At 45.8% G+C, this 142,181-nt stretch overlaps 2 protein-coding genes across 3 annotated transcripts; both read left to right on the forward strand.

The window, feature by feature from the left end:
* The first annotated feature begins 3,449 nt into the window (after positions 1–3,449).
* ACAP2 (ArfGAP with coiled-coil, ankyrin repeat and PH domains 2) lies at positions 3,450–75,442 on the forward strand. The gene is made up of 23 exons (XM_050902272.1): positions 3,450–3,618; positions 22,928–22,985; positions 25,673–25,792; positions 27,132–27,185; positions 30,938–30,996; positions 31,501–31,684; positions 33,976–34,020; positions 35,133–35,228; positions 39,697–39,771; positions 46,483–46,595; positions 54,197–54,248; positions 55,653–55,753; positions 56,984–57,089; positions 57,533–57,741; positions 57,958–58,027; positions 59,389–59,483; positions 60,823–61,007; positions 61,834–61,926; positions 63,225–63,412; positions 63,752–63,861; positions 65,448–65,558; positions 65,801–65,862; positions 70,696–75,442. The coding sequence occupies exons 1-23, from the start codon at positions 3,566–3,568 to the stop codon at positions 70,797–70,799; spliced, it is 2,343 nt and encodes a 780-aa protein (XP_050758229.1). The 5' UTR covers positions 3,450–3,565; the 3' UTR covers positions 70,800–75,442.
* Positions 75,443–75,574: 132 nt separating this feature from the next.
* Positions 75,575–112,722, forward strand: XXYLT1 (xyloside xylosyltransferase 1). 2 transcript variants are annotated; one of them, XM_050902853.1, is made up of 4 exons: positions 75,575–76,000; positions 82,270–82,417; positions 97,035–97,167; positions 111,567–112,722. In XM_050902853.1, the coding sequence occupies exons 1-4, from the start codon at positions 75,575–75,577 to the stop codon at positions 111,961–111,963; spliced, it is 1,104 nt and encodes a 367-aa protein (XP_050758810.1). In that variant the 3' UTR covers positions 111,964–112,722. The 2 variants fall into 2 exon arrangements, with proteins under 2 accessions (XP_050758810.1, XP_050758811.1); XM_050902854.1 differs by lacking the exons at positions 75,575–76,000; positions 82,270–82,417 and adding an exon at positions 96,460–96,628.
* The last annotated feature ends 29,459 nt before the right edge of the window (positions 112,723–142,181 follow it).

Below are 142,181 nucleotides of genomic sequence, written 5' to 3' on the forward strand. Positions count from 1 at the left end.
TGATCTCCCTTTTTCCATGCCACCAAGCCCCCAAGTTTTAGTTAGATGCCATTTTGGAACTTGTACGGGTTTTAGTTATGGGTTTTATTAAAGGCTTTGTTCCTCCTCTTCATTCTCTTCAGTGCTAGCAAAAATTCTGTTTGTGCTTCTTCATCTCGCTCACCTGGAGTGCAACCCAATGTACCTGACACTGCTTTTAACTGAAAGGCTGGTTTACTTCATTTTATCCAGGCTTACACCTTCATGCATTTTAAAAGCTAAAATAGGCAAGTTTACTTTGCAGTAACTACAGATACTCTATATAGCTTTTTTTACAAAGGGATGTCTGATTTCCTTCTATTCTGGAAATATCAATTATAGTTCCCTGCTGAATGGGGACAAGAGAAGAAATCCTTTTTCTCTTTTTACATTTGATAGGGACTTAGCTTGCATGCCCATCTTAATCTTGGGGTGCATATGGTAAAGGCTCATTTGTACAGTAGAGAGTGGTGTAAAGAGGAAACAAAAGACATGTAGCCCTTACTAATGTGGACATTGAGCTCCACAGCATCATAATTGTGAAGCTTGTTGCACAGGTTTAAGTCCTCAAGCTGCATCCTGTTTAGAGAAAATACTTTCAGTATGCTTCCAATAGGAAGATCATTTGCAAATAAGAGCCTTAACTCTGTCTTTAAAGTTTTTTCCTGTCCTTAAAGTTTCTTTCACAGAGTTGTACACAGTTCATGGAAACTGCAAATATTTTTTCCACAGCTTGCTCTCTTGTGTTAAACTTGTGTATCTTACCACAACTCTTTGTTTCTGTAACATGCTTTTTGTGGTGTTTATTATGATACCACCTCACAAATGTAATTATTCTGTTTGAAACCAGTGTTAAGTGTCACAATGTAAATAAACCCATTGTTTTCATTACTGCCTTATGGCAGTAATACTAGATGTATTGGTTTGACTTCTTGGAGCTTTTTAAAAGAAACTGGCAGCTACTGTGAAGTTTGCAGGTGTGTTCATAGATGAATACTTAAACCAATATTGCAATTTCCTCATCACTGCAAATGAGAAAGTACTCTTTAGTGTAACTTTGATATACATCAGTTTGTACACACTTTCAGATGTTGTGGCTGCTTGGCTACCTAGATGTGAGGGTAGATCTGGGAACCTGAATCATGAATTTAAGACAGCAGCACCACAGAAAAGGTTGCATTTTTCAAGGTAATTTTCGTTTTGTGTTGGATTAAAGCAAGACTGGTCTGTCTCTTCATGGTCAGCATTGAGTAATCACTCACTAGCATTGAGTAATGGAAAATGACTAACACCGACTACTCCTTAGGAGGTAAAACTGTACTCCAAAAAAAAGAGCTGGGCTCTCTTTTCAATTGCACACTTTAGTCGAAAAGTGGATTTCACAACATAAATGCAGCTTAAGTGACACACAAATTTCTTAATTTGCTGCTTTTTCTATGTGGGTGTGATGGATGCACTCGATTCCTTAACCAAACTAGCGTTAGTTTGGTTAGTTTTGGTGAGGGACAGCTCACAAAAATATACAGTTGTTGCATCTGTATAACTCGTAGTTTGGATCTGACTTAACCAAAAAGCTTCCCTTTGCTTCTGTGAGAGGACACCTTAACCTAGGGAGGGACAGTAAGGCATTCAACTTCTTGGAAAGGAAAGAAGTCTTGTGTTCCCCTCCATCCTTCCATGTTGACTGTTTCTTCTTGTGAGACCAAAAGGAAGTCAGGGGAGAGAGAACGGGTAGGATAAGAGAAAGGGATAAAAAAAATAGAGGTGAAGTTTGGTGCAGGTGATGGGGCACTGGAGGGATGGAGGGTGTGAAGACTGCAGGGGGTGAGCAGGCTCGCTGGAAGCAGGTATGGTGGCTCCTCAACTCGTGGAAGAGCTGAGAGTGAACGTCATCAATTCATGTCAGCTTCCCAGCACAGCGTCCCTGTAACTGCAGGACAGAGCATGTGACTTGGTGTGACGTTGCTTCATCTTTGCCAAGTTTAACTTGAAGAGAATAGTAACTTGTACTCATCCGTCACTGGCTTTGAGGCTGAGTAGAGATGGCTGATGCTCCTTTGCCTTTATCATTTTTACATCTGGGAACACTAAGCAGTGCCAAACTTGTTAAAGCTCTTTTTCTGCTTTCTCTTAAGGGATCAGAAATCTAGAAGGTTCTGCAGTCCTTCACTACAAAGTGAGAGAGGACCAACGTGGTCCTTTCTGCTCTATGATACCAGCCCTTTTGCTGCCTGAAAAGCCTTCAAAAAGTATTCTCAGGCAAATGTTCCGTACAAAACCCAAACACGCACACTTGATATTCTTTGTACAGAAAAAACCCTGCAGTTCGCGTTTCTCCTTCAAAGACAACTTTGAATCTCCCCAAGTAACACAAATCCGCAGTTACTGCCAAGATCTACAACCGAAACGCGCTGGAGAGCATCCGGAGCCGCAGCTCCTCCACGGTGGCTGAGAGGTTGCTGCTGCACCCTCAGCAGGCGCCATCGGCTCCCCTCGGCAGCAGGAGCGTCTGTGTCCTCCCACCGCAGCGACCGCCTCGCTTTCTGCGACGCGCCACGGCCCCGGGCCCAGCGCTCGGCGGGGCCGGCTGCCCTCTTCGGCTGCCTCGGCTCCTCCAGGCGGGCGGCTGAGGGGCCGCGCCTCACCTGCTCAGGTGGGCGCCGGGCCGCGCCTTCCCGCGCGTGTCTTATCCCCGAGAGAAAAGCTCCCCTGCTTAATTAATGGCTTTAATTTTAAAAAAAAAAAATCAAACAGCTAACACCGACTAGCTGGGCAGCGCCGGCCGAGCTGCTCAGGGGCTCGCCCAACGCCAGGCGGCCCCATCCGGCACCACCCAGCCCGACCGCCACCGCCCAGCCCAGCCCCGCCCCGCGGCAACGTCATCCGCCGCGAGCGACGGGCGGACCAGCCTATTCGCAGCGCTGGAGCGGCCCCCCTCAGTGTTTATGAGCGCTGGGATTGGTCTTCCGGGTAGCCGTGGCAATGGAGTTTGCCAATTGGTGGGAGGTCAAAGGTAGTTTTCCCGTTGGCTTGCCAGGCTGTCACTCTTTAGGACGCCCGATGAGGAAGTAATCCCTGCGGCACCCGGCGGTTGGCTGCCGCCTCTGAGTGGCCCACTTATAGGGCGGTCTTCCTGTTTGCCCTCCCCTCTCGCCTTGTGATTGGCCAGAGTGGTCCCCTTCTTCTGCGACTGGATGGGCTGGCGACCCTTCCCCCGCCCTACGCTGCTTTGGGGGAAGCCCCGCCTAGGTCGCCGTCTAGTTGGCTGTTTCTGCTGTTGGCGGCCGCTCATTGGCTGAGTCGGGCCGTCAGTCGCGGTTGGGCGCGGGAGGCGGGCAGAGGGGTTGCTCGGCGCGGCGTTCCCGCAGCAGCCGCCCCGCCGCCGGGCCCTGCCGCCCCTCCGCGCCGCCATGAGCGCCGCCCCTGCCTAGCCCCGCCCGGCGGCCGGCCTCCGGCCTCGGCTCCCCTCGCCTTGGGCTCGCCCCGCCACCACCACCAGCAGCAGCGGAGGCAGCGGAGGCAGCGGCGCGCCCCGCGGCAGGGGAGGATGAAGGTGACCGTGGACTTCGAGGAGTGCCTGAAGGACTCGCCGCGCTTCAGGTGCCGCCGGGAAGGGGCCGGACCGGGGTCGTGCGGGGGGACAGGCCGCGGTGGAGCGGCAGGGTGTCGGGGGCCGCGTAGGGGGGACAGGAAGCGGCGTTAGGGTGTCTGCAGGGTGACAGGCCGCGCAGCAGGGTGGGGAAGGGGCTGCTGGGGCGGGGCGGGCTGTGGGGACGGGAGTTGTGGGCGCCCTGGAGGGTGACAGGTGGCGGCGAGCTGCGGGCAACCGGCTCTGAGGAGAGTGGCGGGCTGGGGCCGTTGTGGGGAGGTGGTTATGTGGGATGGGTGAGGGACAGGCTGTGGGGGACAGGGTTTGGGGAGGAGTGTAGGATGGCAGGGCAGGGGCAGCGTGTGTGGAAGGGGTGGCTGTGAGGGGCTGCGTAGGGAGGTCAGGGGGACATGTGTGAGGAAGGGGCTGTTGTGGGGCTCTGTAGGACGAGGGGCCTGCTGGGGTGTGGGGAGGCTCTGAGGAGGAGGGGGATGTGGGAGGTGGGAAGTGCAAGGAAAGAGGGCAGCATGCGTGGTACGTGGGACTGGGTGGGCAATGTGCGGAGTCTGGGGTTCATCTGGAGGTAGCACAGTCTGCAGTGAACACTGCTGGGGTCACCCGCCTTTGAGCAGATGGGGGGGGGTGAAGGGTGGCAGGCAGCTGGTGCAGGAAATGCTCAGCAGCCAAAGCAATGCTTGCTCAGGCTCAAGAGCGTGAACTCCCCGGTGGTCCGTCACTGGTTTTTTGGAGTTGTGCTTAGACTTCAGCTCCTGGTGTTTCTAGCCTGTGTCTGCTGCATGCGTCCATACTCAGCCTGCCCACTATTGGGGGGTCAGTATTAAAAAAGCTCAGTATAATCTTACTTCCCGTTGTCAGACCAAGGCATGTACTCTTTTGTTTTTCCCCACTCGAGTGACCACTTTTCTGTCATTGCTGTAGGCTTACTTCTGCTTGTGTTGGGCAACTTTCCCCTTCATCTTTCCCTATGCTTTTATCTGTTCTATATATATATTTTGCACCATTGTATCTACTCAACATAATTCTGCCTGTCTGTTGGATGCATGGCTGGTCTGTGCACACAGGCCCACTTTCCGTGCCTGGTATCACCCTGCTAGCTGATGGAGAGGCAAACGGCTCCATGACTTGCTGTGATGTGTCACTGCTGTGCCCTTCCTGTCCTGTGCTGAGCCCATGTTTGGAGCGCCTGTGGCTCTGTGGTTGGCACAGGCTGGGTGAGCTCTGGCTGTAGAGGGAAACAGTCCTGCTCTTCCTCTGGTCTCTGGCTGTGTGTTCACGCCTCCTCTTTGTGTCAGCTTTAGCAATTGCATGGTTCTGGGATGTGGAGGAAGCTGGAGAAGAAGGTTTGAATGGCTTACCCCTGGCAGAAGTTGGAGTTCCTGTTCTTCCCTCCTTTGCTTCTGTCTCTGCTGCCAGCTTGTTGCTGGCTGCTTCTGCCGTGGGTTTTTCTGGTGACCATGACTTGTATTGTTGGATCCTTCAATGAGCTAGCTGCCCTGGCAGAACAGACTGGATGATTTTCTGCTAGGTTAGTGAGTTGAGTCAGCGTTGCAAGGGGTGTGAAACCTACTAAAGCTTCTGGGGAGGAGGAAGAGGAAACTTCACTGCCAGAAGCAAGGCTAGAGGAAGGCAGAGGGGAGTGAGACCTCCCCTGAGGCAGCAGGGAGCTTTTACATTGGCTTAGCTGTTCCACACAACTTGCTTGCTAGTGTATGTACTTTCTGGCACAACTATGTTTAATGTAGGTCCATCCTATTTGGTGATAATGCAGTCTTAGATTGGCTTAATTTAACCATAGGACTATACCGTTAAATATAATTTTGTTTTGTTTTTTTTAATTACTGATACCTGCTGAAGTATAGAATACACTTGAGAAAGCAAGAAATTGTGACTGAAATTTGTGAGCAGAAGTGTGCTGCTGTCTCTTCAAGTTAGGACATACTAGTTTGTTTGAACTCGCTTTGTATCATTCTCCTTTTGCCCCTCTTGATTCCTTTCCTTCAAGGACAGAAACTGTGGAAAACCCTTTGTCAGGGTCTTCTAGTACATTATGGTCTTTCTGAGAGTCTGATACTACTACCTTTGAAGAAATTGCAGAAAACCTTATGGTGTAATCACCTGATGCCACCAAAACATCTTTCCAACTTTAACTGATAGGAAGTGGTTAAAATCGTGAAGCAAAAATCCTGTAGTATTTCTGAAAAAAGTTCATATCTTTCATTATTAGTCATTAGTATTTGCTGTTATAACTTTGGTCATTCTTAGTGTTCATATGAAATACCTAAACCAAATACTAGAAACCTTCTAAATGAAGTTCACTGCAGTGGTTTTATTAAGGGATGGTAGAGACACTGATGTCGAGCAAGGTCATTATAGAGTCCTAGTGTTCTTGCAGGGAGTAGTGTGGACATGAAGCACCGTCTCGTGCTGTGTTCCTTATCTTCTAGCAAAGCAGAGCTGCAGCTTTCCCCTGACCTTGCTAAGCTGGTGGGTGTAGTCTCCGTCCTTCCCATCAGTATACCTGTTGGAGCAGTTAAATAAACCTGTTGGGAGGCATATAGTGTATGGAAATGTCATAGTTTACTTTCTTACAGTCGTGGAGAGAACTGGGAGGACGTGGGTGAATCAGAGTTCCTGAGTCACCAAATCCCTGCTTTCACAGGGAGCTATTTAAATCTTTTAAAACATGCTACTACATACAGCTTCAGACACATGGCTTTCTTGGTTATCTGGTTCTCATGAAGTTCATGTTGATCTTTTTGGCTTTGAGATGTACTTGGGAATGTCATAGTTACCCGAATCAAAGAAATAAAGGTTTGTTTGCTTGCTTAAAATGCATATGAAGGGAGCATGGGTTGTCGCTGTTGAGTTGCTGATATGTGATTAGATGATAATGGCTATAAAGATTCATGTTTAGAAGTATGGTGGGTTATTTCATAGTAAGGCATGCTTTTCCCCCCGCCCCCAGTAGATAAAGAAATCTTTGAATTATAAAACCTGAAGCAGTGATGGCCTATTACATCACCAGGTTTGTAAACTTATGACATACCAGCTCAGTTTGGGGTTGGAAACTTGAGGTTTAGAAACTGATTTTGAAAAGGGTAATGGAAAAGGCTATGAATTCAGGCACACTTTTGCAAATTTGCAGTCGTGTTTTTTTAAACCCACTTTGAAAATAATCTTGCTGAAATCACATGCTTTTCCTTCATGACTCCCTCTCTTAAAGTATGGACGGACCAAAGATCTAGCAAGGAAATGCGTTTGCAGTTCTCCTACAGTGTGTCGATGACTTCCTATCAAATGAAGAAGTTGCTTGGGGAGGGGCCTTGGAGCAGTCCTTGAGTACGAAGAACTGAGCTGTGCTGGCAAGTTCTATGTATATAATCAGGAATTCCTGGAGTGGTTTTTGATATGCAAATAGTATTGTGAAATAATACTTTCTCCTTATCTTTAAACAATGAGAATTTCAGTTTGAGTTTAATGGAACAGGCTTTTACATTGATGTTTCATTCTCATTTTTTCTTTTTGTGACTAAAGAACGTTTTTTCTTAATGAGTGAGGTATGCACTGTAGCAGCCACATGAATCACTCTGAACCTAAATTTTTAGAAAGGAGAAGCAAGTTTAAGTGATGTGGAAATACATCTGCTGTAAGTAACAGTTAACAATCTTGATAAACAACAAATAGAAAAAGCAAAACTCTATTGCTTGCAGTGTGTGCAATTGTAAGAACTCTCTAGAAAAACCTTCAGCCTGTTCCAGTCTTTAAAAATGCATCAGTAAAAAGCTGTGTATTTTTGAGATCATTTCTTTGTCCTTACCTGTCATTGTTGCTGAAGTTTAAAATTTTTTTGTATTTAATTTTGTATTCACTCCTGAGACCCCAGCTGCAGAACAGATGATGGATAAACGAGGTAGATGAAAGAGTATAAATGAAACTGTTGCCAATTACCGTTCTTAGTACGGGTATATCATGGGTAGTTTCTGGGTAGAACTGATGGTTATAGCGTATTGCCTTCAAAGGGGCTTGTCTGAGGAGTCTTCCATTTAGATTGAACTAAAGCATTGCTTTGTGTAGGCAGGCCTGCAGTGTAAGTAAGACCGGCTTGTCACTGAAGTTCCCTGGTATGTGTATTGGCTTTCTTCTTCTGTGGCTTTGATTCCAGTCTATCTAAATGGGGCCAGCTGAGATGTACCTCATGCTTATGTAGGGGATGCAGGCCGAATAGGTCCCTCATGACACTTTATGGCTTTCTAGATTTATGAATTTTTTTCTCTCTTCTTTAGTACTGTGTAACCAAAGTTTGGTCACTAAGCATCTGTTTCCCATGTAACAGGAAGTGTTTTGTCACTTTAAAATATGAGTAATATAAGTGACTTATTTAACCTATTTGGAAAAAGTCTTGTTCAGTAGTCAGAGAAATTATCGTATATGCCTAACCCATATACTTTGGTCTGCTTATTACTTCCTGAAGAAAATGTAGAAATCAGAACATCAGTAAACTTGTCCGTTCTGTGTTGACTTCCAGTGGGTATGGTGCTGCAGTGCCGCCTGCTTCCTAACCTGCTGCGTTACAGTACTACAAGTAGCAAGTAAACCCCTCTTACTCAGCATGGGTTTATAGTGCGGGTAATCTCTGTGTGGCTATGGTACCGTTGAAATCACTGAGGGTGCTTATGTGGGTAAACTCAGCCACATTTAAGGTGTTAAGAGGTATGTGACCAAGAACTCTGTCTGCATACAAAATCTGTTTGTTTTGCTCAGATTTACCTAGCTGTTTTAGGAGGAATTTCCAAAGAAATGTTTGGTCTGGGCTTTCTGCCCTTGGTGTTTGGGACTGAAAAGTAAGTTTGTAACTTACTTGGCAAGGCAGGGTGGAAAGTATTGCAGAAGAAAAAAAAAAAGAAAGATACAGTATGTCAAAAGCAAAAGCTGCCAAACATTTGCTTGTAAGTTTGCGTTTACCATTTTTCATACTTATGTGGTTGTTATGTTTATAATTTCCAGTATGTGATTGTAGAACAGCACTTTTCGTAGCTGAAGTGTAGTGACGTGGAGGACAATCTTAGCGGGATGCTGGTGAGTTACATGTGTACGTCATCTCTGTCCATACTGCTAGGAGTCTGATGGACTTAGTTAAACAGAGTGCTTCTAGATTTCTGATTCTTTGCTTTTGTGGAGATTGCAGTGAATGTGCTGTTCTACTCAGACTCTAGTCAATGATTTATTTATTTTTAAATCTGTGACTGCATCTTTCAAATGTACACTAAGAAAATAGTTGACCTAAATAAAGGGGGATGTATTGGAAGATAGGACCCCATGTTAGAGGATTTTCTTCTAACTAATCATTCTAGAGTAAAGAAGTTTAATCAAAGATCCCTCTCAAATAAATTTCATCAAAATCTCTCACACTGAAATCTTTTAAAGCCTTTTCAAATTTAATAGTAAGTTGTTACAGTCCTTCCTAATGGACATTAGAGAAATGTGTTCTGGAATCAGGTTGTCTTGATTTGGTTAGTGCACCTAAATTGTTTTAATTTAAAAAAAAAAAGTTGGCTGTCATAATTATGAATTACAAAGGTTAGGGTTTTTAACGGTGATTCTGATTCTGTTTCTTTGTTGTTTGATTATGATTTATGTTAAGTAACAACAAACTGAAAAATTTTAACTATATCTCAAATGGCTAATAGGAATTTAAAATGTTAATTTCCTTGGTTTTGGTCTTTTTAAGTTTTTATCTGGGAATGTTTAAAAAAACCCCACTCATTGAGAAGGGAGCTTACAGTGGAAGTAGTAACAAAATCTGCTAGCTATCATAATTTTGCTGTAGTACAGCAGCAGGATCAATTGCTGAAGAACTGATATTAATTAAGCCTGTGCAACTGATCTTTAATGAGTACTTGCAGAATTAGAAAGACAGCTTATTTATGTGTGTGTGCGCGCAATGTAACTGTAATTATACAAGCTTTTACAGTCATTCAAGTTTTAAATATAGATTTGAAGAGGTTTGGTTCTTTAGCCTGGAGTGTCTCATTTGTGTTGGCTAAGCACATCTCATGTAATTACATTAATATCAATGTTAAAATCTCTGGAAAGCAGGGTTAGTAAATAGAATATTCATTAGGAAGGTGGCAACTATAAAATAGAGATCTGTATCTTGGGCTAGGTGGGCTTTGGTTAGCTCTTTTTTTTTTTTTTTTTCCTGTATGCATCTGTGAAATCATTGGCGGCCGAATAGCAAATGTGCTGATTTAGCTATGTTAGCAGTGTCCTGTGATCTTTTTTTCAGGCTTAGCTTCTTGACAACGTTGTACTCAGAACTGTATTATTTAGAGTCAGCATTTTTCCTGTTCTTACTTCATGCAGTGAACAATATGACTTAAGTTATTGGTAAATTTTTGCTATAGTCAATCATTCTAAAAAGTCCCCAAAGCAAACTCCATCCTGATAACTTGCTTTGGGAGAAAAAGGAAAGGAAAATACCTAATTTTCATTGACTACAGAAACATTCCTACTGAAATTATGGTTTACAGAGCCAAGAACCCTTTGCCTGGGTCTTGATGCATGCCTTTCTGGCTAAAGCAATTAGTTTAGTATCTCAAGGACATGCAAATGCAGAAGTGTCATGAGGGAGTGCAAAAAAAAAAAACCCACTAAAAACCCCCATGCGGTTACTTAATGTTATGTCTTACAGCGCCTTACATTTACGTGGGCAGGAAATAGAAGAATAAATTCTGACAAATTTAGTTACTTTTTTTTGCCTCTCACTCATACATGCAGAATTCAGTTTAAAAACATGTATAGAAGTTTAAACTGTGTAAATGCATTTGTGACCTTTTTGAGCAGATACTGTGCTGTTTCTTCGGCATTTAGGTATCCCTGTGAGTTTAGGTAATAATTTAGGTGGTTTGTTTTTTGATAGTGGCAGATTTGTAACAAAAATAACAGCTAAAGTAGCTGTCTGCCATGGAAGACCATTATGAGGAAATGCAGATTAGCATGTGGACTGTAACATTATTTTAATATATGCAGGAGATTTCCATACTTCTCTGTGTGACAATATAAATCCTGGTTTTGTGGCCATTCTTTCATATGACTAAAAGATCAGATCAAGAACATTAGAAATACTAGATATTATCATTATGATCATAAACTAAACGATTTTAAGCAGTCCAGTAAAGTAGACTAAAACATTGTGTTGCCTTCCTTATGATCTCTTCAAGAGGAGTCCTTGCATATGTGGCAGAATAATTACTTTACGGTTAACCTTTACTTTGTGAATATTAAAAGTAGCCAGGCCTCAGACCTAGGGTAAATCACTTGTTTTGTTTTGATGCACTGTAAATAACTTATGCCTGTGTAGAGGAGAAATCTAATTTATGGGATGATGTCCTGTATACATTTTCAAACTGATAAGACACAGGGATAGACTAAGAAAATAATTTGCTGCAAAATAGTCCCTTCAAGTGTTTTATGAATGAGAGGAGGTTTTGAACGGAGAAAATGCATGTCAGATGGTTGGCAAACTTGCTCGCGTGGCATGAATCTTTCTGTGAATCAGGCTTTCTGTTTGATGTTCTAAGTTTTCTGTTTGAAATACTAAGACTCTACAATATGCAGGCACGATGTTCTTGAATAATTTTTAGAGTTCATATGTCAATAGTAATGCGGATTTAAATAGTTGTATTGTGGTTTTGCATGAGAGAGAGTCTAACAGTTGTCAGTGCACACGCACAAACTACCTTTTTTCTTTTCATGAATTTATGATATGCGTTCAGTAACAGTCATTAAAGGAAGACCTCTGCTGACAATTTTGTATGAATAAACATAAAGCAGAGCTAGTGATCAGTTTGCACGATGTGATTTTGGAGTTTCTAAACTTCCAAAATGTATTTTTGTATTTTAAGCTGGATATAATACAAAGAGAAATTGGAGAAGCCATATGTGGTGAAATGTATTCCGTCTGACAAAATTTAAAAAAACAAGTTCCAGATTTCCATCTTTCTGGGTGCCAGATGTTAATTTAAGTAGGAACACATGGATATCAAACACACTCAACATTTCTGTGCATTTTAAATATCCTAGTCTTCAATTATTAGTGATTTTGTAATTATTTTTAAAAAGATGTGTAACTTATGTAATGCTATAGATCATGTAACAGATTTTTGTGTACTGATGTTTCAAATGACGTTTTGTGGATTGAAGGATGAATCGAATTCACTCCTTTGGTACAAAGGAAAGGCTCTTGTATTCAGAGTCTGACTTCTGGCTGTGAATGTTATCCCTTCTGCATGACAAAACAGAGGTGTGGAATTTGAGCTGGGAGATGGGGTTTGGTTTTCTGCTTCATGGTCTCTACCAAGGGAGGCATTGAGCCTCTTCTGTCCCCTTCCTCACTGCCACAGCGATCCGAGGTGGGCTCAGGGCTCCCTCAACTACTTTGCACAGCGGTGGTGGCTGGTGCGAGTCGGTGCTGGGAGACCCGCCCCGCTCTCTGATGCCTTCCTAGACTCCAGCTCTCCAGTGATTTCCTCGCTACTATGGCTGCTTGTCAGTGGGCAGTAATGGGAGACCGAATGTTGCTTATTGTTAACATAGAAAGGTGCAGCTTGTGTGTGGTTTTTTTTTGTTTGAGTACTTCATGAAAGTAGTCAGACTCTGCATTTGATTGGATTCTTCTGATGGACTTTAATGTAAAGAACGTGGTGTTATTACAATGTCACTGGTTTTATGTAACATGCTGTTGCTAATATACTTTAGGCTTAAGACAATCTATGTAAGAGCTGGGTGGGTGAAGAAGAAAAATAATGTAGGTGGAGCAGTGTTGGGCCTTGTGATCTTAACTGAGACTAGCAAAAGGCATTAAAAAGGCTCACTGCTTAACTGGAAATGTAGGTTATATCTTGTCTTTCCTAGACTTGTAGCATTCATGTAGGTTGGTTGGAGTTCCTGTCTGTATAAAGAGTTCAGTAGTTAATGAAGTAGGCCCCTTCTTTCTTAACTTCCTTAAACAGGAAAAGTAGAGTTCATCTTATCTACTGTGTAGCCATCTCTCTTCTTAAGGCAGATCTTGGGGTTAGGCTCTTTCAAATCTTAGTGAAGATTAATAGTTGTATCCCAAGTGCCTCTTGATTTGTTTTAGCCACATGTGTCAGAATAAGGTGAACTGCACCCTGGAAATATTTAGATGACTAACTTGTGTATCTATGCGTAGATATCAGCATTTGATCAGATAAGGCACACTACAAGAATAGAACAAATGTATTGGCTTTGCTGGTCAGGGTTGTTACTGAGGATAAAAACTGTTTAAGATGACTGAGGAATCTCTGATGTTTCATTGAGAATGCAACTTCTGGCTGAACTTGTGTTGCTAAATTGCACTCTGTTTAAAAAGTGTATGCACAAGTGTACACCCTCTCTGCAGGATTATTCTCCAGAAGTATCTCCAGTTTGTGAAGAATGATTTTTAAAAGTACTCATTTAACTTCCTGGAGTGCTTTCTTTTGTCAAGTGTCTGATTTTGAAGAATATATCTGCCTGTTTATTCTATCCTAGTTGATTTATCCCAAAATGAATGATGAAAAATGCCAGATGAAGTGTTAAATGTGCCTACTATTGCAAAATATCCACTATATTGTAAGTATCGATCTTGTAAGATTTTGTTTCCAGTTGATTTGAGATGAAAAACCTTTAGTATGTAATTAATAAAGGATACGTAAGCTTCTGTTTGGTTGAGAAAGAACTTACCCGCAATAAGCGTCGATAGATGAATGAAAGCTGAGGGTCTTTAAAATCTCCTGATGACTAAAAGTAGTGGGAGAAAAGATACTAAATGTACCCAAAGAATATTTCAACCTTTTGCAGGGCTGTGGGTGTACCATATGCATTTTGTAGTTTTTATGTTATAATATTCCAAATGCTTATTTTTTTAGTAGATCACCGATTATCATTTGAGAGGGATGAAGAGGAAAGGAGACTGGCTTTTCCAAATGTGAAAACACTAAATTTGAGGAAAACACCAATACACTGTATTTCTGTATTCTCCTACTCCTAATGCTTGTGCACTCTCCTCTTGAGATTGGATTCATTTGACTGGCTGCTTCAGTGCAAAGGCGTAAACGGCAAACAAAGACTTTCTTTGCAGTATGAGGGAACAACAGAACTACACAATAAAACTGTTAATTTATATCTAAAATACACTTATGGTAACTGAGTGTGAGATACATGTATGTGTATACACCTAATAGCTAAACAAAAAATTCAAGTTCAGAATTTGTCTATTGCAACGAGGCTGCAACCTCCCCTCTGACTGTCAAATAGAGCATTTTGATTTTGTGAAAGTGTATTACCAAAATATTCAGCTTCTGAAATGCACAAAAAGGGTAAATACTTGCTGAGGACTCAGTCTTCATAGCAAATGTGAAACTTTCCTCTAGTTTCAGTAAAGAAGATCCACTTGATATAACTAGAATTGTAGGGAGCTAATGGTCCTTAGCTCTTCTGAAACATGGTGAGCTCTTGTTATAAAGGCTTTGCCATCTTATGGTGGTTTGGACACAACAGTACTTTTCTAACTGTAGTAGGTATAAGTTAGCAACTAAGGAAATTACAAAAAGAAAGGGACAGATATTGTCTTATTTTTCTGAAATCAAAGCAAACACAAGACTCGTATTAAGATTATATATCTGTAAAGAATGCTCTTTGATTAATTACAGAGTACTCTGATCTCCAGTTGCCTCTACTTTATAGGGTGTTTTCTGTACAAAGTGCAGAAACTGATACTTGCTGTATCAGTTCTGAACATATTGATACTGAGAATCCTATACTGGGGGAATCTAGTGATGTTTACTCTTTCTGTTTTTCAGGCACTGCTACTCTGTCTTTTATATTGGCTGCATTTGAGGTACCTAAGGGGTATCTTTCCAAATCAGGGATTAATTTCTTAATTTTTCCTCAGATTGTTATTACTTATAGCTTTTAAAAGAAAAGTTGACATGACTCCTTAGCATCTGACTAGGAACTCCAGATCTTGAGGCTAATAGTTAGGGCGTAGTGTTTAGATGGAGGGATGTCCTATCTTGTATCCTTTGCAGTTGGTTGCTTGATGGTTATATTTATGGTTCCACTTTCTGACCTTACTACATATTTGAGTTTTCAGATGTTGAAATCCTTCATTCCTTCTGCTGCTTCTGTGTTCAAGCTCCTGGGTAGCTGCTCAGATTTAAAAGATTAAAGCAGCCCTGTGATGTTTGCAAGTTTTCAGCAACAAGAAGTTTCTGCACAGCAGCATCAGTTTCTTGAGCTTGTTTCTGCTGCCTTTTTTTTTGTTGCAACATCTTGATAGTATAGTCCTACTTCCTTATCTGATAGTAGGGCCTCCTAAAAAGCTTTTGACTAATTCTTGAGATGTTGGAATTACTAGTCAAAGTTGTGCAGGACAGGTATTGTGATGTGTTGCATTCTTATCTGAGTTTACGTTTAGCAATATAATCAACTTCTTGTCTGTGAAGCTTTCATGGTCACCATTGTGTTCCCATCTTCTTAACAGCTGTCCCATAGTGAACAAAACATTTAAGTTGAAAGATGTAGAAAATCCTGCTTATTGGAATCTTTGTGGAAGAAAAGGTTGCTAATTTCCTACTTGGGCTTACTAACTATCAGGCTCTCCTGGGGTAAAAAAGCTTAGGGGAAAAATGTTAGGCAAAACTATTGGGAAAAGAACACTGTTGGGCATTTCTGGCAATTTACTGCAAAAGAGTAATGAGAGAAAAAGCTTGAGAATTTAGGGCCAGCAGGTAGCACAGATGTCCTTACAGACTTTCTGTGATACATTAAACGCTGCTGCAAGTTTAGTAGTAATCAGTTTGACTTTCAGCCATGTATATTAAGTGCAATAGAACTTCTTCCTTTTTGAAGACTGATGTGTTTATAATGTTCATTATCTCTTGAGCCATGTATAGTCTCGCGGTAAAGAACAAATCAAGTGAAGTACGCATCTTAAAGGGATTTGTCCTCTTTGTTTGTTATATCAAAGACCATATGAATTACTGAGGATGAACTAAACTTTGTAGGTGAAGACGACCTTAAAAACTGGTACCTACAAGCAGACTTGTGCTTTAATGATTAAGTGAATTCAGTAAATATCCTTGTCTTATTTCATTTGATTATTTTATAAGAGGAGAAGCCTGACTTGGGAAGAATAGAAGAATGGCTCTTCTAATATTGAGGACTTGATTCTTGTTTCTTTTCTCTGGCAAAATTTGAAATGCGAATAGTGCTTGCTATGGACCTGAGAAAACTTGGCTTTTTCATCAACATGGTAATCTTCAGTTCAGGAAATGCATTTCTGTATTTCAATCCACCAAGCTCATAGAAAATGTCTAGGATTTCGGGGTGGGGGTGAAGAGAATGTCACATTTCTGATTCAAAGTCCTACTGTTCACATTGTGAAGCTTTTCCAAGCTATTGATAAAATGTTTTGTGGCAATGACTGAAGAATTAATAATGTAAGGAGTGCTAGCATGACTGAGGAAGTTTATCTCTGCATGTCAGGGAGCATTCATCATCTGTTCCTCAGCATGGAGGGGCTCTGTGCCAGCAGGGAAAAATCTCTGTGGTGCCAAACCAGGACTTCAATGGGCTCTGTGACAGGCTGCAACAGCGTTCTTTCTTCAGAACGTATTAATGGTTATGACACATCTCATAAGTTATAAAACTCTTCTTGTATGTATCCGTGCTGTTATCCAAGGTTATTAGGCCTTATTGTTCAGTGCATGACTTCTTTGTCCCTCAATATGTCATGTTTCTTTTTTAATCTGTGGTTGTCTGATGCCATTATACATATACCAAATGTATTCCTTGTTAGCATGTTGGTTAAGATGCCTCTAGATACATTTTTGTGCCTAACTATAGATGAAGGAAATCAATTGAAGTAAACAATGATTGGAGGGAGCACTTGATATGCTGGAGGGTAGGTGTGCCATTCAGGAGGACTGCAGCAAGGTATAGGAAAGCACTGGTAGAAAGCTCCTGAAGTTTAACCAAGGCAAATGTGAAGACTTCCTCTGAAAAGGAACAACCCCATGCAGCTGTGCTGGCAGACAGGGACCTTTGCGTCCTGATGAACTGCAAATGGACCATCGGTCAGCAGTGTGCTTGTGCAGCAGTGAAAACTGGCAGTATGTTGGGCTGCATTAGCAAGAGCATAGCTGGCAAATTGAGGGAAGAGATGATTACCCTGTATGTAGCTGTCATGAGGCTAAGTCTGAAGTGTTATGACCAATTTGGGGCCCTGCCAGTAAAAGAAAGATGTTACCAAGATGAAGGATGTGCAGCTAAAGGCAACTGGAATGGAGTACGTGGCGTTCAAGGAAAGGATGAGGGCTGCGGCCTTCTTCAGGCTAAGAAGGCTCATGGAGGATCTAATTGCTGTCTTCAGTTACCCAGTAGATTATAGAGTTCAGATACTAGGTGTAAGTGTGGGGTTTTGTTTTTAGGTGCACAGTAGAAAGAGATAATGATTGAAAGATGCAGCAATGCAAATGACATGCACTGAGGGTTAAGCATGGGAGCATGTTGCCCAGAAAGGCTGTGTTACTTCCATCCTCCATTCTCATTCAGAGTGGAGAGGATCAGGAGTATTGGTTATAAAGTAACAACAACTTGTTTTGGATGGAACAGTGTCGTCAAATTATTCCCTTTTTAGTGTTTTTGCCATAGCTGTGTTATGTTCCAGCCTCTTGTAGGTGAAATGTGTGTTGATCCCTGTGTTTTTTAGCAGAGAGGGCGGACGGGGTGCGGAGGCTTGAAACATGTCTCGAGTAGGACTGGCCATTTACTTGTTTGGTATGGTACTGCTATTTTGTCTTTTCTGTGACATTCACAACAGATTTCTATTTGGAGGACTTTGCTGTCGATATTGTATTTCTCTGTACAGTGGCATTAGTCATGGTGGTGTGTGTGTTCCCCCGGCCTGAGTTTACCCTCAGCAGTTAGTCTGTGGCTGTTTCTAAACTAATCTGTAAGTAGTTGCTTGGCATCTGAAGTGTGATACCAAGGAGCAACTGCTATGTGTGTGTAGAGAGAGAGTGAGAGCAGACCAATTAGGTGAGCAGGTATAGTATCTTGTGTGGTATACCTGCATTTTATTTTGCCTTTACATTATACTTACAGCCTGTAGTCCATCCTCTGATTAATGTCTACTGACCTTTTTGCTGTCTGTGACCTGATAAGCTCTGGCGTAGAGGAGACATTCCTGTAAATCATCAGGTGCATATTCTTACCTTGCACTTCTGTACCTCATCCTATTTTCAGTTTTTCACATTCAGTAGTACTTTTTTTCAAGTTGTCTTTAAGATGTTTTGAAGTTATCTTCCTTTGAAGTCTCTCATATCATTATAAGAAACTTAGTGACTGATTTACTCCTATTTCCCTCTGTCACTGAGGATGCTGAATGCAGTCACTGTCAGGAGTGGTCCGTAAGCAACTCCATTGCTGATTTTGTTTCAGTCTCATAATTGGGATCAAAAGGATTAGAAGTCGTCACCTTGCTGGCCTTTTCATCTGAATCTGGGCAGCACAGCTTGAAACCCAAGTCTGGTATCACATAAAGTTGTAGCATGAGTGCCTGGTAATTTTGATATAGTTTGATCTTTACACACATCTAGAACTGTGATACCACTGTGGGATGCACAGACAGCTTGCAGCTAATCTCTACTAGTGTCTGTATTGGGTTTGTATTTCATGAGTTAGAATGATCAATTGCTTTTACTTTAGCCAGTTACGAACCAGCTTTATCCAGCTTTGGCCCTTGCAATTAGTGAGCTGTACATATCTTTGTAACTGCTTTTCAGTTTTCCTAATATGCTTAAACTTTAAAATGAAATGCAATTGAAGAGGACAAAGGGGAGTTAAGCACAGTACCACTTGCTTGTTGGTTCATGTTCAATGTTCTCTGTCCCTCTGAGGCTGGATTGTTCTCCGCTGGCAGTGGAGCACGGTAATGCTTCTTTATTTACTCTCCTGATACGCAGCCGGTCTCATGAAATTATACTGCAGTAAATGAAAGAAAATGTAAATGTATTCATACTTGAATATGTGTACTCAAATACTTTGATTTAGGTATTGGTAATTTGTGGCTAGTCTTGCACATCAAATTTATTCTATTGAACTGTAGTGGATGTTAGTTGAAAGGACACGTCATCTGCAGTGAAGTCAAAGTTGTGCATTAAGGGGCTATTCTGCATAGAATATGTGCAAGTAGGACAGCTGTGTCTTTCCAAGATTTAAAGACAAGACTTTAGCAGTAATATTATTGAATTTGTGATGGTGAGAATCTGTTATGCCCATTTTATGAGTCCAAATACATTAATGTCTTCAGAAGTCCCAGTCTGAATAGCAGTTGATTTTGTGTACTTGTTCCTGTTCTTCTGAATATATATTCAAGGTGAATCTAAGATTTAGGCTTTAAACTTTCCTCAATTAAAATTAAAAAAAGCCCCAAACTATGGGAAAATACATATTAATGGGCTTTTATTCTTTTGAATATTTTTTTTATAGTGGGATGTGTTAATTCTAGAACTAACAATAATTAATTGTTAATTATCCATAGCACCTTTGACTTCTCCAATTTGTTGTTTGTCAGCATCTAATTTATGATGACTACTGATTCCAGCCTCCTCACTTTCAGGAACGCAGCCTGAAAATGCAAGCTAGAACATGATGAATGTGTGAAGGACTAGAGGCAGGATGTGGCTTCGATGGCAGTTAGATATAATTTGAAGAATGGCTGACTTTAAAAGCATTGACCATTGCCACCTTTGACACTGTAAGAGTAAACAGGCCAAGCAGACACTTGTCTGTGGCCACAGTGTGCTTGGCATTACGGTCAGCCGTGTGTAGTGGTTTAGTCCAGACTAAGTTATTTCCTTAGCACGTGTCTGCAGCTCGTGGGCTAAGAGTGACTGATGCTCTTTCTAGAGGAGATTTTAGCTGTCATCTTTTTGTTTGGTTCCTGGGATTCTTGGAGTCCCATAGTACCTTAACCTGGAAGCAAGTCTTTCACTGGGCACTTAAGGGCAATGCTGTGATGGACACCAGAGAGTTCAGCTCTCTGTCATCGTATGCTGGGCTAGGTAACTGGTGACGTTATCCTCATTTAAAAAGGCTGCTAAGTCAGGTCTTGAGTTTTCTTCCATCATCTCCTATATTCCTCCTGCATTGCAGGTGTGGCTGTGCAGGAAGCTGTATCTAGCAAACTGAACTGTGTTTTAGGAGGGCGGGTGGAGGACAGGAGGAACAGCAGAGGAGGGAAACGCATTCCTGAGAGTCCTCGTTATGGAGCATGAAGAGTATGGGAGACTGCTCATTTATAAAAGTAGTCCTCCACCCTTAAGCAGCTGTTCTGGTTTTGCGCGTTGCCATGCAGTGTTTGAACATCTCGGGAAGCCGCAGTTGTTTGACTTTGATTCATATACTGAGGCAAATTTGATCCTTATTGCTAATGCCAGAGCCTTCTGGCTAAGATTACCCTGACGCAAATCCTGCTCCCAGCTCCCGCTTCACTAAGGAGCAACATTTTTGGTACATGTCAGGTCTGGCACTCGGTCCTCAGCTGTTTTGTGACCGTTTCCTGTGTTTATAGCTGGAGATTGGGTCTTGGCTGTGGACATGAGATTTACTTGGAATTATGACAATTTTCTGTGAACTTTAAGTAATTCCTGACACAGATGTTTTAGAGAGAGAAATGCACCTTTGTATTCTGTGGCTTAAAAAAGTATTAAATTAAGAAAAACAAGTATAGCATTAACATAGCACAGCTCAGATCAGCTGTTCTTAATGTGTTCCCTAACCCAGTATGAAAACAATTTTTGTGACTAGGTGGTGTTAATATGTTATTAGATAGATATATAGATAGATATATATCTGTATTCTGATAGTCTGAGGGCATTGTCTCCATTGTTCTTATGCTTATAAACCAGTGTTGGTCTAATACTGTGAATATGTTTGTATGAGAATAACTTTTCTACTAGTTTTTATGTGATGGAAACAGTGACAGTAGCCAGTTCTATGCAAAGAAACAAGGAGTTGAAACAGGGTTTGGCTGGAACCAAACAGCTGTTTGATCCATATCCAGCTGCAGGGCTCAGATGTGCCTTCCCTGCATCATGTGGTGGTGGTGGGAAACAGCCCGGAGAACCAGCCTGGTGCTTCAGGGGCCTGTGGTCATTCAAAGATGATCTGCAATGAATCAAGTGGTGGAGGGGCTGTATGTCTCCCTTCTCCCATGATTTCTCTTTCTGCTTTGCTTTATATTTCTTCTTTCTTGACCTGCCCCTCATCTTTTCAGTCTTTTGATGTTCTGTTTTTACTTCTCTTTCAGTTGAGCTTATTCTGTCTTAAAATTTTCCCCTTGGAATAAAGCTTTAATTACTGAGCAGATGTGTTGTCTTCATTCTGCCTGCTCTAACTGCCTTTATCTCTCTTCTTCATCTTGAGTCTTAGACTTTTTAGCTCATTAAGTCCTGTGGAGCTAGAACTCTTTGCTAAAGACGCTAAAAAAAAAGAAAGGCATTCTTATCAGATCTTGCTGTAGTTCTGTAAACAAGCTACTTAATCATGCTTTTATGTTAATGCCAAAGAAACAAATAAAAATTGGTTGCACTGTGATTATAAACAAATGAATACAAAATTGCAGTCTAAATATTGAGATACTTTTCCTTCGTTTTTTGGTTTTTTTTTTCCTCTGTAACGCTCTCTGAAACAAGATTTAACTCTAGAGACTTAAATGAAAGTTAATCAGTTATGGAAGAAAATAAAGTAAAAGAGAAATTGATGTTGCCTGAAATCCTTCTTGGTCTGAAGCTAGAGAAGAGGCAGAAGCCAAAATGTAACTGCACAGGAATGTGCTTAGATATAAAACCTAGGATGTAACTGTGGGAATGCCTTTAGTTACAAAAACTGGAATGCAACTATGTGTTAGTGAAATCTGCAAAAAGCTGGGAATGTCATGCTCAATGTTTGAGAACTGCAGGCAATTGGCAGTGTTTTTCAGAACTATTCTTGTAAAAACTGCTTTTTCTGAGTCTGGGGCCTGATCCAGTCTTTTTTTTTATTTTTTGTTCTTGGCTTGCACTCATGTGAACTAGAATGGAATTAGCAAGAGACAGTAAAGATGTGGTTCCATGTACTCTCTCCTCAGTGGTAAAGCTGGCTTAAGAAATTCCTGCTCCAAATCGTACTTCCCTGCCTGTCTCACTTTTTCCAGGACGAGTTTTTTTGTAGGAGTGAAATGTATCTGATCCAATTTTCCAAAAAGCATTACGGAAAACTTCCTATTACTTTTTTTTCCCCAAGGCGGACTTCTACTGGTGAACAGTGTAGCTCCGTGAACAGTTATGCTGGAACGACTGAAAGAATGAGGCACCCTGTGATGGGAGCAAGGGATGGGAATACAGCTGTTCCTACCAACCTCTGTGTAATTTGAAATCCCAGCCTTGTTGAATAGATTTCTGTAGTGTAGTATTCATTGCCAGAAGTTAGCACATTGAAGCTCTCAAGGCAATAGCCTGATGAAACAGCAATGTTCATGAACTCTCTGAACAAGGTGTCATCCTTTCTCAGTCATTTCCTATTTTTTCAGGTAGTCATAAGGAAGGAGGTGTCAAAGGAAACATCAGCTCTCGAGCAAAAAAAGTTATGCTTTAGAAATGCTTCATAAAAGCAACTTTTACTGGCAAGTAAGGTTTGACTGGTCTGAAAGTTGCAACCAGTCTAGACTAGAGGCAAATGATATAAACAAGTGTGCCATCTGAACTTACTGCTAAGTCAGTTGACTCGTGGCAAACGCTATATTTTTCATACTCTCATTGCAAGGTCATTCATTAAACAGCTGTAGGTTTGCAGGTTTGAGCCAGGAGACTCATCAAAAGAATTACTTAAGAAATTTCACTCAGACTTTTAGTTTCTTTCCTTTGTTATTACTTTCAAACATATAGACCATGGGCTATACAAGAATAGAGAAAACCTATTTCAATGTGACAAACATTAGGATTAATAAAATTTCATCTCAAATCTTTATTACTAAGCTATATGTTTTATCAGTGATGTAGTTTTTCTTCTTTTTACTGTCAAATTTTCTGCAATTCTTGCGGTTCTCTAAAATCTATGCTGTTTTATAGTTGAAATTTAAGTGAAACTGTGATGGCAATAAATGGGTTAAATTAATGTTTCCCTGCCCCTTCCCCCCAGTCCCAGAGTATTTTTGTGTGAAGTTTTACAGGAAAACATTTTTTAACCATGCAGGGCAGCTTTAGAAGAAGTAGAAGGAGATGTGACAGAACTGGAACTGAAACTTGACAAGGTAAGCTTTTTAATTCAATAATGTCTGTTCTAAAATATAAAAAGATGTGTTTAGGTTTTGTTTTAAAGTTCACAGCTGGGAAGTGGCAGACCAACTGTTCTGCTCTTGCAGAGGGGAATGGGTCTGGGTCGAGTGCACAGCTGGGCCTCAGAGACCGAAGCTTGAGTAACAGCAGCAAGAGCCAGTGTGAACTCGCTTTCTCCCCCAGCTGAGAGTTTGGATTGTGCAATACCCTCCTGCCTGTATGGCCCCCTCGCACTCATGTGACTCAGCCCCACAGTGGGAGCTGCATGCAAACTAATTCAGCTTTTATGTGAGTTAAAAGCCAGGGGTTGGCCATCCCTGCATTGAGAGCTTATGTTTTATGACAACTGCATACTGTGAGGACATCTGGATACTCTCTGTTTTAGAGATTTAAAGTCAATACTTTCTGTCTTTGGTAGTCTGCGGCACAGTCACGGTGGGATAGGTATATATATACTTCACTTTCGTCTGGAGGACTTAACTACCGTAAAATTCATCCTGCTTTTTGTCATGCTTTGTGCATGTATATAAAAGATTGTATGTAGCATCTTTTCAGTGCCTTCCAATCCATTTATTGGTTTCCTAAGCAGTAGTATTTGGATGCTTTTGTTCTTTCTTTGCTAGTATTTTGAGGGTGGCTTATTTTTGTTTTACATCTGTAGAAAGTCTCCTTTCCTTAGCATTTTATGCTAAATGTTTCAAATTATTTTTTGCCTGTGTTTTGATGTGGTAGGCAGATGTCATTTTTTCACCTCCTCAGCTACTTTTTGAACATGAACTTTTGTTCCTGCAGCTGCGAGTTGGCTGCAGAAAGATAAAGACAAGTAAAGTCAGTGTCAAGTGTAGCGTTAAGTCCGAAGACTTTTTGTTGCTTCTTGTAATAATATTTCTAGCTTTTGTAGTTAATAATGTAACCGTTTGCTCTCTCAAAATAAATTTAAGATACTTAATTTTGATTTGATGTGAATTTTGGTGAAACTGATGGGTATAAGACACATTGTTACTGTAGGGGTGATGAATCTGTTTTGGTAGATTAAACCATGTAAGTATTTAAAGGATCTGAAAAATCTGTCTTGGAAGTTTGTGTTTTCCACCAGTCTGAAAGGGTCTTTTTTGGGGAAAAGAATTCTCAAATTCCTTAAGGGGCATTATTCAGGGCTTTGCCCCCAGCCTCTTGCAGGAGGCCACTGCCAGATATACCATTCTATCATGTAAAAGCTATAATTGTAGTATTACTCTTTGCCCTGAGACAGTATCCTAGTACTCTTTAAAACAAAAGCACTCAAACCCATTTGCTCCCCTGACAAGAAAGCAAGTACACAAGGTAAGTATTTAAGTAGTTTAATTGTAGTGTGAAGTATAAGTGATCTAGTATAGCTTAAGTTGAAAGCCAAGCTTCTTGTGTGAGCTGAAGTAACTATGGCCTGAGGGTAGTGATTTGTCTAGACTTGGTCGGTAACTTTTTCTGCTCAGTTATTCATACTGAACTTAGTTTTATTGTCCAACAATTGTGACTTTGGGCTACATTATCCGCGTGGTTTTTTTTCCCCCCTCTGGAAGAAAGGATGCTGGGTTCAGGATTGTGAACCACAAGCAAAAGTGAAGGGAAAAAAGGATCATGTTGGTAGTTATTTTTCTGTCCATTGTTCAAGCAACTTGGCCATTCATCAGAATGTGGGAGATGATGCTCAGATTTCCTCTTTTCCTAAGAGGATCTGAGTCAACATAAAATTTACTGGGTAAATAAGGCAGGAAGGTCACTTGGGTGGTTTCTTTGCCCCAACATAGAATCAAATACTTCTCTATGTCGTTCTTCATGAAAATTTGTCTAACATCCTTGAAAAATCCTTCAGAGATGAAGGTTCAATCTCATTTTTTTCTCAGTTTGGTTTAGAGTGGGGAAACTCAATTATAATATGCCTTCTCTCAAGAGAGCATCTTAGTGATCGCACTAATTATTCTTTCTTTCATTAATGGCCCAGTGCATAATGGTTCAAAAAGTGGGAAAACATCCATCACACGATACTGATGGCCTTCATATCAGACTCTGCAGTACCATGATAGCTAAGGTGCTGACCTAAGCAGTGAGTGGTAGGGATGGAAACCCATCAGAGAAAGACTGGTCTGTTGTATGAGTGAAAACATGATTGGTTTCGCCTTCTGAGATGTAACCATCTCACTTTAGTTGTGCTTTGTGCACAAATCCTTTTGCTTTCCTGTGCCTGTATTCTGAGTGTCTCAAGATGAAACAACTGGCGTGAGTTTCTTTTAGGGTTTTTTGGCTTGGAAACCACAAAACACTTACCTGCTTGGGTTCTAACCAGTTATGTTTTAGTTGCTGCGCTTTTTGCCGTCATACAGCCCTCTCTTGAAATACGTGCAAAATCTCAATTAACAATAAAACAAATAAAAAATAATAAAAAAAAATTATAGAGAGTAGTAACCTTCTTGATGGCATATCAGTTGACCTAGAGTAGTATTTTTATAGCTATCACTATACAATAGAAAGCTTTTCATAGAATGTGGGACTCTGTAAATTTAGAACTTAACTTTTGAAATCTTTGTTGCTTGGACTTAACTAAGCTCAGTGTGTTTCATGTTTATATGGTGGTGTAAAAAACGAAACAAAAAACTTCCACTTTGTCATTTTTTCCTCTTTTTAGCTGGTGAAGCTTTGTATTGCAATGATTGATACTGGGAAAGCATTCTGTACAGCCAACAAGCAGTTCATGAATGGAATTAGAGACCTTGCACAATATTCCTGTAAAGATGCATTGGTTGAGGTAAGTTCCTTAAGAGGTGAAAATGGAAGGAGGAAAGCATAACTTTAAAAAGGGTAAAATGTAACAGTTGGCAAGAGAAGTAGTTGAAGTTTATACTATTATTTGCCTTTTTGCTCCTTTTCCTTTGAGATGTCTTAAGAATGAGTTTTTTTGACTGTGGTGCACTGCAAGTGTCTGTGCTGTTTAGTTTCAGCTTTAACCTGCAATGGCAAAAGTTTTCCAAATTCCAGAACATATGCATTAGGTTAGGATTAGTCATCTTGGGAGGAGTGGAGAAAGTCAGGTTGAAGCTGTAAACAGCTGCCCTGTTTCCTTTGCTAAATAAAGGGGCTCTAGTCATGAGATCCTAAGAGCCAATTCTCTGCAACTAAATTCCCCGAGCTGATCTCTTGGGTCCTGGAACTGACGCTCTCTAATACATAGAAACTTAAGTTTTTAAATGTACAGAGCCTACTTTGATGGTGTAACCTCAGACTGATGTCTTGTTAGGCTAATTTGGAACACTTATATTTCCTTTCTGTTACTTTGAAATGAGGTATGAAATTGTGTAATATGCAGGTATAATTATGTGCACATCTCTGTGTATATCATCTATATTTAATGTGTGTTATGTAATAGAACATCAATTGCATGTATGCATCTTCACACACTAGTTGAAATAGATAATGCCTGTGAACTTCAGTATAGTCTGTGTGCAACTGAAACTGTTGTTTGGAAATTTACTTGCTAGAAATGTAGTGCGATGGCAAACTAGTAAAACTTACATTATTTGATTCCAAGTAGGTTTTTGTTACACTTATTGTGTAAGCAATAAGCAGTTATCCAAATATATTAGGGATCATTGTTTTCTAACTGTGTTTGAGACATTGATTCTACAGATTGATGTCCATGTTGCTAAGCGTATCAGCTGTGAGGCAGTAGTTTCTACAGTAAATGTGTGTGTACTGATGACTACAACATGTTAACCAGGTTTTTGGAGTTAGAGTATTAAACATTAATAAATACTAAGTAGTGTAATATTAAATATTGTAAATTAATGTGTTAAATTATGTGAACTTCCCATAGTTTAGTCAATTTGAATTTTTCCTGCTTTGCTTCAGTTTGGTCCTTTATATATAGGTAGGTAGCAGAAACATTTTTGTTGCTTGTAGCTTTAATAGATTTACTTGATGTTACCCCCATGTTCTCCTTCTAGCATAATGGTTTTAGTTGAATAATTACGCTAAGGAAAATCAATTCCCAAGTTCTTTGCTGAAACGCTGTAAACCTCTGAAACGTTGCTTTCATGCTGTGTATTTGGTAGGGCTTAACTTAAACCACTTTGTTTTTCTCTTCACAGACCAGCTTAACAAAGTTCTCTGACACCTTACAGGAAATGATCAATTATCACAATGTAAGTATTTCTAGCTGAAACATGACACTGATAGCTTACCTCCAGTTATATTTGATAACAGAATAATGCTAAAGCTTTTCCTGTTGATAGTATTTGCAAAGTCATGGTTTAAGTGGTATTAAATACCTCTCATTTTATACTTGTAAATATTTTATTTTTGTTTATGAAGTATTTATAAATGTCTCCTTTTCTGCAGATTTTTATCTCGCTTTATTTTTGCTTGGAATTTGTAAGCTTTGCTAAAACCCAGTGCTGTAAGACAGAATAAATACTGGGTTGTTTCATCTTTTTTTTTTTTTTTTTTTTTTTTAGTCAAACTGATGGGCAGCAGTGACAAACTATGAGCATATTTCTTTGCTGGGCTGAAATAATGTTTACCTTTTCCATAATTTCTCCTTTTTTTTCCATCCATTATAATGCACAAAATGAAGCACCTCTGATGTATGTGTAGTATTCTTTTTGGAAGTATGACAGATTTAGACAAGTGTAGAGAAAGGAGAAAATGCTAGGATTTAAGACTAATAGTGATTTTTAGCGTGTCAGACCTTATCAGAAAGCTCAGTTTTGCCTGGATTGAAAACTGATTTTTTTTTTTTCTCCTCTAAAGAGTTTAGTCTTGTATCCTGAAAGCCAAAGGGATGTGTTCGTTCTTCTATTTTCTTCCTCTTCCCTTGGCCTCTACTGCTTTTCTTTCATTTTCCAGCAAATTGCTGGAAAGCAACTGAAGTGTCTCCAAAGTGTTGAAAATATGCAGGGCACTTAAAAAAAATTTTTGTTTTTAATACCACTAGGAGTTTAAAATGTAATGAGATACAAAGAATGCAGTTCAAACAGCTTCAAACAGCTTCAGCTGAAATTAAGTTTGTTAGCATTAACTTAGCTTCCTAAAACTGTCTTATTAGGCATTTTTTTGAAAATGCCTGCTTTTAGAAGGGAAGGGAAACAAAGAGAAGCACATTAATACTGTTGAGTTGAATTTCCTTTCCATTATGAGGTGTACATATCTACACCTAATATAATGAAAACTGTAAAGAGGGGAGTAAGTGGACAGTGACACTGATGGTAGAGAGAAGCTAGTGCAAAGGTTCAAAGCAGCATTAGTGGGAGACAGTGTTACTTTCATGTCAGTGATTTCTGCAGATTAGATCAAGCATATGAATCCAGTTGGCTGTCCCTATTTTACACTCTTCGTCACACTTCTTGCTGCTGGTTACCCTCTTAACCATGTCTTTGCTATATGGTACGCTCTTTTTGACACAACGGACCTAGGTCCTATATTCTTGCTGCTCTTACTGTTCTACATGGTTGTGGCTTGCAGTGCTGTGGTAAAATTTGGCACAGCACAACTCTCCCTTTAGGGCAGTCTGAAGGCAGAAAGCAAAGAACAAGCCATATTAAAAGAAGATTTCTTTGCAGGTTTAAGTAGGACCACTCTGAGTTCTGTCCTGCTTTTTTTCCTTCCACTTCCTTGCTGTGCTCAAGCATAGTGAGTAGAACAGTGGCTTTTACCAAAAGGCTCAAACGTAAGAAGTGAGGCATGTTATGGGGTTCTGATGTAGAGCTTTGTCAGACAAGTTGTGGTCCTGCGTTGCTTTTTGTGAATCTGCTTAGTTCAGCAGGACTTACTAGCTCAGAGCGTCAGCTCTGTTGTTGACCAGGTTGGCAGGAGAGCCATCATGAGTGAGAAGAAGCTAGAGGAAGAAAGAGGAGAGGCAGGCATCCTCCAGAGGAAGGAGGGAAGGGATAGGAGATGGTCCCACTGAGATCTGGCTGTCAGTTTTCTCATATGAGGCTTTGCTACAGATAAGGCTAGGAACCGGACTGATGCAGCATCATCACTGATTCAGCAGTGGGGGAGTAGCTTTGTCAGCTTATGGCGAGTAGCAGCTTGCTTAGACTTGATTTGGAGTGTGTGAAAGGTAATGTGTTGGAAAGGCTGTAAATCTAGTCAGATCACGGTCTGGGCACTTTTTTCTGTTCTTTTAGGGAAAAAATGTGTATGTATTTTTCTGCCTAGCACTTTTTTCCTCTTCATTACTGTAAGCAGAATTTCAAGGCTCATATTTCTGCGGGTCCACTAATCAGTTGAGTGCCCATCTGGTTATACTCTTTCTGTATTGATTTTGATTGGTGCACTCCTCAGGCACTGGCAGACTTAAATGTCAGCAGTGGGAGTAGTCCCAGCGTGACTTCCAGCTTGTCAAGAAGTTCTTTATCTATTCTAGTTGTCTGGTTTTTCTGGTTTCCCAAAGCGGGAATACAAACAGGATCTTCCATGTGTTACTGTTAGATATAGGACAATTCAGGTTGGAAGGGGCCTCAGAAGATGTCTGGTTCAACTGCCTGCCTAAAATCAGGGTCATCTCTGAGGCTGGAGCAGGTTGCTTAGGGTTTTATCCCATTTGGTCTTGAGAACCTCCAAAAATGGAGGCTGGATGGAGGATATAGTACCACTGTTAATAGGTGACATAAACTCAGTCACGTTTTCTTTCCTTCAGTGTTTCTAGAAAAGAGAAACAAGCTGGTAAGAGTTTTGCTGTGAGTACTTGCCATTGCATGGCTTTTCATTCCAAAATTTTGTGAATAGGGAAACTAAGACTGAGAACATTTAAAGACGACATTGTTTGACCTGAAACTTCAAGTTCTTGACTTGGTCTTTCAATAAAATTATTTAACACTTAAAGATCTTTACCTTTTGGAAGAGATTCTGTTCAGTCGAGCCAACTAGTACTTCCTTATATTCTTTCACCTCTTTATTTTTTGTGATTGTGCTTTGTATATTTCCATAATGCAGAATAGGAGGTGTAGAGGAGTTGGAAATTAAGGCATCATTTGTGGTCTGCACAATGATAAGTGGCAAAAGGATTTGTCCCATAGCCATTGACCTGTTCCATTGTGTCCTAAAACTCAGAGGGCAGATGTGAAACTGAAGGAATGTGTGTTTTCATTCCTCAGTTAGAATTTCTGGGGTCATAAGAGAAAGTACAAGTTGTCTAACATTCAAGTATGCTTTGGCCTTGAAAACTTAATAAATTTCTCAAGCTTTACAATTCGAATGAGTAGATCATGTTCTGCACCCCCCTGCCCCCAGCCTCCCCAAATCATAACAAATTTGAGAAGCATGACTTAGAACACTTAATCTTAGAAAAAGCAGCAGCCATTCTTCTTAGCAGTTCAACAGTGGGTGTTTTTTACAAATCTATTATGTGTGAAGGAGATGGTACTAATTACTCATGTATGTTACATGTTCAGCATTAATTTCAGTCTGTGTTTTTTTGCCAGAAGTTAAAGGCATGTTCTTTCTATGGTTTCATTTGTCTTTTAGTTGTTGGTTAAATTGTGAAAGTCTGTAAGAATCAAAAAAATTGTTACTTAACATTCAAAGTTGTTTCTTCAATGCAGTTTGTACAGTAATGTTCTTGACTCTTTAATAATCATAATAAACATGGTCTATGGAAGTGGGCGTGTCTTGCCTTGTCAGGATGAGAGAATAAGATGCCAGGAGCTCTTGTCTCTCCTTATAACCACAGTCTTTAAGAAAAGACCAGCAAAAGGTGTTGGGTTTGTGTTGTTTTCCTTATTTATTTTTTTATTTCAAAACTACTTTGAAGGGGTTTATATTTTGATATTAGAGCACGTTGGTTGAATAATAATTCTCATCTAATTCTGCATAAAAACCATGTGTATGTCTAAAATTAAAAGTTATGAATACCCCTAAGTTATTGACCTACATAATAATGCTTTTCTTTCAGATCCTGTTTGACCAAACCCAAAGATCAATTAAAGCACAGCTTCAGACTTTCGTTAAAGAGTAAGTTAATTTGCACTTGTAATGGGAAAATTATAGGTAAAATAGAATTTTAAAACATCTGATTTGAGTGGGTTGGTGAAACATCTTTCCTGAAAATCGCTAGCCATAAATTGAGAAGTGTGTATTAAAGCTTGTCAAAAATCACCCCAAATCAGTGAGGCTTTAGATCCAGCTGCAGAAATGTTAACTAGTATGAATTACTGTTCTTACTTACATGTTGTCATTGTCTAAACTTAGGGGAAAAAGTGCTTACTAAAGCCGTTCCCCAGTAAGCATGAGATGCATTTATTTAAATTTCAGTTTTGTACTTTCCTCAGAAGAGAAAGACAGAGAAGCTTCTATCATACTTTCTATGATTTTCATTTGATTCAAGCATTTATTGAAGAATATGAAAACAAAGAAACTAGCTACAACAGTCATGAGCATGGTCTGTCTAGTGTATCTTTAAACGCTTTTTTTCATGCTTTGGAATTAATTTGTTATCCATCTTTCCTTTTGCTTTAGAGATATTAGGAAATTTAAAGATGCAAAGAAACAGTTTGAAAAAGTTAGTGAAGAAAAAGAGAATGCTCTAGTAAAAAATGCCCAAGTTCAAAGAAATAAGCAACACGAAGTAGAGGAAGCAACCAATATTTTGACTGCAACACGGAAGTGTTTTCGACACATAGCTCTGGATTATGTTCTTCAGGTAAGTGCAGCAATAAAAGTTACTTCTCAAAACCATCTGTTACATATAGTTAGAGATCTGAACTTTAGCAGTTCTTATTGCAAGCTTCTCAGCAGCTGTGGAGATTCAGTGAGAAAGGAATAACTTTGTCCGCAAGTAATTTCTTTTTTAATGAAATCTGAGCAAAATTAATTTACTTCATGCATTCTTATTCTTAATGCTTCAATATTCAGTGCCATTGCTGTAATGACAGCTTAATTTTCAACTTGAACATTAATTTTGAAAAAACAGTATTTGCCTGATACTTACCTAAATGTATTTTGTGAGTTGGCTATGCTGTAGTTCCTTTTATATTTGAAGTAAAAACTGTAACCTAGCCTAGGAAATACAAATTACCTGAATAATTGTGATATAGGATGTTGGCTACTACTACAATTTCAGCTGTTTGCTTTGGGTTTTATTTAACAAATCGTACTTGTCTAGAAGCCTCGAAGTTTGGCATTGTGCCATAGGGGAAATCATAACATAACTACTCTTTTGCTTTTTAGTGCAGATCTCCTGTAGAGTGTTGAGAGGTGTTCTTTGTCCTACTACTTTGAATCCTGTGAAATAATAAGAAATTTTCTGTCAATACTTACAATTCGCCTGTTTCATAGTTACCCACAACTACAGCAAAACAGGATTATTGCAACTCGGATGGTATGAGGGTCTGGGGGCTTCTAGGTGGTTCTGGGGTCTCCTATGATCAAACACGGAACAACCCTTCAAAATTATGTTGGGTTTATATTAGACATTATCATCTTGATTTGTGACAGTCCAGTCAGTTATTTAAAGCTTAGTTAACTGTTCTTTAAATTGCATGTATTTACCTGTAAATTGAAGTGGAATTGATCTGATCAGCCCAGGCACGTGCACAGGTATGGCGGTCAGTGGTCACCACTGAACTCCTGCCTTTTGAACACTAAGGACAAAGTTCATTTTGATGTTTAAAAAGTCATGTGAATTATGTATCACTTGATTATTTGTGCTAACATCAAATAGTAGCTGGAGGGGAAAGCTGGCAGTCATTGCTATAGACCAGTTCCTTGTGTGTGCATTGAACTGCAGATCGTTTGCCTCCTGGAATTCTTATGTTCAAAGTATGAGCAGTTGCTGTGATAAAGATGCATTTAAAGTAAAAGGGAAACGTTACAGCATCTCTTAATTAATGCGAGCAAAAATGAATTCAGCTTTAGGAATTCTTTCTAGTTGGGTGACTCTTTTCTTCTGGAAAAGTGGCTTCACAACTATGGTCTCTTTGTAGCTCTATTGGCTTTAAACTATTTCAAAACCTTTGCTTTCCTTTTATTTTTTTTTTTTCCTCACAAGTTGAGGGTTTGTTCTATACAAACAAATCTTAATTATTTTTGCTGCAGAAGGCTTTCCAAAATACTCACTATTTAAGTATAGAAGTACAATCTGGTTTTGATTATAGCTTCAGTAAGTTTATTTCTTTTGCTGGAATTTTAAACTGACATAGAGGTGTTAAATTACAAAATCATGCATGTTTCTGCTAAATGGGTCTTTTAAAGTAAAATCTGTAGTGCTGGATGACAGCCTTAAAGATTAGGGGCCAAAGAGGGTAGAGGAACTAGGTGAATGTGAAAAATCAGTTATTTTTTCTGTGTAATGTGAAATTCTTCAAGTTCTAGGGCAACACCATTGGTCAGGGACTTCAGCTAGCTTAAAAGTGCAAATATATACGAAATATTACTTATTGAAGCTATTATGATCTTGCTTGTTTCAGAGGCTGGGCTATATCCCAGTTTTGGGACACTTTGGACAATGTCAGCCCGAGGGGAAAAATAAAACATGCCCCCGTCCTTTCCTCTCCCCTGGCAGGAGACGGCAGTGGTGCAGAGTGCAGCTTCTTTAAGAAGTTGGTGGGCTGGGTTGGCTCATACTGTCAGAAAGGGTATTTGAATCATGTTGAATTAAATCTCTTGAAAATGGGTACCAATTTTCCTTGCTTGAAAGGTGTATTATATTACTGCTAGCTAGCACGTGATGTCTTATATTTTTCCTTCTAATATAAGTTGTGACTATCACTGTGAAATTCTAGCTTCGCAAGCTTTTTCTGATTCCATCACTTTAATATCATGACAAAACTAGCATGCATCTTCTTTTAAAAGTGCTTTGTGAAGTCTGATATTGAGTTATGTTCTTCCAATGTTTTAAGCTTTGATATGATTATTTGGAAGTAATTTGAAGTTTACTTCTGTGGGGCAAATTTGCAAGTAGAATAAAATAAGTTGCTTGTTTTTTTTTTCCAGATCAATGTTCTTCAGTCTAAAAGGAGAGCAGAAATCTTAAAATCGGTAAGATATACTTTATTTTCTGTATAAAAATATTTAAATACATCTGAAATTAAAAATGTGACTGCAAAGCAGTATATTAAAAATTTAGTCCTTTTACCCATCAAAACATTATCCATACATTTGGCACTGTGACAGTCAGTTTGGCCTTTACTATAACTGGGCGTAGATGCTTAACTGTTTTTTGGCAACCCTTTTGGTTCAGATTTGAACACTTTAAGGTTTTCACTGCTGTTTACTCTTTGGTGTGCGTTTCATGGTTAAAATAGAACTGTATCTGCCAAGAATTCTGCTGTTTAGGTCTGCTATATTCATTTATAAACAATAAGTACTTCTTATAATCTATTCTAAGATGGATTCAGCTCTTTCTACAAAAATGTTTTTTTTAATGTAAATAACATATTGTAATAGCAAATATACAATATGCTTTAGTATGGTATCTGCTAAATTAATATACAGCTATATCTGCATGCTAGTTTTCTTCTGATTGTATTCCCTTTTCTGCTTGACATTATCTCTGCAAAAAGTTTACTGAGGTAGAGACTGCCAAATTAAATGGTGCTTTTCTTTCAAAGGTCTAAAGTTGCACTCCATAATTTCCTTAATTCCTTTAAATAGCAAAAACTTTAGTTGGATCACAGCTTTATAGCTGCTTGCCATTCTGCTCTGCATCTTCCCAACTTTTCTTTTTTAAGACTGGACAGTCTTCTCAGCTATGTTCATAAAGGTTATGGGTTTGGATCATTAGTAAGTATCTTCTGTAGCCCCTCTCTAACTTGCATGTCCTAGTTAAACAGGAGATAACAAAAGTTTCAGGTGACATGAATTAGAAGTAATTTTCTGCCCTTAAGTAGATTTGACTTTTGTTAATTGGGTTAACCCTATTAACTAATTCTGAGATTTTTGGCTTGGTTCTTTGCTGCCTTTACCTTGCATGTTTATTTACAACATTGAAAGCTCTATGAGATGTTGATGTAAAATTGCCAGGACACAAGGAAGTAGAAATTAAACCTGGAATTGTATTTTAAGTTTGTTCATGTGGATTAGTTAAGTGATATATTTCTGTGATATCTGATAAATATTTATCCTTTTAAAATACTTTTTTTTCCTTCTAGATGTTATCATTTATGTATGCCCATCTGGCTTTTTTCCATCAAGGCTATGATCTTTTTAGTGAACTTGAGCCCTACATGAAAGATCTTGGTGCACAGGTAACAAATTACTTCAAAAATTCATAACTATATGCTGGAATGGATGAAAACTTGATATATGCATACATATCAGGTACATCATAGATTTATTCAACAAAAAGGGAACTGTAGTGTGATAAAGGCAAAGCATAAAAATACACTGTAAGTGGTTTGAATGAAAATAGTTAGAAACTGAAGGTTGTCTGTTTCCTAAAATTAATACTACCTTTAGGATTTACATAGTTAAACATAGCCATGTGGTGCCGTTTGAGGTACTCTGTGGTATTCAGGACACCGGATTATTTTGTTTTAAAAATTTTTATATATGACCCATGTTATAAATATAGTTAACAATAAAAAGTAGATTAGGTTTTTTCCTTCTACGTTCCTATTTACTGTGTAAATTATGCAGTGTGCCAAAAATAACATTGATGTTAGCAACTTAGACCATAAAACAGGAGTCTAATTTTAATAAGTAGTGCAAAACTGAGTTCATACATTGAATCCTTCTTGCCCAGTTTTGTTGTTTAAGTTTAAGAACACACAATTGCAACTTCTGGGTTTTCAGTGAGGGACTCATGAAAAGGTTAGATGGACCACAGCCAGCTGCACACAGGAGACGCTGAAAATGGTTATGCAAAATAGATTAAGAACATGCAGTATTCAACTGAAGATCTGTCTGTGGTGCAGGAAGAAGACTCAGCAGTGTTTTCAGTGCAAGTTGAATGGGCCTGGAAATAGTTGTACAACACTTTTTTTTTTTTGCCTCTATCTGAGGACTTGCAACAACTGCACTAATGCAAAACCCTCTATTACCACTTCCAACCCGATGCACAAAACAAAGCCAACCCAAATTCTAAGTGTCTATCCAGATACAAAAGCAAATAAATGACAGCAAACATTTATTTGCATTCATCTCAAGTAGATGTGTCATTGAATGTCTAAGAAATGACATTGTTCTGAGCTGGTTATTCCTGCCACAGTGCTGTTGTCATCTGTGCCCCTCAACCTGCTTCTGTGTCTGTGCAGTGAAGCAGATTGGGAACTGTAGAAAATAATTCCAACAATCAAATGTCTAAATGGTTATTTTTCTGCTAGACTAGTCCCCAGTCAGGTTACTGTGTGTCTTAATTACTTGTACCATCACACGTCAGGGAGGTGTGTGCTTGTGCGTGTGCATGCATGTGGCAAGCAAGTGATGGAGCTGAGAAGACAGGCTGCTTGAGCTGGCACTGCTGTCAAGAAGGGAAGTAACTGTACAGCTGCAGCCTTCTGTGTTTGGTGTGATAGTAGCACTTGAAAGGTTCGGGTCTACATGACTCTGTCCTTAGTTGTGCCTTTTATTCTTTAACATCCTTACATTTTGGGTTGTAATTGTTGAACTGTAGTGTTTTGATAGTATAGAATGTGTATCCTGTACCGCTGCAGAAGAGGGCATGGGGAAAGGAGACAAAAACTATGGAGTTGGTAGTGGTTTATGCTACCAGCTAGGCTTTAATGTTTCCATTTCATTGAGATTATTTGAGCAAGGAACACAAGGTTATTTTTGAATGGCTGCTCATCCTTTTGCTTGATCTGGTAAGGAGCATTTTGGTGCTGGTATCACAGCAACTGAAGGAGTTAAATTTAGAAAATACAAAGCTGAGAATGTTTAAAATACTGCAGTTGGAGCAAAGATAGACTGAAGACCCTGAAGTTGTACAACTTGCTGAATTATTCTTTTGTGGCAGACCTTGGCATTTAAGTAATGGATATTTTTCATGATAGAAGCAGACTTGTAAATATCTTATGAAAGTTTAACAGTTAATGGCTTTGCAGTTTGTATTGGTTGAAGCTTCTGCCTTTAACAGGTCAGAGAGAAGGTATGTTGTGACATAAAACAGGAATTTGCTAGATTTTTCTGAAAATACTGTCAGATTCTTTCTGTTGGTAAGTGAATTTTCATTCCCAGGTGAATTTTGTGTATGATACAAATTACAAGGTTTGACAGCACCTGAAGTATTAAAATTGAAGTGATCTTAAATAGTATAGTTCTAATTCTTTTGTTTTGCATTTTCAAAATAACTGGTTTACATGACAGAATAGGATTGAGCAATTTTGCTTTCTGGATATTTTAGGTCTGAACAGGATTATTTGTGAATCAGATCGTTGTAGGGGAATCTTTAGTGGCACACAAGTGTAATATAAGCCTTTGCATGGAAATTATGGTATTTGGCACTTTTCATGTGAAATGTGGTGTTATTTTAAAAAGACAACCTACTTGAATTTTCATTCTGAGATGACTATTCAAAAAGCTAAACATTTTAGTCTGACTTAGTTCTCTACAGAATACCACTTATAGCACTATATGTTTATAAAAATACTTTTACCAGTAAATGCAGTATTTTGAAAAACCTACTTTTTTGAAGACTACTCAATAGTGGTATAATGACTGGGATTTTGATAGTTTAGTTGTGTGATTGGCCACAGCTCTTGATAATTGTATGCTGTTGGTCTTTTTTTGTTTAAGACGGTTGATGTGCTGCTCACCTGAGTGAAAAGAAGAAATTCTGGTCTGAGCTTGGAAACCGGAATGATGCAATGCTGTCTTGATAGTAAAAAAGTAGATAAAATGATATGCTGTTAAGAACTTTGTTTTGGCACTTACACTGTGGTAAACGTATCCTCAAACACTTGTATTTAAGATAAATTAGAGGTAATTGCCCTAATCTGAACGTGGTTACCCTCTGTTTCATCTAGCAGGGTAGGAGGAAGAATTTCTTGGGGGCCATGTGCAGATTCCTGAATCTGAGGTTTTAGCAAGAAACTCGATTCCTATAAAGTCTTGAACAGCCCTTGGACCGGTTCTCATCTTTATCACAAAAGAACGGGTTTCCCGGGGTTCTTGATGCAAAACGGTCTTTGAGCACAATGGCAGCCCAGCCTCTGTTTTAGAGGCTCTTCTATCATTAAGTCGTATAGCTACACAAATATGACATCTGGACACTTCAGTCTTCAACGTGTTCATGTTCACAAATACCTGTAAGGTGAGGAAGTGCTGGTATAGCCATTTGAGCCAGAGAAGAAGCCAGGAGGAGAAGAGTTAAGAAAAGTAACAGAGTATGGAATTGGATCCAGATGTCCCAACTATGTGATGGCTCCTTAATTGTAGGAGGCTGTCTAGCACAAAGGTGTAAGAGCCAGTTATTGTCCCTTTTTTCTGTCATTTACATCGTTTCAAGCAGGGGAAGCATTAACACTGGAGAAAATGACTGGAGTTGGCAGGGGTTCTCACTTGTGGTTATGAGAGTGGGCGGAGGTGATCCTATTTGTGTGTGAATTAGAGGTTCTGTTAGTCATACTGTGCCCTTTACCACGTGACTGACTTCAACTGGAAAACTGGTGTTACACACTGTTCCTGGTCTCCTCGTTCTAGGCCTGGAGTAGAACGAGATCTGTCCCGCAGACGTAAAGCTGCGGGCTGTACCGCTGTGTTCAGTATTGCATCTGCATCGTTATTCAGTAAGATGCTGTGACTGCGGTTAATGGCAGTCTTGTATTACAGGCTGGATAAAGGAGGAGTTCATCAGTTTCCATAGCGTGTCACATAAGTAGCAAGCTAACTGGTCTTTCAGGCAGCATCTGCTTCTCCACTTCACCGTATTTCTTAGTTAAACATCAAAGTCTGTTTAAAAAAAAAACCAAAACAAACCAACCAAAAAAACTGAAAACAACCAAATCAAAACACCAAAAACTTACTCTCACAGGATATCTTAAATTTCCTGCCTTTTTTTCCCCTTCTGGTTTTAAGAGGAAAAAGTGTATATGGTAGTGCTATAGACATGCAGCAAGTTTTTGGTAGTGTGTTTTTTATTATCACAGACTTTGTAAGGATGCTAACTTAAATCCTCTCTGTTGTGACAGTCTCTCTTCTTTGCAAAATCATATTGTTATTTCTGAAACTAGAAACAGTTTGAATGGTTCTACCTAAGATTTTAAGGAATCTTGCTCAAATACTGTTGGTGACCTGATCAAAACTATCAATACAAAAGCCTGGTTGAGACAGTTCACCTGCTTTGTGGAGGGGAAAAGTCACTAGCATTTGCTCCTTCTAGCTTTTGCTGCTAATGCCAGTGCTGCTGCATAGGCCAGTCAGCCAGCAAGAGCAGCTAAAGCATGAGTCATTCTCTTCGGAGACTGAGCACCAATGCGGTATAGAGTCGCATATGCTTGGCACCATGCTGTTCTTTGAAACATTTCTTCTAAGGCTTACAAGAAATGTACACCTTTTGTAGAGGTTAATTCAGGATGGTAGTGCAGTGCTTTAAACGAGGCTTCAGTGGTTATTCAAGGTAAACACTTTGACGAGAGAAGTAATTATACTATGCAAATAAAACAGAAGTCATGCAATGTCTAGACATAATGTGTTCTTTTTTGTCAGCATTATGAAATCTACTGAGCCACATTTCTCTTGATATCTAAAGATCCAATTTTCTGTTTCTCTTTACAGCTGGATCAGTTGGCTGTAGATGCTGCAAAGGAGAAGAGAGATATGGAGCAAAAGCACTCCACTATTCAACAAAAGGTACTTGAGAGAATGTGAAAGGCAGACTGCACACACATTTTTGTATCTCTAGCATCTCTCCCCAGCAGTGCATCTCTGCATCGGAACTGTGAGGGATGGTATCTTTAGTGCAGAGAAATAGACTTACACATCATTAAGCATAGGGTTGAATTGCAGATATTCATTTTGTATTACAGAACAGAATATTATGTTTAGTTTGGGCTGAAACATAAGTAGAACAGTAGTATTTATTTGAATGCTGGGACTCTAACATTTCATTAGAACTCTTAATTCCTATTACATCTTGGATTCAATATAGTTGTAAAAGTTGCAGTCTTTCCATCCTGTGTGTCTGTAGAAGAGGTGTATATGCTGCACAGTCCTACAGTCATATGTATCACTTCCTGGACTGTGCCAAATATGAGTGCAGCACTTTGAGGTAGTGTGGCAGCTGCTATTAGATATAAAGAGCAAAAGTAAACTTTTGTAAAGGCTGTCTAATGTGTAGTGTTCAACTGTACACAAATATGAAAGTGATAACATTAAATTGCTGTTTTGGGAAGACTTGTATGTGCAATAATTCTTATTTTTGCTTGTTGAGAAAAATGTAGATAATTCGTGTTGGGGGGGGTAATGACTTCTGTTGTTTGGATGTTTCAGAAGCTCTAGATCAGTATTGGTTTTGCAGGTATAATGCTAGAAGTTAAAAATATTTCCACTGAACTCTCCGGTAGTGAGCTAATACTGCAGGTACTTTTGAAAGGGATTAGATACCAGTTTAAAGGTAATGCAACACTTCTTACTCTCATTCAAATACATTCTGTATCTGTTCAGGTGGCATAAATTTAAAAAATAGCCTAATGTAAATGAAATCTGATGAGTAAATAAATTCAGGAATGAAAACATTCTAAGATTATAATTTAGGTAGCCTTAGCAGGAGTCAATGTTAGTACTAATGGGAAAAAGTAACATTTTTGGTTGCTGAAAATGTTTTTGTCACTTCATCCCATCATTTCTGCAGGAGTTGGTGGGAAGCATTAGGATTGCTGTAACTGTGAGATTGAGCAGACAGCGTGATGGGTTTTAGGACAGTGCTGATGTGCTGTGTTAGAAGGCAGACAGGAGATAACTACAGGCAAGGAAGGGGAAGAAAGAGGGGAAACGGGAAAGAGATGGAACTTGAGAATTAACGTTGATGTTCAAATTTTAATTTGTTTAGGCTCAATAGGCCTAGTTTCAGGAGTGGGCAGTAGTTGAGGGTTTTACTGTTAGAGAACAGCAGCGCTTGGTAAAGGATGTAAGTTATGGGCAATTATCTTTTAATTTGCCGTAGAAGTAACAACTTGTTACCGTGAATTATGGTCATTGCTGTTGCCAATGGTGTTTATAGTCTTTGTCTTTTCTTCAAATGCTGCTTAAGGCTGCTTTACAGGTAAACTATTTCTAATAGTATCAATAGTTATTGAAACTTTTAAGCTTCATGACTTGGTAAGCTATATCTGTGTGTAATATAAATATTCTTGGTTTCTAGTACAAATGGCAATCACAATGAGGTGGTTAATATATTGTTCCTTATTTTAATTGAATGACAATTTTACGCTGTCTCTAAAATATAATCAGGGCAGTCAGATTGTATCGTATGTTGTCCTCCAAAGTTCTGTGTTTCAAGTTGTATATGTTGTCTCCTGTCCTTATCAATGAAGTCATTGATGCATTTTTGTGATGATAATGCCTAGATTAATGCATCTAGGCTTTGGAGGCATGCTTTATTGGAGATTCGTCTTACAGCTCATCTTATTTTCTTGGTTTCTTACTCAAATCGTGTTGTCTGTTTGTTTTTTGTCTCCTCCTACTTGCTTTTCCCAGCCTTCCCACCAATTTTGCTTCCAGCTCATCAGGATTTCAGAATCTTGAACTGCCTTAGACCTTGGATCTTGTTCTTTATATCATTATTTGTCATCTGGTCAACTTGACCAGGATGGCAACCTTGTTCTCTGTTCTCTTCTCATGGCTTGTCATGTTGCTTTCCACTGGGCTGCCTCTTAGGCGTATGTTCCCAAATCTTCCAGTGCCAAATCCTTCCATGTTTTATAACTACTGAAACTTCTGCTTCTTGTGTTGAATATTCCATGAGGTATATATGCATTTAATATACTGAAGTTTTAATCTGATGCTCCAGAATGATGCCTTTTCTTCATTGTGTGGATAAAGAACAGTTCCTTTTCTGAAATACATAGGTAAGTGCACATGTGCACACACCTACCCATCCACTGCCTGTGTTTGCATATATGTGCATATGCATGCAGAATAATTGCACTAATTCAATAACTCATCTCACTTTTCTTTATAATCATCATCCTATTTAATTAGTCTGTTGTCTGAGAGGCTAATACAAAAGTCATGGAAGGGCTTGGTCACCACTATAGATTGATTTCTATTTTAAGAGAACTGATGTCTGGTTTTTTTGTTTGTTTTAACTTTCTGTTTACTCAGCAAATATGCAGGAAACAATTTTATTTTTAGTGTAAGAAATTACTTTTTCCATGTTAATCTGAAGCAACACATACTATGAATTAATCTAGAAATGTCATGATCATTCTAGGAACTTTTTGCAATATATTTTTATAGGGAAAGATTCATATCAAGAGTGGTGTCAAAATGTCAGTATCACTTAAGACTTATAATTCTTGTTTTGTGAGCATTTTGCAGCCCATTGCTATAGTAACTTGTTGAATTAAGAAATAACTTAAAATTCAGTTGGACCTGTGAACAGCATTATGGCTTTTTGGTTATGTGACAGAGCTAATATTTTGTTCTAAAATGAGGGAAATGATACAGGAAAAAGGTTTGCATTGAACTTCAAATAGTTTTTGTTGTATTGAAATCCCTTTTTCATTAAAAAAAAAAAGATTGCATCCGAAGAGCTGCTCAGGAAACAGCTGGAGTGAGAATGATTTGAAAATTTTTAACATCTTGAGTAAACAAGGTGATAGGAAACCAGATGCTACCGCAGGCATAAACCAGAGCTGCTGTTGAGATGTAATGCAAACTAATTCCTGTCTCAAAAAACCGAAGATGTGCCAGTATTTCAAGTGACTTGTATGCTCAGTCACTATCTCGCCTTCTTTCACTTTGTCTTGGACTGTAAACCTTGTTACTTGTGTCTGTTGTTTTAAGCCCTTCTTCAGGGGACTTTCAACTTAAGCATGACAAACATCTCTTTTGCTGATGGGAAGGGAATGGAAGCAACTTTCTAAACAGGGAGGTTGCACAATTAGTGTCTTCTGTTTAGTATATGCTGGAGTAACTTTTCAGAGTAGTCTTTTCTCTGGTGCTTATGCTCCCTATTTACTGCCTTTTTAAAAACTTTGGAAATTCTGCTTCTCTAAAGTAAAAAACATACTGAATACATATTCAATGTTAAAATGTTGATACTCACACTCCCTAAGATTTACTGGTAAAATGGCTTGAATAGCTTTCATGACCTGCTAGCAATCTTCATATTGCAAGCAAATTGAAAACTGCTGCTGAAAAGTATGGGAGTTTATGTTTTGGTAACAAAATGATAAATTGATAAGTTTGTATAAAAATGTATTCACTGAAACACTGTCAAGAATAGTAAGTATTCTGTGACCCACCAGATTAATATTAATTGTGGAAATGAAAGTTGTTTTTCCATTGTCAGCTGGTTTGCTATCCCTCATGGACATTTAAAGAAAAAAAAAAGCATGAAAGCACACTGTACACTTCACTGCTATAACCCACTTCTACATGTTTCTCTTCCAGTAGCTGGCTAACCTTGAAAAATGAGTATCAGAATAGAAGCCATAGATGTTCCTTCCTTCAAATCTGAATGAAATGTGCGAGATAGCACTTCAGTGTAACTTTCATAATACTGGCTTAATTTTCTTAGTTCTGATTAGGTGAAATGTACTTTAGTCTTAACTGACACCTAATTAGTAAATAAATTATGTTTAAAATTCAGTCTTTATCAGCTGCGTGTTTGCTTAAGGAATACAAAATTCTGAATCACGTAAAGTGGCTAGGTTTATTAACATGTGATTCTCTTATGCAGGACACTGGAAAGATATGGAAGTATTTCTCTCCACCCCCTGATTATTTTTCATGATTCACTAAGCTTTTCCATGTGCCAAGATAAAAATAAACTACAATGTGACTGCTTTTTCTCCTATTCTTTAATTATAAAATAGCAGAGACTGTAAGATCAGACATGGCTTATCTAGTTCCTTTTTCTACTTTTATCCTTTTAATTGAAATGAAGTGTGGTTTTTTGTTTTTTTTGGTTGTTGTTTGTTCGTCTTTTTACTGACCACAACTTTATCAATGAAGTTTTATGGATAAAGCATATAGAAGCTTTACTCCCTCTCCCCCCAGTTGGTAGTCTGCTATGTATAGTTAGGAAAATATTAAACGTTTGTCTGTATACTCTTTTGTCTTTATCTGCTCTATAAAGGTGGAAGTCAATCAAGGAAGCCATTAAAAATGACACCAAGTGCACTTCATGAGGAAGGCTCAGTATTTTAGGCGATTTGGACTGAGAGTGTAGCATGATAAATGATCCAAAAGGAGTTTTCCTGTCATGCTTGTATATGTCTTCAGAGCATAAATCTAGATTCATTGGAAAAGACAGTTGCATTTTCTGCAGCAGTTCTCCAAACCTGGAGGAAAATGTGATTACATAGTAGTTTGGACAGAAAAGACGGAGGGAACATATGTTGTCTTTCACTAGACAAGGAGTTGCAGGCATCACTGAGGCAGGAAGATGCACATCTTTAGCAGGTTTCATTATGTTTGGGAGCTGGTAAGTTAGAGTAATTTATCAGTTTTTTGGGGAGGGAGGCAGTGTGATATCAGCATGTCTAAGTCTGTGCTTATACGGGTCTTCTTTTTTTGGGGACAGGATAAGAAAAAATCAGAAAGGACTTTTAACACTGAGAATGCTTGTGTATGTCTCATAAGTTGTGAAATACTAAGTTAAAATTGTACTGTGATATTTGGCTGTTTGTGCTTACATGAAGTCTTTAGTGTTCAGCATGTTCTGATCTAGAAAACAGGCAGAAAATCAAAGTTATTAAATGCTGAATAATAAATGCACAAATCTGTGATTTTTGAGAAGCTTTTATTTGCAACCTACATGTTCAGATCAGTATAAGGTAGTGATACGTTAGTTCCATTTTCTTTTGGAACTCTTACTTTTGTACTGATCTTCTGCCAGTGAATTAATAATCTAGATTTAACACTTCAAATTTAATTAATCTATTCAGATTGGTAATAGCTGAAACACTGAGTAATTTTATGGAATTTGGTACTGTGCTGGTGTGGGAGCATAAAGGGCACATTTTGATATTTGTAACCACTTCACTGTCTTGTTTAACCTTGGATTGGACCAAACCATCTGCATATATAACCGTAAACATTGTGTAGCAAAAAAGTTGTGTGCAGGCTGGACTATTACATAGGGCTAATGGTATTGTTTTTGAAGCTGACTTTTTTTTTTGGTATAGCCTCTTTCCCCCTATGTATAGACAAATTCCAAAAGAGCAAAGTACAAAACAGGGATTTACAGACATACTTGTCAGACAAAGCTGATGTTTGCAATTTACAAAAAGTACCTGCTGAAGGCATGGGAGAGTGACATTATGAAATGTCCTGCATCTTCAGTATTTAGCCTGGTTTTTTTGTTCTGAAACTTAATTTTCAGTGATGTCTCTTCTGCTCTAGTTAAGGGGAGGAAGCCATATGTTGCTAGTCTAAGGATATATTTTACTAACAGTGAAATTAAATAATAGCATGTATATTATTTTGGTCTCTGAACATAGTTTATGACAAATTCTGTAATTCCATCATCCATCTAGTAGCTGTTAGCCTCCCACTCACTGAATACCTGAGTTCCGTAGCTCCCTGGGAAGAGTCCATGCTGTTTCAGATGAGATATGAAAGCAAATAATCACCACATGTATTGTTACTTAGTCTACTCTACCTTTGCTGGAGAGGTGAAGCAGTTAACCTTTCTAAAACTTGTAAAGCTGTTATTAGCTGTTACTATTTGTTATTAGATTGATTGAGATGTATATTCCCTTGTCCTACTTCTAGCTTCATATTCTTGTCAAAGATCATAAAGAAAAAATTACTGCTAAGTTCTTGTCATCATTGCCAGCACCCTGATGGCTTTAATTTAGAGAGAACTGATAGCATAATCTTTATTTGGTTACTTGTCTTCTAAGTTCTGATCCGGCTTACTTGTCAAGATGACAAAGCTGAAGAAAATGCTAAAGCACGACTGGCTCTATACAGTTGTCTGCAACAGGCTGCGATTGCTTTTCAGTTTTGACTCCGAACTCCCATTGTCCCTTTTCCTCTACCTTACTCTCCCTTTTCTCTGGAATATGTATGAAACCATTTGAGCAGACAGTTGAAGCATCAGATGCTCTGTCAGCAATGTTTGCCCTCTACTTGGCCATAGAGGTCACCAATACCTGAGCAAGAAATTCTCCTTGTGTGCAGGTAAAGTAAAAATCTTCAGCATTCTGATCTCCTAAAAATGCTTTTTAAAAAAAAAATTGTCGGGGACTGAGTCATGGCTTAACTAATAAGTGTTGCCAGCAAAACATTATTCCTAAATGTTTACTCTTTTTGACATTAATACTGCTCATATTTGAAGTTTCATTTGAAACTGCAATGTCTTTTTCTTGTCTTGTTCCTTTGTACTAGGATTATTCCAGTGATGATACTAAACTAGAATACAATGTTGATGCAGCCAATGGTATTGTTATGGAAGGTTATCTATTTAAGCGAGCCAGCAATGCCTTCAAGACTTGGAACAGGTAATTATTCAGAACCTCTGTTTACTAGCTTATTAAGATACTGCTTGTTAAGATAAATTCTGGTCTGACCTATAACCTGTGTAACTCACTGATTCCACAGTTTTGACAGAACACTTGGATGACTCTGTTAATTAACGTAGAGATGCCACTTCAAAGCCATTTTTCCTTTTTTTTTTTTCTGGCCTAGTTGTTTGCAAGCCTTTTTCTCAGAGTGTATCTTAGTCTGGAGAAGTCCTGTGTACGGAAAGCTTGCTTTGTTGTGTGCAGTCCAGCTCTGTAATTGCATTTTGGCCTTACTGTGGGGTTGAAACAGAGCAATCCTTATGATTGTATACAATAAGCTATGTGAATGTATATGCTGGGAAAATAAATGTTAGAGGACAAGGTAAAATGGAAGTTGTATACCCGTTGGAAGTAGGGAAACACAGTGAAGGACTCAAGTACTCAAGGACTCAAGTTATTTTTCCTGAAAGATAAGCATGTAATTGTTATCCTTTACAATTCCTGTCCTGTGCAGTGACTTCTGCTGAGTAGTTTTGATGGTCCTGTTGGGAATTCAAAATATATTGTTAGTCATGTCTCTTTAACAATGTATATTTTACTATTGTTTAAGTGTTTTTCTCCCTGAACAGGATTCCTTTTGCATTTCCAGGGGTGCATGCTTTTTTCAAGGAAATATTATATATGTTGGAGCATTTACAGTATAGTTGGATACATTTCTTGAATTTTAAAGTTAATTTGTTGTGATATAGAGCTCTTTTTACTATCTTATGCTATACAATTTTTGCAGCAGTGCTTCTCTTAAACTATTTGCTGTGTTTCAAAGGCCAGAATGTGCATTTGGATATGTGGTCCCTTCCAACCTTAATTATTCTATTATTGCTTGAGCATCTTGGAACATCACAAGTCTATAACAAATTGGGATTGCTTCACTTAAATCTGTAGACTGATGTAAGGGCCACTGGTGTCAATAAGACTGTATCTGTATTAGCAAGTCATGTGCAACTAGTATAAGGGATTTTGTGTCGGACTACTTCTAATCCGGTCCTGTGGTCTGATTATCGGTCTGTAATTGTAATGTACCTTCTGGGTTAGTTTCATCCAAGCAGAATTCAGAGTTCTCCAAGACAAATCTGCGAGGCATCAAAGGATGGTGAAGGGAGAAAACTAGGAGATATGCTTCAAAAGCACATTCCTGGTCTGAAGTAAAGTGTTAGTGTAAGCACACTGAGAAAAATCCACAGTAACAGGGCAGGAGATTGTCCTTTATTGGATTCTCAGCTGACTGAAAGGGTCCTTTTTACAAGGTGTTTTGCAGGATTGACTGCAGCCTCTTGACAAGAGACTGAAGGCAAACCTCTGACTCTCTCTCTGGGTTCTTTTTTTGGATAGCATAAAGGCCTTGCTCTGTATGGAGGTAACAGGAGGGTGCAGGAGAGGAGTGTTGGAAGGTAGCTGAGAAATATTCTCCTTCCCCATGGCTTCATACCTAGTAATACTGTACATGTATCTTACCTTAAGGTGGTTAGGGGGTAGGATTCAATTAAAACTAACTCCTGTATGTTGGAAATTTAAATGGACACAAAATAAATATGGGGAAGTCATAATTAAATCAAGATCACAATGACATTCTTTCAGGTTAAGTTACAGGTTTGAACATATATAATAAAAACATATCCAAACAATAAGTTATTTAAAAGCCAAGGTAAACAGCTCAGTAATGAGTCAGAGCTACCTACTTTTACTATATAATTTATATTTGCTTGTAGTTTTTTCTTCTGTGTGTCACAGGAGTATTCAATAAAGCTAAACATTTAACCTTTTTTAATCTTAGGTTCTTGATAATTTATCTCACTGTGATAGGCTAGTTGAATGCTTCAGAATTAGGCAGAGAATAGCATTGAATATACTATCTATAAACACAGTTTAGAAATGGAATCAATCATTTTAATTTTGTACTTCACATTCACAAACCATTACTAAATGTTATGAAACTACTACTATTATCGTACATAAAATATATGTTTAAGACACATGTTCTTAATGAAGACAACTAGAACCTAGCCCCATTTTTCATGTTTTAATAAAAATAGAGAAGTTTTTTTATCTTATTTCTGAATACATTTGTAATTACTTGCTATGTTGTAGGCACTGAAGTGGTCATTGCCACTTTCCACTGCCTGTTTCCACTGATGGAATGCTTTACTTATGTAGTATTGCAGTTTCAGCTGCAGGGAGATAATTCTGATTAAAGTTTACCATATATTAGAGGTGAGAGTGTTTTTCCAGTCACTAGGGAGAGTACAAGAAAGGACCGTGTCATTACGTTAAACTGTTCCGTGCCTAAAAATGTGCAATGAAATAGCAAAGGAGGAAGCATTTAGAATATTATGTTTTTTACATGAGGGAATTCAGAGCTGAAGTCAGAGACCCCAAGACAGACAAGATATTTTCAGTTTTCTTATTGGATAGGTAGTTTGCTGCTTCATTATATGCCCATCTTTGGAGGAGGTGGGTGGAAAATCAACTAGCTGAAACAAAACGGGAAGAATTTGCCTAGAAAGAAATACTGGAGTTTCCTGATGTTCTGAACCAAGGGCGACGGCACTGATCTTCCTTCCTAACTGCTGATTGCACTCTCAGTAGTAATATGTATTTAAAGTCGTAGCTTCTCTTTTCCCTCTGTTGGTACCAGTTGGTATTTTGATCATTCTAGGCCTTTTTAAATACTCCTTTAAGACTGAATTGAAGGCACCAAAAATCATTGCAATTACCACTATTAGTGTATATTTGCCAGCATTAAAAACATAAGAAAAAAGGAAATGATACAGTGGATTTTGTCTGAGTTTGACACACATCAGTATGATTCTAGCTAACAAATTAGATAATTGTGATGCTTCTGTGTGCATGTCTTGGTCAATGACTCCATGGATTCACCATAGTGGATTGTCCTGGGAAAAGTCTGGTTGCTGGGGGAGAAAAAAATCAAAACTGTATTGTCGTGGTTTAACCCCAGCCGGCAGCTAAGCACCACGCAGCCACTTGCTCACTCCCCCCTCACCCCTGGGATGGGGGAGAGAATCAGGAAAAAAAAGCCTCTTGAGTTGAGATAAAGACAGTTTAATAGGACAGAAAGGAATGAAAAACAATGATAATAATATGACAATAGTAATACTAAAAGAATTAAACTATACAAAGCAAGTGGTGCACAATGCAATTGCTCACCACTCATTGACCGATGCCCAGTTACTTCCTGAGCTGTGATCCGCCCCTCCCAGCCAGCTCCCCCAGTTTATATACTGGGCATGATGTCATATGGTATGGAATATTCTTTTGGCCAGTTTGGGTCAGCTGTCCTGGCTGTGTCCCCTCCCAAATTCTTGTGCCCCTCCAGCCTTCTTGCTGGCTGGGCATGAGAAGCTGAAAAATCCTTGACTTAGTATAAACACTACTTAGCTACAACTAAAAACATCAGTGTGTTATCAACATTATTTTCCTACTAAATTCAAAACACAGCACTATACCAGCTACTAGGAAGAAAATTAACTCGGTCCTAGCTGAAACCAGGCAAAAAAATAAAAAAGCAGCCCTCTGAAGGGGGGCAAATCTCTTCTAATGAATGAAAACTTGTTTTGTTTCCAGTCCAAGCTAATTTCTTGCTGGGATGATGTAGTTTCTTCCTGGGGCAGCTGGCAGCTTGGGTTTAATTGTCTGAAGACTTTAGTTATTTGGGCTTTTGCATCAAGTTTCCTATTCTTGGGATAGTTCTGCATGACCCTGGCTTGAGAAACAAATAGTTTTTGAGCAGGTTACAAAGTAAACCACAAGAGTTATTTGCAATTCACTGTTGCTGTGTTTTGAAAGAGCTAGAGATTTTGCAACCTCGTTTTATTGTGACTAAATGGATAGTGTATAAGGTACATGAGTATTTCAGATAATATACTTTAGTGGAATCAAAATGATATCTTTATACTGGAAAGTCTTAGCGTAACAGGTATGGAGACCTATTTTTTGAATGTATGTCTATCTGTTTGTAAATGGCATATCTTATTGTACACAATTTTTCTTAAGGCATCAGGAACTGAAATCAGGTGCATTTATTATTGTGGAGCAGTAGGTGGAATGCTGTTTTGGTTCCTAGAAGTTCAAATAAAAAAAGTCCATATCATGAAGAAAGATACGCATGAATAAATGTGTGTACGGGGAAAAGTGTATCAAACCTTAGTATGTTCTGAATAGTTTTTAGGTTGGATGCATTACATGTTTTCCTTTTTTAATTCTGCTGTATTTTCAGATCATGCTAATTCTTTGCTTATTTTGCTCATTTTGCATTTTTCATTCCTTCTCCTCCTTTCCCTTATGTTTTAATCCTACCCCATTTTTTCACATGACAGGAAAAAGCCAGATCACATCAGGTACCAACCAGCTTCTTTTATACCTTCCCAATGTTTCTTTGGCACGCAAAAAGCTCTTAATTAACCCTGCATTTAATTTTGATTACTTTCAATGGATGTATAAGTGGCTCAGTCTAAGAAAATAACAGAAGGATTCTGCCTGGGATGCCAGTATACCTGCTGCTCAACACCTTTAAAAGAATTAGAAAGATTGAGCTAGTTTTAGCTAAAAAGGAATTAAAGCAAAGTTTCTGCACTCAAACTTCTGAGCGTACAAGATCAGTGTTTTGACTTTTTCCAACTGAAGTTGGTGAGATCTTTCTTATCAACTACATTGGAAATAGAGATGTAACTTTTAAATGTTGTGCATTCTTAATCACTGTTTTGTTTATGTTCTGATAGCAATTAGTGAAGAAAACTGTTTCCTTTTGAAAATCAATAAGCATGATTCGTTTTTTATGTAAAACTCAAGTAATTTAAATTTTATATTTCTTTTTGGTATTACTCTATTCTCAGAAATTGGAAATGTTTTTCAATTAATTTTGTATTGTTTCCTATTTAACAAATACTCTTTTGAATTGCCTAGGTATAAATGATGGAAAACATTCAGTTTCTAAACCCAAACAGCTATATTTAAGCACTGCTGAGTGAGGCAGTGCAGATTACTTTAAGATTCCCCAAGTATGTTTTCTCCTTCATCATGCTTCTCTCCTGTTTTTGACAGAATGACACATTTAAAGAAACTTTGATAATGGTCAGTACTTACTGCACACATGTTGCCTAAAGGTTTATGAACATTAATTCTTAGAACAGGATAGATGTGGTATACCCTGTAACAGCACTTTCAGTACATATATTGTACCTCAGAAGTTCCTGGCTGTTACTGCTGTTACCCCAGCAGTCTGTTTCCTACAGTAATGAGTAGAGTTTATTGATGATACTTGGTTAATATGAAATAACTCAAAAGTTTTTGGCCTGAATAAAACTGCTGTGGTGCTGACATGTTGGAGGGGAGTCTGCCACTTCTATTTTTTCAAGCATACAATAAAATGTATTAGCTTTATTTTCTGTTGTAGATCACACTTTTGAAGTAGATGTCAAGTTATACTACATTCTAAATTGTTGATGTTGGTCAATAAAAGTTTCTTTAAAAAAAAAAATCAAACACACCACACTTTTTGGCTGGACTGGAAAGTTCTCTTAGACTTAATTTCTCTACTAGGAAAAAAAGGGGCTAGAGTACTTTGAAAACTTCTAGACTTTAAAGATGACACAAATTTGTTTTACAATTTGTGTGCTCACTTATATCCAGTTGATCAGATTGGAGCTTATTTACTTTAGTAACTCACTAAATATTTAGCTGTAGAACAAATGAAGCATTGCATTAATGAAGTTAATTACATTACCTAAGGCCATTATTAGGGATTTACACCATTGCATGTTATCTTGGGGCAAGGCTGCATTTTTTTTTTTTTTTTGCTTTATCACTTAGGCACTGCTTTTCACGTTTTTCTATTTCATATTACATTCCAAAAAAGCACGTAAAAAAGCCTGAGTTGATTTTGCTTTTCTAGTCTGCTGGTTTTGTTACCTATTTAAATATTAGCAATAACCTGCCTTATGCTCATATTTGAGGCTTAGTTACTGCATCTGTGGTTTTTTTAATAGATGGTAAAGGTGATACCTTTTAAATAGCAGTGACCAAAACTACTGCTGTTAATAAAATGAAAAAGTAGTTAACTTTTTGCATTATTCTGTTCAATTATCTTAACCCAAAAAGATGACTTATTATATTGGAATCCAGTATTAAAAGAAGATCCTGTTGTTGCTTTTTAAATATATCTGCACAACATTTGAAAAGAGTGTTAAAAGGTAGAATCTCATCTGTCTACTAAGTACTAACTTCTCTAACAAATACTAGATTTTCTGATTTGAATCTAACTTTTTTGTATATCTTAATTTTTCTTAACAATCTGTGTGTGCTTCTTTTTGTGAATGGCTTGTGGTGGTTGAATAAATATATGGAGCCCTCTTGTTACTAATTGTAGTAAACTGTAGCTTGAAGTTCAACAGCCTGTGGAGAATAACAAGATACGTTGCAATACAATATTTGGTGTACTGTTACCATTCAAACTAATTGGCAGTGCAGAAAAAAGTAAAGTGTGGTATAAGTGGGGTATTTGAGATAATTGAGGAATTATGCTATGATAAACACAGGTTCATATTATAAGCCTGAACAAAACAAAAAAGTGTAAATTTCACTGCAGGACTGAATTATTTTTTACATTCCCTTAATTTTTGTCAGTTCAAAACCAGCGATGATTAGTTAGCTTTTACTTTGTACATCCCCAGAAGAGCTAGAAAGGGATGCTTATATTTGCTGCTTTTTTTTCTATTCAGCGGTCTGATAAAACATAGTTGTTAGATCTGAGGCGCTTGTAATTTTTTCCAAAATATGAATGACCTTTCCATTCTCTCTGAATTGTATCCTATCTGAACAGTGAGTTTGACAAGGAAGGATACAGTTCAGAGGAGTTTTTAATTACATTATCTTTTGGATTTTATAGGATGCCTTCGTTAAATCTTTTATTTGGTATTATCCTACAAATCTGAGGCTTAAGTTAGGATCCTACTTTAACAGGTTTTTCTTGGTTTTGCTTTGGTTTTGTATGCAATCTTTTTATTTCAGCATCTAAAATTTTAAGAAATGCCAAATATAGATAGACGTTAAACCTGCATAGGATAGGATAGCAACACTGTAGTAGTTTTAGTGCCTTAGTAAGTTATTTCTTAGTTCTACTCTCAAAAATATTTCAGGAGTGAGTAGTTTACATAGTTTAAGTACTTTTGTTATTCAAACTATCTGAATTTGTGTTATCAAATAATTATTTGTAGCTTGCTGCTAAAATACAGAAGTAAATGTTCTTTGAAATGAAAATGTTTTGTGTGACAGCTTAACTAATGTTGTCATAACATGAATGTATTTGTTTAGGACTCAAATTATTTGAACCTTGCTTTCTTTTCTGTTTTGTCTCTGCTTTCCCTTTTTTCATTATTCTCACAAAATACTTGCCAAAACTGACTGCGGCATTACTTTTGTGAATTCTTTTATGCAGTCTCTGTGTAGACTGTATATTAGTGCATTTTGGTCAAATAAGCACTGTAAAATCAGTTATGTATTCTCTGGATGTCTCTTCATTTGAATAGGCGCTGGTTCTCAATACAAAATAACCAACTTGTGTACCAGAAGAAATTTAAGGTAGGTATCAAAAACTGGCTTGGGATAGTTTGGGGTATGGGTGATGGTTTTCCTGACTGATCAGGGGAAGGAGAAACAGTGCTGACACTGGCATCCTGTGTGGTCTTCAACAACCTACTGCATTTTCTAAATTAGTTTCTCCCTTTGTAAAATGAGACTAATAGCTACACTTACAGATTTTGAGATTCCTGCACAGTGACTTGTAAGCACATACTTTATTTGCTGTGGGTTTTGTTACCTTGTTGCAGAGAAGGTTTATGAAGATTTAAAAGTTGTTGGTCCCGGAAGGCTTGTACACACTTGGTGGCAGCGAAATATTCCATGCTGTTCTTTGAGCAGTTGTGTTTAACTCTTTCAGGACTTGCTCCCTCCAGTTACTTACTGGGTTCACATACCCAATTTAGCAGTTGGGGAGAGAGGGGGGGATAAAAAAGGCGTGAAAGTATTTGTTATGAAAGTCAGGGATGCTATGTACATGTATGTAATACTGAAAACGTAAGGTGGTTCAGCAGTCAATATCTGTCTTTGCTGGTGGGAAAGTACAGGTTTTGTATATTACAGCAGCAAATGCAACTCTGCCCCAAGCTGTAGAAGCCAGCCTTTTCAATCAACATTTGAGCCCGTGCTCCTTTGTTTACTGTTCTGGAATCTGCTTTTGCACCATATAGCTGTAACTGTTCTTCATGTTGGAAAAAACTAGAGAACTGTATGCAGACAGGGAAACAAAAAGAAAAAGAGGGAAGAGCTTATGGCAATTCATTTCTCTTCAATGTTAACAGACCAGATTCAGAGGTGATTCCTTGTTATCTGATGCTATCAAATCAAGGGTCTTCATTTTTGTGGTTGGAAAGGAAACAAACACTTGAGTTCGTGTGAGCACATTTGAGTTGGGCACTTTGTGTTTGTGAATTCCAATTACGTTTTTGTTTTTTAAAAACGCACCTTTAAAATGCTGTTAGCTTAGAATAGAATTCTTGTGAATTGAATCAAATTTTCAAAACCACTGCATCTGGCTTCTGGTTTTTGTACTTGGCACTTATAGTACTGCTGACTTAAGTATAATCTTTCTGATTTATTTGTGAGTTAATTGCATCTTGTAGAAAGTCTCTTTGAACTCCTTTGAATACTGTTGTTTAAATTTAAGGTGTTGATGATTTAGTAGATTGGATTGTAGGTAAAAAGGAATTCTCCAAAGTTTGTATTAAATTTTCATTAAATGTAACTAAACATTAAAATTTATTTAAATATTTCCTGCTAAGTATCTCTGATTCCACCTACTTAAAATTTTATTTTTGGAGGAAAAAATTGTGTAAATAAGCAAATAGAATTAAATGATAAATAATTTGGGATTATTAGCAACTTTATTATCTTTACTCTGTGTGACTTTTAATTTTTGTCTCTTAGGATAATCCCACAGTAGTTGTTGAAGACTTGCGCCTTTGCACGGTTAAACACTGTGAAGACATAGAAAGACGTTTCTGTTTTGAGGTGGTTTCTCCAACAAAGTAAGGAGAAGTGATAGAGCATGTTTATTTAAAAATAAAAAAATAGTTACATTCAGTTGTCTAGAAATGCAAGATTAACGTTTCCCTTGGGATAGATCAAAACAGGAAAAGTATCTGAACAATTCTGTTCTCTGAAATTTTGGCTAAAGAGTAAGTGATGCTGTGAGAAGTGTTCCTAGTATTTAGTGTACTTTTGGCATTAAAATAAACATGCATTCTTGTGCTTTATGCATAAATGGCTTGTGGTTGTGGAGCTGTTGTGGCTTAGTAGTAGCGATACTATCAAGCTGCTTAGTAACATAAAAAATAGATCTCAGTTTCTCCAAATTTCTGATTGGTGTAATGAGAGAGAAACACATTAGTAAGTTGTTGTCTCAGTAGTGTTAAATTACATTTCAGAATGCACTACATTAAACTACCAAATAAAAATATTTTTCAGCTTTAGCAGTGCCAGTGTATCGGTTGTATTTGGAGAAGTATGGCAGTCCTGCCGCAGCAAGGGCAGGCCATGGATTTCTCATTAATGATTTTGAGATGTGACCATATTTAAGTTTTTGATATAAGGTCAACCTGCTTTTAGATTTGAATGTTATCTCCACTCCCCACTCCTACTTACGTTTCTCTTCTTAATAGATTGCTGTCCTAATGTTTGCATCCTCAGTTGTGCTTCACTTTAACATGCATTTTGCTCCTGCTTGCCTATACTTTTTCAACCCATAAGTGTTGGAACAGTTTTATACTTCATGACCTGTTTCCTTTGACTGTTGGTGTGAAAAGTAGTTCATTCTTTGTCAGAGAGCTTTAAAATCATTTTCTCTTGATCTCAGTGAATGAAACTGTGTTTTCAAGGACTGATACCTGTATCTTGTATAGTTAGTCGTGGAGGTAAATTGCATATGAGGATATAAAAATGAAAAATTTGGAATAAGAAAAGAAAGGGAATAGGAAGCTAAGCCATTCTCTGGGTTATTTGAAGAGTCATCTCTGTATGCAAATAGTTTTGATATATCTATACCTGCAAATAGTTTTGAAACAAGGAGTTTGCAATTCATAGTGTCAGCTCCTTTGTTATCACAAACGGGTTTATTAGATGATGCCTACTAAACAACATACTTGTGGTGGTAGCAAGAAACTTTCTCGAGAGTCTGGTTTTTATTAAACAATGTGTTGTTTGATGTTAGCTGCTTGGTCAGTCTCTCTGAATCTGAGTACACATGTGATTTGTCACAGAAGCTGCATGCTTCAGGCTGACTCGGAAAAGCTGCGGCAGGCATGGATTAAGGCTGTTCAGACCAGTATTGCTACAGCATATAGAGAGAAAGGGGATGAATCTGAGGTGAGTTTTAAAAACAACCAAACAACCACCCCACCTTTAGATCCTGAAAATTAAAAATAGAGAAAACCTCTTTTTATGAGCGGGGAGGAAAAAAAGAATCCATTGTTTGTCTTCCAGTGGAAATGCAATGAAGTTTTGAATGAAGTCTGTGATTTATATCTAATTTATCTTTTACTCCATCTTACTAATGTTTCTTTGGCCTATGTGTTTTGATGAGATTTTTCTGTAGTGTGATTAAAATTCATAGGATACTCCTGTATTCAGTTCTATATTTCTTCTAAAAAGCTAAACATTTTTTCAGTTCTATGGGTTTCCTTGGCCTTAAATGCAGAAGTTTCTTTTCTAGGATTCTAGTGCACAGTGAGTTATCTGTAGGACTTTTATTTCTTTAATTTAGTGTGTGTCTCTCTTTTTTTTGTTTGTTTGTTTCTTTTCTTTTTTAGAAACAAGAAAAGAAATCATCCCCTTCTACTGGAAGCCTAGAACCTGGCAGTGAAACAAAAGAGAAGTTGTTGAAGGGAGAAAGTGCTCTACAGCGAGTTCAGTGTATTCCTGGTAATGCTGCCTGCTGTGACTGTGGTTTGGCAGATCCTCGCTGGGCCAGTATCAACCTAGGAATCACGCTGTGCATTGAGTGCTCTGGGATACACAGGTTGGGGAACTCTTCAGAACTGTATTTGATTTGTACATTGACTTAATAAGGAAGGGTGGTGTTTGCATCTTCAAATGTATATTGAAGCAAGATTAGAGACCCCTGTTTGTAAACAGAAGTAAGGTAACAGATTTATTTGCATAAATTAATGGTAAAGCTGTCTGAGGTAAGACATAGCATGTAGTTACAGGTTAATATTCTTTCCATGCTGTTTAGGAGCTTGGGAGTCCACTTCTCAAAAGTAAGATCTTTAACACTGGATTCATGGGAACCTGAACTTCTAAAGGTATGATAGTATTTTTGACACAAGTTTCTATTTGGTACTTAGATTGTTGTTCTAAAGCCTCTGTGTCAGAAAGTTCAGTGCAGGAAACAGTTGCATTTGTACCCAGTGCATGTCTTGCACTTTTGAGTAGAAAATGTTTATAGTTGTGTGTGGTTTTTTTAATTCACACTTTCTTATAATACGTGCAGTAGCTATAGTCATTCTTGTTACAAGGTTGCGAGTCAGAACAATTTATGACACCTTCAGGTTTGCAAATGCACTTTGATTAGTAAGTTTAATCTGATACTTTCAACATATAAAAAGGGAAATCTGTTTACAAACCAATAATATAGTGGGCTGAAAAATTTTGGAAGTGCTGTATCAGCCTAAAGCATGATCATACTTGAAAATTCAAATGCCAGCTCTTACAGTGAGATCTTGATTTCGTATTCCTACTGGCTTATAGGAGAACAGTCATGCAACTGCTCTTGTGTGCTATTTGTGTGCCAAAATTCTAGCTTGAAACATGGTTATGAAAGTCATGTGACGTTGAAATACCGGAATAGGAACTCACGCATGGATGCATGTGTGCAACTGGATAACTGATGCAAAGCATTTGTTTCTAGTTGTGATGTTCTGGTACTTAGGTATTGCTTCTCTATTCTGAACAATCAAAAGACAATGTGAGTAGGGGTGTTTCTCTTGTGGTTTGACCTTAAATAATTTTAATATCAATGTGCTCATGCTGAGCAAACAAACAAAAGACCCCCAAAACTACACCCCTTGTCCTGCTCATGTAAATACCAGAGCTGAATATTCTACCTGGTAGTAGAAGCAAGAAGTCTGTTCATTGCCATCAGTAAGTTGGACTTCATGGGCCAAATTCTCCTTAAAGTAGTATCTGCAGGCTGTTTTTTGTCTTTGATCTTTTTCTATAGACATAACAGATTATGGTTTAGCAAAAATGTCTGTTGGAGACGATGGAATAGAATTGATTGAATTGTCTCTTGCTGATGGGATAAAAATAGCTACTAGCAAAGCTGGTGGAAAACCGTACCTTTGTTAATGAGGCCTGCCGATGTCATTCTGATTGGACAAAAAAGATTCTTGAATGACAGATGGTCATATTTGCAGTCCTTTTTCAGATGGGAATGGCACTTTAAAAGAGTGACTATATCTTTTGCTATCTTACTCAGAATTTAGTGTCTCTATTCACTGCTTGTTTTAGTATCATGATATAAACCCATGCTTATTTCTGTAAGTGTACTTTCACCAGTGAAAATACTAAGTTGTAAAAATAGGCTGAGTGATGTTAAAAACAACTAAATAGGTAGATAAAGCCTTTTGCAGCTGTATTTAAATTCATTTATTTTGCTTCATAGCTTATGTGTGAATTGGGAAATGATGTTATAAATAGAATATATGAAGCGAAGTTGGAAAAAGTGGGAGTAAAGAAGCCACAACCTGGAAGCCAAAGGTAGTAATTTACTAGCAGTGCCTCTTACTTCCTTTTCTTGTTGCTTCCTTCAGCCTCCAGCTTTAAAAGATGCTGCCAGTTACCTGTATAACACTCCTTCGATTTACTTTTTGTTTCCCCTTATCACCAGTATGTTTTGCTCTCCCCCTCTTCTCACTCTCTGTCTTTATTGGGTATTCCTTCTGTTGGTCCCTTTTTGGCTTCTCTTGTTCATTTGTTCTTTTTCTGATCTCACTCCATGACAACTCTGTAGCATCCTGTTCTGTCTCATCAATGTGGGCATGTTGATTTTGTTTCCTGTCTACTTTGAACCGTTTCAGCCAGCTGTACTTGGTCTGTGAGGGCTCCTGGAAGGAGCCTGTGGCTGTGTCTTCTTTACGGTGACTTTGTTCTTAGAGTTTGACTTTTGGTCTCTGATCCCCAGAATGCGCTCTTCTTTCTGCCTACATTGTACGTGAGCTCTGCTGCTTTACAGCAACCATCTAACGATATACTGCTGTCTTCCATTTCTCTGATGCTAATTTGTGTTTGAAGGTAGTTTACTAATGTTTTGTTCTGCTGTATAAGATGTTTTTTAAAACTTTGGTTTTTACCAGCTTTCCAGTTCTGCGCTGCTTGCTGTCAGGCAGTTTTATGGTATAGAAAACAGCGTTTTATAAAGTGTTGGCAATTTGTAGACAATGATAGTAATATAAATAATGTAGGAGATTCGCTAGATGTTCCTTCTAGTGGTAACTGCTTTTCAGCAGTTTCAATAGTAATACTTTTATAGCCCCTTTCATCAGTTTGTTACAACTGGTGTGTGTGTCTTAAGATGATAACCTCAGGTTGCAAGAAAAAATATTTCAGTATGCATTATGGAACTGGTGGCTGTGCCTACCTGAGGGTTATTGTTGTTATTGTTCTCTTGTGCAATCTTGATGTTCCTTTAACAAATGTTGCAATTTATATTTACCTAAGAAACTAGATATATGCTGTATTAATTGGTTATTAACAATGTAAAACATGTATAAAGGATTAATGCCAAGAAGTAACATAGAGTAACTAATGCTTATTTCTTCCACATCCCACTTTCTAAAGTCTCTGCCTGAAAGAAAATATACATATATGAACTTAACAAAATTACTTTCTTTTGAGCCTTATGCAAAATTTAATCAAGAATCCAGAAGGAGTTAGACAGTGTGCTTTTCATCTTTCTGAAAATGTGCTGTAAATGTGTCTTATGTGCAATGCCAAACTACAATTTTGGTTACTGGCTTTAGTATGAAATAGATGTTCTTTTAATACATGAAAATACTAAATATTAGCTTACTAACTGCAGGGATTTTGTATATGACAGGCAGGAGAAGGAGGCATACATCAGAGCAAAATACGTGGAAAGAAAGTTTGTAGAGAAGCAGCCTGCATCAGTATCTCTGCTTGAATCTGGAACAAAAGTTTTGCCTCAAAGTCAGGAAGAGAAAAGGCACAGTGGCCATGAAAAATCCCTTTTGGCAGGGGAACAAGGTGCAGCATCCCAAAAAGGTATTTACACACTTCTCTCCTTAGCTATATTACACATGTTCTTTTTAAAGTAACATATTTTTGTATTAATTGATTTCCTGCCTCGTGCAGAGAAATCAGAATCTGTCTTTTAATGGGTCATGGCCTAGTTCAGAAGTATAGGGGAGAAAAGACTTGTTTGGAGATGTGCATTTTTAGGTGGGGAAGAATTTGGAGTGGGGATGCTTATCATTCAGAAACATATTAACCACCTTCTTTCCTCCGTATTTTCATCCTTCTTAGTTTTTCCAATAACGTTCTTTCCTGCCCTATCCCTTCCTTACTGCCTGCTTTGTGCTTTGCTAACTTGCATGTCCCAGCGGTTGCTGTAAGTAGCGACGAGGCGAGGCGGGAGTCTCTGTTCTGTCCTGATGAACTAGATTCACTCTTCTCCTACTTTGATACCTCTTCAAAACTACGTAGTAGTAAGTACTACAGCTATGGCGTGTTCAGTATTTGCACTAGTGATCCATTGTGTGTTGTGGCCATCTCCCCGCCTTTAATCTATTGTCTCCAGACTACCGCATTGCTTAGTGTTTTCATGAAATAATTTAAGCTTTTTTACTTATCCTGATCTTTTCCTTTCTAATAATCTTTGACATTTATTATTATTATAAATGTTATGGTTGCTATATGTGACTTCATATTTTTCTATGGGTGCATTAAGAATATTGAATAACTACTAGTCATTTAAAAAAAAAAATATGTATTCAGGACCAAGTATAAGAGCTTGCTTTATTATCATGGTATCTGTGAAGAGTACGTAACTTATGGTCTGCATAGTAATTACAGTTTCTCCCCAAAACAGTACGAAGCAGTGACAGTGGGATCCAGCAGAGTGCTGATGACAGCAGAGAACACCTTGCCTCTACTATATCAGCTAACAGTTTGTATGAACCAGGTGTGTTAGGCTCTGCACTTTAAGATGAAAATTTAATCACTCCTTGGTAGCGTGTTCTTGTAAAAGATTAGTACTTGGTGACACAATTCATGTCTCTGCTATCCTGGTGGGCTGAAACATTTTTAACAAGGGTAATAATTGCTTGAGTGACCTTTCTCTCCTCCAGGCTTGGTAGCAAGAGTGACATTGAATCCTTCTAAATGAGTTCAGAGAACTATGTTTTTTCCAGTCAGATGATACTGAGCCAGAACACTGTTTTATTGCAGATAGAGCAATGCTGCATTTTGATACAGACAAGTCTCCGCAGAAATGCATAATCCTTTTATAAATAGTTAAATCCTTGGAGATAGAGTTCCTGTTAAGTCACAGATAGTAGGCTTTTATGTGTTATTTGAGCATTCTTGCTTAACTTTTCTACTTATGTGGACTTGACCATGTCTTTAAACATTACCCCCTCTTTACTCAACGTTTTATAAATTGATTGATGGAATTATTTGCTATCTAATATTAGCATCCTGGTCTGACAAATGTATTGAGTATGGCTTGTCAAAATATCAAAAACATTTATTTATAAAGCAGACTTATTCTTCTACATCAAAGCACTCTTCTGAGGTATCTTTTAAGTCCAGTAGTTCACAGCTGTGGTTTGTAGGCAAGCAGCATGTGGCTTGGATCCTTTCTTTGACTGCATTGTAGAAACACTCATGAAGCTGTAACTCATGAAAGCTTACATATAACAATGTCTTTATCTCCCAGACTTCACTCTGTAAAACTCTTATTGAGATGAGAAGAAAGATTATGCTTTAGTCCAAAAGATTATAGCCACAGCAAGTAATTGGTAAATGACAATGGTATCTTTTAACGAAAATTAGGTCAGAACAGTATTAACCTCATATTCAGGTGTATCAAGCTGTTGCAGATGAAGATATATTTGTATGACTACATCTCTGCAGGAAATTAGTTTTATTCATATCTTGCAGTATAGGATAAAACACACTTCTAACCTAAAATAATTTCTTAGAAATGACATGGAATGTGTAGATTGAGGGATATTCACATGTGCCAGTAATGTGGAGAGAATGTTTTCTGGGCAGTAATAATTCTGTGAAGTGGCCATGCCTGAATGCTGGAACAAGCTAAAGGCATCTGTGACTTCTCCTGGCAGAATGGGGCAACAATGCACAGCATTCTGCAAAACCTGAGCTACCTTACACCAGAGAAATGACATTTTTGGTCAGAATTCCGGGAAGTACCTTATAAAAACAGGGATTAGGTAAGCAATTTTTTTTTCTTTTCAGAAGGAGACAAGCAAGGGTCTTCTGTGTTCTGTGACTCCAAACAGCCTAGTCCAGGATTGCAGCTGTATCGAGCTGCCTTTGAGAAGAATCTTCCTGATATGGCAGAAGCATTGGCCCATGGAGCTGAAGTAAACTGGGTCAACGTAGAAGAAAACAAAGCAACACCGCTCATTCAGGCAGTGCGAGGGGTATGTGATATACAGCACTGACTGATGTGGGAGGAGGGGAAGGGGAATAATAGGGATATTTCTGTGTCACTGTTCCTTTTGAACTGCTTGCTTTGCTAATGAATGATAATGTGATGATGAAGTTGTCTTTACAGTGTTCTCTCAAAGTTGTTTCTGAACTATTTTTTTCCTGTTAATGCTTTGTTTGGAATTATATAACCTAGTAGCGTTTAAATTTGATATGGAAGCAAATCCCTTTTGCTTCCTTTGCCATATGACTCAGTGGTGAGAAGGCAGAACACATTTGGCTCTTATTCTAGAGATCTGGTGCTGAATTGTTTCTTTGCTTTTATTCCATAGGGTTCGTTGGTTACTTGTGAATTTTTGCTGCAGAATGGGGCCAATGTGAACATCAGGGACATGAAAGGAAGAGGCCCCCTGCACCATGCCACGGTTCTAGGACACACTGGGTAACTCACTGCTCCAGAATTTGTAAATGGCCATCCTTTACTGTAGTTGTTAATGTGAAGCTTCTTCATTTCCCCAAATATTCTGGCATTTTAATATATTTCAGGTGATATAGGTTTTTCTTAAACTTTTGTGGTGAGAGAGGAAATAACACTTTGAATTAGCAGTCTCATCTGCTAGCAAAACACACCTATAAGCACACTTTGGTCCATTTTGTAAAAACGTATATTTAACAGTGCTTTGAAATAGCATGAACCTTTGGTGAAGACTCATGAGATTTTTCTCATTTTCTTAAGAAATATGTGTCATGGTTTAACCCCAGCCGGCAACTAAGCCCCACACAGCCGCTCGCTCGTTCCCCTCCAGTGGGATGAGGGAGAGAATCAGCAGGGTAAAAGTGAGAAAACTTGTGGGTTGAGATAAAGGCAGTTTAATAGGTAAAGCAAACCAAGGAATTCATTCACCACTACCCATCGGCAGGCAGGTGTTCAGCCATCTTCATGAAAGCAGGGCTCCATCATGTGTAATGGTGACTTGGGAAGACAAACGCCATCACTCCAAACGTCCCCCCCTTCCTTCTTCCCCTAGCTTTATATGCTGCGCATGACATCATATGGTATGGAATATCCCTTTGGTCAGTTGGGGTCAGCTGTCCCGGCTGTGTCCCCTCCCAACTTCTTGTGCACCCCCAGCCTGCTCGCTGGTGGGGTGGGGTGAGAAGCAGAAAAGGCCTTGACTCTGTGTAAGCGCTGCTCAGCAGGAACTAAAACATCCCTGTATTAGCAACACTGTTTTCAGCACAAATCCAAAACATAGCCCCATACTAGCTACTGTGAAGAAAATTAACTCTACCCCAGCCCAAACCAGCACAATATGATACAAATAGGAGAAATAGGGGTATGTGAGGGCCAAGGCTTTTTCTGACTCATCCCACCTGTGTGTTGCACTGAGAGTGTATCTAATTTCAAAATGTACTGCATTACATCTTGAGTTTTGGAATCATGGCTTTTAACTGAAACCCTGTACCAGCTCAATTCAAGTGAGGACATAATCTGGTTGGTGGTGCCCAAACTCTTTGCATGCATGAATTCTAAATAAAGTGCAACAACTTGGGAGAGTTTAAGAGGTAAGCTTAGTCAGTATGCCCTGTTTATAAAGATTAAGAATTATAATAGCAGAGAAAAATTAGATCAGTTTCTATTGGGTAAATTGGGCACCTATGAACTGTATTCTTTCCTGTATTGATTTATCCTGCTCAGTGGTTCTTGTCTGTTGTGGTAAAAGGGATGAGGTTTTTTGGTTCTACAACCTAAGATGATACAGGAAGATAGTCTCGCTTCTGAAGGGTTCAACTCCTTGCTGAACTAGCGTGATTTGAGTTAGGCTATCTTTCTAATGTGGATTAAATAATTAAAGGTTTTGCTTACTGCTGTGTTAATGTCTTAGTTGTTCTAGATGAACAGCACTGTTTTGATATGTTCAAGAGACTTTTGGCGATTTAAGCCAAATACATTGCATCCAGCTTGAATTTATTTGCTTTTTTCCTTTATTGTTGTGAAAATTATTCTTACATGCTTTTTCTAAACAGACAAGTGTGTTTATTCCTAAAACGAGGAGCAAACCAGCATGCCACTGATGAAGATGGGAAAGATCCATTGAGTATAGCAGTAGAAGCTGCAAATGCAGATATTGTAACGTTGTAAGTTGTACGTTCTGTTTTTGACTAGGTAACTAGGTTTTCCTATTCTGTTTCAAGTTAAAAATATAAGACATGTCAAAATTCCTTTACATAAAAACAAGGAGAGCAAAAGAAAAATCAGTGTGCACTATCCGTAGATGACCTCACTGGTGTGAGGTTCAGGAGTGCATTGTAGGTCTTGAATTGCAGTCTTTTTTAGTGCTTTAAAGATGACATTTTTCTTTTTGTTTCCTAAATCATAGGTTGCGTTTAGCAAGGATGAATGAAGAAATGCGTGAATCAGAAGGACTCTATGGACAGCCAGGTCAATATTCTACTAATAACCATACTGAAATGCAGTATAAGAAGTGTATTCAGGAATTTATCAGTTTACAATTAGATTCTTAGGATCTGAGGGAGATTTAAGATAGCTTCATACAATAATGTTTATAAACAGCTGACACATGTTAAAGCTTCATTGAAATTCACTGGTGTGACTTTGTCAGAGTATTTAGGGGACCTAAAAGGAGAGTGTTTAAAGTACATTATTATAGTAGTGTATGTTCCTACAGCCATTACCAACCTGTTTTGCTGGTGGTTGTCCACAGTTTTCTCCTATTGATGTTCCATTGAAATTCACGTAATATTAGGATTTACCTGACATTATTTAGTAGCAGCCTTCTGACCTGGGTTGCTCAGAGACAGCTGAGGAGTTCATCTTATTACAGGATACCATTCTCCTTCCTGTGGAATGGTCCTCTTTTTCTTCTTTAAGAAAAAATGCTTGCACACCAATGTAAAAATGTACATCAGATATTTCAAAATAACTCCAGACAGAAATAGGAACGCATTATTTCCTCAAATTTTATTTTTAAATATTTTTATTTAAGATAAAAATAAGAAACAAAACAGTCATTCTTAAGTATGTATTTTTGTATGCATAGTATCTTACCATTTGATTAAAAAAAAAAGAATTGGCAGACATTTGAGCCAACTGGTACAAGAAAGTAACAAATTATATTTAATGAATATGTGCAACTTTATTCTCAGGCACTCGGTCCTAATTTACACTATGTTCTGATGTGATATTTATGCAAGCCATTTCTTCTATTATGGTATGCTTCCATAGGAACCTAATTTAATCTCATGCAAATATCAATGAATGCATGCTTGATTGTCAAGTTAGCTGAAAACACGCTGCTATACCTGGCAGTAGTGAAAGGCAAACTTTATTTTTAAGGTTGAGTGCTGAGTACTCTTGGCTCACTCCTATAAAGCCCTTATGTATTTTCTACTGATTCAAAAGGATTCTGTGTGATTATGTCTTTTACCAGATTGGGGCTGGAATATACTCAAGGGGCAACATTGAGTGTCATGTCAATATCCCAGATGAACTCTATTAAATAAGCCCAATTTGTTTAGTTTCTCCTTAAGAATAGATGTTTTTCAAATTTATTTTTAAACAAACCTAGGAAATTCAAATTGAAACAATAAAAGTACTATAGACACTCAGACATTCAAATGCTTTCTTTGGCAGAGCAACAGATAATTTAAAAGTATACACTCGATTATGAGCTTAAATGAGGAAGAATTCCCCACTCAGAAAATGCGGCAGGCTACGTATATGAAAAAAGTCTATTGCCAGTTTGGCCATTTTGAATGTAAAGCTGTTTTCTGATATAATGCATACTACTTCACTGACAGGCTGAAGGTAACAAATACTGAAGTATTTTTGAGTCTCCTCATTTTTATTTTAAGAGGTAAAAATAATAACTACCAGTTTCAAATAGTAAAATGTCTTTGTTTTAAGGGAGGTAGGTATTTTGATTCAAAAGCTCTGTGCTAAATCATAAATGAATATTTTAGATCATTTAATTGACCTGTCACAAATCCAAAATTATTATAAACCAGAAAATGTTTGTATAGTTTGTCCAAATGCCTCAGTTGGTTACTAAACGTTACAAATGTTTAGTAGAATGTTTCATTCATAACAAATACAGGTACTACTTACATGAAAATATGAATGTGTTTAAACTGGAGATGGGGGAGACTGTTTTCCCCGACATCTTGTTTAAAATATTTTTTAGTCAGATTCTTCAATTAGGTAGATGAAATAAAAAGCTGGCTAAGTCTTTCACTGAAAATATCTTGACCTTTTTATCAGTTTGTATTACAGTAGAATCTAGACACTGCAGTTGATACAATCTGATCCAGATATTTTACAGATAGTGTCTGATCCTTGTCAACAGGCAAGATTGACAATGGAAAGTAGAGCTGCCACAATGGATAGAGCTTGCCCAAAATCAGGGGGAGGGTATCATTAGAATAACTTTTGAAATTCAGGCCACAAGCTGTAGCACAGTGTCCCAGGCAGGAGATCTTGCTGTATCTTTGGATAGTATAGCTCTGCTCTCCTTGATTCTTTACTTGCTGAAGTCTCTTTTGAAACTTGAAGTAAATATTTGAGTGTTTTAAATGTTAATGTCTGCTAGCCTGCCAGAAGGGTTGTGTAAATGTGTAAGTGTAAGCACAAAACCTGTCTCTGCTGTCACAAGGTATGATACTTTTACGTGGTTGTAGAGGAGGCAGGTCTTTTTCACTGCATATACATGTTAAATTATCTGCACTGCCCTTATTTTAGAACTCCTCTTTTCCAAAATTATGATTCTAGAAGAAAATAAGGGTTTTCAAGACAATTGTGTTTGCTGGGAGCTATGTGAGGGTAAATATCGATGTATGAGTTTGCTGTCATCAGGGTGAAGCCAACTGCCTATTTCTCCGCTTTAGTAATGCAGTTGATGAACAATTACTAATGTAGCTAATGGCATCAACATTTCTAATTTAAATATACCCAGCTGGTTTGAGCTACTGAGAGAATGTATATATTGCTTTGCAAGGTACAGTTGGTCTTCCAAAATATTCCTAGAATGGGAACTAGCTGAAACTAGCTTGTTCCACAAAAAGTTCATTTCTGGTGGTAGAAGCCATATGCACCATTGTACTGTTTCTTGTGTACTTGAGTGCTCATCTTCTGGTGCTACAGTATGTCTGCTAACTATTTGATATTAGTATTGCTACTTTTTCTTCCTGTCTTTTCTCGAATGTATGATGTGTGCCTTTTGAGTTACTCTGGTGTTAAATGGTAAAGCAGTGTTATAGTATTTTTGTACATAAGATCTGCACTTTAGGGAAAACATTGCTTGGAAAGGGAATTTCCAGAATTCAATTTTAAAGTAGGATTTTAAAATAATTATAAGGTTTACACTATTAAGTATTTTAATGCAGCATACAAACTAAAGGGGCACTTTATTTTAGTCTATTTTTGTATGTAATATTTTTGTTATGTAAGAGAGTCAAAAACAGAGCTACAATGTATCTTGCAAAAATAGCTTTTGTTTTTTCTTTCAAGTTAATTTGAAAGAACTAAATATGGCAACTTGAACTACAGTACTAGTTCACCAGTGGAACCCACTTCTGTACTAAAAGCGTAATTGCTTTTATCATACAAGCTTGATTCCGATTTGTGATCTTCATAGCTGTTCTCTTGGTGAATGTAACAACTCCCTTCATTCTATGCTTATCTCCCAGTGCAAGCAGTTATCAGAAACCGTTACAATAAAATGTGTCCTGTGCCTGCTTCATCTCTAGAACATACTTGAAACTAAATCTGAAAACCAAAAGGGAATTTCACTAGAACTGACTTTTCCTAGTAGAGCAGTATTGAATGTATTTATCTTTTAAAGTCTGGGAAGAATTGTGACATTACATTTTTATATAAACGCACATGCCATGCATGTTAAATATTTCTGGAAGGTGAGTTATTTCTGAAAGTGTTTTTAAATGAATGGAGTCTCATCTCCAAAAGAATAATAGTTCTAATATTGGAAATGTGCATTAAAAAATGGAAAAACAAAACAGTGTAACTTTTCACTGTACTGCAAACTTTTAAACACAAAAATATCCTTTTTAAAAGTGCCCTTTGGAAAAAAAAAAAAGTGGTGGAATAATACTTTTCTTCTGCAATCATATTGGGGAAAAAAGAATCTTCATGTTCAACATACATGATGAGAGAGATTTTGGGTTGATTTCTTTGTCATGCTATTAATCAGGCTGTCAGCAAGGAACAGTAGTGCTGGGATCTTGTGTCCTGTGTGGTCATCTGTGTTGGGAAGACAGTAAAATTTGGATGGCTGCATAGTTCCTGACCAGACCAAATGTTTTATGCATTTAATTCCCTTTGAAGGCAATAGGGTATGGTTAATGTTTTAAAACGAAACCTGAACTCAAGGCCCAAAATGCTGCAGCAGATGAAAGAATGTGAAAATGTCCATTTTAAAGTGGCAAAATAATGACTTGGCAATGACTCAAGAAGTAATCATTCCTGAATGTGTTTTCCTGTGTAGACAGGGAGGGGGGGAGGGAAACAGGCCTGGTGGAAATTGCTGCCATCCCTCGTTTTGGAATACATACTAGTATTTGGGTTGTGTTTAAGCACAAAGGCTGAAGATAAAAAAACCAAATGAAAGATGTTTAAGGAAAGTATCATCACTCTTATAGATAAAACTAAAAGATGTAATGAATGTTCAGAATGCATGTAAAAATGTATATTTGCTGAAGTAATAGACCAGAAGGATTTATGAACAATAATTTCTCTACTTAGGGTTGTTTTTTTTAATACTATTTCTTGCTGATTGTTTCTTTTGTGGAGAGTTCTGTCTGGCTGTAAGACTTCTGACCTCTGTTTCCAAGTAAATCTTTATTTATGCCATAATTCTACTTTTCTGAAGAGAATCTTGTTTAGCACTTCCTTGCAAAAACAAGGATTTTATTCTTTAATAGCTAATAAACTTTTTTCCTTTTTACATTGCTTTAAAATGCTTTCATTTTTCCTTTCTAACTGTGAACTTTCCTCTGTGTGGCTGCCTGTGAGGTACTGTTTCAGGTATAGTTTGGCTTTGTTTAATTTGCTTCTACAGAACGTGCATGCAAGTAAACAGTCCCAAAGAGTTCACATCAGCGTCATTCCATCTATAAGCAATCTTGATACATGAATAAGTGTTATACAGTAATTGGTAGCACAGTAGGGCATTTGTGCAATGGTGGGTGATGTTAACTATCACAAATGTTTAAAACTGTTTCCCTTTTCTTTTCTACCTAGGAGATGAAATTTATCAGGACATTTTTCGTGACTTTTCTCAAATGGCATCAAATAATCCAGAGAAGCTAAACCGTTTCCAGCAGTCAGATTCCCAGAAGTCTTAAGTGTCAAGAAGGAAAAGAACCTGATCCTTATAGTGCAAGTCTTTTTTTTTTTTTACTGTAACAGAATGAATTATATGCATTTTGTTAGATAGTTTGCATAAAATGACCACTCTAACGTAGCTTTAGATTGTGGTAGCTGGGGAAATGTATGAGTTGTTTTATGTTCTACAGTGCGTATACCTCAGCAGCTGAAGAAAATGTTTAAAAAAAAAAAAAAAGGAATACCTGCTAGCTCAGTATAAAAATAGTACCTGTTAGCAAGTACGAAGTTTGTCTGTGGTTCGTATGTAAAGTTAGCAGAGCGCAGCCGTATGCGTTGCAGACTCCGGATGGTGGGATGATCAGACCAGCTTTGCTATTTAGTATCGCCCACTGTCATCTGTCTCCCTATTGCCATGAAGAATGTGCCTCTGACAGGAAGGTCTGGGTTGCATTTTCTGGGACTGTTTGGAAGGGAGATTGGGTAATGACTTACCGAGTTGTCCTATTTGTGGGCCTAGAACTTAAGATTCTCTTGTTCCAAGAGACTGACTCTGGTTAGAGGTGGGCTGTTAATAGCAAGACACGGTAACTCCTGCTCTTTTGCAAGCTCTTTCACAGTGGAAGCTTTAACACCAGGCTGGCCTTTATGCTAGTGACTGCAGGTCAGTCACAATAGGTATATATCCTGGAGGACCAAACTTCTAAGAGCAGTCTATTTTCCTTTTTTTCTCTTAAATTAAACTTTCTGTGCAGCAAATATACTTTTAAATGAGCATGTGGAACCTTTCATGAAAAATAAACTTAATCCTTCTAGACATGATGTGGGGTTTGTTTGTAGTATTTTGACATCAAAACTTGAAATTTGAGACATGAAACTAAATATTGAGCCAAGGGAGTTTGTTTAGAACAGTTGTACAAAGGCTGTTTGTTACCTTTTTCTTTTTGCTGTTCTCACTACTAGCCCTAAGCTGAATCTCATATGTAATGCAGCCACCCTAAATTTAGGGCAGTCAACGCTTTATATCAGGAAGCAGTATCCTTTATCTAATCTGCAAAGACGTGTATGTATACATGTTGTCTAAACTAAGGTGTGCACAAGAAAACCTAGGAATTTCACCGCACATTTTTGCAAAGTAACGATGAGTATAGTCTCCAGCTGTGTTCTGAGGGCAGCAATGCAACTTGCTTTATTCAATAGTGAGCTGATGATGTGCGTGCATAAATGGTGTCTGTAGATACATGCTTATGTGTCAGGTTATACCTAGATAGTAATCACCTGAAGCCCCAAACCAGCAGATGCAATTCTTTATGCTCTATTTGTGTGCCCTATGGACAACTTAAGAAGAATTTTTAGGTAACATAGTATCAATGTGAGTTTTTAGTAATGCTGATAGCCATGGCATTATGCTAACCTGCTGTCTAAATGTATTTAGGAAATGAATTGGCTTTTCTCCAAGCTGACTAAGATAAGCAAAATTGGGTAAAAAAAATTCTGTAAACTGTGGTAAAATTAAACTTTCTGGCATGTTAAATTTTAACAAAGTATTTCAAATATTTATAATTTTGCATCAAATGTATAATAATGCATCAAATCTGGATGGTTATTGCTGCAAAGTTAGTAGCGTTTTAAAATTGTCCAATAGATTCTTTTTCCAAGCAGAAGAATCTTACAAAACAGTTCTTGCTTCGTGTGTAGTCTAATTATGCTAGGAAAAGCAGATTCTGCCCATTTAAAGAGTGCATTTAGTCTGAATAATAAGAAACTTAGGAATATCACCTGTAATCAGTAACTTTGAGTAAGTTGTTTTTTAAATAGCTGTCTATGAAATGATAATATACTTCCTAATCTGCAGTATTTAACAGCAGTGGATGTTTTAGTAGATCTTAGAAAAAGTAAAATTCCCGGTGTACAGATGGGACAATGTAAGATATGACTATGTATAGTACACACTTTAGACATAGGTTTTTCTAAAGATTTGTCTCTTGCAGCCTACATGGCAGGCAGTATATAGTGTGATTGGCTGTAATGTAAAGCTACCTAAAGCTTAATGGCATAATCGCTATCTCAGTCTATGCTGCTGGAAAAATGTCTGAGACACTTGTTTCACATCGCCACTGGTGTTTTCCTTCCTAGCCACAAAAATCTCGGTGACAAATTTTGCGGGACGACTTCCTGTAGACAAAAAAAAAGTTTCTTCCCTGTAGCTCTGCAGATCCATGTGCTGCATTTCCGACTCTCATCTGCCTGGGAAGCAGTATCAGCCTATTTATGCTGAAGGACTAATAACATACCTGATCCACAGGTGGTATTACTCTTGTCAGGAGCTCTGGAGTCTTAATGGTTCAGGGAGTAGGTATGTCACTTCTGATCCTGCAGCCTTGTTCCCCAGTCCTTTTAGGTATGCTAGGATATCCAGTATAAACTGTATTCAGTTAAGGCTTTTTTCAGGTCAGGTGCAGTGCATGTGTTATGTTGCTCATCAGCAAAAATGAATATGCCATTAAGTTACATGAAATGTATTGAGGGCTTAGTCCTGCCAGGCACGGGCAGGCTCAGTGCTCCAGGGCCTCTGTAACTCACAGGGTTCAGCCCTCAGTAATGCAAAGTATGGTTATTGCCAGGGCTCTGAAGATCTGGATTCCATATCGAGTTCTGACTCGAGTGCTAATCTTCTGCTCAGTAATATTAGGAAACTTCCATTTTTATTCCAATATGAATCTGAGTATAACTAGAATAGTAGACAGTAAGGCTCCATTGTGCATTAACGTCTTGTACTCTGTACCAGATAATGGGAAGCTTCAGTTCCAGTTCATGTTTCTCTGTAGGTATGAAATATAGTGGGTCTTAATTGGTGAGGTACAAACCAGCAGATTCTTAACAGTTTAAAATTGGCTTTCACGTGGATTTTTAGTAACTTGATAGCCCATTGAAAGATTTTATAGTATTTTTCCTAGCCAGAGTTAGATCATGTGTTCCAAAAGTCTCCTGGAAAGACAAATGTCGAAGGACTCAACAGATATTCTAATGCATCTTGATTTCAGAGGTGTAATTTACTGATGTTGCATGTTGATTAAAATGGTGTCTGTGGTGTCTCCTTAGTGGTCTGTATTGTTTCGATTGCTCATAAGGTTACGTATTTTATGTTAATGTCAGTACAGTTCATATAAACCTAAATTTCTGAATTATCATACTGAATTATGCCACTGAATTATATTAGACATGCTGGAATTTGTTCCCATAAATTTGGGTGAAGGTGGTAGGTGGTAGAAGTCTTTCTTTGCTTTCACAAGCTGCACATATTGCAGTCTGAACGTGTATTTCAGTTGTTCATTAGTACCTTGTGGACTTTGGCCTCCTTACCAGTGAGGACCTAATCCAAGAAGTCACTGAAATCGGTGGCAGTCTTTCCACTGATTTCAGAAGCTTTGGATTGTACCTGTCGTGGCTTCTAATCTTAGTGCGTTAAAGGATCCTGTATTAATACTGCATTTTTCACTCTGTGGGGTTTTATATTTTACCTGTTTATATACTGAGCTGAAACAGTTTTAGAAAATGCAACCAGACCTTCCAACTGCTGTCAGCAAATCCCCATACAAGAGGGAGTTTCTCCTGTTTTGCAGTATGACATCAGTACACACATGTTGTCCAAATTATTAGAGTTCTTGATAGAGCAAAAACTTTGTAGCACTAAAGAAAAAAGGTGAGAACTAGAACAAGCCTAAGGTTAGCTGTGATGTGTCCAGGACTTTGGTGCTTCTCTGCAGCCATCTGTTCTGAAGTGTGGATGTTAACTCTGCTACTTGATCATGAGAATCTCAAATGACACAGTGACTACAAAAGGACCGTTTGATAGAATTACAAATAATGTGTATGTACTAAGGATGTAATATTTTTACGCTGTCAAAAGGACTGAGCTGATTTTTCTGATTTATTTAATACACTGAAAGTATTTTGAGAGTCAGTTTTGCAAACTACCCTCTCTGCCCCTTCACAGATGGCCACTTTTTCCTAAGTTAGAGTTCATGGCGCTTGTTTGTGCAGCCTGATAGCCGAAATGTCTTCCTGTCTTGCTTGCACAAAAGCACATTTTTAAAACAGGGACAACTCCAGAAAGGTAATACTGGGGAAAAGGATGAATGTACCACTTTGGTATGTGCCCTTTCATACGTTGCTTTATCTTTCTGCATACAGTATTTTCTTGTTTCTCTTCCCATGGAAGGAGATGATAGAGGAGGAGAGAATCCCACTCACTTTTCTGTTAGGATTCCAGGTTGTCCGTGTTTTGATAGAAGTCGCTGAGAAATCATCGTTTCCTCAAGCAGAGAGGTTACTCCGTCTGAAATAACGAATTTCTTTTTTTTTTTTCTTTATCCACGTGTCCCTCTGTACTTGATGATGTTTTTTAAGCATTCCAGCAGTAAAATGCTTGCGTTCTCCTGTGAACTCTTCTCCCCCTTAAGGTGTAACTGTAAAGAATGTATAACCAGCCCTAGTTCGCATTTAGTGAGGCTGTAGACTTTGTATCTAAAACTTGGATGTAGTTTTCTGTAGTTGGTCATTGTAAATGAGAGAAACGCACTATTACCTTTGTAGTTAATCGACTGTACATGCTGTAAGGATTGTAAATACTGTACTTGATTAAACCTTTGTATGCGGTGAACGGCCTCGCTGCGGGGCGGGCGCGGGGCGGGCGCGGGGCGGGCGCGGGGCGGGCGCGGGGCGGGCGCGGGGCGGGCGCGGGGCGGGCGCGGGGCGGGCGCGGGCGCGGCATGGCGGCGGCCCCGCCCCCGGCATGGCGGCGATGGGCCGCGCGGCGCGGGGCTGGGCGCGCTCCCAGCCCTGCGCCCTGGCGCTGGCCGCCGCCCTGGCCGTCTGCGCCTTCTACTACCTGGGCGGCGGCGGCGAGACCTTCTCCAGCGCCACCCGCCGCCTCCGCGCCACGCCGCCCGCTCCGGCACACCGCCACCCCCAGCGCGGCGGCGGCGAGGCGGCGGCGGCGGGGGGCCGCGACCTGCACCTCCTGATGATGTTCACCAAGGCGGAGCGGAGCCCGGCGCTGCGCGCCAAGGGGCAGGCGGCGCTGCGCTCCCTGCTGCGGCACGGCCGGCTGGGCGGCGGGGACGCGCTGCACCTCCACCTCGTCACCGAGGGCGCCAGCCGGGACATCGGCCTCGGCCTGCTGCGGGACCTGCTGCGCGGCGCCGCCTTCCGGCACCAGGTGCGACCGGCGGGGCGGGGTCCCCGCTGCGGCCCTGCGCCCTCCCGCGGCCGGCCCGCCGCGGCTGCGGGGCGGGCAGCGGAGCTCCGCGGCGCCGCGGGCCTGGCCTTCGCCGCCCGCCCGCCCGCTGGGGTGCTTGGGCTGGCGGGTGCGCTGCTGGCGGAGCGCCTTCGGGGGCTCTCGCCTGCCTGCCTTCCTGCCGGGTGCTACAAAGGACGCGCGCGGGCGTTCGGAGCGATGTCCGTCTTCCCGTAAGACAAAGGGGGCAGCAGTCGAGTGAAAAGAAGCTTTCTCAACTGGCAGCCCCCGCTCCCGCTCCCTACAGAGGGTGTTTGCTTCCCGTCTGTGCTGGAGAAGGCTGCCTCTCTCCCCAGTCGCTTGAATCTTTTGAAGGGCTTGTTCTGTGTGAGCCGAGGCCCTGCGCTCCCTGCTGCTGCCTGCTGGGAGGTGTCCTGGTGCAGCTCAGTGATTGTCTTACCCAGGACTGGGTGGCTGCATGGCCTGGGAACACCTCTGGCAAACCACTTCTGCTGGAGAAGAGCAGTTGCTCTGAGCAACGCTGCTCCTCTTCTAGAGACCCTGTTGTTAGCCCCGGTTCAGCGTCTCGGCACAAGGACCACGTGTATTTGTGTGTAGATGGCTTCCCAAGCTGGTCCTGCGGGACCATGATTAGAAAAGGCTGTCGCCCTGCTGCTAGCGGCTCTTGAAAAAGAGAATGGAGAGCCTGCAAAGGTTGGAGTGCTTCCGCATGCGAACGTTCATCCTACCTGCCAGAGAAACAGTTCTGCCTCCCAAAAATGTAGTCAGTGCAGTCCGTGCAAAGTCAGGCTTTCCTTCACATTAAACAGGTGTCTGAAAACTGGAGGAGCATTAAATTCAGAAACTCCAGGTAACGTGACTCTCCTGTCCGAAGGTGCTGCTGCAGAGTAGTACTTGGAAGTGTCATCTACTTCTGCTGTAAGTTTTCAGTCTCATCTTTCAGGTATTGAATATTAGCTGAACTCTGCTGAGATGTAACTAGAGAGGTAACCTTAACGTTGTTCATACAGATCATTTGTTGGTAAATAGCCTCACCTCTCCTTTTTCTTAAACAGTGCTTTACTAGTGCTGGCGCTCAGTCAGGTCACGTATCCGTGGTGGGTAACCAGCAGCGTGCCGGCAGTGCTCAGCTCTCTGGAGGGGGTGTGCACAGCTGCCTTCAGGAGGAGTCCTGCCTGCCGCAGCAGGGTGGGCTAGCGGTGCCCCACGACAGTGCGGTGCAAATGTGCAGTGCGGCAGCCTAGCTCAGGTTTGTGGTATCGTGTCCCCTGGAGTGGGGGGACCCCCGGGCCACCATGGCATGCAGATCCCTTCACCCCTCTGTGCGTGTGCCTCACTGCCCTCTGCTCTTCTCAGAAACCAAATTCCTCTGTGGGCAGCCTTGCCAGCATTGCTTCTCAAGGGGGACACGGGCTTGCGAGTTGAATGTTGCATGAGGTGGGGGCATGCAGTGATGTGTCTGTTGCGGGGTGGGCCTCTGTCTGCACGTGCTTGTGGACTCGCAGTAAAGCCTGGCTCATGGTTCAGTGAGTAGGTCTTGCACCTCGGTGAGCAGGTTTTGTGCCAGAACCGATCTCTTGGGTGTAAGCAAGCAGCGTGGTCTGGAGGGGTCTGGAGGGCTCAGGTGATATCTCACTGGGACCTACTCAGTGGGACAGCTTCTTCCCTCTCTCCTGGCAGAGCCTGATGTATCCTGGTTTCATTAGCTAGCCTGTGGTTGGCAGTACACTTCAGATCTATCCACTTACCTGTTTTTAGGTAGAGTTCCTAGTACAGAGCAGAGGCTGTTGCCTGCTCCTCAAGCTTACAGCCTTGCCCCTAATACTTGTGCCAGTTTCTGGTATGCCAGCAGGCGACAGTGCCTCTTCATTTTTGCTGTAGCTGACCCCATTCCTCCTCTTCATCAGCAGGAAACATCACCCTAACTTGGAACTTTGGTGCTGCTAAAATGTTGAAGGTGGTTGATCCTGGTGCTCAGGTAGCGCCAGCAGTAACCCATCTTCATCCTGAGACCTCTCCTTTCCTGGTTCTCTTGGTGTCCCCGGAACACTCTCCCGGTTCTTATGCTGTTTTCCTAGAGCAGGCCCAGAGACGAGGCTTGATAAAGTGCTCAGAGGGCAGCTTGAGCTGCTGAGGCAGGATTGATAAAAACCCTGAGCTTTACTCTTTCTTCATGAGGATGTGATTGAGGCTCTGCTTTGGGAGCTGTCCTTGCCCTCCCCTCCTAGCAGAGCTGGGATCAGTTGGGTCCTCTGTTAGAGTGAAGCCCAGGAATCAGACCTGGATCCCAACCCTTGGGGAAGGTCATGGGCCAGCTCTTGTCTCTCCCTAATCAAATTCAGGAACTTTCAAAATCTCTTGAAGACTGAAGCAGCTGGCTGCAGCCTGCTAGGGCAGCACACGGAGGGTGAGAGCAGAGGGGCTTTGGGGTGCACCGCGGTGGGGTGCGTGGGAGCAGCTTAGGCACAGGACCCTCCCTGCTGCGCAGGGCAGGGCAGACCTGGGCTGTCCCAGTCACGGGGCAGTTGTGACGTGGCGTCCCTGGTCCCACAGCGCCTGTACAGATGTGTCCCAGATGTGGAGCTGAGAGCGCAGCGTGCTGACGGCGAGCGGCAGATGGAGCTGGTGCTCCGTGATGTGCCTGCGTGGCTTTTTGGCGTGGGGTGGAGAGCGGCGGGGTCGGAGGAAGTTGGCCAGGAAGCACCGGTGAGCAGCGGTGCCGGAGGAAAGACTTGCCGCACGCCGGCACCCAGCCAGGACCTGGTCTTCCTGCCCATCCCTCATCCTCCGAGCCCCGGCTTGCAGAGGTTCTGCTGAGCTTTTACCAGGGCTTTTATGCTCGCAGTTGCAGAGAGCGTGTCCTGTCCCGCGGGTTGCAGGGTGATCTCTGCAGCCTCTCCCGCTTCCCGGCGAGCGGGAAGTGCCCGGGAGCGAGCCTGGGCATGTCTCAGCGGCCGATACTGTGCTTACAAAGAGCCCCGGCTCACCCCGTTTCCTGCAACTCTGGGCTGCATGCTCTGACTCCTTGTGCTGATTCATATCGCTTATTTATTCCGTTCCCCTCCGAGAATAAAATTAACTGCGCGCTCTGCTCGTTGCTCTTCCTGATTGCTTGTTTAGATCAGCCCCGCGGAGGATGCTGCCAAACGCTGACTCCTCTGCGGGTCTGGCGCTGTACGAAGACATTCTGGGGTGAATGTAACTGGGCTGCCGTGACCCCGCGCTTACGAGAGAGCTGCAAAGATACCCGGCACGAGAAGGAGGGAAAGTTAAACAGAAACGAAATGTGGGTTGTTTTTTCCTAGTGAATCAATTGAAAGGGTCTTTTCTCAGTGCGGGACGTGTGTTTATAAAACTGTGCTTGCACAGGAAACCCCTAGAACTTATTTTTATTAATGTCCTCAGCAAACATGGTCTGATTTAGCTACGGGGATTTACTGAAAGCTGCTACACAAATAAATAACGAAGTACAAAATTAGCAGCAGATCAACAAGCTGTGCTAAAGTCAGCACTGGGGAGAGGAGAAGCCCTTGCAGTCCTGGAGAGGCTGGCTGGCCTGTGGCTGCGGAAGGAAGATTCAGCTGCTCAGGAGTTTGCTTTGCAGAAGTGCCTAACCAAAGGGTGGGCAAAAGACACAAATTTTCCTGTTTTCTTTGGCAGGGGAGGGAAGGCGGATGATGCTGTGTCTGGAGTTTCAGGAGTATTTTTCCCATGATTTTTGCCCACTGGTGCTTGGCACTCTGCTTATTTCAGAGGTGACTGGAATTGGTTTGACTTTTTTTTCCCCCCTGCTCAGCTGTTTCCTGTGTGGTGTGCGGACCTCAGGCTGCCTTTGCTGGATGCAGAAGGGCAGTTACAGGTGCTGTATTTCTCCTCCACGCTTCTCCAGTCCAGCCAGACCCCGAAGCTGCCCCTGCCGAGCTGGGCTGGGAGCAGAGCATCACGCATCCCAGTGCTGGTGGTGCTGGTGGTGCTCAGCTCCGTGCACAGGTGGTCAGTGCCTTTGCACCTGGAGAGTAGTGGTGTTTTGCTGTGTTTGGTCACCTGGGATCGCTGCCAGCAGCAGCACTCGGTGCTGCCGATCTGCTCCCCGCAGCCGTGCTGCTCTCCCGCCTGTTCCTCTGTCCCTGCAGTGCTGCCAGTGCTAACCACGATGGCGAAGCCGGCTGCGCAGCTTGGCAGGGCTGGAGCAAGATGCTGCCATAATGTTACTGGTAACGGAGTTTTCTCCCCTGCGGTGTCTTGGGGAATATGCTGTGCTATCCAAAGCCAGGTGTGGCTGCTGCTGAGCTCTTCCAATGCACGTTCCTGGTACGTGTTGTTCTGTGGTTTTCCTGCTGTCCTCCTGCAGGTGCTTGGCCCCGAGCCCAGCAGCCGGGACACGAGGAGCGTGGCCGCCCTGCCGAGGGACAGGCTGGCCGCGGAGCCTGCACAAGGGTTCTCATATAGCGCCTGGCTGACGGCAAGGGCCAGTGGCCGAGGGTGGGTGTGTGGGGTGCCCTCCCCAGGAGGGGGGCTGTGGGGACTCCGCTGTGACTGTCCTCCAGCGGTACCCCTCCGTGGGCTCAGCCATCGTGCCCGGGGTCAGGGTGGGCCCATCACCTTGCCTTGTTCGGCATACTGTGGGTCCCACGAGCAGCTCCCCGCCTCCGGCAAGCTCTGCTCTGATGCGAGAGCGCTTTGATCTGGGTAATGTTTTCTGCAAGAAGGTGTGGGAGGAAGAAGCTCCAGACTGCTCACTGCCTCCACCTCTGTGCCAGCCTCGCTGGGCGTCAAAGCAGCCCCTTGTGCATCCCGTAGAGAGAATGGTCATTGCACCAGCTCAGGCTCCAGAGCCGCCTTTTCCTCTGAAGCACTTGACTTGGTTGAGGGTTTTTTTTTTTTAAAAAAAAAAAAAGGGGGGGGGGGGGGCAAATGCTCTAGCCTGCATGTTTAAGTGATAGTGCAGAGAAAAGGAGTGAAACCGTAGAACCGTTGAATAGTTTAGTTTGGAAGGGACCTACAGAGATCGTGGGGTTGAGTTCCCTGCTGAAGGCAGGGCCAGCCTGGGGAAGTGTCTCAGTATCCCTCAAACAAGGGGTATAGGCTCCCTTTTCCAAAATTCAAGTACTGCTGCAAAGTTGTGTCCTTGCTGGCCTTCAGTTCCTGCGGGTCTCTTCCTGCTTTCCCTGGCCTGAAGAAGGCAGCGCGACCTCGAGTCTCCACACTCGAGTTCCTGCTCTCCCCCTTATCCGCACCAGGGTCGTGTCCCTCGTCTCTCTTAATTACCCTGAAAATCCCTCTGGTTATCTTGCATGATTCAGTGACCTGCGTCCTTCTGTGTATAACAAGCATCAGGCTGTATGAAAGTTCCTGTTCATCAGACTTTGACCAAAATTAATTATAAACTTGTAAAATTTCAGTAGCTGACAAGGTACATTTGCAGTTGCTCCTGTTTCTGGCCCATAGCCACGACCTGTGCAGGCGTGCCAGGGCCGGTGCTGGTGCATGGGCTCTAGCAGGGCTGAGGAGTGCAGAGCATTGCTGGCTGAGCGCGAGCAAAGCTCCAGCACAAGTGGGCTGAGATCCATCTAGAGAAGTTGCTCGGCTCTGCTGGAACTCCTGATGTTTGGATTTTCATCGGCGTGCTGTGGCCCGTCCTGCCTTTCCCCCTCTAGCCCTGGCGGGACGTGCTGCAGAGCTTGCTTCCATGCTGGGCTGAGGTTCAGGAAATCCGGGCTGCGTCCCTGGCCCTGTCGCAGCCTGCCTCTGTAGCAGGGAGCAAGTCTTGGTCCTCAGGGTAAGTGACGTGGTCTGGCTTGCCTCAAAGCAGCAGGATGCCAGAGCCTGGAGTGAACCGTCACCTCTTCTGATGGACTCCATATGGGCGACTAGATATGTGGTTGTATTAGGCAGTGGGAACAGACCAGAAAAAAACCACAAAACATTGAACACACTTGATTGTGTGAATGGCTTCGAGTCTCTGCCCATCTCACAGTTATGAAATGGCTGTAAAAATCCTTCCCTCCTTTGCCTGCCGCACTTAGCTGGCTCTCGTGGCAGGGGGACGTGCAGGGGCCGGGGTGGCCCCGGTCAGGCCCCTTTGTGCAGCTGCAGTGCCACCAGCAGTATTTGTGCTTTAACAACCTCCCCCGCCTCGCCCCGTGCCAGAGCAGGCTGAGCAAAGGCTGCCAGCGCTGGGCCAGTCCCCAGAGGCGGTGGCTGAGTGATGTTTCTGGTGTCTCTCCCAGGTAATAGTCCATGATGTGAATGAGCTGACGGAAAAGCTGTTTCCGATTGTTGAAGCCATGCAGAAACACTTCAGCGCTGGATCGGGGACCTACTACAGCGACTCGATCTTCTTCTTGTCGGTTGCAATGCATCGCATCATGCCCAAAGGTAAGCCTCCGCTGAGCTGCCACAGCAGCTGCCTCCAGCAACACAGGCTCTCTTTTTCTTCTGCGTGGAGATGTTATCCAGTGCTATTTGAAATGCAAAGACAGTTAATCAATTTTGGGGGCAGGCTCCTGGGGTTCTGCTCCTTCCTGCAGAGTGACGGACCCTTCGGTCCAAGACCACCCACATCCAGGTCTCCACTGGCATGAGTGGCGGGAGGTTATCCGTGCCGCACGGCAGCTGGCCCTGCCCTCGTGCCCTGAGATGGTAGGAGAGGTGAGACAGGAGCAAGCGTGCTTGCCCTGTGTGTGTTTACAGCCCCCCTTCCCCTTGGGGTGTCAGCACAAAGAGGTGCCACATGCTTGTGGCACGGCTGTGCACTAGTGAGCGTCAGCAGAGAGCAGTTGTCGAGCCTTTCTTCTTGGCTTCGGTGAGCTCTTAGAAAGCTTTGCTGATTAGCAGCCACTGATCACTTACGTTTCCTTATTGTGCCTTTGCTCTGCTGTTATTGAGTGCAGGAACAACAATAAATCTGCAGGAAAACAAGGCAGCTGGCAGAAGGGGCTTGGCTCAGTTGATGCCATGTTTTCCTTCCCTGGCTGTGCGTGGGTGCTTCTCCTGGGACCAGCATGCTCTCTAGCCTTGGACTGGTTGCATGAGGACGGTGTTGCGTCCCTGGGCTCCAAACCCCTTCCCGGGAGCTCCCCCAGCCCTGCCTGTCCCTTCCCAGCAGTGGTCCCTGGGCTCTCCCTGCCAGCTGCCTCGCTGGCCTGATGCACTGGTGATGGCAGCATCCCCTCCCGGGCTGGCCACGTGCCCTCCCTGTGCCACGGCAGGGTGCGGGTGGCAGCGGTGGCAGGGAGCACCGGGGTCCTGCCTGGCCATACACCTGCCCCAGAAGGAGGTGACCAGCCTCTCGAAGCTGTTTGTGGATGGCACGTGGTGGTGGCCCGTTCCCACATGTGCGTGTTGCTGAAATAGCTATTCCCATGGCTAGCACTGCCAGCACCAGCAGCTTCCTCAGCATCTGGAGCCTCTGCCCAGCCATAATATTCCCTGCAGACTTCCTACCATGGATCTCAGGCGTGCTCTTGCTCTTGCTGGGACGTGAGTGGGTGCTACTCCCCTGTGTCCCTGCTGAGCCCTGTCCCAGTTTGGCTCTGCCCAGTACCTCCTGCCTCTGCACTGGTTTGTGAGGCTTCCTCTGGACTTGCCCCTGTCCACCTGGCACAGCCGTCCTATGCTAGCTCGTTAAACAGCGGGGCAGTGGTGTTTAATTTGTGCGGGCAGGTATTAGGGAAGAGCAGGCAGGGAGGCGGCCTGCTTCATCCCCCCCGGGGGCTGTGGGGCGAGGTGGCCCTGAGGGTCCCGTCCAACCCCCACCAATCATTACTCTGTGGGCTCCAGTGAATGTGCTGTTCTTTGCTCTCCATTAGACTTGGGTAATTTTTTTTTGTGTCTGATGATGTCTGCATTGCGAGCGCTTTGAAGTACGCTGAATACAAACGACGGTATTAATGCTGGCTAATTCAGTCCTCCCAATTCCCTACCCTGTCTTTACCGTGTGCTAAAGATATCCATGTCGTGCCGCCTGCCAGCAAGAAGCTGCTCAGTCTGAAATGCCTTTTCTCAGTTCGTCAACCTGCGAGTTGTCTCGTCTCTTGGAAAGCTTGTTTGCTCTCCCTCAGCCTGACTTTCAATGGGCTTTCAATGGTCTGTTCAGGGCACAGGATGTTTAAAGAGGCGTTTTTACAGTTTCATGAGCTTAGTTTTTGTTTCAGAAGCTGCTAGTAAAGCTGATTTATATTTCCTTTGCAAGGGAGGTCAGATCTACTGCGCTGGGTGCCTGGTGATTTATGGGGCTGGCAGGGCTCCTCGGTCCCTTCCCTGCTTCCCTGCGCAGCCGGCACCGGACGGGAGGCAGCAGGGAAGGCTGCAGCTCTGCTGGCCGCTTGCAGGCTTGCGGGTGGCGTGGGAATGGCACTGGGCTCCTGCCGCTCTCCTGGCTCTGACAAACCAGCCTCTACTGCCATGAAGAAGCCACTTTCCTAGGTTGGAGGAGGAAAGACTAAACCTTTCTTTTCAGGCAGTATCAGCATTTTTCCTGGTGCATTTCTGTGCCATTTCACCTGCCCTGAATGCTGCATCTTTTTGTGCACCTCTGCAGGCACATCTGGCTCCACGATGTTCGCAACATTTTTTTGTGGAAGCCAGGTTTGATTGGAAGCTTAAGCATCCTCCAGCAGAAATGAAGGCCCTGATCTGAATATTGAACTCTCTTCTGTGTTTGTTTGCATTTGTATTAATCCGTCTATAGGTTTTTTTCAATAGCTAGCAATCTTTGCATTAAAGTTGCCTGGCTTTAGTTTCCCAAATTTGTCATTTTTTGAAGGGAGGCATTTCCATAGTATCATGACTTAATGATTTGTTTGGAGCCTTGGGGTTGTGACAGGGCACTGACTTTGCAGACTGATGGCACTGAAAACTGATCACCAGGGTTATTTTTTTTTTTAAAAAGACTTTTGTGGAACACGTGCTGGCTGCGTGCATACTGCACTGAGAATAAATGGGGTTTGCCACTCAGCTGCTCTGTCTTTCACTGTTGCTTGGGATCCTTGCCCAAGAAACTTCAGATCTAAAACCTGCAGCTGCCAAACTGTAACATAACAGCTTCTTAGCTGGTGTAAATCATGGAACTCTCTTGCATTAAATGTCTTACATCAGTGGAGTTAATCTGATTTAAACCAGCTGGGGACTTGGTATGCAGCGTGCAGAAGTGCAGACTGCATAACTCTTGTCTGTGCTTGAGGCTCATAAATCCTGTTTTAATGCGGTGTGGCCAGGCCCGAGGAGCTGGAGGGGGGCTTGATGGCATCGCAATGGTTCTGCAAGAGAGAAGTGATGGAAAAGTTACACAGAGAGAGGATGAGCAGGGTTCAGGCTTAGGAGGAGCTGCCAGGATGAGGACGATGCCAGCATGAAATGGTCTTGGGACTTGCAGAGCAGTGCGAGGAGGAGGAAGGAGGACAAGGACTCGGACCTTTTTATTTTCCTTTTCAGTATGCCCATCCAGAGGTGGCCTCTCACTTGCCGACTGGCTTCGATCCCTCTAATCACTTGTCATTTTAGTCGTGTAACTTAAGAGGACCCAGCAAGCTTTTTATCATCCTCCTTAAGGACATGTGAAGGAGTAATGTCTGGGCAGGTCTGCCTGGCAGGCAAGATCAGGGGACAGACTCCTGGTGCCGTGCGCAAGGTGAGGAGGAGTTGGGGTGGCAGAGGGGTGGCCTGGGGAAGCTGTGGGCTCCCCAGGGAATTCTTGGCCCCCATCCTTGGCCCAAGTCAGGTAGTTTTCAGGGAGAATTAGTTTAGCAACAGGGTATCCTCAGCAGCTGGTGGGCTGAGGGAGAGACGTCAGCATCCAGCAGCTTGGGCAGAGCTTTGAAAACTGCCGTTTGGTGTTTGACTCCATTGGTTTTGCTGACTGCTGCAGCAGGATGACCCTGTGGGAGAAGAGAAGGAGAAGAGGGAAAATGGGACAGGACGGAGAAGCAGCTTTGTGGCTTATCTCTGCCCACTCAGACAGAGGAGTGGAGTCTATTAGCTCAGGGGAGTCTCTGAAACCTGGCTGGAGGTACTGTGCCTCGCGTGGAGTAAGGGTATTTAGCAGAACTTGGTTGAAGATGATATTTGACAAATTGGAGGCAGCAGGGTTTCCTGGCCGGTAAGAACAGCTGGCAGTCTTCCTGGGGGGTAGCATCATCTCTGAACATGGTCTCCTCCTCCCTGCCTGGCAGCATGTCGGGAAGCTCTCGGGGTTTCTCTCCCACTGACCGACCCAGCATGAAGGTAGAAGCCCTGACGAAGGGTGGGAGATGAGCACGGGGTACAAAGGGCCCTTGGGCTCTGCTGTGCATGAGGCTAGCCCTCGTGCAGCATGCTGCATCTTCCAGGCACTGGCGAAGCACTACCTCCTTAATCCTGGTATGGCTCTGGGTGGGCAGGGAGAGAAATGTGGCTCTGCTCCCCCGAAGCTGGCGGGATGCAGCTGAGCAGAGCCGCGGCTGGATGTCTGCCTGGAGAGGGAGTGCCAGCAAGGATGTGATGGGATGGGCCCCCTGCTCGTGCTAACGTGGCTCTGTGTCTTCACACGGGCAGGGGAGGGAAGAGTGCAGAGCAGGATGGGGTGTGACTGCAATGTTTAATTCCGCTAACGGGATCTCTTACAAGCATATGTATAAAATTAGGCTTGGAGATCTCCAGGAAAGCAGCTCAAAAGGATGGTTCCTCCTCGTGCCCAGCCTCTCTTCTGCTTTGATGCCTCCTGCATCCCAGAGATGACCCATGTGCCTGCAGAAGGCTCTGAGAGCAGACAGTGAGAGCCATCAGAAGGTGTCTAGCTAACAGCAGGGGAGAGAGGCAAATGCTGTTCAGCTGACCCTCTGCCTGTTTTAAATACTTTGAAAGCATGGGACCGAGAAGGGGAGGAGAGCCAATTCCCCATCTGGTTTATTCTGGTGTTAGGAATTGGATAAGAAAGTGGATGTGTTGGAAAATATTTGGGAGAAAATATTTGGTGAGGAAATACTTGACATAATTACCACTATTGAAATCAGTAGGGTGAGATACAACTAAATTATTAAGACCACTGGTTGCAGTTCTTAAGAGAGGCAGTGGATAAGAGAAGTAGGAGCTGGGCAGTACTCTACTGTGAAGACACACCTGGGGACTTGCTGACTGAAAACTCAGGAGCTTGGTCTGCAGGTGCATTTGCTAAGGTTATTCATCAAGGGCTGGTAAGGGAACTACGCAGCAGTGGGAGAAGTGGGTAAGTTTCTGTGTGACTAAACAAAAATGAGGAGCTATGAGGAAGGAGAACAGAGCAGGACTGATCATCATGTATTGCTGAAATTTATGGCATATCAACATGGTCTGTTGGAAAAAACCTGGAAGAGTTTCAGAGAAGAGCAGTGGCTTCTGTATGGGGCGAACCTGGCTGACTGGGACCCTCTGGTCTGGGAGCGGGCTGGCCGAGGGGGTTACGGTGCGGTCCATGAAGGCACGAGCCATGCAAGACAGATGTTTGTACAAGAACTGGGAGGCATTGAAGTTGGTGATAGGTGAGTTTAAAACAGAGAGTGCAGTGATCTGTGGAGCTCCTTGCTGCAGGATGTTGTAGATGCTGGGCTGCCTCATGGAAGACGAAAGCATTGCAAGCTGCTGTCTGATAGACACCAAGCCTCGGGATCTCCCCGAGCTGCAAGCTGTGCAGGAGCACGTTGGGGGGGACGCGGCTGTGTGTGATGGGGGGAAGCACAGCTGGCTGATGCAGGTGAATAAGCGGCACCATGTCCGGGGAAGCAGCCACCAGCAGGGAGCCATGCCGTTGGCTTCATAGTGGATGTCCGGACTTAACGTCTGTGACACACTGGGATCAAATGGGAAGTCCAGTGGTCTCCCTGGCCTCAGACTCTGAACGGGGCAATTTCTCCAGCTCGTTACCAATGGCTGTACTGATTATTAAGCATAGACCAAATTATAATGATGTTTGTCCAAGATGCCTGTTAATGACCGAGCCCCAGGCCACTTGGGGTTTAGTGCTGCTTGCAGCAGTCTCCAGCTGCTGGCTCCGGCTTGGGCTCCCATGAAACTGATATCAGCCTTTGCCTGCTCTGGGAGTCCCAGCCCGGACACAGCGGCCTCTGTGAGCGTCAGCTTACGCCTTTCCCACCGAGCGGAGCTGGAGGGAGGGCAAAGGCCAGGGAGGAGACATGTTGGAGCAAGCGCTGAGCTGTGCTCTGCCTTCTCAGGGCACCTTGCCTGCGCCGAGGCCAGGCACCTGGGGCACTCGTGCTGCTGGCTGTGGAGGTGGAGAGCCTGGGAGCCGGGGGGAATGGGTTAAGCAGGGAGGTACCAGGAAAATAGTCTGTTTGCTGGAACAACGCCTTGACAAGTAACTGTCTTCTGCTAGTGCGCTTCTGTAAAAGCAGGCAGGCAGTGTCCTGAAAACGTCTATTGCATTTGTAGGTGTGCATGTGTGAGGGTTTGCTATTGCAGCTGCAATGTTCGAATCCGTAATGCAGGATTGCCCGGGTCGGGCTCTGTTTGCCCACGGGGTGCCAGATGACTACATGCAATATTTCCCCTCAACAGCGCCTGTTTGCAGTGAGTTATGGTGCACTAATCCTGCGTCACACGATGAACAAAGAAATGTGCATCAGAGGTCTGTAAGGTGGAGCCCGGCAGAGGGAGACGGGGAAGCATCACCTCCTCTTCTTCCTCCTGTCAGCTGCAGAGCAATTCCTGGTGCACGGTGCAGCTACCCGCAAAACTCAGCAACTTACATTGTAGTAAATGAGCATTTTGGGAGTGTGTCACTCCTGATCCTTTCCTGCGGGCTAAGTATTGCCATTGTTGCTGAGCCCCACCACATCGGGGGTACACAGAGATGCAGCGGGTTGGGAGAGCGCTAGGAGGAGAGTGCCTGTGCCCCAGATGCTCCAGGCCTGATGGTGTGTTATCAAAGTGGAGAAGTTGTGAAGAGGCTCAGAAAATTGGGGGCTGTGGTGGAGTTATGGGAGATGGCCCCAGAGCTACATGCTCCCAAGCCACAGTTCCCACGGGATGCTGCAGTAGCTGAAGGGTTTTATTTTTTGGCAAAAATGTTTCCATCTTTACAAGGATGGAGGGAGTGTTAATAGTTTCTGGTGTGCTCTCATAACCTCCTTCCCTGCTTCATGCTGCAGCCACGTGAAAAACAGCCAGATTCCTTCCCCAGCCTGTTTTTGGGCTGCACGCACTCATGTCAGATCCTGTGATGAGAAGAGGCTGGAGTGATGGATTTGTGAGCAATAGGGAGAGCAGTGCCAGCCATTGTTCCTTGCTGGAGTGAGCCTGTTGTGCTGTGGGAGTTGTTTTCATGGTGCTTTTTGGGAGCAGGCAACAGCAGACCTCTAAATAAGCCCACCCCAGGTAAACATCAGAGGCTGTGGCCTTGTAGAGGGGTCCTCACCTGCCAAAATGAGACGCTAACCCCGTCCAGCTGCCTGCAGGACATGCCTCTCCTGGCAGGAGAGCCCCTCGGCCCCAGCCCTGCTGCAGAGGAGCCATTGGGAAGGGCTGTTGTGATGAGGGGGATGCGGATGCTGCTCGGCAGGTGCCCGGTAGCCCCCCGGGTGCTTCGGCACGGTGGAGGCCCCTTCCCTGCGGCACCACCGCTGTTGGGGGCCAGCACAACCCACAGGCCCCAGGGCTGGTGTCACTTCTCATCATTTCCGCTGGCCGCCCCTCACTGCGGTGCCACCATCGATTATTTTTGGATGTGCCAGATCTGTCAGGCCAGGGCAGGCGTGTGCGGCTGTTTTCCCCCCTCCCCACGGAGCGGCAGGGTGTCGGCACCCGGTGCTGCGGGTGGGCGCTGCCCTCCTCCCTTCCCAGCCAGCCCTGCTCCCCTGTCCCCGAAGGATGGAAGCTGCTGGGGGTCAACCAGTGTTGATGCCCGGGCTGCTCTCCCCCATGGCCTTGCTCCCCGCTCTGCCGTAGCTCATTAGAGCTTAGCAGGAAGAAACAAGGACAAAATCTGCCTGCAGCCCCTTCCCCCACCGTGTGCAGATAATCGGGACATGAGCTCATCTACCTTAATGCATTTATTTTCCTGTATCTCTTTTTGGTTTCCCTTTCCATCTCACCCGCTCATTACTTCACAGCTTTCCATCCGCACTGCTTTGTAATTTATGGCAACCTGGAATTAAACCTTATTTTGTCTGATTAAAAGGTTTCCTGCTGCTCTTCCTCCAGCTCCAAAGAGTGTCTTCACGCTCCTCCCCCAGCGGCGCTGTATATTAAATACATAGCAAGCAGCACTTCCAGCTGCATCCTGAAAGCTGTCGCATGCTCAGCGATGTCTCTGCCTTGGAGTCTGGTTCAGAGCCGAGGTGTTGAGCACCATTAAATATTAGTCCCTCATACCTTGATGGATTATGAGGAGACACTTGGATGCACAGGAAAAATTAATTTTCTGGAACAAAATGCATCCGTCTCCTGCTGAGTCTTCCCCATCCCTCTGGAGATGGCTGCAGGGTGTGGAGCAAAGCTAGCAGAGCGATGCTGCCGTCAGTACCCGGGGCTATTGCTGCTGCACCAGACCCCTGAGCTCACCCAGGTGCCTGCCCTGCGTGGGTGGTAGCAATGATTTGTCATCTATCTCTGGCAGGCAGCCTAATTTTTTTAATTAGCTGATAGGCTGGAATTGCTGTGCAGCAGTCGCTGCTCTGCTCTGCTAGGTGCCTGATCGGTGCTGCAGAAACCTGGTTAGTGGCCGGGGCATTTGGGCATGTCCCCCCTCGCCTCCTGCCCTCCCCTGGTACCCTGTTTGCAGGGAGGGGAGGCTGTTTGATGGGGAGTGGGGCTGCTAGGCTGCCCCAAGGAGCGGAGGGGACCTTTGGCTGCATGGCAGAGGCGAGGACCTGTGTTTAAGCGGGCAGCTGGAAGGTAAGGTGTCTGCACCTTGGCAAGCCCTGCTGGTGCAGGGCTTTGTAGGATTGTCTTCTCTTGGGAGGGTGGGCTCCGGAGCAGCACCAGGTCCTGGGAAGGGGGACTGCAGCCCCCCCAGTCACCAGCACACTGGCAGCAAGCTCTGTGGAGCATGTTGTGCTTGCATGCGTGTGTGCGTGCCCCTGCCTCGGCTGCCTTCCTCTGGGCGAGGCTCTCCGGTGCTGTCAGGGTCAGCTGTGCGGGCAGTGGTGATTAATCCTGGAAGCAGAGGGGGAGACTTTATCTGTGGAGAAAATAAGGCTTGGCAGGGGGAGTGCACAGCCGGAGAGGAAGCTGCTCACAGCCCTGCTGACAGCAGGAGGGAGAGCGGCCGGGGGCAGTCGGCAGCAGGGGGGGGTGAGCCAAACACAGGGAGCCTCTAATGAAGGGCAGGATGGAGAACCCAGTGTGTTTGTGTAAATAAACCGTGCGTATCCATGCTGGGCTTGTTGTGGCGCTGGCATCGCCGCCTGGCACTGCAGCTGCACTCGTGCTCTGCTCCCGGCTGCAGCCGAGGCTTTCAAGGGCGGCTGCTGCTGCTGCCAGGCAGCACCCTCTGGGTTGCACAGGGACCCTCCAGAGCCTGTCGACCAGCTTGCGCCCACGTCCGGCCTTGGTGCTGGCCGTGGGAGTGGTGTTTTTCTTGGCCACGCATCCCTCTGAGCCGGCGAGGGCGGAGGATCCTGGTTTCGCAGCCAGCACGGGCGGCTTTGCAGAGCAGCGTGTTGCTGCCGGCAGTCACGCTGCCCGCTGCAGCAGGGGCTGCTGCCGCCCTGCTCCAGGAGGTTTAATGCCTGGGGCAGTGATCGGAAAGTTGCTGCTGGCCCTTCACAGCTCCTGCTTTCCTTGGGATCTCGCCCTGTCGTGATGGGGACAGCTAAAAAACCTTCTGGCTAAAAAAAATCATCAGTAGTCAGAGCCAAACTGGAAGTGATGGAGAGGAGGTGGAGGAGAAGCTGTCCAGGTGTGCCCAATGTTTGCAGACCAGCAGACCTGAGCCCTCCAGCCCTGCTGACCCCAACTCGGAGAGCCTGGGCCACCCGGCTCTTCCTTCTGACGGTTCAAATCAAATGGCAAAATGCACAGCTACCCCCTGGCCCTTCCCAAGACCCCGGCGGCAGCCCCACAACACCCAGAGCTGCAGCCAGCAGGGGACACTCCTGTCCCTTCGCTGTGCAGTGTCACCTATGCTGGCTGCAGCTACTGCTGTCCCTGCAGAAGGGTCTCTGAGCCGCTCTCCGTCCGGTAGCTGTCTGTCCCTGCCCATCGCCCTGCCCTTGCGAGGCCATTGCCCCCCGCGCTGTCTTCAGAAGGATGGAGGGGGCTCCTGCCTCCTTGTGTTGCAGGACTCGCTGCTGCTGGCTCCGTGGGGAAAGGGGAAGCAGCGTGCCTGGGTCGCACAGCACGCAAGGCACGGTCAGCTCAGCTTTGCCAAGGTAGCAGCCCTCGTACAGAGAAAGTTTTTTGGGATGAGTGTAAATGAGTTTGCCTGCAGAACAGCCTGTGCTGCCTGCAGAGGCCAGGCTGTGGGGCTGCAGGGTCTTCCTTTTCTGCCTTGTCTATTAGAGCCCAATGCACAGTTGGTGAACCACCCTGGGCTCCCCACACCTACACCCAGGGGTGCCTGGTGTCCAGGAGGTTTGCAGCTCACGTAGGAGCCTCTCAAATCGCATGTTGTACTCCAGAGACTAGTTTTGGCCATCACTAGGTGACCTGTTGATGCCCCGACTGTGCATGGAGGATGTCAGCATTGTCCGTGCCATGTGGAGTGCACGCTGCTCCTGCTGCCTGCCTTTGCCCTGGCTGCCTGCAGCACTGAGAAGGCAGCAACTTGCTGATGGCAAAGGCACTGGAGCAGGAAAAGGCAAATAGCTGAGAAAAGTATCTCCTTTGCTCCCATCAGGTTTCTAGCCGGCAGCTGGCGTTCCCAGAGCAGCCAAGGGAGTTGTGCCCACAGGCTTACGTGCTTGGCAGCTTCCCCCAGGCTCCATGCAGGCTCCTGCCCTTGCAACTCCTCTTCTCCTGACTCTCCGTCCATCAACCATCCACTTTTCTGTAGTTTAAATCCACTATTTAAATCTCTTGCAGGCCATGCCCTCAACTCAGGCTAGGGGAAAGCAGTCCTAGCCTACAGGCAGGCTCAAGGCTGCCCATCCGTAGGCTGCTCCGAACAGTGGCTACGGGTCAAGAAGGGCTGGAGGGGTAATAGCCACTGCAGGGTTGCTCACTGCACAGCATCCCTAGAGCTCTGGCTGGGTCGGCCAAAGCAGCGCTGCTCCTCCCTGTGCCCCCCCACTGCCGCTCCCGCTCCCGCCTGACTCTTCTGAGAAGAGGGATTTGCTCCTAAGGGTCGCACCATGTGTTGGTGGGGTGGTCTGGCTCACTGCACGCCTGCCTGCTCCCGTCCCACTCTGTCCCCGCTGTGCCGTGGGGCAGGCCGTGGGGTCGGTGCCTCCTGGGAAGGGCCATCAGACTTGCTGCAGAAGCTGCCCCCTGCCAGAGGGGCTCCTGGGTGCTGCTCAGAGCATCCAGACAACCCGCCGGGCCCCTCGGCTCACACCCGGGGTGCCTGCCCGCATGCCAGCATAGCTCTGCTGGGTCCTGGCAGAGGATTCTGGGCAGCAGGGCACAGGGAAGTAACCTCCGCCTGCCTGTGCCCCCTTGCTGGGCTGAGGCTCTTGGGGGAAGGAGGGAGCGCCTGCACGAGAGGGGGTCTGCGCTGGCATCTCTCTGGAGTCGTGCTGTGGGATAACCTTGACTCTCCCTCTCTTTGGCAGCTAAGCCCCGGTGCAAAGTGGCTTGGGCACTGGTGGTGGCTTTCTCTCTGGGTTTCCAGCGCTGCAGACCCTGCTGCAGGATCGCACATCCCTGAAGCTGGTCTTTCTCCTCTGGGTGCGGCTGGAGGGAGGGTTTGAGCCGAGCCTGGAGAGCAGCCCTGCTGTGGCTGCCGGTATGAGGCTGCAGTAAAACATTATGAGCTTTAAACGCAGCCAGCCTGGGCCGTAAAGCTGTCACTGCTAATGGAGACCATCTCCGCTTTGAGTGGCGTAACTCCCCTTTATGCACCATGGCTGGAAGAGCCGGAGTTGAACAGAGCAGAGGGTAATATACAGTATGGCAAAGTTAGAAAACTCGCTTGCCGAGCAAAACACTCTCAGCCTTTTCCCACATTTCCAGCTGGCCCCCTCCAAGCAGTTTGTGCCTAAGAGAGCACGCGATTCCTCCACCCCCACATGGCAGCCAGGACAAAGCGCTTGGTAAAAGGGCAAAAGAGCGTGATACATCATAAATATTAGTGCCTGGCCCCTTGCCAGTCACAGGCGGAGAAATCATCTTGGCCATTAATCTATCCGTGCAAGCTGCATCTGGCAAAGTGGCACTTAATGTCACCCATGCTCACTTTTGTCTCAGTGTTGCAGTTCATGCTTGCTTTTTAAAAAAAAAGGAAAAGTACTTTGCGCTCTCTGGGTCTAATTTGTTAGTAAGTTTTTCCGGGGGGAGCTCTGCCAGCACAGCATGGAACCAGTGTGGGGTGCTGGTGCTGGGGCAGACAGGGCTGGGATTGGAGCTTCCCCCAAGCTCAGCTTTCATTCTCCGCTGTGATTAATTGCAGTTAGCGCTTATCTGTAATTTCAGAGAACAATCAGATGACGTGCCTCGCAGCTGATTTAATTGAAACCTGATGAGGCGTCAGAAGGCTGCTGTGCACCAGGGTGAGCCGTGCTGGGATCCTCTTGGGAACCCTCTCCCTGTCCTCGGCAGCGCCTTGGAGGGCTTGCACTCCCCGCCTGTTTCTCTTGGGCTGACCTCGTGCTGTAGGTCCGGGGTCTCCTTGCCCTGGAGTTTTGTGACCAGTTTGGATATTCTCAAGTGCAGTAGCATTAAGAATTTGGGGTTTTGCTCCGCTGTGGTATGGACCACTGGGGAGGTTTGGGGTATTTGGGATACATGTCTTGTTCTCCGTTGCACAAATCCTCTGGTCTGCCTATTCATCTGCTTGAGTTGTGCTAGTGATTTCTAAAGCAGTTAGGAAGGCTGAGGGAAATTGCTTTCAGGTCAAGACCTGGTTTAGCCTGTAGTGAATTACTACGCCTGGGTTTTAAATCTTTGCAAACAGAGGATTATGGTGGTGGTAAATACTAGGTAGGCCTGGGGATTGCCGTACTGCCGGCTGAAGGGAGTGTGGCCTTTCCCTTTAGCAGGTAGAGAGTGATGGATGTTAAAAAAATAAATTGAGATAGAGCCTGGGTTGTAGCTTAGATACTATTTCTCCTTGATTTATATTTCTGCTTGGATGCTTCGCAGAGTAAGCAGTATATTTCTTGCTTAACCTCACGGGGCTTTTTCCTTCTTAAATGAGGACAGCGTGGTAGATACGACCAATTGCCAAGAGCCCTGGATTAGTGCAGGATCTGCAAAAAATTCAGAGCTGCTGTACAGCCCAGCGTCTGCTTGAAACACAAACATCAAGTGATGAACGCATTTGAAATGGCAAAGCTACATTCCTGTGCCGGAGGATAGCTGCCTGTGCTTGGCTGCGCTCAGCGTCTCTGGGTCTCTAGTCCTGACGGTGGCTTTGGGGGCTGAAAACAGAGCGATTGCCTCCTGCTCTCAGCAGCCCGGGGGTAGCCAGCAGCTTGTCCCAAGCACGGTGGGGCGAGGGGGTGAGGAACCGTGGTGGTGTGAAGGCTGGAGCATGGGCAGTGCTGCAGAAATGCCAGCCTGACGGAAAGCCCTGCCCGTAGCACAGGGTGAGGGCAGGCTGGGCTCATCCTCCTGCCTGCAAGGACTGGGCAGGAGGAAGGATGAGGGCCTTGTTTGCTGATTGCTGTGAAAGCGGGGGTGACACGCACATCTAGCCTGCAGAAAGCTGTAACGGCACCTGTGCATGATACGTGGGGGCCGAAACAGGTTGACACAGTCTTTTTAATCCAATTAGTGCCGAGTGCTAAGCAACCCGGCCAATTTGCTCTTGGCTTTTATAAGACATATAAATAGCATTGGCATTACATAATGCCACGGGGAATGGCTCCACTCTGCTCGCAGTCCCCGAGTAGGGCTGAGCTTGGCTGGCCAGAAGATGACGATGGTTTTGCCCAGGTCCCGGGGAACCCATCCGATGGTCTGATCTCTCATAGCGTTTGTGTTTGCTGCTTTCCACTTGGCCTGCTGCAATCTGTACAACATCCCCAGATTCACCTGGGACACACAGTCTTGACGAGGCACGTCTCCTGCACCCTCTCCCAAGCAACGCCTCCATCAATCAGTCTTGTGTGCTGCAGAGGAGGCTATGACAAATGCAGACAGGGGCCTGACCCTGTTAACGAGCTCAGGCCTGGCCTTGATAATGATGTCCTCCAGCCGCTCTCAACTTTCCCACTGCAAGTGGAAGATGCTTCCTTGTCTGCACGACCCTCCTTGTCTCTGACAGAGTACCATCGGCAATAATAAAGTTCTCCAGGCTGCTGCAGACTGTCAGCAGTTCTGTGCAGGCAGGGGGCTGTAATCTCTGCCCTTGGGGAAGCCCGTGTCAGGCCACAGGCAGCTAATGAGCTTGTGCAGGTGTTGCTGAGTATGTCATGTGGCTGACTGAATTATTGATGTTGTCTGATGCTTTGAGCCAGGGATGCTGTGGGAGCTGGAGCTGGGAAATGCTCGTGGAGTTGGTAGCTTTTCCTGGAAGTAAGTAGCAGAAGGTGAGCATGGGGTTTTGTGTGGCTGCTCCTGCAGAAGCACTTCCAGAAAGGGAGAGGCTGGGTTGAAGCTACCTCTTGCTTTTGTCAGTCGTATGGAAAACCGGTCTTCTGGAAGGAAGGAGGGAATGGATAGAAGCAGGAGGTCACCAGAAATGGTTTCTGAAGTAAATCATGCCTAAAAGGCGCAGTGGTAAATGCTGTCATGATGGTTGAAGGTTGGTAGCTTTATGTAGAGGTTGCAGCTGGATTGCATTTGCCCTGAACTGGCTGAGTCTTGCCCACGGGGCTAATTGCACCAAATCCTTGTTGGGTGTAATTTGTCAAGTAGCCGTTGGTAATCACTGGTTACAACTTTGTCTTATATAGCTGACTTTTCCTCTTTGTTCTTTCAGAAATAACACAGATCATCCAGGTAGACTTGGACCTGAAGTACAAGACCAACATCCGAGACCTGTTTGATGAGTTCGACAGCTTCCCGGAGGGAGCAGTCATTGGGATTGCCAGGGAAATGCAGCCAGTGTACAGGTACAGCCCCCTCCCCGTGGGGAGCAGGAGGTGGGCAGCGGGCGGCTGGCGTGTCTTCTCTTCAACTCAGGTTGGTCTTTGGAAGAAAATCTAGGGGGAAGCAGTCTCCTTGCTTTAATCCCTTCAGGGGGACTTAATCTGAAACTTGTAGGTCCGTATGAATGAAGTGTATAGTGTCGCTGTGGTTTCCTTGTTCTCATGCACCATCACAAGGCTTCCAGAGCCAAGTTCCTGGTCATCGGTGCCAAAATCCATACCTAGATTATAGCACATCTGCTAGAGGTGTGTTTGCCCAGCCATGCCTGCTGACGTGCTGTGATTGCATTCTGGAGCATCAGTTTATATGTCGGGGCTCAGAGGTTTTCGCTGTGAATGTGGCAGAGAGTAGGGGTTGAGTTTGGGCAACAGTGAGGTTCTGGGTCCCTGGAGTGTCAGTGCACCTTCTGCTGAAGAAATATTCGCCCAGGGAAGACTGAGTGGGCAACTCTGTTGGTGACCTGGGCTTGCAAGCATGAGGATAGCCCCATGGCCACTTGCTCTTCAGACCCTTGGTCCAGTAGCCGGTGCCGACTGTGGTGGCAGCTAGTGGTGGGAGCCGCGCACCGAGGGGTGGCCCAGCTCTTCCTACCCATGGGCCACCAGTGGGCTTCAGTGACACAGATATTTACAGGCTGGTGCTTAATGAAATTGGTTTAGTTTAGCCTGCATTGTTCCAAGGATGAACCTCAGGTTTTGTTTTAATCCAGGGTGGATCAGATCATCAGCTCAGGATGCCTTAATGGCTTCTCAGCTGAGCAGAGTTTGAGCATCTGAGATGACTTGGCTAGATTTGCTAATCCTAATGGAAATGTTCTTGGAGAAAGATAAAAAAGCTTAAGAGCTCTGTATGTCTTTTCCTTCCCTACTGGAAGCCTTAGTAGTGAGATCAATAACTGAACCTCCTAAGACATGTCCAGCAGCACTCTTGGGCAAAGGCTAAGCTGCAAAGACCTGAAGCAGCCGTTCCTGCTGCATGTGCGTCCAGATGGGACGAGGGTGGAGAGAGAGAGAAGTTCACCAGCAGGGCATTGATGGTCATTAATCACCACCAATCATTTCCTAGAAGCCCAAGCCAGCTGAGAGCATGCTCACGAGACCATTTCTGGTTGCTCAAACTGCAGAAGTCACCACTGTTCCCAGGCTGGAAAAAGACATCTCTGTGCCCATGGCAGAAGTGTCACCTCCCCTTCCAACTTGTGCTCTTGGCAGGGAGAGCTGGGACCAGATGAACATGGATGCTGAGGCCTTGTCTCCATAGGGCGGCACTGCGCTCAGAGCACGGAGGGCTCCTGTATCCGCTTTGGGTGTCCCGGCAGGATTTTGGTGCCCAGAATGGTAAATCCAGCCCCAGTTAATCATATCCAATTGTTAGAGCTTAAAGCAGGATGGAGGGAGCAGCGACAGCCGAGTGTGGCTGCGGGGCTGTGTCGACTGTCAGCCTCAGTCAGCGCTGCCCAGCAGGGCAGATCCCGTTTGTTAGCGGTGCAACCTGTAATGGGATAAATTAAGCGTTTGTTTGCCTGCAGTTAGTCCGTGGTGGAATCACTCCGTGTTTCTGTCTCTGCGGGGATCAGTTTTGCGTTATTTCCACGCGTAGCTAGGGAGCAGGGATGGTGTTCCGCTGCCTGGATGTGGTTTGTGGGACCGGGCGTGCCTGGAGGGGACTGAGTTAAGCTTTGGGGTGCTCTGCTGGAGGGAGAGATCTCTGGCACGGCAGGGGACAAGGCACGGGTCTGCGGGGCTGAGCACTGAATATCTGACCCGAGCCGAAGCTGTGCTCTCCCCGCTCCTGCCGCCTGCAGTGGGGACAAACAAGCCAAGCAGTAACAGCCCTCACAGGCTGCATTTTTGGGCTGAACTTTCTGTTGTTGCAGTTTTGACGTTCTGGGTCACTTTGGGCTATGTTGTGCTTTTCTTCTTGTGCTGTTTTGATCTTCATGTGAAAACAAGTTCCTGATCCTTCTTGTCACCAGATCACCCGGCACGGGGCGAGCTGTGCAAACGCCAGCCTGCCCTCCCACCGAGCCCTCTGCCCCATGGGGCTTGCACCTCGCTGCTAAAAGGGTTTCCAGACGAAAACACGAGCTGACAAAGCATGAGTGTCTTTGTAAAAAAAATAATCTTTGCTATTTTTATACTTTTAGCAAGATAAAAATGTGTTGTAAGTGTGAAATAAGAGGTGCCAGCTCCAGCCGTGTGATTTGCCACGTGCGCAGGCTTGAAGCATCAGTTGGGAAAGTGGTTGTGGGGGTGGAGGAGGGTTACGGGGCAATGGCGGGGTCTCTCCATTGCCACTCGTGTTTTCCTCCCCACTTCACACAGCTCTCTGCAGCACCAACTTTGCCCCAGCTTGGGGCAAAATGTCAGAGGGCTTGGGGCAAGGCAGCAGAGCTTTCCTGAGCTTGCTCACGGAGCTGTGGACTGGCACCCTTGGGGCAGGGTAAGCCGGTGCCTGGGAAAGGTCTAGGTGCCATCTTCCCCTCTCTGTAGGAATGGGGAAGATGGATGGAGATGAATCCACTTAGCTGTGTTGGATCCTTGTTACCTACTTGGCCCATCAGAGGAGGTAAATGGGTGCAGACCAGTGTATTTTGTAGATGATATACCATTTTCTGGAAGGCAGTGCTGTTCCCACCAGCTGCCCATTGGCTGTCCAGCTGTAGGCTGCACTTTCCAGGCACAGGCTGGGACTGCACAAGACTCAGGCTGCTGTGCTGGTGCACCGAGCAGTGCTGGGCACAGATGCTCGCGGGAAACGGAGGAGTAAGAGAACAGCAAATAGGAAATGTCCCAGAGCCTGCTTGTACATCCTGAAGGTAGGGGGAAACCTCCAGACAGCAAAACAGGATGGCACGGGAGCATTTCCACTCGTTTGACTCATGCTGAAACAATGCCCGGCCGCTGTTTGTCTTGGACAAATGCATTTCTCTGAGCAACAGGATCTCCTGGCCCTCCTGCAAGGCAAACGCTGGGGTTTAACTGTTACGCAGCCTGGGGCTGGCCTGTCCTTTGGGGTCGCTCAGGGTGGGTTGGAGCGGCCTGTGGAGAGCGGTAGCTCCTTCTGAAGCTGTATGTGGATTGCCCTGCAGATCCACCTCCCTGCCATGCCCCACAGGGCGGTGTCTGGCAGGGGGTCCTGGGTGTGGAGGGGGAGGTTGCAGGAGCCCACATCAGGTGCAGGAGTTGGTCTGAGGTCCGAGGCCGTTGGTATCAGGTTTGCTTCTCTCCAGCTGCAGCAGGGGAAGCGGCACTCTGTCCGTGGGTCAGGCGTGTTGTCCTTCCTGCAGCTTTTGGATCCGATGTGTGACACGGGGTATGGTCAACACCTCTGTAGATGGGGTCACAGGCAGAGCTTCGTCCCACAAGAGGCTGCCCCCACTGCCAGGGTTGTTGGGGACATTGGTGCTATGCACTAGGCTCGTAGACACTTGTGGGCTTTCCATGGCAGCACGGGATGCCTCCTGCCAGATTGACATTTGCATGCTGGCCTGCAGGCAGAGCCTCTTCCCAGCACTGACATATGCCTGCTCATGTGTCTGCCTGCACAGGATCCACACCATGGCCAAGACCGGGAGCTCCTGCTTCAGTGAGAATGATTTTGATGGAAAGATTAAAATCGGCATCTGAAGTCTGCCTGGTCCAAAAGGCTTTCCATGCAAGGAAGTGCTTCTGCAGAGTCATAACCTTAATTAAAAATCCTGTTGTCCCCTGGAGCATTTCAGCTACTCAGGTGTGCTGGCAGTGTCCTGTTCACCAGGCTACAGAGGGTGAGCGATGATGCTCTGTATAAATATTTATGTTGTATTGGGCCTTCCGTGCCAGATCCTGGCCAAATTGAGAAGTCCAGGCCCTCCTGTGCTCTTAGCCCTGCTAAGAAACATGCAGGCAAGCGTTGCAGATGCAGACTGCAAGCCGGTTACCAGGCGAGCAGGCAAGTCACTGTCCTCAGGGTGTGTGCAGGGTGCGTGCCTGGCCTGGGGAGCGGCTTAGCCATGGTCCCAGCTGTGGTGGGGCTGAGTGATGGCCGAGTGAAGCACGGCTTGCTGCAGGTCAGCCTCCTGACTGGGTGTGAGCAGCAGGGGCTGCGCCTGGGGCACAGCGGAGGTCTCCATCGGGGCACAGTGAGGGCATCCTCGTGCAGATGCTGCTGCAGCCTAGACCTCCCCAGGGGCCTCCTTGCCAGCCTGGCTCGGCTCAGCGATTGTCCCCGGGCACAGGAGCTCAGCACTGCCGGGTGCCAAAGGGAGAAGCCTCCGCATTTTGAAGCAGCCCCACGGCTGAAATGCACAGAGTGGGGAAATACTGCAGCACTCCCAGTAACGTCCAGAAAACTCTCAGATTACAGAAGGCAGAGCTTAAACCCTATTCTTACTGAGTTTCCTGGTTATGGATCCCTCCGGTCACGCTGGTGGCGTCCGAGAGGAAGCAGGACAGCGGTATTGATTGCACAGCTGCTCTTGGCAGCCTTGGGCTGACCCCAGACCAGTGTGCCGCGCCATGCTCGCCGCTCCCATCCCCACGGCTGTCCCTGCCTCTTCTCTTCCTACGTGGTGCTGGTGCTGTTACTGGCACTGCCACGTGGTGGTGGGCTCTGGGTGCCTGCCAGTGCTGGCACTGCCTGGGGCCCTCAGTGCTGCCCTCATGTTGCTCCCCTTGGAGGTCTCGTTGGAGAGGAATGGTCTGCTGGCAACAGGGAGGACCTAACCCACAGGTCCTCAGGTGGGTGCTTTTACCCCCTTGCTCCAGCTGGGAACAAGGTTTCTGCTGTGATGGTGGACCTCAGGAGAGGTCCCAGACCTTCTCAGGTCCAAGGGTGCACATAGCTGGGGCTGGAAGGGTGGCTGCCGCCTCCGTTCCTGCCGTTGGGCGAGATCTTCACTGCTGTCCCCTGTGACAAGAAGCTAATAAAAGCTGGAGACGTCTTGGGAATCCACAGTGCTGGAAACGATAAAAGTTTGTCCTGCAGGAAAGGATATCTACATCAAAGGGACAGCTACAGACTACAAAGGACCGACACTTGAGTCCTTGTATGGCTGCAAGGCCATTTGCCTTTGCTTCTGCCTAAAACCTAGGGCGAGCTCAAACAGGACATTATTTTGTGGAAAGGAAAAGCTTTGTTTCTGCTTGTGATAGTGTGGGAGCTGCTGTAGGTGTGCTGTGTGCTCTGTCACACGGGTTTTGTTTGTTTGAGAGCTGGTAAAATAACCCTGAGAAGCCCATTAATGAGTGGAAGCAAGCCTGTGCAACCTCCAGACCCAGAGGCATGGCACTTGCAGTGCTCGATGTTTGCTGGGAGCTCAGCGGCAGTGGTGCTACGTCAGTTTGTCAGATGTTTGGAAGAGGAACAGAGTTGTCCTGGGCTGTGAGCAGGCTAATGCTGAATGCGCAGCCAGGCTGGGCTGTCGGCGCATCTAGGCTGAGACGGTACGTCCTGTACCTTCTCTTGGGATTTAAAAAATCCCCCAAAGTACTGCTGACAGCTGCGAGCAAGGAGAAGCGGCTGGATTCCCTGGGTATCCGCTGAGGCAGTGGTGGTGGTTGTAAGATATAGCATTGCAGGTGGGCTGTTGCCTGGGATGGAGCTTTCCAGAGTTGGAGATAACCATCTCCAGCAGGCAGGTCCTCCTGCCTGAGTTTGCCTGGTTTCATGGGCTCCTCATGCAGGCAGGTTGCCCTGATTTGGAGATTTTGCTCTTTTCCAAGTGCTTTTGCCCTGGGGGAGCAGGGAGCTACCTGCCACAACGGGCTCTGTGTTTCCCAGGCCCCTCAGTTGGCGAAGGCAGGAGAATTTGCCTTGCCTGTGCCCTGCCAGGCATGGTGATGCCAATGCTGCCTGCCCACAGTCCTGCAAGCCGGACCCTGCGCACTTTGGATTTTAAACCATTTCGAGGCTTTGACTTGATTTGTAGCAAGTGCTGCTGCTTGATGCGCGGGGAGAACAGTTCTAGGAATTCTTTGGCAATGGCTGCCAAGAAGCAGCAAAAATTACAGAACAAGCAGAACCTGCAAGGACCTGGCAGCAGAATTGATCTCAGGAATTCAGCATTACTTTCTGATTAAAAAAATTGTCCAAGAAGGTAAAGGGTTTTGTTGTTTACATCTGTGCACATCTTTAATATGTAGGACCCATTGCACTTATTCACATTACCAAGCAAACTTGAAACGTCATTTAAAAACAATGAATAAATTGGACAAGATCTGACAACCACAACTGTGCATCGATTAGCACAAATACTATTAATAATATTAATACTATTAACTGTCTCTTGAGATATTGGGCATTACAAACACGGTTTTTTCCAACAACCAGGACACTTGTGTGTGTTTGGGTAAGGCAGTCGGGACCCTCCAAGCATGGGTTCAAGCTTTCCCTCCACGGACTTTGCTGTCCTGCAGAGAGCACACATGGGTGGTGGTCCTCGTTTGCAAGGGCTGCCTGAGAAGTTTGCCGTGACTTTGCTATGGGTATTTTTTGTGTTGGCCATAGCACGCAAGTCCAGAGTGCATCAGGTGAGCACCTATCAGTTACCATACCTGCACTTGTCTTCAACTCCTGAACTTCTCAATTTCAGCTCCTGAACTTCCTGGTTTTGGTGTCTAGAGGTAGATGTCACACCAGTGGCATCTTGGGGTTGCTGGAGTACCTGGCTGCACTGGTAGCTCATCAGCCGCTGCACACTAAACATCGTGAGCAGGTGGTTAGATCCAGCTGGGTATTTACACAACCGCTATCATCTTCGGTGGTTATTTTTTTTGTCATGGGAGAGCATGAACTGAAGAAAGAGCAGGTCCATGCTGGGCAATGATGCTTTTTGGGAGGTCACAGCTTGGTTTGGGGCTGCTAAGAAAAAAGCTGTTCATGGGCAGCGGCAAGGCTCAAGCTGGCCTGTGCAGCGCAGGCACTCGTGACTCCTTGCACCCCAGTGAAGGTTTTGCAGTGTGGTAGGGAGGGGAGTCTGGGCTGTACGTGCTAGCAGAGGTCTCAGACCAGCCCAGCTTGGCTCTTGAATCTGCGCTGGAAAGTGGCTGCTGGGGCTGAGCATCCGGAGGTGGGCCAGGAGGAGTGGATGGGGCTGCTCGGGCAGCCGGAGGGCAGCTGGTGCTGCTCGGCCAAGGGCTTCCTCATCAGCACTTGGTGGAGAAGAAACTTCCAAGAGCTGAAGCCCTTTGATGAAGGAACAAACAAACAAACAGCAGGAAATCGAGAGGTTTTGCTGCATAGCTGGGATGCTTTCTGGAGTGATGTGGTGCTGGGGCCACACGAGGAAGCTCCCAACAATCCTCTGAAGGGGTTCCCGCAACGCCCTCCTGCTCTCTGAAGCTCAGTGGCGGTTCCCTCTGTGCCAGGACTCCTCCGTGGCAGCAGTGTCCCGCAGCCGGACTCCCGAACGGGGATGGAGGGATGGAGGCCTTTTATTTCTCCTCTCCGCAGCAGCAGGTGAGCATCTGTGAAGAGAGAGCATCTCCCCTGTTCCTGGGAGCCCTGTCGGCAGGCAAGGGTGGCCTGAGGCAGGCTGCCCGTGCCTCCGAGGCAGGCAGGAGAGCACTGCCGAAGCAGAGTCCATTCACAGTTGGTAACAGAAATCTGCCATTTTGGCAATAATTAGGCCCGCCGTGTTTTAGAGTGCCCCCGTGAACAGGCTGCCCCCCGTCCTTCCCCAGCGCTGAATGAGCGGATGGTCTGACGCACACAGCCGATCGCTCTGCACCGCCACTAGTGCCATGGGCGTTTGATCTATAGAGGGAAGGAAACCGATGCGACCCAGACAGGGATTTATGGTCCCACCTCTATTCAGAAGGTGATTTTTAGGACCAGCATCGGGTGCAAAAGTCTTAGATGGTGAGGGCGGCTGGCCTTGAAAATCCATGTCCCAAGGAAAGGTTTTGCTTGCAAGCTGCGTTCGCAAGTTGCTACTAATCATCTATTTAAGTGTGCCCATTTTTGGACTGCTAAGTCCACGCAGAAATGTAATCATTGAGAATCAATTTGCTGCTCCAAATACAGGCCTTTTAAAAGTTTGGCATGCAGACTGTGCTGTAGTAGAGACCAGCATTGTACAGACATAATTTGTGCATTACGTGAGAAGTTTATTAAGGAATTACTGTGTTCATTGAAGAGCTCAGTCCGTTGGTTCGTCAGCGTTTTCCATGGGAGGGCTGGAGGTCCTGCCTGAGCTGGACCCTCGCCCTGGACCCACTGGAGGAGGGTAAGGAGGTGCCGGCGTGCACACCAACGCATCCTGCCCTTTGTCCCGGGTTGGGAATTGGGGTTACTTTGTCCCAGGGTGACATTTTCTCCTGCAAGGCCGGGGGTACCACTGTGTTAGTGATGCCATTGCACATCGCTGGGTGCATGGTGCTCCCGAGAAGCGCGGAGCCGGGATTTCCTGGGTTACACAAGCTGCTCAGCCTCAGCTAAGGCGCTCTGGGCCAGGCTGGTACTGAACCTGCCACCCCAGCTCCTTAAGGGGTTTAGCGTTTGCACATGGGAAATAAGCAATTAGCAACAAGGGCTGCTTTGTTGCAAAGCCTCTGTCTGCAGCAGGGCTGAGCTCACCGGCCGAGGTCCGGCAGCGCTGGGGCGGGAGGGGGGAGCGTGGGTCGGATGCTGCTCTGGGTGCAGCCGTGGGGTGGCTGCCTCCCTCTGGCTGCGGCAGAAACCTGGAAGGGCCTGTCTTCACTGTAGCAATGCCTTTTGGGGCGGGGGGGAGCTGGAGGAAGGGGAGATGGCCTTTTCCTGAGAGTTGATCTCGGTCAAACAGAGTGGTGGTAAGGGGCTGGCAGCTGCCTGCCACAGTGAGGTTTAGCCAAGAGGAGGAGAAGGGCACAGGGAGCTTTCTTGGCTGTGCTCTTACTTCTTGCTGAAGATTAGGGGGGAAAGCCACCGTCATCCCCTGGATGGATGATGCTGTCATCCCCATGCCATCACTCTTCCCTCCCCGCCGCCCACACCCTCTCCTCCGGGCGGGATAGAAGCCGCTGTCAGGGCGTCCTCCAGGCTGCTGTGGGAGCTGGGTTGCTTTTAAGCCTGTATCTGTTGTCCCCAGAAGCCTTTACAATTATTTAGCTCCTCTGTTTGCTCTCTCCCACTCCATTTCAAACAAGTCCCCCCGTCCCCATCAGGACACTGCATACTTCCCACTGGGGCTCCCATCCCGTCCGCCTCCTCAGCCAGCTCGCTGGGACCCCGCAGGTACTGGGCACCGGGCAGATGGGCAGCTTGGCCGGGGATTGCTCGATGGGACCGCAGCCGTGCACCGCGTCCTTCTGCCCGCCCCGGGGGAGTGCTGGCAGTGGCATGGAGCAAGGAGCACGGCACGCTTGCGCCTCGTTGCTTATTGCACAGGAACAGCGGTGTTTGCCAGCAGCTGCAGCTGGGGATAACACCTCCAGCCGTCTGTTTTCTGGCTCAGGAACCAAAAAGCATATTTAGAGGTAGCAAGAGCGTGCACTTGTTGTTTTAGTTGGTGTTTGGGCTGGCAGGGCTGCTGTCGGAGTGGTGCAGAGAGAGACGGCCGGGAGCCCGTGCTTCCCTTCTGCACCAGGAGCCCTGTGCCCAGCTGGATGCGGCTCAGGGTCCCCCAGCCGCTGACCCCCATGAGAGAGGCTTGGTGACAAAGTGTGTCCTCAAGGTGCTGGCCCGCTGCTGCTGCCCGTCCTGCCCTCCCAGGCAGCTGGCCCAAACTCTGCCAGCACTGGCAAGAGGTGGGAGCAAACCAGTGAGCTCCAGCAAGGAGTTTACTGGTCCAGGGATGTTTATTGCATCCAGAATCTTGCAGACCCCTTATTTTTGTGGCTTTATCCAGTGGCTGTTGGCTTTGCTTTCCCCTTTGGTGAGGGAGAGGCTGTGCAGCCTTTCTCCCTGGGTACCATGCTGCTCAGGCTCATGCAGTGCACGTGCACAGTGTGCAGCAGCATTCAGAGACCCCACAGCCTTTCAGGAGCATCCTCTGACCGCAGCCGCCCTGGGGCTGGCATGGCATCTGGTTTCACTTCATGTCTTTTTGACCTAGCTCCTCAGTTCCCCAGCTGCATGGGGGGGATCCTGCAGGCTGTCCGCATTTCTGGAGATGCAGCTGCATGGGGAGGATCCACGTTCTCATCAGCAAGGCCAGCGGCGGCTGCGCAGCTGGTGTGGCAGGGTTGCAGCCTCTTGAACATCTCAGGTGGGTGTAGGCACACAAGCCCAGTCTGCCTGGGGGGCCAGTGCTTCTGGCTTGTTGTTGGTCACCTAGCTGGCAGTAACTCCTCTACCCTGCCTTTCCTGCCAGCAAGGGCACCCTGCTGCTTTACCAGCAGTTTCCAGCTCATCCCATGAGGTGGTCCTATAACCCAGAGCTGAAGTAAACGAGTGGAAGTCCATGGGTTTGGACAAAGTCTTCCCCCCACCCAGCGTTTGCCCCTTGCTGTGCATGAAAGCAAGAGAAGGACCTGCAAAGTACAGCTGATAGGTGGAGCGGTCCCTTCTCCTCCTGGCAGCTATCCCCAGCGACACATTTTAAAGGGTGCGATGGCAGCTCTACAAGCTGGGGCTCGTGACCGCCAGCCTGTGAGGCAGGGGAGGTGCGGCCGGAGCACCCTGCGCTGGGCCAGCAAGGGAAGTCCTGGTGGAAGCACGGTTTTTTATCTGGGCTGCCTGGGCCCGGCGTTTGAATGCTTGGAAATGCTCTTCTCCAGATGTTTCCTAGCACATGCCGGCTCTGTTTATAAACAGCTCCTCAAAGCAAAGCCCATTGGGGCTGCAGGCGGGCACTCATGGCAGCAGCCCCGCACAGCTCCCCGCACCTCGCTACGGGGTCGGGGGCCCGGGGTGACCTCTTTCCCCTCCCGTCTAGAGGGGCCAGGATGGTTAACAAAAGCCTGAAATGCCTCCTCTTCCTTTCTCCTCCCCTCCTCCCGGCCAGCAGCTTCCTGCCCCGTTGCGTCCCGGCAGTGGCTGACATCTCCGGGCTGCCTTCCTGCCCTGGCTGTTGCTGCCAGGGGAGCGGGGAGGAGGGCACCCCGGAGCTGAGGCTGGTGGCATGCTGAACTGCCTGTCCCAAGGGAGATCCCGGCTGCTCCAGGGGCTTGGGGCAGGGAGATGTTTCCATTGCATCCAATCAGGGTTTGGTTCCTCAATGGTTGTCTCGGGGCAGGGGGGGAGAGTGGGGGACACAGGCTGTACCTGTAGCACCCCTTCCCTGCATCCTGGCAGCACGCTCATCAAGCCCCTGGGATTTTGCCCCCATCTTTTGCCAAAATTTGAGGTGGGTGCTAAGGGGCGATGTCGAGCAGGACAGAGTGGCACAGGGCACAGGCTGGTTTAGCTGTTTGGCTGGTTGCTGTGCTTCCCCAGCCCCATCTTCTCCAAAGAAAATGATGCTCTCATACCCGCTGCTCCTTCCACTTCCAGCTGGGTGGAGGTGCCTTCCAACCACGCTCTTCTCTGTTCTGGCCCCTGCAGGAGGACAGCACCAAAACCCTCCGTTAGAAGGACAAAAGCCAAGTGAAATCCAGGCTAAACAGATGCTGCCAGCAGCCCTGCCAGAATACCTTACCCTCCGTTGGCCCGAGCCCAGCACTGGAAAGGCTGCAGTGCGGTGCCGTGAGGAGGTTCCCAAGCTGTCAGTGCTGTGGAGCCGCCCGCAGCTCGTCGCATCCTGGATCTTGCCCCAGCATCGCTCCCCAGGGATGGCCCTGTCCTCCCCCCAGCCCCACTCCCCTGCGGTCCCTGCGCGCAGCTGGGGAGGATGGCCTCGTCACACCAGCGCCGGGAGGAAGGGCTGAACAATTGCCGCTTGTCGGTCTGTCTCCTCTCTGTGCAGAAAAGGGCACGTTGCTCCCTTCTCGTTATCAGCCGTCGCCGAGTAATCCACTGGGGAACAGTGTTGCTGGAAAATTGAGTCATTTGATACAGATCTGCTTTCGCCCCGCCATGGCCTGGTGATGCCGAGGGCTTGAGCGCTTGCATTTTTCCTATTCTAGCTGCTTGCAGGGGCTGTAATCTCGTCCCTTAGCTTGGGCAGCGTGTTTTTGGAGGTAAGAATGTGAAAGGAGTCAGCTCTGCTGCTGTGGAGCTGGAAAGGTACCTCCCTCCATGGCACTGCTCTCCCTCTTACTCCTGCCAGCTTCCAGCATCATTTTTTGGGCACAGGGATGGCTTTCCTGGCAATGCTAGGGAGAAGCAGAGAGAGCAGAGTATGCGGCGTTGGGCTTGAGCCAGTCTCTGCTCAGACCCTTGGACCTGAGCACTTCAGGGGGCTGATCGGTGCAAGGCTGGATCTTGTCTTTGCAGGTTGAGCTTCCCTCTAATGCTGCGTGGGGAGCACTTTGCCTTCCTTTTCTCATGAGCATCCACGAGTTGTCTTTGCGGTGGCCTGGTGCCTGTCCGGAAGACATAACTGCTCTTTGCAGAGGCAGAGCCCTTTTATCCCTTCCTTGCCCTTTAGATCAAATGAGCACTGCTGCCTGCAGGCTCCGATGAGGCAGCCAGTCCTCCGCTCCCCTTCCCTGGGAGGCGTGGAGATGACTGCTCAAAAACAGCCCTCCTTCCATGGAAAACTGGCACTTGAAAAAACCCTTTCCATCCTGAATCAGGTGAAAGGGAGCAGTGTAAAGACCCCTGATGAAATGAGAAATATCAGAGGTTTGAATCTAAAGCATCTAAATGGAAAGTTCTAAGGAAGTGATGCTGCGTGATTGTTGTTCTCCAGATCAGGAAATAAAAAAGGTGCTTACAGTTGACATCATTAATAGATCCACATTTTCTGCTGGGATAATTCTGCTGGTGGCTGTTGAATCCTGGCTCTCGCCTTGGCCAGTCTCGCAGTGCTGTGCTGGGGATCCAGAGGACAGGCCAGAAGGATGGATTTAATAGTCTGATCTCTGTACAAGCTGTAGGATTCCCTGAGCAAGTACCTATTGGAGCTGAACACAGCTTCTTACAAGAAAAATTTCAATTTAAGTGTTTGCATTGGGGGGGTACCCACCGTGATTCTGAAGCTGTCCCAGGGGCTAATGTCCCTGCCTCTTCTTACATCTGAATTGGCCCAGCTTCAGCTTCCAAGCATGGGAGCACTTTAAACCTTTGTGTGCTAAATCCACACCATCTACCAACAAATTCTTGTTTCCTGGAGGTGCATGGAGACTTTGGTCAGTGTCTGACAGATTCGGAGAGGAACCAGCGGCAGGCTTGGCTTATTCTTTCTAACAGTGTTTCTCCCCAACATCTTCACAGCGAGGTGCAAAAAAAAAACCTGCTGTAGCTTTACCTTAAGTGTTAGGGTTGGAAGGAGAGCTGGCCCTGGGCTGTCAGATGGTGGGGTGGGGGCTGCAGGTCCCTCCTGCCCTCCTCCAAACCGCAGGCTCGGCCAGCTCTCAGCTGCCTGGCTTTGTGGCAGAGGATGCTGCTTGGGGGCATAAGACTTTCAGTCTGAATGGGAGCGATTTTTGGGGGCAGATTCAACCCCAGCTGCTTGGGTAATAGCATGGGATGAATTCAATTCCTGCAAGTGGGAGCAGCTGGTGTGTGTATGGTGGGGTGTGCTCACTGCCCCAGGGCTGAGGAAGGAGCCAAAGACATTTTTGGGCTGCTTGCTTAGGTAGTCTAATTTTTTCCCATTTGAATCACCCTCTGGAGTTAGTTTTGTGTATTGCTAGACTTGCACTGCTCTCTTCTCCTTGGCAGCTGGAAATTAGCTGGTGAAGATTGCGTCTGCCAGAGCTGCTACAGCTGAGCCTTCCTAGGGCTGCAAATGCTGAAGGCAGTGCTTGTTTAGCTAATGAGATGTTGCCATTGGATTTCTTTTTTTATTTTTATTTTGAAGAAATATTTCTGCCACTTGGATTTATTTCAAGCCTTCTTTTTGCACAGCCTCAAACTGGGGCCCATCTTTGATCCGGAGCTTCCCCATAATCAAATGATAATGATGCTGCGAGCTCTGCCGCTGAGATCCTGTTAACTGCAGGACATTTTCCTGGTGTGTACCAGCCATGGGGGCACTGCCGGTGGTTTGCCCTAGGCACTGGGGATGTGGTTTCGACTCCCCACCCAGCCATGTGAGCAGTCATGCAATCCTGTGTCCAGTTGGCTCACCAGAGTGATGCTGGTAGAAACAAAAGGGGCTTTAGGAGAGAGCAAGAAGAGTGGTTTGAGGTCTGGGCAATATCCTGTGCAGGGGGATGGAGAGAGATGCAGCCCATGAAGCACCGGGCTGCTCTGGGAGGCTGGGTGCCTCCAGCCAGCAGAAGACAAGCACTGTGATGTCCCTTGGGTGGGTGGTAGACCCTGTGCTGTGATCCAGACCTGCCCAGACTTGAGGTGGCTGCTCTTCGGGCTGCGCTCCCTGACTCCCCTGTTCCTGTTTTTCCTCTCTTTGCAGGCACACGTTCTGGCAGTATCGCCGCGAGAACCCCCAAACCAAAGTGGGGGACCCCCCTCCTGATGGGCTGCCCGGCTTCAACAGTGGCGTCCTGCTCCTGAACCTGGAAGCCATGAGGCAGTCCAAGCTCTACAACCAGCTGCTGGAGCCCACCATGGTGCAGAAGCTGACGGAGAAGTACCACTTCAAGGGCCACCTCGGGGACCAGGATTTCTTCACCATGGTGGGGATGGAGCACCCAGAGCTCTTCCATGTGCTTGACTGCACGTGGAACCGGCAGCTTTGCACGTGGTGGAGGGACCATGGATACAGCGATGTGTTCGACCAGTACTTCCAGTGCGAGGGTGAGGTCAAAATTTACCACGGGAACTGCAACACCCCGATCCCTGAAGACTAGGGCACCCGCTGCCCCCGGGAGCAGCTCTGACTGCAGCAAGCCCTGCAAAGCCATAGTGGCTGCACCAGCAGTCCCTTGGGAAGGGTGGCCAGCCCTGATCTGTTGCATGCCAGGGAGATCCCTAGGGATCCCAAGAGCGTTCAGTATCCCACTGCCTGTAGCCTCACCCCTCCAGGAGGAAGCGCAGTCCGGTAGTTGGAGCAGGACATCCACAGTCACCATGCCCGGGCTCGGCTCCTGGCTCTGCTTGGGGCAAGTCCATGGTGCCCATCTGTGCCACAGCCAGTGGGCCACGGGGACAGCCGAGGGGCGATCAGGTGACCGCTGCTTTTGCACATGGCAGGGTGCTGCTCCCTGGGTGCTGTGCAGCCTTGCCTTGTCTAACGATCAGCAGGAGTCCACAGCCGGGCAGTTGCGTTTCGTTTTGGCATTCCTCGGTGGCCCATTTCTGCACCTCACGCAGAGCATTCGTCTGGTCCCTCTGGAGAGCAGACACCGTCCTCAGGTCATCTTCCTTTTGAAGCATTCCAGGAAGGCGAGAGGGTTTTAAAGACTGAAAAGCTGCTTTAAATTGGGTTACTTACAAACAAAAAATGAATGCTAGATGAGCTTTAAAGCCTTCTGTTGGTTCTTAGCAATAAAAGCTTTACTGCCCTATCTTGTCTTAGAAGCGTTCAGTGAGCGTGTACCAATAGGTTCATTTTTCTAGCTTTGCCTTTAACCTTTCGTACGAGAATAAAGCTGCAGATGTAAAACACACTCGGCTGTTTTCCTGCAGCAAAACTGAAGCCCTGTGCGATAGGAGGTTTCGTGCTCTTCTTATCATGATTAAAAAGTAGTTGATGTATATCTGTTGGGCAGTTGAATGTGGTGCTCTACATAGCTTATCGCTGTGATTATCCCACGTTTGTCCCGAGCGAGTGATGCAAATAAACAGGCCGGCACACAAACCGGATTTTAAAAAAAGATCATCATCACTGTAGCCAGGGTTGGTTTGGAAGGAGCCGAGAACTGCCTGTGCTGTGAATGAGTGGGCTTCAGGCATGAGCACTCTGCTCCCTAAATAAACCCTGTCTCGGCTGGCCCAGCTGGCGGATGCAAGCTCCTGTGCAGGTCTCTGTCAGAGAGCGCATTAACCCACTTTCAGCCCTGCTTTTTTTACACCGAGCCAGCGTGTGCCTGTGTGTGTGTCTGTGTGTGCGCATGTGTGACGTGCACGTGCAAGAGAGAGGGATGGGGACCTAATAATAGCTTAACCTAATAATGGCATGCGCAGTGTGTGGCAGGAGTTTCCTGCGCTCCTTCCCCTGTGCCCATGAATGAACGTTTGTCTTTACTGAGGGAGAGGCTCTCCTCCCTCTAACTGATGTAGGGGGAACGGCGGCTGTGATGCAGGCTGCAGCCCTAACCCTACCCTCTTTGATTTGCCGAACCAATCCATTTCCAAATAGCACAAAAGCTCGGCTTTAAGTATTTTCACATCCCCGGGGAAGGAACAGCGAAGAGGTGATTAAAGGTGAGTGAAAGAAGCAGTAGCCTGCTGTATTAGACTCACATTTTCATCAGAAAACAAGGTGATCAGGCCTTGCTGTGCAAGGCAAGGCAATCAGCCAGGGTGCTGGAGGCTGCAGCAGGGCAGAATTCAGGGTGGGCAATGCACCATGATGATGCACCCTGAAGGACGATGAGGGTTTGCAGCGGCTCGGCCGGACGGAGCTGCTGCTGTGCCCGGAGAGCACATGCCCTCCCGGGGACTCCAGAGCAGGGCTTTGCTCAGTGGGTGCCTGCTCTCATTTATGTGTGAGCTGGATGGGGACGTCCCAGCGTTGTGCGGCCGGGAGCAGCCCCCAGAGCCACCCACCTCGCCCCTGCCCTGGCAGTGCCATGCTGCTTTCCAGGGCTTGCTGCGCGAAACAGAGAGAGGGCAGGGTTTCCTGGTGCAGTGTCACGGTCCCATGGTTGGCATCAGCTCTTCGTCACCACCCTGGCATGTCCTGAGGCCCCTGCAATTGCCCCAAGCGGCTCCTGGGGCTGCCCCATGTGCACAGCCCCTGCCATGCCCAGGATGCTGCTGCAAGGACTCAGCCCTGCGCTCGCCGGTCAGGGCATGCCAGTGGCACCAGTGGCACGTGGGGCCTCACGTGCCGGAGCAGGACCTTGCCATCAGTTTGGAAATGGCTGTGCTGGAAATACAGGCCAGGCGGCTCGTGTCACCAGCCCTGGGGAGCGGTGGGGTGATGAGCAAATGCAGCTTTTTCCTGAGGCTGAGCAGTTCTGGGGTGACTCTGGGTGTTGGCACTGTCCCGAAAGCACCATGATGGGTTTGGGATAGCATTGCCACAGGGTGACACCAAGGCTGCTGGCCTCAGGAGCCAGGGCTGCATGGGGCCAGGTGCCCCCCTGCCCCACAGCCGCCCCTGGAGCTGGGCCAGGCGCTGGGCACCCTCTACTTGCGGCCAGGGGATGCTCTCTGCAGGATTGGGAGCACCTTTCCCTCTCTGTGGGGTCCCGGGGGCTGTGAGGGGGGTACGCCTTCATGCGGCCACCATGACCCCAGGCTGAAACTTTTTGCTTAGGTATTTTCAAAAAAAAAAATTCTGTTTTTTTTTTGTTCAAAATGGCAGTCCACTGGGAAACTCACTGCAGTTTTTCAGCTGGGAAAAACATAGTAAGTGAAACATTTAATTCAGCTCAGGGTGGTTTTCCCCAGGCACTGCAAACAGCCCAGCGGCGCAGCTCCCCACGCAGCAGTGCCTGCCCCATCCCAACCCGCACGGTCCCTGGGGACGTGACTAAGCACTGCAGGCAGCGTGGAACCGCACGGCGCTATATATAGACCCTGCACGCAGCCGGGGTCGTGCTGCCTGTGTAATTATCTCCCCTTCATGCCCTGCTGATTGCAGGCACTAATGAGCTCAGCTGCAGAAGCTGCCGTGGCAGCCTGGGGTTGGCTGGCGTGGTGCTGCTGGCTCAGCCTTTTCGAAGGGTGCTGCCACTGGGTCCGCTTTGGGGCAGAAGCAGAGCTTGCTGTGCTTGGCCCGGGGTGGCAGCATCCCTGCGAGCACCGCCTGCCTGGGGAGTCTTCACCCCCCACAGGCAGTTCCTGCGCTTGGTGCCCAGCCAGATGGTGACTGCTGGGCCATCCCATGCCCTTCCTTCGGTGGTAATTCCTGGAAGAATGGGGACTTTCCGTCCCCATCCCTCCTCGCCCTCCGACACCCTCCTGCTGCACAGCCCAGCCTCAGGCAGATGCTGCTCCAGGCGCATGAGGTTAAACCTGAGCATCCCCTCCTGGTCCCCAGGTCAGACCTGAGCATCCCCTCCTGGTCCCCGTGACACTGGCCTGGGGCCATCACAACCAGCACTAGCAATTGCTAGCACAAGCACGGTAAAAAGTGCTCAGAAAGCATTAAGCAGCACCGGTTTGCCACTGGGCACCGGGGGTTTGCTGCACTGACCCTGAGGCAGCAGCTCTGGGGCTGACGGGCAGCTCCTGGTCCCTGGGGGCTGGTGCCATGTCCTCGGGCCAGTGCTAGCCTCCTGCCTAGCCAAGGGGATCTGCAGACACCAGAGCCCAGTTTTGGGTTGGTTGGGGCCCCTCTCGAAACGCAGCAGGCGAAAGGCAGCCCTGGGTGAGTGGCAGGTGGGGACACGCTGCTGTGACACACAGTGATGGGGGTGACACAGCTGCGGGGAGCAGGGGACCAGCCCGGCCAGCGCAGGCTGGCTGCAGGGGACGGGGCCGTGCCCCGTGGGCCATGGGCATTGCACCCATGGGAGAGCTGCAGTGGCCCTGGCCAGGGTCCATGAAAGGGGACGGTGGGTTTTACACTGTCCTGGTTTCGGCTGGGATAGAGTTAATTTAAGGTTTTTCAGCCCAGAGCTCCTCCATCATGCCTGTGGGCTTCCTGCTCTTTGTCTTCTCACCCGCTTGCTCATAGCAAAGAGCTGCTTGTGCGAGAGCCCTGTGTTCTTCCGGGACAGAGAAGCACATGGGAGAGTAGAGGGGTCTCCTTGAACTCTTTGTAGAAGATCAGGCTGTGGAAAGTAGTTCTGTAGCTTGAGCTTAAGGAGAAAATTCAATTTCTTTTCTTCTATTGTTCAGCATTCGTGAGAAATTGCACATGAAGCAAACAGTATCCCCTATTTTCTGGCCAGCTTTGCTTTCAGCCCTGCGCTTGAGCTGCATGGGATTTTTGCTCTCCTCTCCTGTGTTTCGTAACACTGTCAGTGTTTATTCTCTTACTCATTTGTACTTCTTTCCTATTTGAAACAATCAATTGTTGGTATAAACTCACCTAGGGAGCAATTACTGTAAGCCTAACCCAAACAGGCGCTGGGGGTGCTCCATTAAGCAATATAACCACCCTCCCCTCTCTGCTGCTCCCAGAGGATACAATATTTACTTTTCAGCTCTCTGCTATTCGTACCGAGCACACTTCGGTCAGCGTGCCAAGAGTAACACAAACCATAACAACGGGCTTAAGCACTAAGATGGAGTTCCTGACTTTGCAAAATAAAAAAAAAGCCAACCTATTATTTTGCCTTTGCTAAGAAATGCCTGGCTGCAGCAGAGCGAGCAGGCGCCAGAACCACCCCTCTGCCTTCAGCAGAGCCATGGGTAGCATGAAATCTGCCCCAAGGGAACACAGAAAGAGGCAAAACAAGAGCAGAAAGCCTGGGACATGGGTTGGTGGCTGCCGGTTTTTCCTTTTAATGAAGATTTTTATTAGGTTGCTGCATTGTTTTGTGAGCTTTTCCTCAAAAGCTTTGCAGAGCCAGGGAGGGACACATTCCCTAGCACCTCACTTGTGAATATTTCAGCCAGGTTTTTAGTAGCTCTGTCTCTGACCATCATGAGCCTCCGTGGCTCTAATTACTAATTGCAAAGAAATTGCTGCCCAGTCCTGTTAGTCTTTTCAGTGCCATCAGGGTTCAGTTTGTGTAGTTCTCCTCTGGAAATTATTTATTCGCTAATCAGCTGCTAATGGGGGGAGCACTTGGAGCAAATTACCTTACTGAAATATTTCACGGGAATTAGCTATATTGTACCTAAAGTCTCAATGTTAATTTAGGCAATTTGCCTGTTGGAAGGAAACGCTGAAACAAAGCAGAGTCTGGAGCTGCCAGAATGGGCCATGGGTCTGGCCCTGGCAGGAGGCTTTGGCGTTGCCCACCTGGGGAACGGGATGCTCAGCAGTTTGAGGGGCGTTCCTGAGAGCCAGATGTATTTTTCCTGGGGCAGATGTTGCTCGCACTGCTGTTGTGGCAGGTAGGAAACCATGCCCTGGGGCTCCATCTCCCCTCCGAACAGCCAGGGACCTGCGAGCTCTTTCCCCCGGCTCGCTCCGGATGGATTTGGCACCCTGCAGCCCTGGCAGGGCGTGTGTCCCTGGTGCCAGCCTTCGCCAGCGCAGCCCCAGCTCCAGCTTCTCCTCCTGCTCCCACTTGGCCATCGTTTAGCAGCAATTTGTGACCCTGCTGGTGACAATCCTAAAGCCATGCAAGCCACACGCTGCACGCAGAGCCCTGTTCACAGAAGGCACCACATGAAGTATCTCCATTTATCGCCTACAGACCACTCACTCTAAGTGCATTTTGCAGCTATTGAAAGGTTTGGGGCCTTTGTTATAACGCATCCCCTCCTTGGAGCTGGTCAGGATAAACAGACCCTTTTAAGTACTAAGGAGAGCCTCAGTTTAGGGAACAAAACGCTTGCAGATGCCCCTGTGGCACGTGGGGCTCTAGGCAGTGTGTCAGAAAGAAAAGGTGTATTTGTTTTCTTCTGCATGCTTTTTACTTTCAGACTCATCTCTTTTCTATGCTGGAGGACTTCTCTGGCTACCTGGGGAACACAGCAAAGACTTACCCTTCCAGCAAGATCTGCTGAGCTCAAGAGAGAGGGAAATTTTATATGGAGTGCTGAAAAACACCAGCAGCAGTAGGGAAAAAATGAACGAGCATGTGAGATTGAGCCGCTCAGCCGTAGGACAGGGGCATGGAGAGCTGGCCAGCTAAAGGATGCTCAGCTGAACCGACAGGCCCTATGGTCTTGTGGCAAAACCAGTCAAAAACCATTATCTGGAAAATGGGGGTGAATGGTGACACAGCAGAACCTGCCACTGATGCTGAGCTGTTCAGGAGAGGGAAATGTAGAGCGATGTGAAGAGCTGCAGAAAATGTGGGTGATATGGAGCAGATAGATAGGTAATGAAATGGGAACCAAATTCATGATCAACAGATGCCGGGTAGTGCAGATGTGGAAAGGCATAACCTGAGGGTACAAGGAAGAGCCGTGGAGAGCAGGAAGGCGATCTGGGAGGCGGCATAGGCAGCTCCCTGTCGGCATGTCCCCTGGTTCCTCACCTTGCTGAAGCGAAGCACCCCAGCGCAGGGGGGACCAGGATGGGATTTCTCTCTGCTTGCCGCTCGCACCAAGCCATGCCCCGGCGGGCTCACGGGGGGACCCGCTCCAGCACCTGCTCCATGGGCACAGGGCAGGAGAGCCACCGCCTGCTCTGCACCGGCGATGGGCTACGTGGCTGAAGCCGCTGGTCTGTGCTCTGCCTGGCTGTGTGTATCCCTGCAGGCTGCGTTTACAGAGCTCCAGCTCCGGCCTTGAAAATGCCCTTGGTCTCCACTCCATTAGCCTGCCGGAGCTGGTGCAGGGGCTGTTTTCTGGGCAGAGTGCATCAGGCGTGGGTGCCTCCTCGTTTCACACCGACCATGGTCCCTGCGGCAGCAGTCATCAACTGATTCTGCCAGTGAGAAAATCTTCTTTTATGGGGGAAACTCTTGGGCTTTCAGCACCGTCTCACAGAAAAAATGACCAGGATTGCTCATGATACATCTGCGAATCTCCTGGCAGGGACCCTGCTGGGTGCTATAGAGCTGGGGTCAGGTCGGAGAGCGGCAGCGCACCTCTCCGGGGGTTATGGACAAGGATGGTGCAATTGAGGAGAATCAGCAAAGTTTGCACCCTCTCCCGGGAGCAAACAAAATTTTGCAATTATGTAGGATCTCTGCTCAGTGGTTTGGGAAACTCTTAGTGCTATAGAAAAGGCAGAGGTGTCCAGCAGGAGTTTTTGTCCGGTAATTGGGAAAGATGTCCTGGCACTGTAAACCACTACACACAGCAGAAGCAAAACAGCAGTGCCTGGAGTCCAGCGGGGCTGGGGCGTATTCCAGTTAAATAATGGGAATAAACTATAATGCCTATGCAGAAGGCAAGGAGGATGCTAGTCCTGTGCCAGTGTTCAAAGGATAAGGCTGGCAACTCTGAGCTAGCAGCTTGACTCCCAGGTTGGGCAAAAGGATGGGAAAACTGGTGTAAGATTCACCAGACAGCAAATTTTCCAGGTCAAAAAGGTTTGACTTGGAGCAAGAGAGCAGCGAGCAGGGCTTTGGACATCGCATTTTTAAAAGATGCAGTAACTGATCTAGAAGAAAATACCAAACAGTGGAAGAGAAACTGGAGGCCAGCACGCTGTGCCTGTGCTGACACACCAGTGTTTCACATTTTCAAAGCAGCAGACGTTGCAAAAATAGGAAATACAAGAAGTCAGCACTATTAAACCATATGTAATGAAATATCCTATCATGAGTCATTTACCTCAAAAATTTTTCAGCAGATGCCATTAAATTTCTTTTGCCAGTCATTGCTCCGGTGAAGTTTTTCCAGCAAAGAATGAGGAGGATATAAAATGCACAGAGTGTTTCATCTTCTCCTCCCCTCAAGAGCTGTGTGTAATATGATGCATTATCGAATAATAATAATAGGGGAAGCATTTAAATAATGCTGGGCTGAGTAGGGAGTGCCAAGGCAGTCATATACTTGTCATAAAAACGGAGTACCAGGTTCTTAATGAATAAATGTGTCAGCTGAATTTCGGCAGGAGCATCAGGCAGGCTGAGTAGGTGCCGGTAGCATCACATACAGATCCTGAAAAATGACTCTGTGGTCTCCAGTACAAAGTTACCGGTGTTTGCAGTTCTGCAGCTCCTCCTGCCCGCAGTTTCTGCAGCCTGTGCTCAGCCAAGCCTCCCTGCGAAGGGACCATACTGCCCTGATTTTAGAGGGGAAAAAGAAGCAGAGGCTGAGAAACCACTGTCTGACATGGAACCGGGAGGGAATTTCTAGATTTTCTGGCCGTCCTTTCAGCTGCCAGTCCCAAATGTCCCAGACTAGAGGGGACAGGACGCTAAACTGGGAACCAGGTGTCCTGGGGTGATGTGGCTCCTTTTCTCTGTTTCATTTTCATATCCCTCACAGGGGAGCAATGCCCACCCTGCTCTGGTGAGATGGGCCGGTTCAGCAGGTACCCAGAGCATCCCATGCACGCTGGGAAGGACATGGTGCAGGGTGCTGGGGACATGCCTGTAAAAGCACCAGGTAGGGTGCACATGGGCACCCAGAGTGGCATGGGAGGGTGGCAGGGTGTGCTTTGGGGAGACCTCCTGCAGTCAGGAGTCCTCCTGGAGAAGCAGCAACACTAGAAAGCGAAGTCCCCCTGCCCCCAAAGTCACAGCTGGGACAGGACATGGAGTTCGAAGTGCCACCGCGCTCAGCAGAGCAGGAATGCTGTGGGCAGACATGAATTATATATAATGGTCTCGGCTACATTTATCTTCTCAAAATAACTTTGCTTTTTGTGGATCAGTTGTCTGAAAACCATAATTGATACTCTCCAAGCCCTTTATAGTTGCTTGTATAATAGTGACCTTCAGGTAATACCAGCGCAGGCATGGACCTGACCGAAGCTAAATCAGTGCTGAGGCCAGCAGCAGGGAGCGGGCTGAAGGAGAGGACGTTTGTGGCTGTCCCACACCTGCCCAGGGAAGGTGTTTGTCCCACGGGGCCCACTCTGCAGGCACCCTCAGCGGCTGTAAGCTGCAAGGAGGGCACCGGGATGTTAGCGAGGGCCTGGAGATCCCGGCACCACCGCCGGGGCTGCCTGCCTGCACGCTGCCCATCACGTGGGCATGCACCGGGCTCTCAGGGTTCCTCCTACAGACTGTCCAGGTTCAGATTACTGTCAAATTTCAGCACAGTAAAATGCATGCTAGTTCCTCCAAATTCCAGATTTGGGGAGCATGGGTGAACCCATTCATTTTGCTTGCAGAAGGCGGAGACCTGGGCGCTCCGTGGTGCCATTACAGGAGGTCCCCTGGCAGAGCAGTGTGCCCTGCTGCTGTCTGGTTTTAGTTAAGAGCCAAGTTCGTTTGCTTTTTTCTAATTTCCCCCTCAGAGAACAGATGTCACTGTCTTTCACATACAGATGATCAAACCGTGTTATTTTTAACCAGGCCTTTTAAAAAAGACGTATGGTGCATTGTGGAAGAAGTTAAGAGTCATGTATAGCCAACGGAGAGTTAAGAGGCTCGGCTTGGCAGGGGAGGGGGCAGGCACCTGCCCCAGGAGAGGGGAGGCTTTGCTCTCGGGCACCTGCCTGGGCTGGTACAAAGAGAGCTACAACATTAGGTGAGATAGCATTTATGCTGAAATGATAAATTATGCTGAAAAAGATGAATCGGTGAATTCTGAGGTTTGTAGCATAGGAGTAACTCACTGCCAAGGTTGCATACGCCGTGCTGCAGCAGTAGCGGGCCGGGCGCAGTGGGTAATGTCAGGAGGAGATGCTGCCCCTCGCTCACGTGAGCCGCTCTGAACAGGGGCACAGGGAGCTGCCCCAGGCTCGTGTTCTTTAGAGTTGTGTTCCGCTCCGGTCAGTGAATGGGTGTCCTGGGCTAAGAGCGATACCAAAGGCTGCGTTGCTTCCTGCTGCCCGGTCTTTGTGAGCGTGCCCATCGCAGGGGGCTGCAGCGCAGCGCGGGCTGGGCAGCAGCACCGGGGAGGATTCAGGCATTGGCAGCTTCTCTGCCCGGTTCCCACCACCCCTACCCTGAACGGTGCGGCTCAGCAGCCCTCACTTCACGCACGAGGAAATGTCTGAGCTGGGAAACATCCCAAGATCGTCGCAGATGGCAAAGCATAAAGATAACTGGCTTGTCAGGGCATGCCTCTGCATTTCCATGTGCTCAGAGCCGAAAAAAGGAGATCTCCCCTGTAATCCCGCAATTCTTTTGATGATGAGAAAAGGCAATTGAAAAGTTTTGTTGCACAACCTTCAAGATCAAATGATGATTTATTTAGAATGCGCTTTGTGGTATTACACGGCATACAGGCTCAGCAATTAGCTGGAAGCAAATATTCCTCCTCATTTTCCGTGAGTGTGTCATTAGGATAGTGTCTCACCAGTTGAACATTATCATTATCAGCTGCAAATATTGTTGAAGTTCAAAGCATTTGCTTGTAGTTTAATTTTTATATTTTCAAATATTGTTAATTCAGTTTCATTGCTGCCTTGGAAACAATCAGACGATGGTTTCTTTTCCTTTCAAACTGCCATAACAAACAACTGTTGGAAATATTCTGATATTTCTACAGCTGGAAGTATCAACAGCAATCAGAGAAAATGCCCCTTTTGAGCAAATCTTTAGTAGTTTATTTTCCAGATGAAAGAACGAAGGTATTATATCCAATGGACGTAACTTCTGTCTGCTGCTCATCTCCGGTGTCTCCTACAACCTTCACAGCAGCTCAGAGCCACCAGCAGCCATGCCCAACACTGCTACAAAACCTGGCTTGCTATTGCCTTCTGGCCCTTTGATAAACCTCTGCAACAAAAGGGGGAGGTTTGGGGGGCAGATATATGCTTTTTCCATAGTTATGAATAAATATAAACGTTTGCAGTGCCATTTCCCTGTCTGGATTGGCAGTGTGAAGAGCAGAAACCTTGGATAACCTCACTGGGTAAACTCAATCCTGAGCACGATGTTTCAGCATGCGCTCTCCCTGCAGAGAGTGGCTCAGGGTGCTGTTAGGGCAATGCAGAAGGAAAACTGCTGCCAGGGTTTGTGTTGGGCTTGTGTGCAAGGGTTTGGGTTTTCCAGCCTGACTCCCACGCCAAGCACGAGGTCCCCCTGGTGCTGCTCGGGATTGCTCTCCGGTGGTTCTTCTGCTTGCACCAGTTTTCTCCTTGTTGAAACAAAGCAAATTATAGAAGAGGGGTATTTTTAGTAAAGTGCCCCCCCACCTTTTCAGCCTGTTGCCCATGGCTGGCACGGCGTGGGGAAGGCTGTGGGGCTGCTTCCCTTCCCTCCGCAGCATCCCACCGCAGGGCAGATGTGGGTCATGGCTGTCCCTTACTCCTTGCAAAAAGGCAGTAGGGGTTTTACTGTTTTAGGAGAAAATTTGATCTCAGTACTTTCAGAAAGAAAAGGGAGCAGGTAGGCTCCTGGTCCACAGGAGCATCTCGTGGGAAGGTCTGTGATGCCCTCCTGGCCCGCGGGGCAGCTCTTGCTGGGGAGTGCTGCAAACCCAGGCTGAGAGCGTGCCGGGGAGGTCCCCAGGCTTGGGAACCCTTCTCCTGGAGCTGGGCTCCTCAGGGCTCTGCGGAGGAGGATGGAGGCATCACTCCTCACCGCCCCCGTGTCCTTCCCTTGCTTCAGCCTTCCCTCTGGGAACAGCACGTCATGCCCCACAGAGTATACTGGACCAGCAAAACTCCTTGCCCAGTTGATCTGGAAACTAATTTTCTAGCAACATGAAATTTGTATGCGCGGGGGAGCATCACATGATCTGTGTTTGATGGGGAAGAAATGCTTTCAGATAGGGCAAAGATCTTTGGTCACAGGCGTTTGATGGAAATAAAGATTGAGGAGAGCTGTATGAACAGTGATAAATGTTTCTCACAGAAAGGGCGGTTAATCCCGGAGGCCTCAGCTATTTTTCTTCTTTCAGAACGATGCTAAGCAAAAATACCTGCCAACAGTGTTGTCTTTAAAGCCTTGAGAGCTTGAGAGGAAACTAAAAACCAGCTGCTAGTCGTATTAAGTCCAGTAAACAATTTCAGCCCTGAAGAAACACTTCCCATGTGTGTTGCATGGGAGGCTTTGCATCAAGAGTCTTTGGCTATGAATCAAAAAGCAAAATAAATCAAGATGTGGTGCTTTATTCTGCCTGGTCAGGTGAAAGCCCCAAACATTGGCCATTCCTTGCTCGCAGACCATGCTGTAGTCGGGGCTCCTGTTCTCCACAGTATATTCTGCATTAGGAGAACATCAACTGGGCTTTCTGCATGGACTTATGTTCACACCTTGTGAACGTACGCCTCCAGAGGGAAAAATGATAGCAGGGAAGATAATATCTGCTGGCAGCTTTTGCACCTGCTGGAAGGAGGCATGAATTATCTCCAGTCGTTATCAGTCACGCTTATAATGCAAGAGGCTTCTTTCAAGATGTGGTAGGACAGGGGCTCTTTGCACATTAAATGTTAACAGGTAGTGTCAGCTTTCACAGTAATTTAAGGCTGGCGTTTCTTCCTGCCTTATTCTTGCTTCCAAAGTACACCAAAGGGCATCTTTCATCTTTTTAGGAGGCTTATCGTTATTAGACATCATAAGCAAAAGGCTTTAAACACTCTCACCGTCTCTCATAGACTGGCTTCATTCAACATCTGGCCCGAAATGCAGGGTGTCCCTTTTGTCTGCGCTACAGGACATTTGGCCAAGGAGAACGAGTGCCTGAGGGAGGGCGAGTGCACATGGGTGTGCATTTGTACATGGGCGTGTGGGTATGTGACATTCTTCATGTCATCCTCTCCAGTCTTTAAAGAAGAGGCAGTGACCTGCAGGAGGGTGGGACGGCGCTTTTCCTGGCACATGGGCACGCGTGGCTGTGTTGCGGAACAGGAGCATGGGTGTTTGCACGTGCGCGCAGGCGTTTTGCTGGGGGAAGCTGAGGCAGAAGCCCCAGGGCAGAGCTGCGGGTGATCTGGGGAAAAAAAATAAATAAAAAAAAAAAATTTAAAACAGAGGAGGGAGATGCCGGTCACTGTTAAACACAGGGGCAAGCAGCAGCTCACCGCGTGGTTGTGGCCCTGCTGTCTCAATGCACGTTGGAGGAACTGCTTGGATATTGTTGTCTTTGTTTTCCTCCAGCATGTGAGATACAGATGTGAGGTGAGACACAGATGGAAATTTTGAAGGGTTTGGCTGTGTTTTTTCAAAACCAACACCAATCCATGGAGTTTAAAAGGGAACTACCCTCCAGCAGCAGGGTTTTTCCAGCCCTGGCACTGGTGGGACCCCTTCTCCCCAAGCAGGGCCCGAGCTCCCTCCCACTTAACTGAGCTAGTCCCGCATGGAGGCTGCCCAGTCCTCCCTCTTCCCGGAGAACGGCTGCCTGGACCTCCGCGCCAGGCCCTTCCTGGCAATTAGCAACCAGCCAAGCTAATCAACACCTCCCAGCAGAGCACTGCCGCAGCCAGGAAAACAGACCGTACGCTTGATCCGGTGCTGGGAAGCACCATGAGCTCCAGCCAACTGGACACTTTGAGGAGCAGGTTCCCTGCCTGCCAGGGAGCAACATCCCAAGTCCCCTCAGAGCAGCGGCCGTGGGGAGGAAAGCCCTCGTGGTGTGCAGCACACGTGCTTTTCAGCAGGTTACGCTCTGGGGCGCAGGGAGCAGGATTGTTACGTGGCTTCTGAGAAGCGATAAGCAGCCATATACAGGTCTTGCATAATGTCACAGTCTGATTTCCAGCACTGCTGAGCTGCTCCATTGGGAAGAGGAGCCACCGAAACTGGGCCATGGGCCAGTCTGCTCCCTGTTGCTCATGGAGCGCAAGGTCTTCCGCCTTTCAAGTTTCAAAATACGCACAGCACCCTCCTGTCCCCCCAGCATCTCCCACATCTTTGCGCCTGTCAGTGCTGCTCTTGGTTTGTGCTGGAGCAGGGATGAGCAGAGCCGGGCCAGGTCCCTCTGCCCCTGCTTTGCCATCCCACCAGCTTCGTGGTGTGGGCAAAGCCCCAGCAGCAGTCTCTGTGGGCAGGGCAGAAACGTCCCTTCCAGCCTCTGCGTCCCCCGTGCTGCTGGTGGTCAGAGCCGTGAGCTGCCCAGTGTCCTCTGCAAAACACACTCCTCAGCTAATGTTCCCAAGGTGGCAAATAAATGTCCTTGTGTTCCCTTGGCTGGTGCATGGCTTCACCCGCAATGCTGTGCCGGGGGACGGGGACAGTGGCCATTTGCCCAGCTGCCCCGTGGCTCGCACCTGAGAGCTGCCCCCAGCCCCAGGCTGGCATGCTCAATGGGATGCTGGGGAGGTTTGCCAGCCGGGAGCGCCTAGCCACTGGCTGGGCAGGGAGGCAGGGGATGCTGCAGGCTCACGGCACCCATGGAGCTCATCTGGGGACTGGCCACCGCTGGGAACCCCAGGGCAGTAGCCCACGGACCGTATCTGGGATTGCCATGATGAGCATACCATGGCAGGCTCATTATGCCTTCATTAAAACGAGCGGGCATCACCACACCACTGATGGATGCTTTGCCACTGACCGGCAGTGCACCGCTGTGGCACATCTCTGAGCCACAGGAAAGTGGCGGCCGGTGGCAGAGGGCTGTTTAGGAGGAATGTGCCGAGGCTGGAGCAGAGGGAAACAACCAGGAAGGGCAGCTTCCTGCTGGAAGGGACTAGATGCAGCTCTGAATGAGGAGCAGGGATTATGGGCAGGCCAGCCTGCCAAGCAGTGCTGATGTGGAGTATTGAGGGGAAAAGAAGAGCATGAATTAAATGATTGCCGGGCAATTAATTTCTGGGTGCTACCTCTGCTGCCAAGTGCGCTGGCCTGAGGGACTCTTGCTCCATTCCCACAGGCTGGGTGCAGGGGCCAGCACAGCCCTGCTCAGCTGTGGCCCCAGTGCATGATGATGGTGGCACGGAGCTGCCCTGCCCGTGGCCAGCTCCTTCGGCATCACACCCAGGTACTTCAGAGCAATTTACAAGGAGCTGCCACTCACCAGAGAGAGAAACAACCCGACACGATGTTCCACCACACTCCTTAGGGTTAGCTCTGAGTAATTACTCCAATTACATGCCGAATTACAGAGAAGCCGGTGGCCTCCACACGAAGACAGATTGCAGGATCCATCTTTAATCGTGGCTCAGGTGTTGTGCTCTGCTGCCTCCAATTTGAAGTACGTGTTCATTTCCCCTTGTGGGTCTCTAATCATGCTGCTTATCATCACCTTTTCATCCACCCCTCTATTTCTAGCATGCATGTCAAAGAAGACAGTATATTAATCAGCCAAGTTTTCTTTATTGCTTCTTGTCAGCAGCAAACTGTCTTCTAAAAAGGAGCAACCAGGTGTCTTTACCTAGATTTGCCTAGGAGAGGCGTCCATCAAAACCCGGCAAGCAACAAGCCCACAGAGACTGTGATTTGTTACTCCAGGTAAATGATGAAGGATGGGGCTCAGCCAGGCAGGGAGAGGCCAGCCATAAATCCAGATCCCTCCCTGAGGCTGTCTTTATACCAATATTTATGAAAGCCCATCAATAGCTCCTGCTGAGCAGGGCTGGCACAGGGGCGAGCCCCATGGCAAGGGGCCGGTCTGTAAGCACGGATTTTGTCCATAGTGGAGCTGCAGTTCTGTGTTATGCTCCTTGCCCCACCTGAAACTTGTTCATCCCAGTTTAACCCAAGCTCAGACTGATGAGGGTGGTCATGCTGAGGGCCACCGTGGTGCAGGGATGGGGGACCCAGGTCTCCCGGGAGCTCATCACTGTGTGCATCTGGTTTCTTCACCATGACCTTCCCAGGGTGCCCGGGTGTTGGTGGCTGCACCCACTTCAGCCGTGGTCCTGCCCTCCGGCCGCATGCCCTCCATCACCTGGCACGCGGAGGCGATGTGTCCCCATCCATAAGGAAACAGCTGCATCCCTGGTGGGACAACAACAGGCCAGAGTTTCCATCCAAGCTGCAGTGCCTGAGTGTGGCCGAGTGGGACATCCCCTGAGGGCTGGGGCTGCTCAGGCACCGCAGGCTCCCCCCGGGGTGGAAACAGACCAGCTCCTGATTTCTCTGTAGCACATTTCTGATGAAGACCTGTCTCACACACAGCGACCTCGTGCAGCTTCAGAGACAAGCTGGCAGGACAGCCAGGTCAGGGGCACGCAGGCTGAGCCTACCCAAACCTCGGTTACAGCATTGCCAGGGATGGGGAACCCATCGCAGGCTTTGACAGAGCTTTTCAGGGGACAGCTACCCTCACGCATTGAAATCCATGCCTTATTTCCAACCACAGCCTTCTTTCGTCCTTGTCTGCCAAACAGAGGCACTGCCAAAGATTTAATCACATCAGAAAGAGCTTTAATAAGCTGTGATCAAGTTAGCCCTTTAACCTCTTTTTCTGGCCTGCACGGATGGTGTCCCGGGAATTTCTCTCCATGAAAAGTCTGTCTTCCCATCTCTCTGTCGCTCCTCGGCTTCCTCTTTGGGCTTTATCCAGCTTCCCTGCCTCCTCCTGAAATGCTGACCCCGCACTGGACACGGCTCTGCAGGGGGGCTGCAAACCGCTCCTGGGCAGCCGCGTTCAGTTCCTTCTCTAGAGAGGAATCTTTTTTTGGGGGGGCGGGGGGGGGGGGTGTCCCCAGCCTCCCTGGGTGCAGCCCCCCCTCGCCTGGGTGTTGGGTGCTGTGCTAGCAGTACAGCCTGCTCCTGGGGCTGTGTCTGTGCCAGGATCGCCCCGCCAGAGCCTGGGCATCTTCTGCCTTCGCTGAGAAACAAGAAGGTGTTAAATAATGGAGGGCTGAGAATTAATCCCCGCCAGAGGCCCCTGGAAACACCCTGGCTGAGCGGCAGTGCTGCGTTTGCAGCAAGGCTCTGGGATGTCTGGAGTGTCTGGATTTCCAATGCACTAACTCCATGCGCTTGCTCCAAGCAGCTGGAAGTGCCAAACGCCTTACGCAAGCTTCTTACATCAGTGCCGTCACAAGTTTGACTGATAGGGGCAATCTCAAGAACACGGATGTGCCAAGATCTCTTTTCCTTAAAATGGTGCTAATTGACACTAATGATATTTTCTCGCTTCAAACCTTTATCGATCAAACCCGGACGCAGACGTTTCACCCCTCCGCACAGGACTGATATCAGCTGGACCGGCCTGGGACATCCTGTTTACTCCATGGAGGTACAGGCAGCACGCCAGCGCTGGGACCCCGGGGGAACTCCCACGGACCCGCAGGCGCTAATTAGATGGCTCCTTACCCGGCTCCTTTACACTCACCAATGTGTCAGACCTGCTGATTTAAAAATCTAACCTCAGTAGCTATTGTTTAACACCTTCCCGAAGCCCTCATAGGATGGAAAGTGTTTTATAACGATCATATTTTATTTTATAATATGCTGTATTGTTTGGCTTTTGCCTCCCAAATGCTGCACAGAAATATTTATCAAATACCTCTCCTTTTCTGGGTTGCTGCCTACCTGATTTGTCACTCTGCGTTCTTGATCCGGGCAGAGATTTCTCCTTGTGCTCACTGCTTCTTTCATCAATCTTGTGGGCTCCTGATGTACATGCAGTTTGTCACAAATTTACGCTTTTTATTCTGGTCTTCATTTTTGCAGCTGCCTTTACCTCTTGAGAAGCTTATGATGTGCAGACCTGCATCTTCTCCCGGTCGCAGCTCTGGGGAGCTGGCCGACGCATGCTGGGGCAGCTCTCGGCCACCACTCCGGGGTTTCTATTTGCACACCCCGTTCCTGGCTGATCGTTTCCAGATTTCACGGCGTGGGGCTTTCCAGCCCACCGACTGCTCCGCTGGGCTGCAGCACCCGCGGTGCCATCCTGCTCCCCGTCCCCTCTGTGTGGGCACCGACCTGCGGGTGCTGCTCCCCTTGGGCTCTCCAGCCATCGCACCAAGGCAGCGCCCGGCAGAGCAGAGATGGAGGTGGGTGGTTGGGCAGGTTCCTGCTGGGTGTGTGTGATGAGTGCCTTTCATCCCCAGGAGAGGCAGATAAGCCTTTCGAGGTACCCCCACACGCACTTAAAAGCACAGGAGCCAACACCCAAAACCCTCCTGCATGCAAAGCACAGGGAGGGGGCTCCTCTGGGAGTGGGAACGTGGGCGCCCTGCGAGGTGATGCTCCAAAGGAGCAGCCCCACGGAGGGGAGAGCGGCTCCTTGCTGCTGTGCTGCGTGGGGATGGGGCCCCTGCATGCACCCCTCCCTGGGCAGCACATCTGCTGGGTTGCTAGGACTTTGCACAGAAAACAGGTTTTGGTTCCAGTAGCAATAAGAAAATACAAAGAAACCTGCTTTCAAAGGTGTATCGTGACAGCCTGAAGAGCCAAGACCTCAGCATGGTCTCAAGCTGGGACCTGTTCCAGCTCCCTCCTGCCCCAAAAGAGAGCACGGCCGGAGCAGGCTGGCGGTTGCCCCACAGGGGCTGTGGCGGAGCAGGGGGCTCTCCCATGTTTGGCATGTAGGAAGGGTCCTACCCCCGCTGCAGGGAACAGGCGCTGTAACCGGAATATCTCTAACTCTGGTGTGCCCGATGCACACATGTGGACGGCCATGGCTGAGGCTGTAGGGTGAGCAGCATCTCTCATCGCCATGCCAGGCTCCTGCGGTTCCCTCCCCCGGTAACTACCCTTCCCCAGGAGCTCCTGAACCAGCGTGTGCACCAGTCACCACAGCAGGCAGACCGGGGCAAGATACAGGTAGCAATTAATTTCTTCTCTACAAATTATCAAATTGCAAACTTGCTTTTTAATTGTACACTCTTTGAAGGAGGCCACTGCGTGGCTGAGACATATTTCTGCCTGTGGATCACCGAAGAGCTGTGTGGCAGCTATTTTTGGTGGTTGTGGAATGGCAAGCTCTCCGGCCGGGCTAAACAGCAGTACCCTCGAGCTGCCACCCTGGTCCAGCCCCTCGCTCCTGCCTTGGCCACCTTCACCCCAGCAAATGCCTGGGTTGTTCTGCATCCCAAATGCCTCTTTGCACCTCCCCGAGCAGAGCCTCATGCAGAAGCAGAGCCTGGTGCAACCCATGGGCTGCCCATCCACAGAGTGGGGACCAAATTGCATGGCAGCTCCCGGGCTGTGCATCCAGCATCACTTGTTTCCCAGCTTGCACCCCTGCGCCCCGAAAAGGCTCGCCACCCGTCCCAGCCCCGAGGCACTTCCCACAGGGCTGCAGGCCCCGTGCAAGAGCTCGCGTGCCTGGTTTGCTGTCATCGCGCTGGGCTTGCGTGGTGGGTGACTCAGTCATAAGAAGGGGGAAGGAAATAGGAAGATGCTCATGGGAAGGGCAGCATCGCAGAGCACAGGGCGCTGCTCCCCAGCCACTGCCCCACACACCCACACCCTAGGAAGCTGCGATGACAGATGCCTGTAGGTATGAGCAGGACAAAAAGGCTAACAGAGGTATGATGGAAGGCTGATTTAGCTGGTACAGGGGCTCCTCACAGCTGCAAGTCAGCAGCTACCTTGGAAGGGCTCTGACAGCTGAGTAAGATTGACAGCTCTCCTGGCACCCAACCCAATCCCATAGCACAACACACCTGTGCATTGTCCTCACTTGCTTTTTTTATTGGCCATCCACAGCTGGTCCTGTTCAGGCTATTTAGGCGATGCAGGCAGGTATAGGCATTCCCCTGCTCATGGAGGAGGGCTTGCTCTTCCTTGTGTTCAAGACCTGCAGTGGCAGTTGGTTCCCTCAGCTCCTGGTAAGCTGGTCAGTGTTTGATCTATCTCACTGTAGAAAAACTGCTAGTGATTTTGAGGTGGCTTTTGTTGAGTGTCACATTTTAGCCCTGAGGTGCTGTTTGGTCTCCCCTCACAGTGATGGAGGGCTCGGTTCCCCTTCCCATGTGCCTGCATCCACCAACTGTGCCTGCAATATCTTGCCCTTCATACCATTTGCTTTGAAGGCGTGTTTTGCTGGTTAGCCAGCTTTCCCCCATCTTTTTGTGCCAGGAGGCTGGTGTGGGGTTGGACGAGGCCACTAGAGAAGTGGCTGTGTGAGGTCTCTGTTCTTGGAGGTCTCCAAAACTCAGATGTCTTGATCCAGTGTTTGCAATAATCCTGCTGAGAGCAGGAGGCTGGACCAGAGACCTCCAGAGGTCCTTTCTAACCTGTATTTTATTTTTCTCTGGGTGCTGTGTCCTGCACAGGACAGTGATTTATCAATGGTCTCACCATCGCAGGGCAGCCTGGTTGCTTTCATCAGCTGTGGTCCCTAGGTCATGTCCTCAGCCATTGCTTCCCTGTACCAAGTCTCTCACCCTTCATAGCACCTGTGCCCTCAGGTCCCAGCCTGACCTTGTGTTCAGTTTCAAGGTGTATTTGGGGCTGTGGCTGTTCCCTGGGTGATTCAGATCACTGGAACTAGCAGCACGTGCTCCTTGCTGTTTATGGCACCATTAGCCTGTGTCATCTGCTTGTCTTACCAGTAAAGATTTTTCTAGTCATTTAGTTAATTGGTTAAAGTATTAAATTATGCAACGCCAGGAGCTGATCCCCTAGGAGCTGCTTGTAACAGCCAAATGGCATCTCTGATTCTCTCTTGCACTTCAAACTTGGTCAGAGCATCTGTTTGCATGTGATGTTTTTGCTCAGAATGTCAGGTGGCATTAAAAACCTGAAGGAAACTAGATTGCAAGGCAGCAGCCCAGCTTGTCAGGCAGGGCTGTAGTCTTCTCCAAAAAAAAAAAAAAAAGAGACAACAGCTCTGTTTTGCAAATCTTTCTCAAGAGCCATGCTGGCAGAGAGTATAAGGTGCTTAACTGTATTTGGACACCACCTTGTACCTTGGTGCCTTGGCTGTTTGGCTATGGGGAGGGGGAGTTGGTGGCACTGAAGTGTTCCTTGCCCTGTCCCTCTCTGAGCCGAGGCCCCAGGCTCTGCCTGGTGCTGGGTTTGCAGCCGTCCTTCCTGCAGCTCCTGGGTACCATGCTGCACCGGCTCCTCCATTGCACAGGCTTTGACACAGCAAAAATCAGTGGCTATCAATTAAAAATATTAATGGGAGAAGCACGTTCCCTCCGGGGACAGCAAGGACTGTTTGCTGTCTGCCATTGGTTCCTGGGGGTGCCTTGCTGAGCATCCCCGTCTCATGAGGAGGTCTGGGGGTAGCCAGTGGTTAAGAGGCTGTGCCGGGGCTCACCGATGGTGTGCGCACACAGGGCTACTGCTGTGGTGTTGGGAGAAATGGCATGAGCAATAACCGTCAGCAGTGCCTCTGCCCTGCCCCAGGCACAGCTGGGTCTCCCCTCCCTGGTGGGTAGGTCCTGTAGCTGGACGTGCTTTGCTTGGGTGACGGCTGGATGCTCCAAGGCTGGGGCAGTGTTGTCATTCCCTGGGCTGATAGACTCATTTCCAGGTTAAACAGCTGAGTGGGTTGATGCGGGAAGTCCTGCTGTACCTGCAAAACTCATCACCTCGGTGGGCTGGGGGAGAGGCGAGAGACGCCTGCCGCCCCGGCACGGGGGAGGATGCAGGCTGGAGCCGGCCATCCTGCCGCTGGTGGGATGAGAGCGGCAGCTCATGGGATGAGGTGAGTTATTGGATCCCAGTGAAATCCCATGTGCCAAGGACAGAGAGCTGCAGCTGGGACTGCGCGGCCTGCACTGGGAGGGCAGGGCAGGGCTCCAGGCAGGGGCTGAGCCAGGACCGGGCAGCGTGTGTTCTGGGACAGGCTGAGCCCCGTCCTCCCGGTGGGTGGAGGAGGCAGAAACGTGGTGTATGTGCCGTTTGTCCCGTGGGAGGTGTGGAGGCACCTCGGGGGTCCTGGCACCCGCAGCCCCTGCTTGCGTTAGCACCTTCTGGGAAATGAGCCCTTGCACCGTAATTCCTGCTGCTCCGCACAGATGTTTTCTGGCGGTTTATTCTGACTACAGCTGTGAGTGTGTAACCCTCCTCTGGGAGGACGCTGGTCCAGCAAACGCTGGCTTGCTTGGCTCTGCAGCCCCTCCTGCGGGCATCGCAGGTGGGCCAGGCACCAGCAGAAAGGGTTTTACCCATTTGTGGCTGCCCCTTTCTTGTGTCCTTGGTCAGCACGTAAGGGAGCACTGGAAAAGCAGCATGCTGTTTGGAGAAGTCTCTGCTGATGTATTGGGGTCCTTTCTGGCGCCCCGTGGTTAGAGCAGCATGCCAGGGAGCTGCGCAAGGTCTGGCACGTGCATGGTGCAGGCAGGGGATGCCATCTCTGCACCCCTGTGCCAGACCAAGGTCTGCTCTGAACTTAGACCTTGGTCTCTGTGGAACTCATTTTGCTTGCGTGCTGTGGGATAGGGTCTCAGACTCTGTTCTGAACTCTAAAAGCTTTTTCTAAAGTACTGGCTGTTTGCAGGGCCACAGCATGGGGCCTCCCCAAATCAATCCTCCAATCGAGAAAACCCCTTGCAAGCACTTCTTCTCTCTCCTCCCTGGCAGCTCGAACACCCAGAGGAATAAACTGCACAAGGACGGCCCCAGTCTTGATGTAACATGATAAATTATGTAACGCAATGTCACAACTATGCATTTCTGAAAGAGAAGTAGGGCAGGGAGCTGCCAGAGATGGCTCCACTCTCCGGGTGAGCAACATCCACGGGCTGCTGCTGAATGAACCGTAGTCTGGTGGGGTCACCTCCCTCTGCATCCTTAATGCCACAGTTCACTGCAGAATTGGTGGGAGCTTTCAAGACCCATTTTTTTACCTTCAGAGGTGAGGGGCGGGAAACCCTAACAAAGGGAATAAGCAGGGAATTACTGCAGCCAGCAGCAGGCTGCCTTGCATGATGCTTGCACAGCCCCTTGGCAGCCCTCGGTCAATCATTTAATCAGGGCCCTGTGCTGGGTCAGGCCAGAGCCTTTCTGGATCTTCTGACCATCGCATTTCTTCACAGTTTCTGTAACAATACACTGAGCACTCATGTTTAATCTTCCTCACTGCACCAGGAGAAGAGTAAATACATCGTGATCTTTGCAGAGGTTGTCAGAAGTGGGCAGAGAAATGCAGAGACTGAACCGAGTCAACTGGTTTGGGCGATTCGGAGGCTGCAGGAAGAGTCAGCAGGCTGTGTTTCATCTCCGCTTCCTCTGCTCCAAACACAGATGGGAAAAACAGGAGGGGGAGGGAGGAGAGGCAGAGAGAAAGTGAGAGACAGGAGGAGTGAGATCTGGTACAACACTAACAGTGTTGTTGGAGCAAATGAAGTATTTTAGAGCAAAACAGTGCTTTGGAGTAATGCAGAATTAGGGAAATATTTTTTGGATTTGCTGTCCTGACTGTCTTGATCTGAGGGACTGGAGTCAATTGCAAAGTAAATAATTCAAATATTTCTTTTTCTTCCTCTAAGAGTAAAGAATGAGCTCTCTGGCTGGTGCTGGCTCTGGCGGTGGGCTGGCAGGAAGGCTGTGCTCCCATGGGTGGGTGTGCGGATGTGCATGGCTGTAGAGGTGCCAGGTAGCTGTGTGAAGGTGTCTGGAAGGAAGTGGAGCCCAGGGCACACTGCAGCTGCCTGGTGTCCCTGCAGGCAGTGGCATCCCCCACGATGTGCTTCGGGATGGGCGTCTGGGTTATGGACCACAGAAAGTGCATTGCACAAAAGTGAGGTATCTGAGATGAGAAAGAAACCAGTACCTGTGCTGGGAGAAATTGGGGAACTGAATTTCCACTCCTTATTCCCAGGAACAGAGACAAACTCTTTCCCAGCAGCTCTGCCCTGTGCTTTTCTTTTGGGCTCACACAGGCCATTCACATCCATGCCACTGTCCCTGGGAGCTGCGGGCTGGGTTGTGCATACATGGATGGGGCTGGAGGAGCAGGGCTGAGCACAGCGCACACACACCATCACATACCTCCCTCATGGCCCTCTGCATGCCTGGAGAGGCAGAAATCCTGCCAGAGCTCGCCAGACAGAGGGCAACGACCCAGACCCCCAGCAGACACAACCTGTTCCCATCCTGCAGAGACATGCAGGGCTGTGCTGTGCACGTGAGCACTTGTGTGATGCCAGTGGAAGAGTAGAGGCACTCATGCATGTTGGTATGTCGGATCAAGTCCTGAGAGAGCATTTCTTCAGAGTGGAAGAGCCTGAGCCATGCTGCTACTTTTCTGACTCCTCCAAAGGCTATCAAAGTCCTCCAGGTAAAGCAGGGAAGTCAGGGCATGACAGCTCTAATGTAAAACTGCAGCAGGAGGAGACAACTGCTTTCAAAAACAACCTTTGCAAGGTTGTCTCTGAGCCAGGCAAAGCAGCAGCAGAGGGCTTGAGCACTTTTCTGCAATTCAGCTCAAAAAGACTGGATCTTGCCCTTTCTTTATGGGAAAGAAAGCGTGTGATGACAAGTCCCCAGAGCTTTTATTTTGAAGCCAAATACTTAGAGAGCATGAAGACAGCAAAAGCATTTTCCTTCAGGCGATACAAATCAAATAAATGGAGACAGTGCACTGCAATTCAGTGCAACAATCAACACGAGCTGCACTTGTGTCTCAGCATCACGAAGGCATTGATGACAGGAGGTGCCTGGGACTGGCGGTGTCAGCAGCCCTTCTGCCCCAGATGTTTACTACCTGCTTGTGTCTGCATCTCTGCCCTGGTGTAACTTTGTGCTGGAGCTTTTGCAGCGGGGTTTTCGTGCCTCCATGTTAAAGATGGGTGTGTAAAGCTGTCAGTAGTGTTTAATTACACTGTACAGACTAAGATCCAAGAGAGGCTGTCTGGTTTAATTGACTCTCCATTCAATGTGCAAAGCTGAGTGGTGTTCCTATGAGAATATATGTATTTTTTTATTGTCCTTGTGGGAGAGGGACTAGGATTAGGATGGGGCACTGCCCCGCTCTTCCCACCCCCAAGTGCTGTCATACCATGTGCTGCCCCATACAAGAGAGGAGCTGCAAAGAAGGGACCTGCCGTCATGGGCTGGGTATTGCAAGGTGCTCCAAGCACTGTGGAGGTGGTGGGGGGGTAAAGCCCAAAAGATGATGCTGGGACTCTGCAGAACTGCCCCAGGCACCTGTGAGCACCCCTGGGTGGGGGTGGGCTGCAGAGGGACAGCTGCCTGGTGTGACTCAGGGGAGCTGCTGAGAGACCAGCAATCAGCGGCTGGGACCACGTGCACCAGTGCTTGCGGTGGGAAGGGGCTGTGTGCTGGCCCTGTCCTGGCAAGGGGGTCGTGGCTGTGCCCTGTGGGTCATACAGACGGCCTTTTGGGAGCGTGCGGTTGTGCCCTGGGAGTGAAGGAGTGCTGGATGCAGTTAACTCACCTTTGCTGTACTAACATCTGCTAAACAAATGATCCTGAGTGCAAATTGAATTGTAAGCAACACTAAAGGCAAGAAATGAGCCAGTGGATTACAGAACAGCTCTAGAGCTCTTATCCTCTCATTAATGGGGTTTTACAGCTGTCATAAGTGAGCCATCTCCCTGGAAATAAAATGTTCTCTTTACAAACAGCCCTCTAAGTGTTGTAGGCTACTTAATAGATGAGGCTTCTTTCTAATTAAAAGAATCATTCCCTTAGCTTGTGTGGTTTGTGGCTGGACTACCTGCCACAGCTGCAAGCTGGAGCAGTCCAGTGGAGGCCACCAGGTCTTTTGCAATCCTGCTGGGTGAAGGGGACCAGAGCTCCCCTCCCATGTTGGTTTGGAGTAGCTCACCCTGATCTCTTCCCCGTTTTGCAGAAGGTGGTGTGCAGCACGGATGCTCGGTGCTGCCTTCCCCATCCCTCTGGCCACGAGTTGGTGCTTTGTTTACCCACATCACAAACAGTGCAGGGAAGAAGCTTTTATTTAAAGCCCCTGGAAACGAGTGAGATGAAGCAAGGGTCCGTGGTGTTGGCATAATATCAGTAAGAAATCCATTTAATCTCACTGTGAGGAGTTTACTACATCTCCTCATATGATTTATAGGGCTGGTGCAATGTAGACATTGAAGCAACCAGCAGCTCTGCTCTCTGTCCTGGCCAGCTCCTGGAGCTTCTGCCAGAAGCTGTAAACCAGCTCCCTGCATCTCCTGGCCCAGCTGGCTTTGCTGGAAGGGTCTGTCTCCTGCTGGCCTCTATTCTGCCTCATGCAGGGGCAAGGATGTGGCTGTCCCGCAGGTGGCTGTGACCATGCCACACTGCCTGGCACTGCCTCCATGTGTAAAGGCAAGGGGCAGCGTGCTCTGGGGTGGCCCCTGCCCAAGCTGGGGTCCTACGAGCCCATCTCAGCACCTTGGGACCGAGAGCCACGGGTTTGTTTGTGAACCACTCGCTTCCTTAATGCGTCTCCCTTCGCATTGGGTTGGACTGTGTCCAGGCAAATGCTTATCTTCCTTCCTACTGGAAGCTGTGCAGGCTCATGCCGGCTGCTGTCTGAGGAACTTCTCTCCATTTCAAAAGAAATCAAGCCAGCTTTGTTTCCAAGCCCCTATTAATCATCTTTTCCAACTCTTCTTGTCTTCTAGCAGCAGGCTCTGCTTGGCCGTTTGAGCTGGAGGATATGGGAACCTTGGCTGGGGTTAGCCTTGGTCTAGCCCTGCTCTTTAAGCTCCCTCCTCCTGACCCTGGTCCTCTGGAGAAAACCCTGCCAGGCAGGATGGGTGGCACCGGTCTGGGCAGTTTGCTGGTGGTAGGAGTGGGCACTGGCCATTTGCTCTGCTTGGAATATGCTTCTAGGTCAGAAGGTTTCCCATGTACTTCAGCTTGCCAAATGAATCATCATCGCAGAAGGACCTGGGGTCTCTCCAAATCATTCCCAATGTGAGTTTAAAGGCTACAGTCAACCCCAAATCTCTACCTGGCTATTTGCCACAGCTGCCATGCCCCACCATGAGTGTGATCTGCTCCCACGTGGGGACTGGAAAAGTCTTTTAAAAAGCAGAAGTGACCATCTGTCCCTTGTTAAGCAGGCATGGCCTCCACCGCTGCCCGTGCTCACAGCAGGAGCTCACAGGGCAGCTCTGCTTGGTTGCTGCGGATGCATCTATGCCAGGAGAGCTCCCAACTCAGAAAAGTCACTGGTCCTCCCCGTGGAGCTGATGCACCAGAAACGCTGATGTAGCTGTAAGAAACTGATGTTAATTACTGAAGGTACTTGTGCCTCAGCTGTACCTTGGGGAGATAAGGTCTGTTCAGCCCCCACAAGCTTGTTGGCTGCAGAACAACCCCCGCCGTGTCCCATCCTGTAGCAGCACCTGCAGTACTTCTGGTCTCTTTGAGAAATAGGCTCTCTGCACGGCCCTGTAGCTCTGCTCCTTGAAGCCCCTTCCCTCGCGCTGACAGATGTCCTGCCCTGCTCCAGCCTGCAGCAGCAGTGTTGTTGGTCTTGCTGCCATGTGTCCTGGGACTATCTGCAGCACCCTGCATGCTGATGGCATCCACATGTTGCTTCATGCATTGGCTGCCACCATGCAGGAGAGCATATACCTGCATAAAACCACCATGTGCCTGCATCCCTAGTGCTGTGATCAGTCCCAAGTGTGATGAACTGGAGCCAGGGAGGATCCAGCAAAGTGTAACTAAAACAAGCCTCTCCTAGAAGCTGCGGTCTTGGCGCACTTTGTGCTGTGGAGCTGAAAGGGCAGGCATCCTTCAGAAGGGCCTGGCCCTGGATATGAAGAGTTAAATCATGGTTGACATCCAGTTCTGCTGTGATTTGTCAGCCTGGACACATGTAGTCTATGGAGAAAAACAGGCAGGGTAATTTCCTGATTTAAATGAATTTCAGAGACCACCACAGGAAGGAACTTGGGATGTGTCCAAAGGGTAACCAGGCCATGGAAAAATACCAGGCAGGGGAACGGGCCGGAGGAATCAGGACTTGAATTTTCCCCTTTGTCACTACAGAGGTGATATAACTGGAAAATGCAATGGTGGCTGAGTCCAGTTTAAGGAATTTAGGACACTTTAAATGTCAGATTGTTGAAGAATCAGCTCTTCTTAAGGGGAAACTTCCCTGGGAGCCTGAGCCCTTCCCCGCTGGCATTTCATTTTATTTACCGAATTGCTTATTGTACCTGTGTCCTGAGTATAAATCAGAAAAGCTCTCTGCTGCTGCCTGCTTGTCCATAGACAAGACACAGTATTTAGGTGAGGCTTTGCTCAAGTCACCTCTGCATTCCCGCAGCAGTGCCAGGGACCGGTCTACCCTGTTCCTCCTCTCCATGGTATGCCACAGAGGACAGGCTTTCTGCTTCTCCTCACCTATTATCTCCTCTGGCCCTGGTCTTTCAGGACATTGCTGCGAAGGCAATTTTCAATCCCCACAGCGTCCCCCGCTACATCTCCCCTTGCACCCCTTTTTGGGAGAGAATGGCTCTGCTCCGTGGAGATGAGCTGAAGATAGGACTTGTGCTTTCTTCCTAACCAGGTCATTTCCCAAATCAGTACATGGGGTTGGAGAAGCATCCCAGGAGCACTGGGAGCAGATGCACTGCCGTGGCCTGTGCTGCGGGAAAAGAACTGGTGTGCCGGGGGGGGCAGTCCATGCTGTGCTCGGCTCCCATCCAGAGCTCATCCGAAAACACGTCTGTCTTCTTTCCTCAGCCTCTCAGTGCCTTACCACAGTGTTGCTTGCTTACATGGGGATTGCATTCCTGGGGGAGCTTTGCCATTTGCAGAGGACACTTTGTGGGCAAAAGGACCTTGGTTGGTGTCCCTCACCAGGGCTGAATGCCAGAGGCAGGCAGCTGACACTGCTGTCCACTGGAGGCTCTAAAGACAAGGTATCGCCTGGTTCAGGAGTCCCAGGGCCACAAATTCTTGATGACTGGTGGCACATCCTGGGACATACCATTAAACTCACCCTCTTCTTGCACCCTTCTTCGGGAGTCTGCTGTGTGCCACAGCTGGAGCTGGGATGCTGGGTGAGATGGGATCCTGAGCAAGGTAGCCCCTTGCTGCGACCCAGAGCAGCTGCTCCTCTGCTAAGTATTTTTTATTTTGTTGTAGCTCACAACAGTGAGTCATTCTCTCTCTTTTTTCATAGTAGCTTCCAAGGGTCCCAGACAGCGGAGGGTGCTCGGGATGCTGGTGGTTGTGCAATGAAGCAAGGTCTCGTGGTGCCTGCTCTCAGTGGCCTCATTTGTCAGCATGTGTCCTTGTCACCCTTGCAGCGATCCTGGCACGAACTTGGTGACAGACCAGGTGTGGGATATAAATGACAGTTCAGGGGGTCAAGATATTCCTAAAAAAATGTGAGGGGGGGTCTGAACCTAGAGAGGAGAAATGAAGCTGAACCAGGCTGCAGAGACCAGACGGCTGGGGTTATGAATGTACTGGTCCATGTCCTGGGGACTCGGGTGATATTTCTGTACAAAAAAGAACTGGCAAAGCGCAGAGTAGCGAGACATAAAGTCATGTCCCATTTATTTTCATCCCAGGGACCAAAACTTCCCCAGCAGCAACGCTTCTCAGTCATTAAAAGTCAGTTGAACAGAAAGGCTCTTTGCAAGTGCTCTCAGCACCAGCACAGGCTGGATTGCAGAGACGGTATCTGCAGAAAATACAAGCTGTAAGAAAAAGTGCTAATTGACCACTACTGAATGAATTTATCATCCTGCTCGAGATGCAGGAATTAATAGAATAAAAGCCTTATAGACAGTATGGAGGTTATTATTTCAGGCTATCATCAACCTTAATTCAAATTTCTCATTCCAAGGATGCCTCAGTGAACACTTGTGCTATATTAAAAGCTGAGTAAGCCTGGCTTTTTTTATGAATTTTCTTGCTATTTTCCTGTCTCCCATGATGTAATTGCATGGTTATAGCATCATAATCAATTGCTTTTTTTTAAGTTTAGAAATTTGTATGAAAATTAGCACCATGGTAAAGGATTCAATTTGCTGGTCTGTGCTTGGATTTTGTTTAAAGAAACTGTGAAATACATGTGAGAATCCTTCAACACGAAAGGTACCTCAGCCTTAGGGAACTGTATCTCCCAGTATTTGCTGTGCTGGCGTCCTGGGATCTCCCAGACTGTGAGTTAGGGAGCGGGGTCACATACAGGGGAAGAGGAGGAATAGGTGGTGTTGTGAGCAGTATGCTGCAGACCCCTTGTTCCTATTCCAGCAGTGGAAGTCATGGGGAGCAGTGCTGTTTGGGATGAGGCCTGCAGGTGTGTCCCCATCCGCAAGGTCCGAGTCTTGTGGCAGCAGCACAGGAGCATCCTGAGCATGCTGCTGCAGGTTTCTGCTGGAAGGGCCTGGAGCCCCTCTGGCGGTGCAGTACAAGCTGGGACATGCAAGCATTTGTCCTGCATGCAAAATAAATCTGCATTTGCAACGTGTGGAAATGGGTGTTTATAGGCTCTTCTACCAAGTCCATATTCATGAGTGTGCTTTTCATGTTAGCATCATGCTGCAGTCTCCCTATTTCTTCCCAAGTCAATTCCTTCTTTCATA

Source organism: Gymnogyps californianus, chromosome 10 (assembly GCF_018139145.2).
Source record: "Gymnogyps californianus isolate 813 chromosome 10, ASM1813914v2, whole genome shotgun sequence".
Classification (NCBI taxonomy): Eukaryota; Metazoa; Chordata; class Aves; order Accipitriformes; family Cathartidae; genus Gymnogyps; species Gymnogyps californianus.

What these genes read in the sequence shown, in the direction of transcription:
- ACAP2 (XM_050902272.1), top strand. Translation starts at nt 3,566, where the DNA reads ATGAAGGTGACCGTGGACTTCGAGGAGTGCCTGAAGGACTCGCCGCGC. An exon ending in CTTCAGACTTTCGTTAAAGA is followed by an intron (nt 30,997 to 31,500) that starts GTAAGTTAATTT and finishes CTTTTGCTTTAG; the next exon opens with AGATATTAGGAAATTTAAAG. An exon ending in AGGACTCTATGGACAGCCAG is followed by an intron (nt 65,863 to 70,695) that starts GTCAATATTCTA and finishes TTTTCTACCTAG; the next exon opens with GAGATGAAATTTATCAGGAC.
- XXYLT1 (XM_050902853.1), top strand. Translation starts at nt 75,575, where the DNA reads ATGGCGGCGATGGGCCGCGCGGCGCGGGGCTGGGCGCGCTCCCAGCCC. An exon ending in GCATCGCATCATGCCCAAAG is followed by an intron (nt 82,418 to 97,034) that starts GTAAGCCTCCGC and finishes TTGTTCTTTCAG; the next exon opens with AAATAACACAGATCATCCAG. An exon ending in GAAATGCAGCCAGTGTACAG is followed by an intron (nt 97,168 to 111,566) that starts GTACAGCCCCCT and finishes CTCTCTTTGCAG; the next exon opens with GCACACGTTCTGGCAGTATC.